At 45.8% G+C, this 144,179-nt stretch overlaps 4 protein-coding genes and 1 pseudogene across 6 annotated transcripts in view; 3 read left to right on the top strand and 2 right to left on the bottom strand.

Annotated features, from left to right (window-relative positions):
• Figla (folliculogenesis specific bHLH transcription factor) overlaps window positions 1–1,716 on the bottom strand; it is a 5,465-nt gene extending 3,749 nt beyond the window's left edge. The window contains exon 1 of the mRNA XM_012951099.2: window positions 1,504–1,716. Coding sequence (XP_012806553.1) covers window positions 1,504–1,716 — 213 coding nt within the window. The remainder of the gene's footprint in view (window positions 1–1,503) is intronic.
• Window positions 1,717–25,202: 23,486 nt separating this feature from the next.
• Window positions 25,203–38,496, bottom strand: Clec4f (C-type lectin domain family 4 member F). Its single transcript, XM_004668238.1, has 7 exons — window positions 38,421–38,496; window positions 37,595–37,711; window positions 30,847–31,230; window positions 30,121–30,666; window positions 27,085–27,236; window positions 26,151–26,269; window positions 25,203–25,353 (listed from the first exon to the last, which is right to left on the bottom strand). The coding sequence occupies exons 1-7, from the start codon at window positions 38,494–38,496 to the stop codon at window positions 25,203–25,205; spliced, it is 1,545 nt and encodes a 514-aa protein (XP_004668295.1).
• A 22,017-nt stretch (window positions 38,497–60,513) lies between these two features.
• Window positions 60,514–60,806, top strand: LOC101609225 (annotated as a pseudogene).
• A 25,809-nt stretch (window positions 60,807–86,615) lies between these two features.
• On the top strand, window positions 86,616–116,622 carry Vax2 (ventral anterior homeobox 2). Its single transcript, XM_004668310.2, has 3 exons — window positions 86,616–86,862; window positions 108,826–109,013; window positions 115,940–116,622. The coding sequence occupies exons 1-3, from the start codon at window positions 86,616–86,618 to the stop codon at window positions 116,378–116,380; spliced, it is 876 nt and encodes a 291-aa protein (XP_004668367.1). The 3' UTR covers window positions 116,381–116,622.
• Window positions 116,623–120,854: 4,232 nt separating this feature from the next.
• Window positions 120,855–141,498, top strand: Atp6v1b1 (ATPase H+ transporting V1 subunit B1). 3 transcript variants are annotated; one of them, XM_004668309.2, is made up of 14 exons: window positions 120,855–121,080; window positions 126,733–126,788; window positions 133,351–133,449; window positions 133,658–133,751; window positions 134,331–134,408; window positions 135,203–135,342; window positions 135,788–135,889; window positions 136,448–136,545; window positions 138,373–138,496; window positions 138,683–138,833; window positions 139,094–139,176; window positions 140,018–140,122; window positions 140,270–140,399; window positions 140,488–141,498. In XM_004668309.2, the coding sequence occupies exons 1-14, from the start codon at window positions 120,963–120,965 to the stop codon at window positions 140,640–140,642; spliced, it is 1,533 nt and encodes a 510-aa protein (XP_004668366.1). In that variant the 5' UTR covers window positions 120,855–120,962; the 3' UTR covers window positions 140,643–141,498. The 3 variants fall into 3 exon arrangements, with proteins under 3 accessions (XP_004668366.1, XP_045008928.1, XP_045008929.1); XM_045152993.1 differs by lacking the exon at window positions 135,788–135,889; XM_045152994.1 differs by lacking the exon at window positions 140,270–140,399.
• Window positions 141,499–144,179: the final 2,681 nt, after the last annotated feature.

The raw sequence follows: 144,179 nt of genomic DNA, 5'->3' as shown, positions 1-144,179 counted from the left end.
CGACCAGGGCTTGTGAATGGCAAGTTCTGGAATCAGAAAGCGACTCCTCCACAAGGACAATAGGCAGAAGAGTGATGGAGAGGGAGACTGATGTTCTCCCCCAGCGGCCACAGGTGAATGCAGAGTGCCACATCAGCACATAACGTACACACACCTCACATCCTACACACAGGCAACAAAATTAGAAGAAGCCTTTCAAAACTCATAGTGATCTGCCTACCTCTGCCTCCTAGGACCAAAGGCATGTGCCACCACACCTGGCTAAAAAGCAATTTAAAAAACAATTTGTATCAAAAGCCATGAGCTAGATGCCCTATATTCCAGTAATTTTGCTATTAAAATTTTATTCTAAAGCAACTAGTGGACATACACATCAACTTTTTTTTTACCAGTATAAAGTTGCAGACATCAGGCATGCCCAGTAATAAGAGGTGTGATAAGTTATTGTCCACTTCCATGACATATGCAGTCAAAACTTATTCTGCAAAAGAATACTTTAGAAAATGAGGAAATGTCCTGGGTAATATTAGGTGAAAATATTTCAAAGTTAATATACTGGATAACCCAAATTTTGTAGAACTATATCCATGACATCCACAACCAGGAAAAGAAAAGCCTGGGAGGATGCATGCAAGAGTTCTGTGACTGTCTGATGTAAGGACCTTTATTCCCTTTTCATTCACTTAAGTATTTTCCAGGTATATTAACTTTATCACAATAAAGTTTAGTGGATAAAACCAGGACCTATTCTAAAAAGAAGGCAATCCCTGGCACTAAGATCCACTTAAAATATTAGATCATAATCTCGTTTTAGGGCCAACAAATCAGATAATGTGGTTATTTTTATATAGAGTCCAGTGTCTGGTCAAAGCATTCTCCATCCTTGGGAGTTTCCTTCCCTCACTCTCTATCCCACACGTGGCTCCCAATCTAGTCACAGAAGCTCATGTCTGAAAGGCCTAGCTGAAACATTAGGAACAAGTCTTAGCAGGAAAAGTGTGCTCCTCTCCTTTGTGCGGGTCTCATCCTTCCCACTGTAGCAGCTCCATTGCTGCAACCAAACCCAAACATCACCCAGGGCCAAAGACCACCTTCCAGCAAATTTGAGGTCAAGTTTGTTAGATATAGGAAAAGGTGCCAGGAGATGGCGCCGTGAATACGCGTTGATCCTGGCAAGGGTTGAGAGGGAATGCAGGGGCATCTTCGCTACTGAAGCCAAAATGCAGCAGGCTGGGGAAAGGAGCTGGGGAAATGCCTTTTCGCTCAAGCACCCATCCGCGCCTTCAGCAATGAGGCAAAGCGCAGCCCCGCGCGCTTGGCATTTATAAAGCTCCCGACGGGGCCATTCTGAAGCCCCTCTGCCCTGGTGCCCCCGGTGGACCCGCGTCGTGGGAGGGTCAGTGGGTAGGGTAGCGGGCAGGAGAGGGGCGGCGAGGCCCTGGGGAGCCGAGCCTCGGGAGGACAACGCGGAAAGGCCGGCGAGACCCGGGCCGGGCCGCTCACCCGCTCGCGCTCCTTGGCGTTCGCCAGGCGCCGGCGCTCCAGCACCACGTGCTGGTCGTCCGTGGACGAGTAGCCGCCCGCCGGCAGCCGCTTGAGCCGGGAGATGACTGCGAAGCTGGGCAGCGGCCCGAGCTGAGCCTGCAGCACCTCTTCCAGCACTTCCGCGGGCGGCGTGGCCAGAAAGGGCTCCGGAGACCCGGGAGCCGCGTCCATGGCCGGGCGCAGGCCCAGGCTCTAGGGCCGCGGGTGGGAGGACCTCGCAGTTGCCCACGTCCGCAGGACCCCGCGGGGAGCGCAGGGGGGATAAACTGGAGGGTGAGACCTGCACCGGGAGGTCTGGCGGTCTGAGAGCCGCCCACCTGCCCACCTGGGATACGGTGGGATGCCAGAGGGATGGGCGGAGGGCGGGGGGGGTGGTGGAGGCGGACGCCGGGAAGTCAGTGGTCAAAGGCTCTTTAACTTGCTACACCTGGGAAGCAAGAGGCCAGGGCGTGGCTGAGGAACAGGGTGGAGGGCAGGACCCCAGCGCAGAGGTCTTAACATCTGTCTTTCCGGGGCTGACGTGACTGGGGGCCAAAGCAGTGGATGGGCGGCGCGGGCGGGACTCCACAGCCGACTGTGATTGCTGCCTGCAGTTAGAACTGCAGACCCTTCCCATTCTGTGTGCTGAATCAGGAACCCTCTAGTAACCTCCATAGGTGGGTGTCATGAACTCTGATTACAGCACCTGTTCTCAATTTATATGCACGCTAGACTCACTGGGAATTTCTTCTTTTTCGTTTGTTTTAAATCCACATGAGGTACACTCCCTAAAATTCTGATTAATTCTGAGTTGAAGTCTCAGTTTTTGGATATGTGCATGCACATATGTATGCATGTGTACAAGTACACATATGCATAAAAGATGTAGTGTACACACCTTTTTTTCCAAATTCATTTTAAAGTAACGCTGCAGAAATGTAGTTTAGCGATGGAGCACTTAAAGTTTTGCATTCCATCCCCAGCCAAAACCAAATCAGAGCTGCAAAAAAAGTTAAAAGAACACTAAAAAAGTCTTGTGAGATTTTCTCCTGTTCACATTGTCTCACATTTGTTATTTGCTCCAACTTCTTTATTTTAATTTTCATGATTCTTTTTCCAAACTATTTGAAATTGTTTTGGAAATAGTGCCTTGCTGTATTTCCCAGGGTGACTGACTTCTGCACTCAAGCCATCCTCCTGCCCCAGTAACTGAACCCACAGGTGTCTACCACAGTAACCAGGCGAGCTATTCTTTAAAGTATTTAAGTTGCAGATACAATGTCCCGTCACCCCTAAATATGCCACTGGCTATTTCCCCCTAAATAAAACTGCACAAAGTCATTCAGACAAGGAAGTCAATATTGGCACTGGGCCACTATCCACATGGATATCTTTACCTTTTTGCTTGGGACCAAGCTCAGTATGTATGTATATACGTACGTATGTATGTATGTATGTATGTATCTCTTGTCCTATGTCTCAATTGTGTGGCCCTGGCTGTCTGGAACTCACTATGTAGCCTAGGTTTGCCTTAAACTCTCAATCCTCCTACTTCAGCCCCGGGACTGCTGGGATTTAAGGTTTGGACCACCACATACAGCCCATTTAGTTTCCATTACTCTTTCAGTTCCGTTTTCTGTGTTTTATTTGGCATGTCTATATTTTATTAGCACATGGAACTTCACATCTCCCAAGGGCAACTTAGTGGGACTTGGGGCTCTCTTGGGGCCCCTGTACTTAATTGTTTTGAGCTGCAGCTAGAATTGCTGGTGGAAACAGCAGAGTTATGGATAGGTGGCTCTCCTAAGTGAGGGCAGCACAGAGGGAGCACCAGCTTAGTTGGCACACAGACAGGACTGGTCCTGGGCAGTATGTGTTGTATAAATTCAGAGCATGGAGGAATTGTGAATTGCTTGTTAGTGGACAAAGAAACTGTATGTTTCTTTTTTCTAATTGACTGGCTTTCCTAACCTGAAAATTTCTTTTCCATTTTCTTTCATAATGTCTTCACTCTCAACTGAGGAACTGCTTTCTGTCCCCAGAAAACCAAGTCTGGGAGTCAGTACATAACAACATGAAATCTAAAGTTTCTATGTTAGAGTTGGTGCTCCCCTAAACCACAATGTGCGGGACCCCAGGTTTCACCAGGTTAGGTTCTCACACCCAGAAAGACAAGAAATCTCTGAGCCAGAAGGCTAGGGACACTGGAGTGCCAACAGCATAACCCATGTGGTGGCCATTGTCACAGCCTGCTAGTGCCACCAAGCAATCCCTGTCATACAGGGCAGCATCTGTACAGAGTTCCCATGGTTTAGGCAGGTAATGAAGGCACTCCAGGATGACAAGCCGGCCACTTCCCCCAAGTCAACTGAGAACTTGTGTCTCCCCAGATGGCTCCAGTCAGTCTATGGGGAACTTCATCCCTATGACTCTCTCTTGGGGAAACTGCAGCTCTCAGACCTCTGGAGGAGAAGTGGCCAGCCTGGGCCTGAGAAATGACATTGCACATTAGCAGGAAGGGTGCTTCATGTTCCCCGGTGTCACCCCTACCTCTCTACTATCTCTAGATGGATGGTGCCCAATTGGATGATGATACATCATTCTTGCTTCTCCAGAATGCCATTGCTATCAGATTTCTGCCTTACAGGCACCCTTCCTACAGGCTGATGTCCTAACAACCTCTCCCCTACCCAGATACTGGCCTGTGAGGGCTGGGATTGTAACGCTTGTTCATTGTTGAGTCCCTAATACTGAGAAGAGAGTTTGGTCTACAGGAGACACACAATAATCCTTGAATGGATTCATACAGATGTAAATTTTCTCAAGTGGATTTAAGGATTATGAATCTTTGGACATTAAGCAAAGTGAAATAGATAAATAAAAAAACTGTTAGAAATATAAGGTGCAAGTGACAAAATGATAAACACAGTAAGAGTTTTAAAAAGCAACTCACAGAAATTGATAGACTGAGTAAATGTAAACATACACATTTGCATAATAAAAATGTTAAATTTAGCTGGTGGCACACCCCTTTAATCTTAGCACTCAGGAGCCTGAGATAGGAGTATTGCTGTGAGTTTAAGACCACATTGAAACTACATAGTGAATTCTAGGTCAGCCTAACCTAGAGTGAGACCCTATCTCAAAACACCAAAAACAAAAAAGTTAAAAATTTTGGCTGGAAAGATGGCTCAGCAGTTAAAAGTGCTTGCTTGCAAGTCTACCAACCCAGGTTCAATTCCCAGGCCACTCCCATAAACTGGATGCAAAACGTGGCTCAAACATCTGATATTCATTTGCAGCAGCAAGAAACTCTGGCATGCCTACATATAGGTAAATAAATAATGTGGGTTTTTTTTATGTTAAAGTTAGGCTGGGGAGATAGCTCAATCACTGAAGTGCTTGCCATGCAAGCATGAGTTTGGATCTCTCTCAGCCACTTAAGTGCATGCCTGTAATATCAAAATCTATGAAGTGGAGAGAGGAGACTACCTAGTACTTGCTGCCTACCTACTTGAGCTGATTTGGTGATCTCCAAGTTCAGTGAGGTATGTCTCAAAAATAAGGTGAGGACTTCTGGGAAAGATGAGGGCATAATAGCCATGCCAAAGCAGCCTTTGGAGAGAAATAAGCAGAAAAACAGCAAAATACACTCTTCTACTGAAAAGCAAAGGTATATAAGTTATTATCAACCACAGCAGAGAAACAGGAGAGACTCAGATCTTCTAGAAAGAGGAAACCAGCCAGAATCCCACTGAGGCACCAGAGGCCCTAGTCTATGCCTGCCTGCCCAGCCGCTGGCCCACCTGGTACACAGCTACAGGAGCAGAAACCAAGTGAAGGGATTTTCCACTCACATCAGCCTCCTGGCAATCTCAAGAATCCTGAAGGGAAAGATAGTAGGGACCAACTGAGCAGCTGCTGAAGGAGAACACAAACAGGACAAGCAGAGCAACCCCCTTACAATTTCAGGCATCCTTCACACATACATACATACACATATGCTTACATACATACACACACACCCAGCTATACAGCAACCAGCACAGCCAACCAGAACACCAGATCCAGTGACCCAAGCAACACAACTGTCCATAGCACAATAGAGAGGGATCAAGGTGGCCACTCAGCATAGGTGAAATTGGAAGCCATCCCAAAATGTAACAGGGCCTACTTACGCAAAGACAGGTACATAGGCCTGCACTGGAAGTGCTATTCTGTCTTTCCATGTCAGAATATGTTATGTGTTACATTGCATTGATATATTAGTTGGCATTACCATGCTCAAATAAACTGTATTTTGGTGTTGACTATTGTTGCCTGTGACATTTTCTTCTGTCATTATGGGGAGCAGGGTCTAATCAGGCCCCAGGCTGACCTGGAACCCACTTCAGACCAGAAATCTCAACCTCCTAGTTGACAGTATTAAGATTGTGGGGCAACACACACCCTTAGAGACTTTGGCTTTATTAGATTATCTGTTTGTGTTAATCCCCAATCTTGCATAAATAATCTGTGCTGGGTTTGATTGAATGTGTATATTGCTCAGTTGAATTTTAGAACTTGCCAGTAAATTACTCCATCCAATTTACTAGAATACTTGAATAGCAGGCAGACTCAGCACTTAGAGTCACATCTGCTATCCACTTGAAGTATAAGACTATTACACCTGGCACCTTAAATTCCTACCCTGAAGATATATAAAGTCGGATTTACATGGCTAAGAACACTGCAGATAAGTAGAAAACCAAAGCATCAAATTAACTCAAGATGCAAAAATCTCTATATTAAGCTGGGTATGGTGGCACATGATTTTAATCCCAGCACTATGGAGGCAGAGGTAGGAAGATTGCACAGAGTTCAAGGCCACCCTGAGACTACATAGTGAATTCCAGGTCATAGTGAGACCCTACCTTGGGAAACAAACGAACAAACAAACAAAACCCTACATTATAATATAAGAAATACAAAAAAAATCATAAATCTATCAGAAATGACCTCCATTGAGACTGTTTTAGATGAAATGCCTGACAAAGATTTCAAAAAATGATTATATCTATGTTCAAAGAAATCAATTAAATCAAAGAAAAATTCCTGAAGGAGAACATGGGAAAAACAACTTAATAAAATGAGGAGGTCAATGCAAGACATGAATAAGGAAATAGAAATAATGGGGGAAAAAAAGGCCAATCAGGTGCAGTCAGTGTGTGGGCAGGTGTGGTGGTCTGGAGTAAGTAGGCTGGACCCATTTCTGGACTCCTCCCACCTCCTGGGTCTGAGTTCCTTGTGTGGACAGTGCATGGGCAGGCATAGAGGTGTGGAGTGAGTAGGTCAGACCCCTGTATCTAGGCTTCTCCCCCCTCCCTAGTCTGGGTTGCCTGCACTGTTCTGTGTCCTAGAGGGCACAGCAGCACAAAGTAGGCCAGATCCTTGTTCCCTTGCTCCTCTTAGTCCCCTGGTCCTGGTAAATTCCATTGTGCCTTGCTCAGGGAGGCCTGGCCAATGTGTGAGTTGTAGAATCAGGTCTTTTTTTCTGATATCTTGACTGGCCACTAGGTGCCAGCATTCCTGTTCACATGAGTCAGAGGGTGAATGGGCCAAAAAACAAAAATTTGCTCCCTCTTCAATAAAATATACTTACTACAATGTGTAGACAATAATGCAAAAAGGGCAATGAAATTCAGAAAACAGAGATCCCCACCAACACTGCTAGTCCTACTACAGAAGCTTCCAATGAAATCATAGAAAAACCAACATAAATTCATTCCTAAAATGAAAACACCACAACCAATGAGACCCTGATTTAAAAACAAAAAAAAAAAACACTGAACTTGAAGCAAACTATCAAAGAACCAACAATCATATCAAGGAAATTGAACAGAATTGTCTCCTAGAGCATTCATCCTTTGCCAGTAGGCCTAACTTGATTGAAGAAAATGTTAGAGCCCTCTAAAGAGATATGAATAAATTGAAAATAAATCAAGAACTGGAAGACCTCAACAACCGGTTCATTAAGCTTAATGAAAACTTGATCAAATGCAAGAATGAACTACAGTAAGCATCAAGAAAATCAGAATTCAAATTGAAATCATACCTCAAAAAGATGGACATGATACAAAATAACACAACAGAAAACAAAAATCAAATAGGATTTATAAAAACCTCTCGATAACCACTCACCAATAGTTACTCGTGTGGAAGACAGAACCTCTGACCTGAAAGATAAGAAAAAAGATATTGATTGAGCAGTTAAAAACTTTGCTAAATTCAAAAAAATCAAGTAAACAGAATATGAGGGAACTGTGGGACACTCTAAAATGACCAAACATCTGCATCATGGGTATACCTGAAAGAGGGGCATAGAAAAAATACTCAACAAAATTATTAAAGAAAATTTTCTGAATCTTGCAAAAGCGAGGCCCATTTAGATACAAGAATCCCACAGAACACCAAACAGGCAGGACAAAAGAAGAAATTCTCCAAGACACATTATAGCTAAAACTCTTAACAATGAAAACAAAGTATTAAAAGCAGCAAAAGTGAAACAATTCACAGCATACAAAGGCAATCCCATTAGAATAACATCAGAGTTCTTAATGGAACCCCTGAAAGCTATAAGGGCCTGGAATTGGAACACTTCAAAGTCTGAAAAACTATGGGTTCCAACCCAGGCTACTTTACCCAGCAAAAGTATCCCTCATGAAAAAAGTCAGCTCTATGATTATATAAACACTGTTGCAGTCTGGTTCACATTGCTGGTAGAAATCACCCAACTAAGAGCAGCTTGTGGGAAAAAAAGAGGTTTATTTTGGCTTACAGGCTTGAGGGGAAGCTCCACAATGGCAGGGGAAAACGATGGTATGACAAGAGGATGGACATCACCCCATGGCCAACATAAGGTGGACAACAGCAACAGGACAGTGTGCCAAACACTGGCATGGGGAAAGTGGCTATAACATCCATAAGACCGCCCCCGACAATACACCGCCTCCAGCAGGTGTTAATTCCCAAATCTCCATCAGCTGGGAACCTAGCATTCAGAACACCTAAGTTTATGGGGGAACACCTGAATCAAACCACCACATTACACCCCTGGCCCCCATAAACTGATACCCATACATGGTATAAAATACAATGCATTCAGTACAACTTTAAGAGTTCCCATGGTTTTTATCAATTTCAATGATGTTCATAAATCCCCATAGTCCAAGATCTTCTAACTAAACCATAATACCAAAAACACACACACACCTCAAAAAACCCATAATGGCACAGAATAAACATTCACACTGCACAAGATGGCATTGGGCATAGCAAAGAAACATTCAGCCAATACAAGATTTAAAACAACCAGAGCAAATATCAAACTCTACAGCTTCAAGTCCAACAACTCTAGCCAGTGACAAATCTCCATGTAAACATGTCTCTGGCATTCCAATTCTGCCCCTCCAGCTAGGCTACTCACAATCCTGGAAAACTTCATTGGGGCCAGCAGCTTTCCTTAGCAGCCTTCTCATGGTCCCAACATCTCCACTGGGTCTCCACTGCAATCCACAGTTCATCCTCATGGCTCCATGGGGTCCCCATGCAGGTATCCAGCAAACCTGCTTCACACTGCCCATGGCCATTTCCAAAACACAAGACCATGTTACAAACTCAATGATCCTCTCTTTCCTGCATTTCTTATACTCCACAATACCAGGTAGTGTTCCAATTTATTAATCTGGGGGGAATAAAGTAGACTTTGAAGAACAGGACACTCCTTGAGCACTCAGGTCCCTTCCAAAGTCTACATTCTTCCTGTTGCCCCTGTACAGGTCAGCTGGCCCAATATCAATGGTTGTAATCTCTCAAACAATTTGCAGGTGAATGGGCAGCAGTTTAGGCCCAAAGTTTTCATTTTTTCTGTGCCATATCCCTCTGCTCACACCAGTTCATTTCTACACAATGCAACCCTGCACAACTTCTCAGGACACAGGCATTACAGCAAGCTTTTCACACAAACTGCTAGCCCAATCCAAGCAAAGCTCTTTCTCACCCTCATAAGCCAAACCTCACAGTCCATAGTTCTCACTGCATTCAGGTCTTGCATCTCTGACCAGAATAGTCAATCAGGCTATACTTACAGCACTGCAAGGCATCTCTTAGGCCAAGGTTTCAAGCCCTTCCATATTCCTCTTGAAAATCAGCTCCAAAAGGCCAAAGCCACACAGTCAGGTGTCTAGCAGCAATCCCACTCCTTGGTACCACTTTACTGTTGCAGTTCGGTTTGCATTGCTGATAGAAATCACCCAACTAAGAGCAGCTTGTGGGAAAAAAGAGGCTTGTTTTGGCTTATAGGCTCGAGGGGAAGCCTCACAATGGCAGGGGAAAATGATGACATGAGCAGAGGATGGACATCACCCCCTGGCCAACATAAGGTGGACAATAGGAACAGGACAGTGTGTCAAACACTGGCAAAGGGAAACTGGCTATAACACCCATAAGCCTGCCCCCAACAATAGGCTGCCTCTAGCAGGTATTAATTCCCAAATCTCCATCAGCTGGGAACCTAGCATTCAGAACACCTAAGTTTATGGGGGAAACCTGAATCAAACCACTGTAAACACAAAAGCAAACATACAGAGAATACTTCAGTGAATACTCCACATAGAACAGTCAAACAACCAATCCCAAGAGCCAACAAGAAGATGATAATAACCAAAATAAACCAGGCTCAAAATAGTACATAACACAACTAAGCACCCAACCTGATAAAACACCTCATCATGGCAGGAATTAATTCCAGCCTCACAGTAATAACCTTAAATATTAATTTTCTTAATTCACCCATCAGAAGATACAGGTTATCAGGATGGATCAAAAAAACTAGACCCTTCTATCTGCTGTCTTCAAAAACCCACCTCACCGCTGATAGATACCTCCTCAGGGTGAAAGGTTGGAAAATAATATTCCAAGCAAATGGAAATAAAAAACAAGCATGTGTTGCTATATTAATATCTGATGAAATAGACTTCAAACAAAAAGTAATCAAAAAGGACAAAGAAGGCCAATTCTTACTCATCAAGGGAGTGATCTAACATGAGCACATCAAAATCATAAATATATATGCCAAACACAGGGGCACCAAAGTTGATAAAACAAAATGTACTTGACCATAAAACAGAAATAAACACCAACACCATCATAGTTGGAGACTTCAATACTCCACTATCATCCATAGACAGATCATCCAAGCAGAAAATCAACAGGGAAATAATAGAGCTCAACAGCATCATAGATCAAGTAGACCTAATGGATATCTACAGAACTTTCCTCCCCAACTCTACAGAATACACATTCTTCTTCAGCAGCCCATGGAACCTTCTCCAAAATTGACCATATATTAGGCCATAACGCATGCCTTCATACAATCAGGAAAACTGAAGTAATTTCCTGCACCATGTCAGATCACAATTATTTAAAGCTAGAAATTAACAACAAGAGACAAATCTAGAACTCTACCAACTCCTGGAGACTAAAGAACGCATTTTTAAACAATGACTGAGTCATGGAAAAAATCAAAAAAGAAATTGTAAAATTCCTAGATTTGAATGTTAATGAAAATACAACCTACCAAAACTTATGGGACACAATGAAGGCAGTTTTAAGGAGAAAATTCATAGCCCTAACTGCCTTCATTACAAAGACAGAGAGATCAGAAATCAGTAACCTGACTGTCCACCAAAGGCACTAGAAAAACATGAAGAATCCAACCCAAAGAGCCCCAGATGGAAAGATATAATCAAGATTGAAACAGAAATTAATCAATTGGAAAATAAGAAAATAATTTTAAAAAGTGATGAAACAAAGAGCGGGGTCTTTGAAAAAAATAAACAAGATTGACAAACCCCTGGCCAAACTGATCAAACAAAAAGGAGAGAAGTCTCAAATTAACAAAATCAGAAATGAAAAAGGAGAAATCACTACAGACATCAATGAAATTGGAAGAATCATCAGGGCACAAACTTAAATAATCTGGAAGAAATTGATGAATTCCTAGACACATACCACCTACCAAAACTAAACTCAGAGCAGATTAATCTCCTAAACAAACCTATTGTATTCATGGAGACTGAAAAAGTAATCAAAAACCTCCTCAGAAAGAAAAGTCCAGGACAGGATTGCTTCTGAGCTGAATTCTATCAAGCCTTTACAGAAGAACTTAAACCAATCTTTCTCAAACTATTCCACATAATCAGAGACCAGGGAATCCTCCCTGACTCCTTTTATGAAGTTAGCGTCACCCTAATACCAAAACCAGACAGAGATGCAACAAGGAAAGAAAATTATAGGCCTATATCCCTAATGAACTTAGATGCAAAAATCCTGAACAAAATCCTTGCAAACCAAATTCAACAACACATCAAAAACATTATTCACCTTGATCAAGTAGGCTTCATCCCAGGAATGCAGTGAAGGTTTAACATATGGAAATCAGTCAATGTAATATACCACATAAATGAATTGAATGATAAGAATCACATGATCATCTCAATTGATGCAGAGAAGGCCTTTGGCAAGATACACCACCACTTCATGATCAAAACACTGGAAAGAATGTGCATGGAGGGTTTATATCTTAATACAATAAAGTCTATATATAAAACTCCTAAAGCCCAAATAATACTTAATGGAGAAAAATTCAAGGAGCTCCACTGAGATTGGGAACAAGACAGAGGTGTCCACTCTCACCACTGCTCTTCAACATAGTACTAGAAGTACTAGTCCAAGCAATAAGACAGGAGAAAGAAATAAAAGGGATTCATATTGGAAAGGAAGAAGTCAGGTTAGCCCTATTTGCCAATGACATGCTCCTATATATAAGTGACCCGAAGGTCTCCATCCAAAAACTTCTAAAGGTAATAAATTCCTTCAGCAAAGTGGCAGTATACAAAATCAATGCACAAAAATCAGTAGGTTTTCTATATGCAAAGGGCAAACATACAGAGAAAGAAATCAGTGAGGCTGTCCCATTTTAATAGCAACACAAAAAATTAAATACCTTGGAATAACCCTAACAAAGGATGTGAAAGAAATATATAATGAACCCCCCCAAAAAAATACTCAAAACACAAATATAGGAGGACTTGAGAAAATGGAAAGACCTCCCATGCTCCTGGATAGGTAGAAGTAATATTGTAAATGGCAATTCTACCAAAAGCAATATACAGATTTAATGCAATACCAATAAAAATACCAGTATCATTCTTCACAGAGACTGAAAACATGATCTCAAAATTCATATGGAATGGCAGAAGGCTTTGGATATACAAACATATCCTCAGCAAAAGAAACATCTCTGGTGGTATCACCATACCTGATCTGAAGCTATATTACAAAGCCATAGTGACATAAACACCATGGTACTACAATAAAAACAGAAATTTAGACCAATGGAAAAGAATTGAAGACCCAGACCTTAGGGCAAGCAACTACAGCTGCTTGATCTTTGACAAAGGTAAAAATAATATAGACTGGAGAAAAGACAGCATCTTCAACAAATGGTGTTAGATAAATTGGATGACCATATGTAGAAAAATAAAATTAGATCCACGCATTTTTTTTTCTTTTGTTTTTTAGGTAGGGTCTCACTTTAGCCCAGGCTGACCTGGAATTCACTATGGAGTCTCAGGGTGGCCTTGAACTCATGCAACCCTCCTATGTCTGCCTTCCAGTGCTAGGATTAAAGGCATGCGCCACCATGCTGGCTTTAGACCCACTCATTTTACCATATACAAATATCAAGTCCAAGTGGAGTAAAGACCTCAATATAAGACCTGAAACTTTTCAAATACTGTAAGAAAAAATATGGGGCTGGAGAGATGGCTTAGCAGTTGAGTGCTTGCCTGTGAAGCCTAAGGACCCCGGTTCAAGGCTCGGTTCCTCAGGTCCCACGTTAGCCAGATGCACAAGGGGGCGCACGCGTCTGGAGTTCGTTTGCAGAGGCTGGAAGCCCTGGCGCGCCCATTCTCTCTCTCTCCCTCTATCTGTCTTTCTCTCTGTGTCTGTCGCTCTCAAATAAATAAATAGATAAAATTTAAAAATATATATATGAAGCATTCTCCATGCTATAGGACTGGGAAAAGAATTCCTGAACAAAACCCCAGTAGCCAAGGAAATTAAACAAGCATTCAATCAATGGGATCTCATGAAGCTAAAAAGCTTATGCAAGGACAAACATACCATAAGCAGAGCCAATAGATTACCCACTGAATGGGAGAAAATCTTTGCCAGCTATACCACTGACAGAAGCCTAATATCTAGAATCTACAAAGAACTAAAAAAATTAAACAAAAAATCCAACAAGCCACTCCAAAAGTGGGGCAGAGAACTAAATAGGGAGTTCTCAGAGGAAGAATTACAAATGGCTAACACACACTTAAGAAAATGTTTAACATCCCTAACCATTAGGAAAATGTAAATTACCTTTAAATTTATTTAAATAACTATTTAATTTAATTTATTAATTTATAATTGATAAATTTAAATAACTTTAAATTAATTAAATGCAAATTAATTAAAAGTTTAAAAACTATGAGATTCCACCTTACCCCAGTTAAGGATAGCAAATATTAAAAAGTCAAATGAAGGCTGGAAAGATGGCTTAGTACTTAAAGTGCTTGCCTGTGAAGCAAAAGGACCCAGGTTCAATTCCCCAGGACCCATGTAAGCCAAATGCACAAGGTGGCACATCTGTCTGGAGTTTGTTTGCAGTGGCTAAAGGCCCTAGCATGGCCTTTCTCTCTCTCTCTCTCTCTCTCTCTCTCTCTCTCTCTCTCTCTCTTTTTCACTCTTTCTCTCTTTCTCTTAAATAAATAAATAAATACCAGTATTTTTAAAAATCAAATGAAAACAAATGTTGGCAAGGCTGTGTATAAATAGGAACACTCCCTGGATATCAATGACCTCACAGTGCCTGACACTACCTACACAAGACCATCATAATAAGAGGAAAAGATCATGACATCAAAGTAAAAGAGAGACTGAGAGGGGGAGGGGTTATGCTGGAGAGTGCAGTTTCAAAGGAGAAAGTGGGGGGAGGGAGAAATTACCACGGGATATTGTTTACAATTATGGAAGTTGTCAATAAAATTCAACAAAAAATTATAGAAATAGGAACACTCATTCACTGTTTAAGGGAATATAAGCTGGTACAACCACTGTGGAAATCAATTTGGAGACTCCTGAAAAGGATGAATATAGAGTTACCAACAGACCCTTTTATTCCCTTACTGGGCACTGACCCTAAAAGTTCCACATCCCAGTTCAGAAATATTTTCTCAATCATGTTTATAGCTGCTCGACTCATAATAGCTGAAAACTGGATTCAACCCAGGTGCCCATCACTGGATGAATGGAAAGCCAAGATATGGTATATCTACATGATGGAATTCTACTCATCAGTAAGAAAAACTGGCACACTGAAATCTGTAGGAAAATGGTCGAACTTGGAACAGATCATGCAATCACAGAAAGATAGTTGTTGCATGATCTCACTCATCTGCAGTTCCTAACCTGGACCAGCCCAAATTGCTGACATAACTGAATAGCATCTTAAGGCTTGGATAATAGGGAGAGCAGGTCTTGGGAGAAGGGAAAGAGTGTAGGGGGTGGGACACCAAATTGAACTGGTACCATAGAATTATATATCCTGGAAGTCAGGCTAAAAGGTGGAATCCTCAAGAAGACCTTAGAGGGAGCACCTAAATTGAAGGGTCCTGGAGAGAGTGGGATGAAACCTAACCTCAAATTTTTCCTGTTTCTCTCTCTTCTCTGGATTTTGCTTGTTTGCTTTCCCTTGTGCTGGCCTATAATTCCCTGTACCAGGATGAGGTCTACATCCACAATAAGCTGTTGATCAGAGAGACCTATTAGATCTCCCAAAACAAACAAGACAGACTTCTGTCAGAGCACTTGATTACCCACCAGAAGTTAATGGTAAGACCCTACTGCTGAAGACACCAAATGTTGAAGGCATGGGCCATGGAGAGACCTGGTTGGAATCTTGAGGAGGGCCAGTCCCCAGACAATTAACCCATATAGTGCTGGAAGGCACTACATGAGCTACCAGGGGAAAGTGGTCAACATCTGTCCAAGCAACTCAAAGGCTATGCAACTGAGAAGCAAACAACCTGACATGATGCTCACATGAGTGCAATAGTGGCACACAGCCATGGTGGGTAACCAACTACTCTTGGTTTGGCTAACAGATCCACTCAGTGAAAGGAAACAATATCTGGAACTGGGAAACATGTCAGAATTATATCCAGAAAATGATTCTGCTTTCCATTGTCAAACTTCCACTAGCTTTAGACTGTAAGAGTATCTAAACCCTTTTATTTCTTCAAAATTAATAATAGTTATCCCATTTAACTGGCACTGACTTCACTCTTCATTGAGAATCTGCTTCTCTTTTTCAGACAGGAGCTGGACTTGAGGAGATAAACAACCCAGTGTGCTCCACTCCAGCCCTAGCTGAAACCACAGAGGAATTGGGGAAATGAGCAAGAATGTTGCTTTCTTAGTTAAGATTATATGAGCACAAGGGTGATTGAGAAAGATACTGAGGACACTCAACACCTACAAAACCAGAGATCCAGATGCTCATAAGTGCCCATCACTGAAGTAGACTTAAAATGTTCCCAGCATGGCTCAGAGAATTTTGCAGAAGAGCAGGCAGAAAGATTGGTAGAGCCTCAAGTTGGGACATTTTGCACAGAGACATTGCCTCTCCCCAATAGCTGACTGCTGCCCCCATAATGCAACACCCACAATCCCCATGTGGTTGAACTGCATCCCCAACAAGGAAAGCCTCTTCAGAGAAGGGGCAGGGAGAAGTGAAAGGATAGTACCAAAATGTGATATTTACATACAAAATATGTCCATATCTAATAATAAAAATTTTTTTAAGTCAGTTATAAATACTAAAAATGAAAAACAGGGTAAGTCAAATAGAAAACTCTGTAGAAAGTCTCACCACTAGAATGGATCAAGGAGAGAACAGAATATCTAAACTAGAAGACCAGGTGGCAGATCTAATAAAGTCCAACAAAGAGAAAGAAAAACTAACAGGAAGACATGAATGGGAAATTCAAGACATTTGTGACACTATGAAGAGATGAAACTTAGGAATTCAGGGTATAGTAGAAGAAGAATTTCACTCCAAAGGCATAGCAGGTATTGTTGACAAAATCATAGAAGAAAATGTCCCCCAAATAGGGAAGGTGATGTCAATTACAGATACAGGAAGCCTTTAGAACACCAAGTGAACAAAATCAGAAAAGAATCTTTCCCCATCATATCATAATTAAACTACAAAACACACAAACCAAAGAAAATATATTGAAACCAGTTAGAGAGAAAAATTAAGTCACATACAAAGGCAAGCCCATCAGGATAATAACAGATTACTCAACACAAACTTTAAAAGCCAGAAGGGCTTGAAATAATATATTCCAAGTTCTGAAAGATAACAACTGTCAACCAAGATTGCATTATCCAGCAAAGCTGCCTATCCAAATTGATGGAGAAATAAGGACATTCCACAACAAGAACAGGCTAAAGGAATTTTTGACAACTAAGCCAGCTATACAGAAAATACTTGAAAGGATCCTCTATGCTGAAGAGAAAGAAAAGTATACACATAAGGAAACAGGAAAAAATAAACCATACTCAAATAATAGTTAATACATGAAAGTGAGGAAAAACTGGAAAAACTACAAAACATGAAGAATGGTGAAAATAAATACACACCTTTCAATAATAACCCTTAATATCAACACCCTCAATGCCCAAACCAAAAGACATAGGTTTGAAGACTAGGTCAAAAAGCAGGATCCTTCTATTTGTTGCCTCCAAGGAACTCACCTTTCATTAAAGGTGAGCACTACCTTAGGGTGAAAGGTTAGAAAACAGTATTTTAAGAAAATGGGCCTTAGAAAACAAGCAGGGGTTGCTATCCTAATATCTGACAGAGTTGACTTCAAACCAACATTAGGTAGGAAATATAAAGAAGGTCACTTTATATTGATTAAAGGAACACTCCAACAGAAGGACATTATGATCCTAAACATACATGCAGCTAACATTGGAGCTCCCAATTTCATCACACAAACACTATTAGAATAAAGGTCACAGATACCACCAAACACAGTGGTAGTGGGTGACTTCAACACCCCACTCTCATCAATTGACAGGTCATCCCAGCAAAAAATAAACAGAAAGGCATCTGGATTAAGTGAGGTCATAGAACAAATGGACCTAACAGATATATACAGGACATTTCATCCAAATGCTGCAGAATATAGATTCTTCTCAGTAGCATATGGAACATTCTCTATAGTGACCATATATTGGGACACAAAGCAAACCTTAACAAATACAGGAAAATTGAAATAATTCCTTGCACTCTATCTGATCAGAATGGGACTGAACTACAAATCAACAATAAATGCTATAGTGCACATACAAAATCACGGACTCTAAACAATACACTACTAAATGATGAATGGGTCAATGAATAAGTCAAGAATAAAATAAAAAAAATTCATACAATCAAGCCAGGCATAGTGGTACACACTTTTAATCCCAGTACTTGGGATGCAGAAATAGGAGGATCAACATGAATTTGAGGCTTCCTTGAGACTACATAATGAATTCCAGGACATCCTGAGCTAGAGTGGAACCCTATCTTGAAAAACCAAAAAAAAAAATAATAATAATAATAGAATCAAATGATAATGAGAGCACAACATACCTTTAGGACACAATGAAAGCAGTCCAAAGAAGGAAACTTGTAGCTTTAAGTGTAATATTAAGAAATTAGAAAAGTCACAAGTAAACAACTTAATGCTTCACCTTAAAGCCTTGGAAAAAGAACAAAGCAAGCTAAAAATCAGCATATGGGAAGAAATAATAAAGACTAGGGCATAAGTTAATGAAATGAAACAAAAAACATACAAAGAATCAATGAAATAAAAAGTTGGTTCTTTGAAAGAATAAACAAGATTGATAAACCCTTAGTAAATCTGATCAAAAGAAAGAGAGAAGAGACACAAATTAATAAAATTAGAGGTGAAAAAGGCACAATTACAACAGACACCAAAAGAAATTCAGAAAATCTTAAGGACATAATTTAAGAACATATACTCCATGAAATTTGAAAATCTGAAAGAAATAGATGATTTCCTCAATTTATATGACCTACCAAAATTAAATCAAGATGAGATTAACCACTTAAGTAGTTTTATAACAAGTACAGAGATCCAAGCAGTTAAAAAACAATCTCCCAAGGGAAAAAAAATATCTTCAGGCTCAGATGGATTCACTGGTTAATTTTCCCAGACCTTCATGGAAGAACTAATATCAATGCCTCTCAAACTTTTCCATAAAATAGAAAAAGGAAGAAATTCTACCAAACTACTTATATGAAGCCAGCCTCACCCTGATACCAAAACCAAAGACAGAACAAAAAAGAAAATTACAGATCAATTTCCCTCTTGAACATAGATGCAAAAATTCTCAACAAAATTGACATTGCAAACAGAATTCAAGAGTATATCACAAAGATCATTCAACCCCACCAAATAGGCTTTATCACAGAGATGCAAGGATGGTTTAATATATGCAAATCAATAAATATATACTATATAAATGGACTGAAGAACAAAAAATATTGTAACTTCAATAGATACAAGAAAAGCATTTGACAAAATCCAACATCCCTTCATGATAAAAGTCCTACAGAAACTGGGAATAAAAGGAACATATCTCAACATAATAAAGGATATTTGTGGCTGGAGAGATTGCTTAGTAGTTAAAGGCACTTGCTTGCAAAGCCAAATGTCCTGGGTTTGCTTACCCAGTAACCACATAAAGCCAGAAGTACTATGTGGCTCATGTCTGTAGTTCCTTTGTACTATCAGGAAGCCCTGGCTCATTCATATTCACTCTCTGTCTCCTTGAAAATAATATATATTTTAAAAAGATAAAGGCTATTTATGACAAGCCTACAGTCAATATAATACTGAATGGGAGAAAACTTAAGCTTTTCCACTAAAATCAGGAATAAGACAAGGGTGTCCATTGTCCCCACTTTTATTTAATGTAGTACTGGAAGTCTTAGCCATAGCAATTAAGGCAAGAGGCACTCATAAAATGGATGCAAATAGGAAAGGAAGAGATCAAATTATCATTATTTGCAGATGATATGATTCTATACACAAAAAACCCTAGAGGGATACAAAATCAGTATGCAGAAATCAGTAGCCTTCCTATATACTAACAACAAAGATGCTGAGGATGAAATCAGGGAATCACTCCCATTCATAATTGCCTACAAAAAAATAAAGTACCTTGGAATAAACCTAACCAAGGAAGTGAAGGATCTCTGCAATGAAAACGTTAAAATATTCAATAGAGAAATTGCAGACATCACTAGAGAATGGAAAAACATCCCATATTCTTGGATTGGAAGAATCAATATTATAAAAATGCCAATCTTACCAAAAGCAACCTACACATTTAATGCAATCCCTATTAAAATTCCAATGGCATTCTTCACACAAATAGAAAAAACAATCCTAAAATTCATTTGGAAGCACAAGAAAACCTTAAGGAGCCAAAACAGTTTTGAGCAAAAAAAAAAAAAATAAGGCTGGTGGTATCACCATACCTGATTTAAACCTACACTACAGAGCCATAGTAACAAAAACAGCATGGTACTGGCACAAAACAGACATGTAGATCAATAGAACAGAATAGAGGACCCAGACGTAAGTCTGAGCAGGTACAGCCACCTGATCTTCGAGAAAAATGCCAAACATACTCATTGGAGAAAAAACAGCCTCTTCCATAAATGGTGCTGGGAAAACTGGATATCTATATGAAGAATGATGAAAATAGATCCTTATCTCTCTCCATGCATAAGAAAAAGTCCAAATAGATCAAAGACCTTAATATCAGACCTGAAACTCTGAAGCTGCTAGAGGAAAAAGTAGGGGAAATACTTCAGTATATTGGCATAAGACAATGATAACCTCAGTTGCTCAGGAAATAAAACCACTAGTAAACCACTAGAACCTCATGAAATTACAAAGCTTTAGTACAGCAAAGGACACTGTGAATAGAGCACTACCTACACAAGACCAGTATAATAGGAGGAAAAGATGATGACATCAGAACAAAAGACCGATTGAGAGAGGGAGGGGATGTGATGGAGAGTGGAGTTGTGAAGAGGAAAGTGATGGGGGAGGGACTTACCATGGTTTATTGTCTGTAATTATGGAAGCAGAAGTTGTCCATAATAAAAAATAAAAATAAATATGTAAAAAATAAGGTGAAATATGATTGAGGAAAACTACCAGTATGGACTTCTGGCCTCTAGACACACATGTACACACACACACACATGTACCAACATATATATGAACATTCATACTGCACATATGCAAAAGAAATCTAAGAAATATGTTTATGGAGGATGGGAAGATGGCTTAGTGCATAAAGCAGTTGTGGTACAAGTGTGCAGACCTGAGATCCCCACAACCCACGTAAAGCCAGACACAGCAGCATGAGTATCAGCAATCCTCATCCTCGTGTGGTGAGATGGGAACAGAAGACGGGAGAATCCCTGGAAGGTCATGGGCTAGCTAGCCTGCTGAATACTGTGGCAAACAGAGATGTTGCCTCAAGGTAAAGAAGGTTGTCTCTGATCTGCACTGTAATGCTCATGTGCTTATGCACACACATGTACAAAAGAAATATGGAACATTTATAAAAAGTGATTATAAGGCTGGAAGAATGGCTTAGCAGTTAAGGCATTTGTCTGCAAAGCCAAAGACCCAGGTTTGATTCCCCAGGACCCATGTTAGCCAGATGCACAAGGGGGCACACGTGTCTGAAGTTTGTTTGCAGTGGCTGGAGCCCTGGTGCACCCATTCTCCCTCTCTCTCTCTCTCTCTCTCTCTCTCTCTCTGTCATGCTCTCTCTCTCTCTACTCACTCTTTCTCTCTGTCAATAAATAAATAAAAATAAATATTTTTTAAGTGATTATATACTCAGACAGTCTCAAAAACTTCCCCCCAATAGGACATTGCTTAATACTGGCTTCTAATGCTCCATAGCGAAGAAAACTCTAACACAGACAACAAAAGTACATGCAAAGAAGTTATACTAACAAACTATTGGCCAGACGTGGTGGCACATGCCTTTAATACCAGCACTCGGGAGGGAGGCAAAGGAAGGAGGATCATCATGAGTTCAAGGCCACCCTGAGGCTACATAGTAAATTCCAGGTCAGCCTGAGATAGAGTGAGACCCTACCTTGAAAAACAAAAATAACAAAACAAACTATTGTGTGTACTTTTGCATATACAACATATGTCTTTTAAAAATTTTTCTTAATTGCAGACATACTTCGTATGGATATGTCACATGTTGGTACCATTCTTTACCTCATTCACTGGCCCCTTTCCTAAGGGGTCCCTCTTCACTGGGGTTGCAGGGTTTCCCCATGGGGTTGTGGGTTATGCATTATGGAAGTAGCAGTCAGTTATGGGGGAGAGGCCATACCTCTGGGCATGATGCCCCAACTTGCAGAGTGTTAACTCTTTCCACCCACTTTTCTGAAAAATTCCCTGAACCATACATGTGTATTTTTTTAAAATTAATTTGTTTATTTACCAGCAAAGAGAGACAGAAGAGAAAATGAGCACACCAGGGCCTCTAGCTGCTGCACATAAACTCTAAATGTATGTGTCACTTTGTGCATCTGGCTTTACATGTGTACTGGAGAATTGAACCCGACTTGTTAGGCTTTGCAGGTAAGCTCCTTAATGGGTGAGCCATCTCTCCAGCACCCACAACATATATATGTATGCATGCACAGAGACATACAAAGAAAACAACCATGATACTATAGCTATAAATGCAAAAATAAATGTAGTTTCAGAAAATCAAATTCAGAAAAATATTAAAAGACTACCATGTTTAATTGGGTTTCTTTTCAAGAAACACAAAGGTAATCCATCTTTCAGGAATGCTATTATATGAACAGGCAATATTATGTGAATGGATAAAAGGATAAAGATTTTATTAGTATTTTGATGGATGATGAAACCCACTTGGTAAAACAGCATGCATTCCTAATTTTAGAAATGACTTCTGTTCATTTGAAATTAAAATCATTTCACTTTCTAAAAAGTCTTTATGGGACTGGAGAGATGGCTTGATGGTTAAGGTACTTGTCAGTGAAGCCTAAAGACCTAGGTTCAATTTCCCAGTACCCATGTTAACTGGATGTACAAGGTGGCACATGCATCTAGAGTTCCTTTGCAGTGGCTGGAGGCCCTGGTGTGCCCATTCTCTCTCTATATATATATTTCTCTTTCTCCCTCATAAATAAGTAAATAAATAAAAAGTCACTATCTGCATGGCTAGACTGGCAGCAAGGGTTTGGGAGCATCTTTACACTAACATGTGAAATATCCAGCTTCTCCTTTCTTTCCCAACAACCTTCAGAATTTTTTAAAGGTCATTTTAATATTTTTTATTTTATTTACTTATTTGCAAGGAAGAAGAGGAGGGAAGGGAGATAATGGGCATGCCAGGGCCTCTAGCTTTGTCCATCTGGCCTTACGTGGGTACTGGGGAACTGAACCATGCTTTGCAAGCAAGCACCTTAACTGCTGAGCCATCTCTCCAGTCCTGGGTTTTGTTTTTGTTTTGAAACAGGGTCTCATTGTAGCCCAGAATATCCTCAAAGTTGCTACATAGCTGAGGATGACCTTGAACTTCTAATCGTTCTGCTTCCCCTGGGATTACAGGTATGTACAACCATGCTTGGTTTATGTGGTGTTGGGGATCAAACCCATGGCCTCATGCAAGTAAGACAAGCACTCTCCCAAATGAGCTACATCCCCGGGCCTACATCTCACAGTAAGTGGTGTGTGTGTGTGTGTGTGTGTGTGTGTGCTATAGAATGGCTACAAAGAATTAAAAAGAGGCCACAGCAAAGTCAAGTAGTTCCAATGAGGTCAAGCTAGAGGCAAGCAGAAGGTAAAAAGGAATGCAAAGCAGGTCTATGCAGGAGTTAGAACGTGACCCTGCTGCAAGTTTGCTGGATGCACTCCTAAAGAGTCAAGCCTCAGGGTGGAGCTGAGCTGAGGGACCAGGGAGACCTTAGAGGCAAAAGGCAAAGAAGAGTCCAGAAGAACAGGTAGACAGACAGAAGACCATTTGAGTAGGCCACATCAACAGCAATACCAAGCAGAGCTGAAGTTCCTGGGACAGTTGAGAGTTCTCTGCCTGCCTGTCCCTTGACATGCACACATGGTGGAGCATCTCCATTGCAGTGTTGGTGTCCACCTCTTCCTGGGGGCCAGATGAGGATAGTGCACCCTTTCCTCAGTCGAGTATATTCAATAAGTTCTTAAGCCTGTTTTTCCTGTGGTGGTTTTTTTTGTTTGTTTGTTTGTTTGTATTTTGAGGTAGGGTTTCACTCTAGCACAGGCTGACCTGGAATTCACTATGTAGTCTCAGGGTGGCCTCGAACTCACGGTGATCCTCCTACCTCTGCCTCCCGAGTGCTGGGATTAAAGGCGTGCACCACCATACTTGGCATCCTGTGACATTTTAACATACCCATGTGTTCCTGTAGTCCCAATTTACTTTAATTAATCTATAGGATAGCACCTTTTTACTTTATGGGACAAGTTATTTGTCAGTCTGTGTCTCATGGGTAGTGGACAGGTGGTAGTATTTACATGCACAACAGGGTGCAGAGCCATCCTGACTCCATGACTGCACTCAGATGGAATAAAATACTGCTTATAAAATGAAGTCACTCAGGGCAAGGCCTGAGCTCAACAGACCAAAATTACAGCACAATTATTAAGACAGACAAGAAGACAGAGATTCTATGGCCTCCGTGGGTTTCTTCCTAGAGGGTTTTCCTTGGGGCAGGGTGTGACTCCCTTTTATACTAAGGAGAGAGCACTAGAACTCGGAGCAGAGTGCAAAAAGACCACAAAGCATTTCAGAAACCTGCATAGAGTCCTTTGTGCATGGGTGGGATGGGTCCACTGCCTGACAGAGAAGTGCTCATTTGTGGCTGAGCAGAAAGTGGAATCCTTGGAAGGATGAATGGTAGCCACAGGAAGATATGGTCTGAAAGTAAGGAGACAAGGCCAGCCCACAGGCTAGGAAGGAAAATGGATCAATAGAGTAGTTTAAATCCCTGACCCTTCTGCACCCAGAGGAAACCCAGGGAACTACTGTAGCTAAAGTGACTAGCTGAAAATCCCCAAGTAAAAATGGGCCTGTCTGGGGACAGAAGAAACCATGAGGGAAAGAGGACCAGCCCAGATAATAGCAGGTATGGCAGACCTCCAGGAAGAAGCAAACACAAAGGTTTCATTTATTGGTCTTTATTGAGGACCTGTGCCTGGCTAGACACACAGAGGTACATCAAGACTCTCCCTGAGGAGCCATGGAGCCCTCTGGCCACATGAAGCAAACATGATTGAAACAGTTAAGCAGAGGGACAAGGCAGGACATGCCAATAGAGGACCCTGCAGAAAAAGCCAAATTCAGAGGTTCTTGGGGTCTCTAGGAGGAAAGCTTCTGCTCTGGTCTGCTCAGGCCACTGCCTGGCCCATGGGCTTCTTGCACACCCAGTGATAGGAGTCCTTGCAGTTCATGTCATTCCACATCCGCTGCATATGGACACAGTCTTCAAACTCTCCATTCCTATGTTGCCAGTTGTCTGGCTGATTTTTGTCCCAAAACCTGGAAACAACAAAGCTTTATTCTGCTAGACAAAGCAAATATCTCCTCCCCTGGAATAAGGACCCGGGGATGCTGCAAGCCTCGCTCCAGAGCCCACATCCAGGGTTTTTCAAGTGAGATGCAGAGACACAAGTAGGACAAGACAGAACCAGAAACTGACCAAAACAGAAAAGCAAGAAGACCCACTCACAGCTTGCCTGCCAGCCCCAGAGTCTATCCTTTCCAGATGTCCCTTTGGGGGCATCACAGACATATCACATACCACACAAACATCACACTCTACACACATCATATGCCATGAGCATCACATACCACACACACCATACACATTATATACTATGCACACCATACCATACATACATCACACACACACAGCACACCACATATATAACATACGTATCACAAATCAGACAGCACACACATCACATATATACATAGTACACACAAAATACACCACACTTTGCATACAATATATATCATGCCACATAGATCACATATATACCATACATGTTATATAAGATGCACCATATACATCATATATAAACACACCTCATATATCATACACACCACATATATACACCATATCAGACACCACATATGTCACACACTGTACATGTCACACACACCACATGCACATCACACATGCACCACACATACACCACACGTACACACTACACACATGCAACCCAAACACTAATAGTGGACAAAAATATACACAGGACAGGGACATGCAAGAACCACTGGCCAGGCCTACCTAAGACAGTGCCAAGGACAGTGCAGATAGCAACAGAACTCACGGTTTGCTCTGGGCATGATTGAATGGTGTCCCATCTACCCAGTGCCAGACATTCTCGGTGCCACTGTCAGTAAGGCCAATCCAGTGGTAAGAGGTACTTGTGGACTGTACCAGGAATGCCTATGCAGAGGAGGGACGCTGTGAGGTGCTGACTCTCCACACTGTTCCTGCTCAGGTCCTTGAGCCAGAAGCCCACCTCTTTATAGGAGCTAGCCTCTTCCTGCACCTTCCATAGCTTATCCAGAACTTAAGGCAGTAGCCCAGTTTCTCCCACATTAATTATCCTAAATAGTGCCCACCCTTGAGGAAAGGGGCTTTACTGGGACAAGGAGGTCCTGGCTGTAGCTTATTAGGATGTTTTAAAAGCAGCAGGTTCATCCGTCCTGTAAAAATAGTCTTGGGAAAGCCACAAGGAGTTGGTGGCACTTTTACAACTGAACCAAACCTGGTGTGGTCCTCTAATAACCTGACAGCTTCTGACAAGGCCCCTGGGAAGACACCCTCTCCCAACAGATGGTACTGGCTTTGGTGGTCCTCAGATGTGTAGGCCTGCATCTGGCTTCCAGGGGCCGGAGCCTTCAACAGCCACTCGACATTTCAGTTGACACTGATGTCTAGAAAGAAAGGCTGAGGGGACTGGGAACAAAGTACACCCCCATACTGAAGAGCAGAAATGGGTGCCACCTCCCTTGTCCTGCCTCCCTGCTGGCATTCCCTGGACCTAGGGAATCTCATTCACTGAACAGGTGGGTGCTGCTCACCACACTTCCACTTCAAGTACAGGTTGCTCATGGGAACTCAGGAATGTGTGCTCCCCGCCTAACAAGAAGACACAAAGGTCTCCACTGCTACTCCCTGAGAGGGCCAAGGCCACAGCACCTGCCTTCCTGGCCCACACCCACCTTCTTAGCCCATCCCACACCTCCAGCTCTGACCTGCTCCTCCTGAGAGGTCACAGATGCCAGATGAGCCCCCTGAGATACACAGAACTGCTCAGCCTCATGCCAGGACTTCTTGACATGAGAAAAGTAATACAAGCTTCCCATGAAGACCTTCCAGCCTTGCAGGATCAGCTGGAGAAGTTGACCTAGAACAGAGGGTAGGGAGGAGAAGAAACCAGGAGCTAATTTCTCTGCCCAGCCCTAGGGCAGACCATAGAAGAAAGTTTACAAACTCAGACAATTCTTGATGCCCAGTGTGCTAGGAGCAGGACCTATGAGGTGAACTCCCCTGCTCCATTCCACAACTCCTTCCTAGAGAAGCAGCTCTCCAGACACCCAGATGCCTTGGTCCCTCCTGATGGCCCTGGTTCTGCCACCAGCCAGCACTCTGCAGGTGCTAGCCCTCTGGTGTGTCCTTCTCTCCCACTCCAATCCCACAACTTTCTGGAAGATGTTATAACCATTTCATAACTAACTGCATCCCCAAACCACAGACCAGCCACCCATGCCCATGGCTACCCTGGGACTGTGTTATCACCTGATCAGCCTGGCCTCGCCATTTCCAAACTTATAGAGCTCAACTCCTCTTCCCTCCCTGCCCAACCTGCTTTCTGGTGTTTGCACCACAGCTGTGAGCCTGGAGTTGCCAGGCTCACTAGACTTTGACCTCATGGGCCACTGTCCAACCTTACTAAACTTCTATAAGCCAAGGGAGTATTATTCAAAGACCCAAATGACTAGGCCAAAGCCCTCAAGGAATGCAATCTAGCAAATAAGATGGAAGGACACAAACAAGGTGCCCCTTGGAATAAAAGCAAGAAAGTGCCTGGTCTGTCTCCCCTGGAGGAAGACGAGGCTGAGGAGGAACATTCTCAGTGAGGTGTCACTCAAGGCAAGGCTTGAAAGACCAAAGAAGAGTTTGCCAGATCAGGGGCAAGGGGAGCATCCTAGGCTGGGAAATGGTAGGTCTCAATGCACACAGGGTGTTGGGGAGCTGAGATGACTTCCAGCTAGTATATAAGGACAGCAGGTAAAGTTGTACAAACAACCTAGCACTAAGCACTAACTCCTATAGCCCACTGGAAGTGCATGGATGTCCCCTGTGAGCAGTGGAAACCACAGAAGGATTTAAAAAGCCATTATATGCACTGTGAGAATTTTCATGCTGGTTGGAGACTGAACAGGAAGAAGAAACTCTGAATCAGGCAGAACTATCAATAATACTAGAACAATGGTTTCAGTAAAAATGGTGAGTGTGGGCTGGGGAGATGGCTCTATGGGTAAAGTGTTTGCTGAATAAGCAATAAGGACCTGGTTTGGATCCCCAGAACTCACACAAAATGTCGATCCTCTCTCCTATTGCTCCTCTCCTGTCTCTCCCTCCCAGTCTTTCTTTCTCCTCTCTTCTCTTTCCCTGGCTTTCTGTCACCAATATTCCATTGCTCCATCCAGACCAACATCCTAGGGCCTCAAGTCCATGTGTGTAGCCCAGAACTTTCTCCTGGTCCACACAGCCTGCAGATGACAGCCTTGAATCTCCCTCCAGACTCAGCAAGTGTTCCCTTTCTCTCCTAGTCCCAATCTCAGAGGGCGACCAGAAGGCCAGCTAAGTAGCCTCCTCTCTGCTTCTCTCTAGTAGCTCTCCTTGGAAGAGGAAACCCAAGCTCAAAGTCCCCTGCCCAGGCCACCCACCTAGCTCTCTGCTCTTTAGCAGGTTGTGGGCAGCTTTTTTTTTTTTCCTTTCTTTCTTCCTTCCTTTCTTTTTTTTTCTCTTCAAGGATAAGCTATCACAGTTCACTGACTGATGCAGTAATTTTTGTTTTTGGCAAAGTGTGTACACTTATTTATACCAGGTTACAATGAGAAATGAATTCCATGCCGTAGTTGCATCACAAGCCATGTGAAACCACCGATTTGGCCCCTGCCTACTATCCATCTAACCTCGACTAATGAAACTGCTCTTTTTCACGCAGGCTCCTCTAACTTCCCAAAGTTTCCAACCTCAGATCCAGGTCTGCATGTCCATAAATTAATGCATATTCCCCTTGCTCTGCTTGTTTGACAAATACCTTCAGTGCTAGTCTAAACTGTCACCTCAGGAAAGTGCCCTCTGACCTTCCCCCACTCATTTCCTAGAGAATCCTTTTCCCTTCTTTTTATTTCTCCTTCACCCCAACCCTCACTTCTCACGTCATACACCTCTCTGTGTGTCTCTCATGCAAGCCTGCCCGACTGCCTGAAAGCTTGTCAAGGGTACACAGCATGTCTTTTTAGTTTCTGTACCCTGACCCTTAGTAGTGGCTCCACAAAGTGTCAGACAAGTAAGTGGAAACTTTGTTAAAATGCTGAACTTGTATTAGCGCATTTGACCTTTATGGTGAAACAAACATGATTATCCAAACTGTTTTGTTGGAGTTTTTTTGTGGGCTGGGCAGGTGGCTTATGCAGTGTTTGTGACCTAAATTCACTCTGTAGCCCAAACTACTTATTTATACAAACTACTCAGCCTTCTTAGTACTGGGATTACACTTGGAAATTATCATGCTAGTTCTGGAATTGTTTTTAGACAGAGGCTCATGTATTCCAAGCTGTCCTCAAACTCGCCATATAGCTGAGTCTAGCCTGAAACTCCTGAGCTTCCTGCCTCTACCTCCCACGTGCTAAGGGTGCAGGCATGTAATCTGACACCTGGCTCCCACTTTATTTTTTTGAGATGGGGATCTTGCTATGTAGCCCAGTCTGGTCTTAAACTCACTCTTTAGCCCAGGCCTCCAATTCTCAATCCTCCTGCCTTAGCCTCCATAGTGTACCACCACACCTCTGTCATGTACTATCACACCTGCCTGAAAACTAAAACTGACAGAACTGAGCAATTTCAGGTAGGAAGGAGCTTAGAAATGGGGCCATCTCACCGCTGCTGATCTATCTCATTGGGACTGCTCCCATGTCCAGTACTCATGCTTCTCCCCAGAGAGATGCACAGAATCCCAAGAGACTGTCCATCCCCAACCAGATCTCTCTCTCTCTTACTTTGGGTCCTTTGCAGCTGCTCCTGTAAAGCCACGGTCTCATGCATTGTCCTCAGGTGACTCTGCTCTTCCTGGATCTTGGCACTGAGGGCTTTGGTGGCCTCCAAATCACCTTTTAACTTCTGCATCTCAGCTTTGGTCCTCTGCAGATTGGTCTGCAGGGCTTGGGTCATGGCATTCAGGCCTGCAACATCCTCCATGCCTCCTTTGAGAGTTTGTAGCTCTCTGTTGGTGTTCTCCAACTGACTATTGACCACCTGAATCTGAGAGTTTACAGATTTAGCGTTTTCTAGCTCAGACTTTAATGCTTGGATCTGAGTGTCTGTCTGCTTCAGGTGGCCACTTGCTCTTTGGGTTTCAGCAGTGGCAGCTTCCAGATCTTTCTTTAATGAGTGCATCTCATTACCAGCCCTTTCCAAATGACCTTTTAGTGCCTGAATCTCAGCACTGGTGTTGTCCACACTGCCCTGGAGAAGTATCTGGGTTTGGAAGCTCAGAGCACGTGTACTTTGCAAACTTCCCTTCAGCCTCTGGATCTCAGCCTGGGCTCCCTCCAAAGCACTTCTCAAAACCTGCTCCTGGGTTCTCAGATCATCAACACTCTCCAGACGCTCTCTCAAAGCACAAATTGCAGCATTAGCACTCTCTAAGCTGCTATTTGCCAACCAAGCCTGGAAACTTACCGTTTCTAGCCCTGCCTTCAGTACCGTAAGCTCAGTGCTAGCACCTTTCAAGCCTCTTCCCAGAGCATGGAGCTCAGCACTGATATTTTCTGTACTACTCTTTAGGAGACCCTGGGTCTGGGAAGTTACAGCATTTGCCTTATCAATGTCTCCCCTCAGCCTCTGGATCTGGGCATTGGCCACCTCCAGAGAGTTCCTCAGTGCCTGGGTCTGCAAACTCAAGTCACTAGCATCCTTTAGGGCACCGTTTGCCATATGGATGTCATCACTGGCATTTTCCAAATGATGCTCGAGTGCTTGGATCTCAGAGCTAATGTTGTCCACTTTGCACTTCAACATCTGGATCTCCATGTGCCAGCTTGTAGAATTCCCCAAGTGGTCCTTGAACATCTGAGTAGTGTCTTGTATCTCTGATCTGTATAAGTGATCTGGAAGAAAGAAGCAAAGAAGGCGCCCCAAAAGGCCCATTATGTAGGACAGGTTGTATGGCCAATGTAGCAGACAGATTCAGGTTTGCTGAGATAAACTTCCAGACCAGGCACAGTTATGGAGAAGGGATTTATTGAAGCTTACAGATCCAGGGGGAAGTTCCATAAATGGCAGAAGAAGCTGGCCTGCCTTCACAGGACCAAGCAGAGAGAGAGAAGTACTAGCCAAAAAGCCAAAAGCCACAGCACACTTCAGGAACTCCAGCTAGGCACACTTTGCATATCTTTAGTTTGAAACCTGAAACCCATCACCACACCTTAAGATCACCCAGTGACATCCCTCCAGCCAGGTAGCCAGCAGATGCAAACTACAAACAATAAAGAACTGAATATATTGGGGGCCATCTATTCTATTCAAACCACCACAGCCAACCAATCAGATTCTCTTCAGTGTTCTCAGGTATGATGATTGATACTAATTGTCAATTCAACAGGATGTAGAATCACCTCCATGAATCACCTCTGGGCCTGCTGGGAGGACATTTCTAAACTCAGTTAATTGACATGGAAAGAGTCATCCTAACTGTTGGCAGCACCATCCTATAGGCTGGGTCCCCAGACTGAATAAAAAGGAGAAAGTGAGCATGTGACAAGAAAAATTGACTAATACACTAGGGGAATGTCTACACGTAGCTATGAGTTGCTCCTCTACAACCCACTCACAGGTTGCTGCAGCCATCCAGACTCTGGAGGTGGACCACCTGAGTATGTGAGCCAAGCCGCAGCGTAGATGAAGTCGATAGCTAATGTATATGAGTTGATGCTCTGGCCTGCTCTAAGCTAGCCATTGTGTGGTAAGGCTTGGGTGACCACCACTGTAATTGCTAACCTGGAACTGCTGGCTATACCACTTGGAGCAGCTGAAGCCTTAGTTCTACTAAAATCTTGTCAGTAATGGTTCCTTACAAAAAAGGAAGTAGGTCCCTGTGGTGGTCTGAATAGAATAGATGCCCCCCAATATATTCAGTTGTTTGTTTGTAGTTTGCATCTGCTGGCTACCTGGCTGGAGGCAATGTCACTGGGTGGATCTTAAGGTGTGGTGGTGGGTTTCAGGTTTCAAACTAAAGATATGCAAAGTGTGCCTAGCTGGAATTCCTGAAGTGTGCTGTAGCTTTTGATCTTTAGGGTTGTACTTCTCTCTCTCTGCTTGGTCCTGTGAAGGTAGGCCAGCTTCTTCGGCCATTTATGGAACTTCCCCTGGATCTGTAAGCTTCAATAAATACCCTTCCTCCATAACTGTGCCTGGTCTGGAAGTTCATCTCAGCAAACCTGAAGCTGTCTGATACAGTCCCAAAAAAACCCATGTTTAGTATTTGAGCATGCACCAAGCATGAAGTTCCTCTCCCCACCCCTGCCAAGGTAGGGTCTCACTATAGCCCAGGCTGACCTGAAATTGTAATTCTGTATGTAGTCTCGGGGGGCCTTGAACTCACAGTGATCCTCCTACCTCTGCCTCCCAAGTGCCAGGATTAAAGGCATGCGCCACCACGCCCAGCTACCCTTCTTACTTTCTAAACACATATGCTAAACATAAACTTCCGGGTTACAAATTTCATGCTGGAAAAAACAGATGTTCCAAGAGGAAGTATGTTCAGTCCATACCCTGGGTGGAGACATGTCATGCCCTCTGAGGTGACATTAAGCCTCACCTGAGATGGCCTTTCAAAGAGCTAGAATCCCAAAACTAGATGGTACAACCAGAAGAAGTCTCCTGCATCTTTCAAGGAGCATCTGAAGCACCTTTAATCTGCAAGGTTCCCATTCCATCCACCTGCCTCTGGTCTAAACATCAGCCTTGACTTGCCTTGTGAGCAAGGACCCATCTCTCTAGATTCTAGCTTCCCCACAGCAATAGAGAACAAACCCCAAGGAGGCAAGCCACCTGTCTGGAGGCTGTACATGTCACTCCTGTGCTCTCCCTTGTGGTGGGTGAGTTCTCAGCCACTGCAATGAGGCAGGGCCAGGTGGCTTTTGAGGGTGTGGAATCATAGATTTTACCTAATCAAGACAGACAGACAGATCCACACAACCAATCCAGACATATACACACACAAATGTTTTTCAACCATGTGAAAGCATGAAGAAAGAATAACCTCTTCCACAAATATTGCTGAAATAGCTTATGTGTAAGAAAACAAAGGGGCTTAGCCATGTCTCACACAACTAGACAACAATGCTTAAATGTAAAACTCAAAACTATACAATTTTTGCAGCCTTGAGTTAGGCCAAGTTTGCTGAAATACAAGACCAAATGATCCATTATAGGAAGACAAAAAAATGGTAGGAGTTGGGGTGCAGCTCACTAGTATGGCTCATGTTTTATTAGAATGCACAAGGCATTGTGTTCAAGCCCCAGCATATATACATACACACACACATATACATTCATACATATGTATTAAATATATATGATTTAATAAAAACTAAAATATTTTTCTTCCTCCTCTATCAGTCATGATAAAATGTTGATGTGCAGGTCTTGTGCAGTTAATGACAGTTGCTGTGAGGCCATAACTACAACAGCCACCTCACGCTGATGACAGCATTTCAAAGCACTCGTCCTCGTCCTCTTGTTCACATATTCTTTCCACCCTTTCTTCCACAACATTCCCTGAGCCTTAGGAGACATGATAGAATTGTCTCATTTAGTGCTGAGCACTCAATAGTCACTAATTCTACTCCTGGATTTTATATGGGTTCTGGGGGTTTTGAACTCAGATTCCCCTGCTTGTACTACAAGCACTTTACTCACCGAGCCATATCCCCAGCCCCCTAGAAAAGTGCTCTTAATTCTAGGTTCAGCAGACAACGTTTTAGCTGCTACCTAGCCCTGCTTCTAGAAGTTGTGGCAACCTGTCCTGGGACTTGGCCCTTTTTCTGGCTAGACCAAAATTAAAATCTTGTTAAGAGAATGAAAACATAAATCACCAAATAAGAAAAAGTATTTTCAGGTTGAGTGTGAGGCTGAGTGGTAGAGTGATTGGCTAGCATGCATTAAGCCCTGGGTTTGTCCCTAGCACCAACAAATATTTTATTAAAAAATATATTTTAGATATCTATTTACAAACAGAAAGAGAGAGCATGAGTGTACCAGGGCCCCTAGCCATTGCAAACAAACTCCAGTTGCATGTGCCACTTTGTTCATCTTGCTTTATCTAGACACTAAGGAATCAAACCCAGGTTGTTAGGCATTGCAGGCAAACACATTAACTACTAAGCCATCTCTTCAGCCTCTAAATATATATATATATATATATATATATATATATATATTTATCACAAATGTATATATAAATTTATCACAAATCACATGACAGGTAAAGGATTTAAAAGGAGGACAAAATGTATGATGCCTTTTTTTTATAAGCTGGGTGTGGTGGCACATATCTTTATTTATTTATTTATTTTTATTTGAGATGGAGAGAAAGGGAGAGAGATAAAATAGGCACACTGGGGCCTCTAGCCACTGCAATTGAACTCCAGACACATGTGCTATATTGTGTGTCTGGCTTATGCGGGATCTGGAGAATCAAACCTGGGTCCTTAGTCTTCTCAGGCAATCACCTTAACTGTTAAGCCATCTCTCCAGCCCTGATACCTTTTTAAAATTTTTATTAATTTTCAGGGAGAGAGAGAGAATGGGCATGTCAGGGCCAGATCTTCCTGCCACTGCAAACAAACTCCAGATGCATGTGTAACCTTGTGCATCTGATTTTACATGGGTATGGGGGAATCAAAACCAGGCATCAGGCTTTGCGAGCAAATGTTTTTAACTGCTGAGTCATCTCTCCAGCCCCTGAGTCATCTCTCCAGCCCCTGTATGATCCCTTGTATATTAAACTCTAGAAAAAACAAATTGATCTTTAGTCACAGGCGTGACTAGGACTGAAGGAAGAAGGAAGGAGGGAGGGATGGCATAGGGCCAGAAGTAAACTTGAAGGATCGATGACAAATGTGTTCCTTATTTTAATTGTTATGGTTTTATAACACATACATACATCAAAATTCATCATTAGATTGTATACTTTAAATATGTGCATAACATATATGTCCATTATGCCTCAATAAAGCTATTTTAAAAAAGAGACTGGGTGCCAGAAGGCACTACATAGGCGACTGGGGGAAATGACCAAGATCTGTCCAAGCAACACATTGTTTAACCTAATTAGCAACAAATAACCGGATGTGATGCCCACACAAGTGCAATAGTGGTACACAGCCATGGTGAGGAATCAATTGCTCTTGATTTGGCTAACTGATCCATTCAGTGGTACTAGACCCATAGCTGGAGCTGGGAAACAAGTCAGAACCATACCCAAACACAAGCCCACTCTTCAATATCAAGCTACCATCAATCATGGGGTATAGGAGGGCCTAAACCTACCATACTGTCTATCAAAAAAGTAAGTCTTATCTCAATTTTCCAGGTGCTAACTTACTCTCCATTGGAGAATCTGCTTCTCTTTTCCAGATAGATGCAGATCCTAAGAAGAGAGCTGCCCCAACATACCTCAAAAGGGGCCCAACTGAAACTAAGGACAACTGGCGAAATAAGCAAGGGTGATGTTTTCCTGTGAACCGGATACCAGCACAAAGGGGAAGGAGATCAACGCAGAGAAAAATCAACTCCTACCAAAGCAGAGAGCCAGAGCCTCAGAGGCCCCCAACACCTCAGCACTGAAACAGACCAAAAATGAACCCAACATGGCTCAGGGAAATTTTGCGGAAGAGGAGGCAGAAAGACTGTCAGAGTCACATGTTGGGTCATGATTTGCAGAGACATTTATCATATCAATAACTTGGGGCTAACTCCACAATGCACGACCCATTTTCATTAACAAGGAGGGTCTAATGGGAAGGGGTAGATCATAGATGAGCCTAAATAATGGTACCAAACTGCCTGCATTTACTGAAAAGAAAACTAATAAATTAAATAAAAATTAAATTAAAAAAAAAGAGACTGGGAACTGTAGAAATGGTTTAGTGGTTAAAGTGCTTGCTTGTGAAGCTTAAGGACTTATGTTCTACTCTCCAGATCCCACATAAGCCAGATGCACAAGGTAATGCAAGTGTGTGAGGTTGCCCATGAGCACAAGATGGCACACGTGTCGGGAGTTCTACTGCAGTGACTGGAGGCCAGGGCATGCCAATTCTCTCTCTCTCTCATTAAAAAAAAAAAAAAAAAAAAAAAAACAAAGAGGCTGTTTCAGGCCTGGAAACGAAAGTCTATTTTCTTTTCTTTTTTTTTTTTTTTCACTTTTTGTTGTTGTTGTTGTGTGTGTGTGCATGCATTTATGCATATTAAGATTGGGTGAGCCGGGCATGGTGGCACAGGCCTTTAATCCCAGCACTTGGGAGGCAGAGGTAGGAGGATTGCCATGAATTCAAGGCCACCCTGAGATGACAGAGTTAATTCCAGGTCAGCCTGGACCAGAGTGAGACCCTACCTCAAAAAAAAAAAAAAAAAAGATTGGGTGAGTGTACTGTGGGGTGTGTGTGTTGTGTATGTGGAGGCAGAGGTGAATGTTGGGAATCCTCCTCAGCTGCTCTCTATTTCATTCTTTGGAACAGGATATCTTGATGAACCTAAAGCTCACTGATTTGGCTAAACTAGCTAACCAGTGAGCCCTAGGGATTCCTGATCTCTGCCTCTCCAGAGCTGGAGTCCAGCCGTGTGCCACCATGTCCCGCTTTATGTAGCTGCTGAGGGTGCAGACTCAGGTCCTCATGCTTACACACAAGCACTTTACCCATGAAACCGTCTCTCCAGCCCCGAGGTAGAAGCCATTCAGGGATCTAGGATGGTAGAGGAGAAGTTGGCCTAGGATCTGGGCGATGCAGTGTCCCATTTCCCCCAGTCCTGTTATGCTGTGGCTACTCAGTGTTGGGTTCTATAGGCAACTGCCCAGTAGTGTTGTCTCCCAGAAGCAAAGCTGGAAATTCTTACCAAGAAGGATCTTTGTCCAGTATGCGTCTTGGGGACTGTAGAACTGAAATAGTCATGCCTGAGTCAGCACCATCCCTAGTCCTAATAGACCTGGGAGGACAGGGAACCCTATACCAGCTTGTGTTCCAGAAATAGGCAGCTGCCACTTCTAGAGTTCCTCTAGAAAGTCTCTGTTTGTGGTAGCCACCCCTTGCAGAGTAGACTCTGGCTGTTCCCAGGAAAGCTGTGGTTGGGCCTAAGGTGGTGGTGGAATGAGGTGCTTCAGGGAGCAGAAGAGCCCAGAGCGTGTGCCATCTGGGTCCCTGGGATCCTTTGCACAAGGAGTATCAGTGGGGCTCAGGTCACCTGGTAACTTACCTACCACAAAAAGAGCCAGGAGAGAGGAAGCCACAGTTATAACCATGAATGCCAGGGTGGCCTGGATGTACTTTGGCATCCGGGTGGCTATAGGAGCTGCTGGTGCAGAGTCCATCCCTGTAGGAGAGAAGCAAGGGTCAGGGATGAGAGGCTGCCAGGCAGCCTGGTCTGGTCAGCCTCTCTCACCCAGTTTTCTGGCCTATCCAGGGGGCTGAGTGGCTCCGGGAAGGGGGGAGCATCGCAAATCATTCACCAGTGTTCACTGCAGGCATGATGGCAATGGCACAAGGCCAAGGAACGGTCTGAGACCCTGGCACTTGGGTCTGAACCCAAGGAGGCTGCGATGGCACTGGAATTCAGGACCAAGCATAGAGAAGAAGGTTATAGTGTGGTTGGAATGGGGGGAGGAAAAGGAAGGAGGAAAGGAAGGCACAGAGCATGTGGGACCAGACCTTGGGGTCCCAGGCAGGCTTACTAACTTTGACCAAAACAAGGGTCACAGCTCTTAGGGGGCCACACCATTACCTTCCAACCCAAAAGCATGGGGCACTCCTGGAGCTTTCACTGGGCTTAGAATATTACCAATCGTGGTTTCAGACAAGCGGTGCATCCACTAATAGCCAGTGTGCAGAAGTGGGGTTCTAAATCAAGTCCATGTAACACCTGTTGTCAAGTTTCTGTCCTTGGTAGAAAAGAATCATGGAGAGCCTGTGGTAGGTAAGCTATCAGATGCCCAGGGCTCTGGTCCTCTACAAGCAGGAAAGAGCTCAGCTCTCTGGCCTATTAAATAAAGACTCAGATAGTAGGGTACAGGTAGTGGCCTCACCTTGAGTGTACAGGGAGACACATTGGTTGTCAGTGCAGAAGTGAGCCACATCTCCATCCATCTCTGAGTTCTTCATCCTCCAACACAGCTTACACAACCTGCCCCAGAAGGACTGTCCTGCTAGCCAGCAGCAACAGTGGAAGCAAAGCTGTGCTAACCACAAACTTATGTGCTCGTGACAAGGTCATGACCTCCTCACCACCTCATAGCCCTGCCTTCCTCCTTACTGACTATGTGGAAACCTGCCTGCCCACCCGGCCCCTCCCCTATGGGTCTCAGGAGTCCAGAAACCCTGGGCTCTATTTTCTTCCTCTTCTCCTTAGCCCCTTCTCCCTAAGTACCCCACACACTAGCCTCAGCCTCAGCCTAAAAGTCACACACACCCACCGTTCTCTTCTCTGGGGGCAGAGCTCCTTAGAGATGGTTGATTCTAGACAGGGGTGGAAAATGCAGATGATGGGTGTGGAGCATTTTATAGAACCAGAAACCCATTCTCTCTTTCTCCTTCTCTCCCTCTCTCTCTCATTAAAATAAATAAGTAAATAAATGTTTTAAAAGCTGATGGAAGAGGGGCTAGGGAGCTAGTGCAGTTGATAAAGTGGTTGTGGCACAAGTGTAAGGACCCGAATGCTGATCTTCTGCAGCCATGGAATTACCGGAGCAGCAGGGCAGCCTGCCTGTAATCCCAGCACTCAGGAGGCAGAGTCATGGATCCCTGGGGCAAGCTGGACAAATAGACTAGTCAAAATAGTGAGTCCTAGGCTAAATTGAGAGACTGTCTCAATAAGGAAGGTGGATAAAAATGGAGGAAGAGGGCTGGAGAGATGGCTTAGTGGTTAAGGCGCTTGCCTGCACAACCAAAGGACCCAGGTTCAATTCTTCAGGACCCATGTAAGCCAGATATGCACAAGGGAGCACATGCATCTGGTGTTCGGTTGCAATGGCTAGAAGCCCAGGCACACCCATTGTCTCTCTATATCTGCCTCTTTCTCTCCCTCTCTCTTAAATAAATAAATTTTAAAAACTGTATGGGCCCAGCAAGCATCTCATGGACTAGACACTAGGATTGATGGGGAGGGAGGGAAGGGCATTAAAGGGGTAGGAAACACAAATCTAGACCCAAATGGCAATGGTACGACAAAATTCTACTTCCTAAAAGGCAGACCAAATGGCTGAACCTTCACCAGGCCCTTACAGGGAACACCTGAACCACAAGCCACCAGAGAGGGTATCATGAAGACTAACCTTAATCTTCTACATCTTCCCTACCTTCCTCTCCTTCTCTCTCTCTCTCTCTCTCTCTCTCTCACTCTTCTCTCTAACTCTTGTATATTAGTTATCTTTTTTCCTCCTTCTCTCAGTGGACACTGACCTGTAACTCCCAGTACCAGCATGTGGCTATCATCCACAATGAGCTTTTGATCACAGAGACCTACAAGGTTTCCTAAAAGACAGGCAGATTTCTGTCAGAGTACTTGATGACCCACCAAAGGTTAGTGGTAAGACCCTACTGCTTATGTGGTTGACATGACTAATGGAATGACATGGCTGGATGTTGGAAGAGAGTCAGTCCCCAGACAGTCAGCGCATCTAGTGCCAGAAGGTGCTACATGGGCGACTGCCCCGGCCAGCAGGAAGTCAAACAAGGACCTGAGGGGAAGTTAACCTGAATAGGAAGAGGCAAACAGACACAAGGAAGGAGACCGAGCTGAGTTTCTTGTCAAGGCCTCAAGACTTTATTTTTACATGTAGGTTTATATAAGACTGTAGGGGGAAGGGGACATAATCAGGCCAAAGATCACAGAGTTACTGGCTAAACTGCAATGCCTCTGTTTCTTTATCAATTAGTAGCAGCAAGGAGGGGGGGAAATATCACCCAAGTGTATGATTTCTTCATTTCTGGTAACTGAGAATTTAGATGAGGATATAGAAACTTAACTTGCTATATGGCGGTTTCTGTCAACATGGCCGAGGTTAGGCTCATAGCTGCCAACAGGCGACTGGGGGAAAATGACCAGTTTCCGTCCAAGCAACTCATGGTCTAACCTACTTAGCAGCAAATAACCTGGTGTGATGCCCACACAAGTGCAATAGTGGCACACAGCCATGGTGGGGAACCAACTTCTCTTGATTTGGCTAACCAATTCCCTCAGTGGTATGGAACCCATAGCTGGAGCTGGGAAACAAGTCAGAACCATATCCAAACATAAGCCTGCTCTCTAGTATCAAGCTACCATCAATAATGGGCTACAAGAGGGTCTACACCTATTTATATCTCTATAAAAAAGTAAGGGTTATCTCATTTGTCCTGGTGCTAACCTACTCTCCATTGGAGAATCTGCTTCTCTTTTTCAGATAAGGAAAGAGTCGCCCCATCATACCTCAAAATAGCCCTGGCTGAAACTAAGAAAAATTGGTGAAACAAGCAAGAGTGCTGTTTTCCTGATAAACCGGATACCAACACAAGGGGGAAGGAGATCAACACAGAGAAAAATCAACTCCTATCAAATCAGAAAGCCAGAGCGCCAGAGACCCCCAACACCTCATCACTGAAGCAGACCAAAAATGAACCCAACATGGCTCAGGAAATTTTTGCAGAAGAGGGGGCAGAAAGAATGTCAGAGCCACATGTTAGGTCATGATATGCAAGACATTTATCTCACCCATAACTGTGGGCTAACTCCACAATGCATGACCCATATACCTCAACAAGGAGAGGCCAAGGGGAGGGGGAAGGTCATGGATGAGCCTAATAATGGTACCAAACTGACTGTAATTACTGAATACAAAACTATTTAATAAAAAAAAAAATGTTTGGGGACTGGAGAGGTGGTTTGTTTAAAAAAAAATGGAAGAGGATACCGAACTTCACCCTCTGGCCTCCACAGGCATATGCACACAAACTCACACACAAGGCTTAGTTTACCTGTCTCTTCCTCAGAAGACCTGTGGAACCCTTTTGCTTTAAATTCATATAGAATATGAAAAATCCTCCTTTTAAAAACACATTGACTATCATTAATTGGTTAACCTGTTTCTCAAAAGTAGAATCATTCAGTCTGTGATTAAAAAAAGATGGAGGGTTAAATGCTGGCATGGATGTAGAAAAAGAGGAACCCTTCTACACTGTTGGTAAGAATGTAATCTGGTCTAGCCACTGTAGAAATCAGTGTGGAGGTTCCTAAGACAGCTAAAAATAGATCTACCATATCACCCAGCTATAACACTCCTAGGCATATATCCTAAGGACACATCTCACTGCCTTAGAGATACTTGCACAACCATATTTATTGCCACTCTATTCACAATAGCTGGAAAATGGAACCAGCCTAGATGTCTCTCAACTGATGAGTGGATAATGAAGATATGGTACATTTACACAATGAAGTTCTACACAGCGGCAAAGAAAAATGAAGTTATGAAATTTGCAGGAAAATGGATGGATCTAGAAAGGATTATACTAAGTGAGGTAACCCAGGTCCAGAAAGTCAAATGTCACATGTTCTCTCTCATATGTGAATCCTAGATACAGATGATTGGACTTCTGTGTGAGTAAGAAGATAATTCAGTAGCAGAGGCTAGTAAGCTAGAAAGGAGATATAAAGGGAATAGAAAGGAAGGGAGATGGGGACTTAATAGGATGGTATTGTGTATATGTAAGTAGAAGAATAGATTAATGGTAGTGAAAAGGCTTAAGTGAGGTCAGGGGAAGAGATTGAGTAAAGGAAAGATACAGGGAGGCTAATCCAAATCTAAAAGGATATAAATAAATCATATAGAAACCTACTTTTTTGGACAATGGAATACACAGGAGCCATAGATTGTTATTAGAAAATTTTCAGTGCCAGGGCTGGGATACCTTCCAGTGAGTTGTTGGCCAGGAAGATCCCTGATGCCCCCAAAACATTACAAGCCATTGCCAGTGCCCTTGGTTTCCCACCAGGAAGAGATTGTAAGACCCTATTGCTGAAGACTGCACATACTTGGGCTGCAAGATCACTGAGAAATCCTGCTGGAACTGAGCTGAAAACCTCCTCTATGTTGACCAGCTGACAGAGCTGGAAAAAGCCACACTGCATGCAGTTCAATGGGAGAGAGGGAAATCACCAGTGAAGATACTCCACCGTGGACACTGCAAGCCTTATATTTGGCCAAACAGGCCAAATGAGCCAACGGGTACAATAGTGGCACATCTGTTTGGGGAAAACCAACTGCCCTCTAATTTGACTGGAGGCCCGCTCCATGGGAGGGAATACATCCTTGATACTAAAAACCTACAACAGGGGTAGTCATAAGCCCTAGAGGTATGTCTGCTGTCTGGCTAAATGTATATACTATACTCATTAAACTGCCCAGTAAGCACCTCTCTTAATGTCCATACCCATATATTAATGTTACTTTCACTTTTTCTTTAAGGAACTTTCTCTTTTCAGATGGCAGTGACCTTGGGATGACTCAGAAGGCACCATGATGCTGAGAAGAAGTGACAGAGGAGTGCTCAGCACTGCAATATCTCTATCACACCTTCCAAGGCTCAGGATCCATTGAGGAAGAGGTGGCAGAAAGAATGTAAGAGCCAAAGGAAGGGTAGGACTCCTTACAACGTGCTCCTCCAGACACAAAATGGCCTGGATATCCATGACCTCACAGTGCCTGACACTACCTACACAAGACCATCATAAGAGGAGGAAAAGTTGATGACATCAAAATAAAAGAGAGACTGATTGAGAGGGGGAGGGGATATAATAGAGAGTGGAGTTTTAAAGAGGAAAGTGGGGTGGGAATTACCATGGGATATTGTTTACAATCATGAAAGTTGTTAATTAAAAAAATTTTTTAAATTTTAAAAGATGGTGGGAGAGGGGAAGGAATAAATGTAAGATTAGAAGAAGAAAAGGAGGGAGGAAATGAAAAAGGCATTTTCCTTGGGACAGAGAGCAGGGGAAGCCTGTAGTGGAAAAGAGAAAAGAGGGTCTGACACCCAGGAAGGAGGTCGTGGGGGGGGGGGGGTCGACTCCCTGAGCAGGTGGGGCACATGAAGAAAGCATGGCGGTCCTGGGCTGAGTCAGGAATAGTACAAGTAATACCAGAAGCCAGGGCTCTTTGTGCGGGGAGGAGAAACAGGTGCCAGACTGCCCCCAAACCCATGGAACAGCTAATATTCCAAAGCACTGGGGAAATAAAAGCAACAAACATAGTTTAGATGAGAAAATATTTTAAAAATAAAATAAAAATTTTAAAATTCATGTTGTTAATTTCACAGGTACCACCAAGAATGAAAATGTGTACTTGGTTGGAAGAAAGCCTTAACCCAGGAAGCATTTGAAAGGAAAGACTACTTCTGCACTGGCCAGAAGACAGAAAGTACAAAGGAGAGGAGGTGTGGGAAGCCTGGCCTGATGAAGAAGACACTGGGTATAGTGATGGCACAAGGGAGGGTTGGCAACAGAGTTGAGCAGCAACAGATTGGGGACATTGTGGCAGGCAGAGAAAGGGTGCTCTGCTCAAAAGAAGAAGACCCTGTCAGATCCAACTGGCACTGGATTAACTTACTCAAGATAAAAAGGGATCCCAACTTCAGCAAAAGAGGGTGAAGAGAGCAATCAACAGGTCACCAAGAACAGAGATGTTCCCATGGAAAAAGAGCCTGCCTGCACTAAACATGTATGTGGAAATTCTGAGGATTCACTGGAAAAAAAAAACACCAAGTATCAGTAGGAAAAGAATCACTTGGTTGGCTTAAAGCTACTCAGATTTTGTTCATTCATTTTTAATTTCAAGTTATTTTTTTTAATTTTTAATTTTTTTCTTTTTTTATTTTTTTTTTAATTTGATTTATTAGTTTTCTTTTCATCAAATACAGGCAGTTTGGTACCATTGTTTAGGCTCATCTATGATCTACCCCCTCCCATTAGACCCTCCTTGCTGATGTAAATGGGTCGTGCATTGTGGAGTTAGTCCCCAGTTATTGGTATGCTAAATGTCTCTGCAAATCATGACCCAACATGTGACTCTGACATTCTTTCTGCCCCCTCTTCCGCAAAATTTCCCTGAGCCATGTTGGGTTCATTTTTGGTCTGCTTCAGTGCTGAGGTGTTGGGGGCCTCTGAGGCTCTGGCTCTCTGATTTGGTAGGAGTTGATTTTTCTCTGCGTTGGTCTCCTTCCCCTGTGTGCTGGTATCCGGTTCACAGGAAAACATCACCCTTGCTTGTTTCACCATTTGTCCTTAGTTTCAGTTGGGCCCCTTTTGAGGTATGTTGGGGCAGCTCTCTCCATAGGATCTGCATCTATCTGAAAAAGAGAAGCAGATTCTCCAACGGAGAGTAAGTTAGCACCCAGAAAATTGAAATAACACTTACTTTTTTGGTAGACAGATTGATAGGTGTAGGCCCTCTTGTACCCCATGATTGATGATAGCTTGATATTGTAGAGTGGGCTTGTGTTTGGGTATGGTTCTGACTTGTTTCCCAGCTCCAGCTATGGGTCTAGTACCACTGAATGGATCAGTTAGCCAAATCAAGAGTAGTTGGTTCCTCACCATGGCTGTGTGCCACTATTGCACTTGTGTGGGCATCACGTCAGGTTATTTGTTGCTAATTAGATTAGACAATGAGTTGCTTGGACAGATCTTGGTCATTTCCCCCAGTCGCCCATGTAGGGCCTTCTGGCACTAGACACGCTGACTGTCTGGGGACTGACTCTCTCCTGGCTTCCAGCCATGCCGTTCGATTTTGCATATCAGCTGCATGTGGAGTCTTTAGCAATTGGGTCATCAAATCCTCTGACAGAAGTCTGTCATTGTTTTGGGAAACCTTGTAGGTTTCTCTGATCAAAAGCTCATTGTGGAAGGTAGCCCCAATCTGGAAGTGGGAGTTACAGGCCAGTGCCCACTAATAAATTGAGGAAAAACATAACTAATATACAAGAGTTAGAGAGGAGAGAGATAGAGGGGAGAGGGGGAGAGGGAGGGAGGGAAGATGTAGAAGATTTAGGTTAGTTTTGATCCTACCCTCTCCAGTGTCTTGTGGTTCAGGTGTTTCCTGTAAAGGTCTAGTGAAGGTTCAGCCATTTGGTCTGTCTTTTAGGAAGTAGAATTTTATGGTACCAATGCCGTTTGGGTCCAGATTACTGTTTTCCACCCTTCGATGCCCTCCCTGCCCTCCCTTCCATCCTATTGTCTAGTCCATGAGGTGTTTGCTGAGTATGTAAGGTATCTTGGGTAGATTCAGGTTAGGTGTTGTAGATGAGTGAGACTATGTGTCAATTTTTTTTTCTGTGATTGGGTAAGTTCACTGAGAATGATCTGTTCCAGGTTCAACCATTTTTCCTCAAATTTCTTTGTGTCGTTTTTTCTTACTGTTGTATAGAATTCCATTGTGTAGATATACCATATCTTTGTTATCCATTCTTCTAATGATGGACATCTGGGTTGATTCCAGCTTTTAGCTATTAAGAATTGAGCTGCTACAAACATGGTTGAGCAAATCTCTCTGGCCTTTGGTTTGAAGGTTTTAGGGTAGATGCCCAGTAAGGGAATAACTGGGTCTGTTGGTATCTCTATAATCAGCTTTTTAAGGAGTCTCCATAATGCTTTCCAGAGTGGTTGTACCATCCTGCATTCCCACCAACAGTGAATGAGTGTCCCTGCTTCTCCATATCCTTGCCAGCATTTATTTTCATTTGACTGTTTGATGTTGGCTATCCTTATTGGGGTAAGGTGGAATCTCATAGTTGTTTTAATTTGCATTTCTCTGATGATTAGGGATGATGAACATTTTCTTAAGTGTGTGTTTGCCATTTGTATTTCTTCTTCTGTGAATTGCCTGTTCAACTCTGCACCCCATTTTGTGAGTGGGGTATTTGTCTTCTTATTGTTTAGACTTTTGAGTTCTTTGTAAATTCTAGAAATAAGGCCTCTATCAGTTGGATAACCTGCAAATATTTTCTCCCACTCTGTGGGTATTCTATTGGCTTTGCTTACTATATGCTTGTCTGTAAAGAAACTCTTCAGTTTCATGTGATCCCATTGGTTGAGTGACTGTTTAAGAACTTGAGCCACTGGGGTTTTGTTCAGGAAGTCTTTTTCCATTCCTATATCATGGAAAGTACTTCCTAAATTTTCTTCCAGTAGTATTTGAGTTTCTGGTCTTATGTTGAGGTCTTTGATCCATTTGGATTTGAGTGTAGTGCATGGTGAAATGTGTGGATCAAGTTTTAGTTTCCTGCATGTGGTTATCCAGTTTGTCCAGCACCATTTGTTGAAGATGCTATCTTTTTTCCAGCCTATATTGTTTGGGCCTTTGTCAAATATCAAATAGCTATAGTTGCTGGACCCAAAATCCGGGTCCTCAAGTCTATTCCATTGGTCTATACTCCTGTTTTTATGCCAGTACCATGCTGTTTTTATTACTATGGCTTTGTAGTATAGCTTTAGATCAGGTATGGTGATGCCACCAGAGGTATTTCTTTTGCTGAGGATATGTTTGGATATGCGAGGCCTTCTGCCTTTCCATATGAAATTTGAGATCATTTTTTCTATCTCTGTGAAGAACACTGTAGGGATTTTAATTGGAATTGTGTTAAATATATATATTGCCTTTGGTAGGATTGCCATCTTCACAATGTTAATTCTGCCTATCCAGGAGCATGGGAGGTCTTTCCATCTTCTCAAGTCCTCCTCAATTTCTTTTTTGAGAGTTTTTATATTTTCATTGTATAGATCTTTTACTTCCTTGGTTAACGTTATTCCAAGGTATTTTTTGTTGTTGTTGTTGCTATTAAAAATGGGACTATGTCCTTTATTTTTTTTTCTGTGTCTTTGTCATTTGCATACAGAAATGCTACCAATTTTTGTGCATTGATTTTGTATCCTGCTACTTTGCTATAGGAGTTAATCACCTTCAGGAGTTTATTTTTTTAAATTTTTTTTTCTTTTTTAAAAAATATTTTATTTATTTCAGAGAAACACACAGAGAGAGAAGAGGCATTCCATGACCTCTAGCCACTGCAAATACACTCCAGACACATGTGCTACCTCGCGTATCTGGCTTACATGCTGTTCTGGGGAATTGAACCTTGGTCCTTAGGCTTTCAGGAAAGCACCTTAACGACTAAGCCATCTCTCCAGCCCAACTTTTATATTCCTATTAATTTATTTGCAATGAGAGAGAGAGAGAAGGGAATAAGTGACCCAGGGCCTTGGCCTCTAGCCACTGTAAACAAACTCCAGATGCATGCCACCACTCTGTGTGGCCTTATGTGGGAACGAGGGAATTAAACCCCAACCACCAGGTTTCACAAGCAAGTACCTTCAACCACTAAGCCACCTCCCCATCCCAATTTCAAATCACTTTTATGTATTCAAAAATATAAAATGTAGGGCTGGAGAGATGGATTAGCAGCTAAGGCGCTTGCCTGCAAAGCCAAAGGACCTCGGATGGATTCTCCAGGACCCACGTAAACCGGATACACAAGGGGGCAGGTGCATCCAGAGTTCATTTGCAGTGGCTGGAGGCCCTGGCACTCTTCTCTCTTTCTGCCTCTTTCTCTCTCTCTCTCTCTCTCTCTCTCTCTCTCTCTCTCTCTCTCTCTCTCAAAAAAAAGAAAGAAAGAAAGAAAGAAATTTATACACATTGATGGATCACCATGTGGTGTTCTGATATGTGTATAGGTTGTACAATATTTAAGCTTGGTTAAATATGTCTCTCCTCAAACACTGGTCATTTCTATGTAATTTTCATATGCAGCTGAGGCTTCTTGGAAGGAACAGGAAGACCCAAGATGCCCCTGCATATCTGGGGTCTTGACCTGCCTTACTGAGGCAGAGGGGATATCTAAGTCTTCTCCAGAGTATCACCCATATAACCCAAGTCGTTTCCATCCCAGCTGCCCCTCTCATGTCAGATAATCCCCAGCCAAGGCTGATGGACTCTAGGATGCAATTTGGATCATTTAAAAAAAAGAAAACAGGTACAAAGTGCTCTGAAGTCTGGGGAGAGCAGCATTTCTACAAGTTTAGCAAGACTTGGCACTCAAACGGTGAGTGTGGGGCCAATCCCATCATGAATCTGAGTGGATGTAGGGCCGCTTACAGATGAAGAGGAGTTTATTGTCACAGGAAGCATCATTCAAGGACTGGAGCAAGGATATTCTATACTGGCATAGTGTTTATTGTTCCCGATATTGTTGGGTTCACCTGGAATCCAGAACCTACCAAACAAGAAAACAGGTTTGTAAAGATGACATTGCTAGGGATATGGCTCAGGTGGTAGAATGCCCAACTAGCATGCAAGAAGCCCCACATCTGACCGTTAACACCACATGAAAGAAGATACAGTGGTGACTCCTATAATCTCAGCACCCAGGTTATGGAGGCAGAAGTTTAAGGTCATCCTCAGCCACAAAGTGAGTGTGAAGCCAGCCTTGGCTACATATGATCCTACCACCAAAAAACAAAATAAAATAGCAGCAACAAAACCAGGAAACAAAGAATTCATTTCCAATGCAGAAGTGGGTTACTTTAACCTCAGCTTTTGTCCTAGATGGTGGCACAGCAAGTTTCTGTTTCCAACCTAAAAGGAGGGGGATTGGTAGAGCCCAACTCTAAGCCTCCGGTCATGTCCTTCATGAAGGGAAATCATCCCTCTCTCAAAACCCTCACAAACCCACATTGAAAGGCTCTGGACTAGGGATGGATCTCTACCTGTAAGGGTCCAAAAATCGCTGAAGAAAGACCCTAGACTCAAATAGCATGTAAAAGCAAACAGCATTTATTCTGAAGAATCAGCCAGCATGCAGGAGTCATTCATGCAAAATGGTGACCCCAAGAGGAGCATGCAGACTCCTTTTAAGCACAACTAAGGGAATTTCAGGCTGGGTTAGGTGACCTTTTAAAATGACTGGCTAGGCAAGCAGCAGTTACAATTGTACGTCTTTGATTGGTTGGGGTGGAAGGCGTGAAAGGGTTGCAAAAGGCACAAAAGGGACATGTCTGGGCATGGTTGGACATGTCTCCAGGAACTGACTCAGCCCCTGGGAGGCTATCTTCTCTGGCCACATGTCAGGGTCACTGCTGATCAGCACCCCACCCTTTTCCAGAAGTGTTGCCTGCCTCTCCAGGAAATGGAAACTTAGGCCTAGTTAGGGTGGCAATTTACTGAAGCCTGTCATGGCGTCAGTTTAGTCCCTTCATATACAAGCTGGGTAGACAGCCTCACTACCAAGACCCAACAGGCATGGATGGCCCTAGTCCCATCCCAGCAAGTAGCGGTGGTGATCTGGATGTCAGCTCCAATGCTTTCACTCTGCTAAGACAGGAACAAACCATAGTCACTATGCTCATGGAAAATAACCCCAACCAACCCATGTACTGGCCCTGCCCAGGAAAGTCAGGCTGGGCAGAAGGGCATAGGTAACTTACTTACTGCCTTGCTACTTGTTGACTGGAGTTTCATCTACCCAGTACCATTCCCCCTCACTTCCTGCTTTGGTCAGGCCAATCCAGTGTGCACATCATCCATCTGCTGTCTTATACAGAAACTCCTGTTGGGAGCCTAGAGTGAGCAGAGACCCAGCCACAGCCTCATATCCTTGCAAATATAAAACATAAAAAACCCTAAAGCTCAGCTAACTGCTTCAAAAGAGGAGGTTGCTCAGTGGAATATGAGTAGGAGAACAAAAGAGGGAACTTAAATTACAATATATTCATGTATTCACTCAATTTTGGTGGGAGGGCTTCAAGGTAGGGTCTTGCTCTAGCTCAGATTGACCTGGATTTCACTATGTAGTCTCAGGGTGGCCTCAACCTCACAGCAATCCCCCTACCTTTACCTTCTAAGTACTGGGATTAAAGGTGTGGACCACCATGCCTGGCTCAGACACTCAATTTTTTAAAATATTTTTATTTATTTGCAAGCAGAGAGAAATAGAAGAGAGACAAACAAAGAGAATAGGCATGCCAGAGCCTCCAGCCACTGCAAATGATACATGTGTGACTTTGTGCATTTGGCTATACATGGGCACTGGAGAATTGAACCCAGGTCATTAGGCTCTGTAGGCAACCACCTTAACCACTAAGCCATCTTAGAGAGAAGAGCCCAGTCCACCAGGAAAGAGGTTTCTTGAGTTCTGGGGTATCATTGATGCTATTCATGAATATTTCTGTTTTCTAGGAACATGGAACGAACAACCCTCTTTGAAGGCAGGAGGACTGTGTGTAGCAGACAGATTCAGGTTTGCTGAGATGAACTTCCAGACCAGACACAGTTATGGAGGAAGGGATATTTATTGAAGTGTACAGATCCAGGGAAAGTTTCATAATGGCAGAAGAAACTGGCCTGCCTTCACAGGTCCAAGAAGAGAAAGAGAAGTACAAGCCAAAAACCAAAAAGCCACACAGCACAGCACACTTCAGGAACTCCAGCTAGGCACACTTTGCATATCTTTACATTGAAATCTGAAACCCACCACCACACCTTAAGAGCCACCCATTGACATTGCCTCCAGCCAGGTGACAGCTGATGCAAACTACAAACAAATAAACAACTGAATATATTGGGGGCCATCTATTCAAACTACTACACTGTGTAACTTGCTTTTGCCAGTGACACTCAGACAGAAGTTGCATGTGATCTTTTCAGGTGCTTTAGCAGCCAATGCTTGTTGTGCCACATTCTCATCTATTTCAGCAACTGGGGGCATGTGGTTAGACAAAACCTCTAGGATCTAGGAAGATGTCTCAATGAGTAAAGTATGTGTTGCACAAGCAGAAGGACCTGAGTTTGGATCCTCAGCACCCATATAAAAGTTCCAAAGTGCCTGCAATTCCAGAGGTGGTGAGCTGGAAACAGGGAATCCATGGCACCTACTGGCTAGTTGAACTAGCAGAAGTGGTAAGCTCTAGAGTCAACAAAAGACCCTATCTCAAAAAAAAAAAAATAAAAGTGGACAGCAGCAGAGACACCCAAAGACAACCTCTAACCTCTGCATATACACATGTGCCCACACACAGGCAAACATGCATACCAACCTCATGCACACCATGCAAACACATACCTGAATAAATAAACAAATGAAGCCTACTTTGGCTTAGGTCCTTGTTACTCACAAGAACACTCATGCCCACCCCTATTAGACATAGAGTACAACATAGTAAGAAATAACCTTTCAGACTTCCGGTTAAGATGGTGGTGTAGGTACCACACCAAAGCAGCCTAGGGGGGAAAAAGACCAAAAAAACACAGCAAAATACACACTTTTACGAAAAAGTGAGGTGTATAGGAAATTGAAGCGGCAGCAGAGAAGTAGAAGAGATCCAGAGCATCTAGAGCCTACACAGGCCGGCAAAAGGGGCTCCGGCAGCTTGGCCAACCGTTGTGGGGTGGCGCACCAGAAAGCAGCCAGACTCGGCTCCAGCCACAGGAAAAGCCAGGTGTGGGAGCTTCCCCTCACACCGCGCTCTCCACAACTCAGGAAACATGAAGGGAGAGCGGCAGTGAGCAACGGAGGAGCAGACCACAAGGTAGAAGAACACGTGGAACAGCAAGAGAACCAGAGCAGCTACGGCACCCTCCCCTTCCCCACCGCCTGAGCCCACCTCTGGCGAACAGAGCAGCAGTCCCGGGACCCGGCCACGCCAACTTGACCCAACAGCAGGACCCAAGCAGGAGCAGAGTTCGGAAGCAACATCAGTGGCTCCAGGACCAGTAACAGCGGCCCCAGCAGTAGCAGCTCCAGTCACGGCAGCAGCGGCAGACCCAACAGCAGTAGACCAAGGAGCAGCAGCAGCAGCAGACCCAGCAGCAGCCACTTCAGTGCCAGCAGCAGCAGTGGACACAGCAGCAGCAGCTTCAGCAGCAGTGGTGGCTCCAGCAGTGCAGTTACAGCAGCAGCAGAGGCAGCAGCAGTGGTGGGTCCAGCAGCAGCAGCTTCAGCAGCAGTGGCTACAGACCCAGCAGCGGCAGCTTGAGCAGCAGCAGTTCCAGCAGCAGGGGTGCAGATCTGCAGGGCCACACTTGCCAGGCTCACTTTGCCCCACAGGAAAAGCCAGTGCCCAGCTCCAGAAATCAGAACAGCAGCCCAACAACCCAGATAGAACTTGACTGAGACCAAAATCATCCAAGGTAACTGGGATTGCACCAGGGAAGGGTCTCACTTGGTCGCAAGCTGACTTGGATCCCTCAACAGACCAGAAATCTTAACCTCTTAGTTGATAGAGGATCTGGTCATTATAATGACTACTTTGCATACATAATCGGGGCTGTTTTTGATTGAATGTGTACAGTGTTTAGTTAAATTTTAGAGTCTACCTGTATTTTATTCCACTCAGCCTGCTTGAATACTCCCATAGCAGGGAAACTCAACCCCTAGGAACATCTTTGTAGATAATCTGAGAGTCTTAAGAGCCACACCTAACACCTTAAGCTCCTACCCTGAAAACATATAACATCAAATCAATTGATACAGCTAAGAATACCCAGCTAGCTAGAAAATCCAAGCATTAACTTAATCTAAGATGCAAAAACACAGAAATATAACACAAGAAACACTAAAAAGCAAGATGATATAAATCTACCTAAAAGTATTAATGCATCAGAAATTTCCTCTAGTGAGAGCGAGTTAGAGGAAATGCCTGAGAAAGAGTTCAAAAGAATGATTATAAATATGTTCAAAGAGGTGAAAGAACAAATCAAAAGAATCAAAGAAGAAATCAAAGAGGAAATCAAAGAGGAAATAAAGAAGGAAATCAAAAGAATCAAAGAACACACAGGACACCAATTTAATGAAATAAAGAAGGCAATACAAGACATAAATAAGGAAATAGAAATAATAAAGAAAAACCAGTCAGAATTACTAGCAATGAAGAACACAGTTAATGAAATAAAAAAACTCTGTAGAAAATCTCACCAGTAGGATGGATGAGGGAGAGGACAGAATATCTAAGCTAGAAGACCAGGTGGCAGATCTAATACAGTCCAACAAAGAGAAAGACAAACTTATAGAAAAGTATGAGTGGGATTTTCAAGATATTCAGGACACTATGAAAAGATCCAATATGAGAATTCAGGGCATAGGAGAAGGAGAAGAATTCCACTCCAAAGGCATAGTAGGCATCTTCAACAATTTCATAGAAGAAAATTTCCCCCAATTTGGGAAAGAGGTGCCAATAAAGATACAGGAAGCCATTAGAACCCCAGCCAGACAAAACCCGGGAAGAACCTCTCTTCGCCATATTATAATAAAACTTCCAAACACACACACCAAAGAAAAAATATTGAAAGCAGTTAGAGAGAAAAATCATGGTACCTCCAAAAGCAAGCCCATCAGGATTACAGCAGATTATTCAACACAAACTTTTAAAGCCAGAAGGGCTTGGAGTGATATATTCCAAGTTCTGAAAGATAACAACTGTCAACCAAGGTTACTTTACCCTGCAAAGTTATCCATTCAAATACAGGAGAAATAAGGACATTCCATGACAAAAGCAGGTTAAAGGAGTATTTGAAGACAAAACCAGCTCTACAGAAAATACTTGATAGAATCCTCCATGCTAAAGAAAAGGACAAGCACACATATAAGGAACCTAAAAAAAACAAGCAATACTCAAATACTAGTTAACAGAAGAGAGCACAGGTGGAAACAGAACCACAAAAAAAAAAAAAAATGGCAAACATAAATACACATCTTTCAATAATATCTCTTAATATCAACGGCATCAATGCCCCAACGAAAAGACATAGGTTTGCAGACTGGGTTAAAAAGCAGGATCCTACAATTTGTTGTCTCCAAGAAACTCACCTTTCTACAAAAAATAGACATTATCTTAGGGTGAAAGGTTGGAAGACGGTGTTTCAAGCAAATAGGCCTAGAAAACAAGCAGGGGTTGCTATCCTAATATCGGACAAGGTAGAGTTTAGTCCAACATTAGTCAAGAAAGATAAGGAAGGTCACTTTATATTGATTAAGGGCACTCTCCAACAGAAGGACATTACAATCCTAAACATATATGCACCTAACATGGGGGCTCCCAAATTCATCAAACAAACACTATTAGAACTAAGGTCACATATAACACCAAACACAGTGGTGGTGGGTGACTTTAACACCCCACTCTCATCAATTCACAGTTCATCCCAGGAAAAAAATAAACAGAGAGGCATCTGGACTAAATGAGGTCATGGAAGGAATGGACCTAACAGATATATACAGGACATTTCATCCAAAGGCTGCAGAATATACATTCTTTTCAGCAGCACATGGAACATTCTCTAAAATAGACCATGTATTAGGACACAAAGCAAATCTTCACAAATTCAGGAAAATTGAAATAATTCCTTGCATTCTATCTGACCACAGTGGAATTAAACTACAAATCAGTAGCAAGAAAGGCTATAGAGCATACACAAGATCATGGAAACTAAACAATACACTACTAAATGATGAATGGGTCAATGAAGAAATCAAGAAGGAAATAAAAAAAAAATTATAGAGTCTAATGATAATGAGAACACAACATACCAAAATCCCTGGGACACAATGAAGGCAGTTCTAAGAGGTAAATTTATAGCCTTAAGTGACTATATTAAGAAATTAGAAAGGTCGCAAGTAAACGACCTAAGGCTTCACTTTAAAGCCTTGGAAAAAGAAGAACAAGGCAAACCAAAAATCAGTAGACAGGAAGAAATAATAAAGATTAGGGCAGAAATTAATGAAATAGAAACAAAAAGAACAATCCATAGAATTAATGAAACAAAGAGTTGGTTCTTTGAAAGGATAAACAAGATTGATAAACCCTTAGAAAATCTGACCAAAAGAATGAGAGAAGAGACATAAATTGATAAAATCAGAGATGAACAAGGTAACATCACAACAGATTACAAAGAAATTCAAAAAATCATAGGGACATACTATAAAAGCATATACTCCACCAAGTACGAAAATCTGAAAGAAATGGCTGATTTCTTTGATCTATATGACCTACCTAAATTAAATCAAAATGAGATTAATCACTTAAATAGACCTATAACAAAGACAGGGATCCGAACAGTTATCAATAATCTCCCAACTAAAAAAAGCCCAGGCCCAGATGGATTCACTGCTGAATTTTACCAGATCTTTAAGGAAGAGCTAACACCATTGCTTCTTAAGCTTTTCCAGGAAATAGAAAAAGAAGGAATTCTACCAAACTCCTTCTATGAGGCCAGCATCACCCTGATACCAAAACCAGGCAAAGATAGAACAAAAAAAGAAAATTACAGACCAATCTCCCTCATGAACATAGATGCAAAAATTCTCAACAAAATATTGGCAAACAGAATACAAGAGTATATCAAAAAGATCATTCACCCTGACCAAGTAGGCTTTATCCCAGAGATGCAGGGATGGTTCAACATATACAAATGTATAAATGTAATACATTACATAAATGGGTTGAAGGACAAAAATCACATGATCATCTCATTAGATGCAGAGAAAGCATTTGACAAAATCCAACATCCCTTCATGATAAAAGTCCTACAGAGACTGGGAATAGAAGGAACATATTTCAATATAATAAAGGCTATTTATGACAAGCCTACAGCCAACATATTACTAAATGGGGAAAAACTGGAAGCTTTTCCACTAAAATCAGGAACAAGACAAGGGTGTCCACTGTCCCCACTACTATTTAATATAGTTTTGGAAGTCTAAGCCATAGCAATAATGCAAGAGACACACATAAAAGGGATACAAATTGGAAAGGAAGAGATCAAGTTATCATTATTTGCAGATGACATGATTCTATACATAAAGGACCCTAAAGACTCTACTAGCAAGCTGTTAGAGCTGATCAAAACCTACAGCAATGTAGCAGGATACAAAATAAATACACAGAAATCAGTAGCCTTCATATATGCTAACAACAAACACACAGAGGATGAAATCAGAGAATCACTCCCATTCACAATTGCATCAAAAATATAAAGTACCTTGGAATAAACCTAACCAAGGAAGTAAAGAATCTCTACAATGAGAACTTTAAAACACTCAAGCGAGAAATTGCAGAAGACACTAAAAAGTGGAGAAACATCCCCTGTTCCTGGATTGGAAGAATCAATATTGTGAAAATGGCAATCTTACCAAAAGCAATCTACACATTTAATGCAATCCCCATCAAAATTCCAAAAGCATTCTTCATGGAAATAGAAAAAACAATCCAAAAATTCATTTGGAATCACAAAAAACCTCAAATATGTAAAATAATACTGAACAACAAAAATAAGGCTGGTGGTATCACCATATCTGATTTTAACCTATACTACAGAGCCATAGTAACAAAAACAGAATTATCCTGGCACAAAAACAGACATGTAGATCAGATGTAAGACATGTAGATCAGATGTAAGCCCAAGCAGCTATAGCCACCTGATATTCGATAAAAATGCCCAAAATACTCATTGGAGAAAAGATAGCCCCTTCAGCAAATGGTGTTGGGAAAACTGGATATATATCTGTAGAAGGATGAAAATAGATTCTTCTCTCTCTCCATGCACAAGAATTAAGTCCAAATGGATTAAAGACCTTAACATCAGACCTGAAACTCTGAAACTGCTAGAGGAAAAAGTAGGGGAAACCCTTCAACATATTGGTCTTGGCAAAGACTTTCTGAATACAACCCCAATTGCTCAGGCAATAAAACCACATATTAATCAGTGGGACCTCATGAAATTACAAATATTTTGCACTGCAAAGGACACAGTGAAAAAAGCAAAGAGGCAACCTACAGAATGGGAAAAAATCTTCACCAGTTATATATCTGATAGAGGATTAATATCTAGTATATACAAAGAACTCAAAAAGTTAAATAATAAGGAATCAAACAGGCCAATCAAAAAATGGGCTATGGAGCTAAATAGAGCATTCTCAAAGGAAGAAATATGAATGGCATATAAGCATCTAAAAAAATGTTCTATGTCACTAGCCATCAGAGAAATGCAGATCAAAACTACATTGAGATTCCATCTCACTCCTGTCAGATTGACCACCATCATGAAAACAAATGATCATAAATGTTGGAGGGAATGTGGAAAAAGAGGAACCCTTCTACACTGCTGGTGGGAATGCAATCCGGTCCAGCCATTGTGGAAATCAGTGTGGAGGTTCCTAAAACAGCTAAAGATTGATCTACCATATGACCCAGCTATAGCACTCCTAGGCATATATCCAAAAGACTCATCTCATTTCCTTAGAAGTACATGCTCAACCATGTTTATTGCTGCTCAATTTATAATAGCTGGGAAATGGAACCAGCCTAAATGTCCCTCAATTGATGAGTGGATAATGAAGATGTGGCACATTTATACAATGGAGTTCTATCCAGCAGTAAAGAAAAATGAAGTTATGAAATTTGCAGAAAAATGGATGGACCTGGAAAGGATTATACTATATGAGGTAACCCAGGCCCAGAAAGCCAAGCGCCACATGTTCTCTCTCATATGTGGATCCTAGCTACAGATGATTGAGCTTCTGCGTGAAAATGAAAATACTTAGTAGCAGAGGCCAATAAGTTAAAAAGGAGACATACAGGGCAGAGAAAGGAAGGGAGGAGGGTACTTAATAAGTTGATATTGTATATATGTAAGTACAATGATTGTGGTGGGGAGGTAATATGATGGAGAATGGAATTTCAAAGGAGAAATTGTGGGGGGGAGGGAGGGAATTACCATGGGATTTTTTTTTATAATCATGGAAAATGCTAATAAAAATTTTAAAAAAATAAAAGAAAATCTGGTATGTGCATACTATGAAGTTTAATGCAGTTGTAAATAGTAATAAAACGATGTCATTTTCAGGAAAATGAATGGAACTGCAGAAGGCAAATGTCCATGTTCTCTCCTATATGTGGAGTCGATATTAAATACATATATATGATGTGAAAGCAAAAAAAAAAAAAAAAAAAGTGTTTCCAAATGTGTTAGAGGTATTTTTCAGGAACTGCAGCTGGTCTTTGGTCTCCAGGCACAGAGGCCTTATCGTACAGCCTTGGTGAAGCTGACTTTAGACACATAAGCATTGTTAAGAAAGTTTTATTTTCTGTATATAAGCTTGTATCTTCCTGAATAAACCTGAGCCTTGATCAGAACTTGTCTTGGCTCCATTCCTTGTGTTCTTGTCTCAGATCCATTCCCACTTCCTCCTTCAGGGTCTGTTTTGTCTCTTGTGCTGCCAGTTGGTACAGTATTAATAAAAATTATCCACAAAATGGTTGTCATGTTTTGCCTGTATTCATAGAAAGCGTATTTCATGGAGTTTATTAATAGGAGCTATTTCAAATCAATGAGTTATATAAAATCTGAAGGTATATATATTGGTATTATAAAGCAAGTCTGGTTGTCAGGTAGAGATATTTTGGTGATCTAAATACTAAGGAAGGCTTTTTCTCTACAAATTTCTAATAATAAGATGGTATGGTAATTTGAATAGATGGCTCCCAATATATTCAGTGTTTTATTAGGTTGTAGTTTGCATCTGCAGCTACCTGGCTGAAGGCGATGTCACTGGGCAAATCTTAAGGTGTGGTGGCGGGTCTGAGATTTCAATCTAAAGATATACACAGTGTGCTAGCTGGAGTTCCTGAAGTGTGCTGTGCTGTGTGGCTTTTGATTTTTGGCTTGAGACAGTCTTCTATATCCATCAGCCCACATGAAAAGACTAGGTCCACAACTCTTGTATACCATCTTCACCACAGAGGAACATGAGGAAATCCAAAAGGCTCTGATGGGTGGTCTCCAGGCAGCCACTGGCTTGATGCCCTACAAATTTGTCTAAGGTGAGTGAAGTGACCCAAGGGCCCAAAGAATCCCCTGCTGCTTTCCTAGAAGGCTACAGGAAGCATATAGGACATACTCCCCCATAGATCCTGAGGGCCCTGAGAATAGGTGAGCTACTAACATTGCTTCTGTAACCCAGTCCACACCAGATATTAGAAAGGAGATTCAGAAAATAGAAGGCTTTGAGGGTAAACTTATTTCAGAGTTAATAGAGATTTCTGCAAGGATATATAATAATAGAGATACTCCAGAAGATAGACAGGCTAAGAAAATGGCTAAGGTTATGGTGGTGGCTACCTTCCAGAAGGCACAAGGCCCCATGAGACAACCCTTATACTTTTCTTAGTATGATTCCACCTGAAAGGCAAATATATACTATGCGGGACCTAAAAGATGCTTTTTTAGTATCCCATTGGCAAAGGGATATCAACCCATTTTTTGCCTTTGAATGAACAGACCTGGATCAAAGCACCAGTGGACAACTACCTGGACTAGGGTTCCACAGGGATTTAAAAATCCTCCCACCCTCTTTGATGAAGCTCTTCATGGAGACTTGCAAGTCTTTCACAAGGAAACACCTCAAGCCATTCTCCTATAATATGTGGACAAACTCCTCCTAGCTACAGAAATGGAGGAGGACTGCCTCTCGGCCACAGAGCATCTCCTGGACAACTTACCACATTTGGGCTATTGCGTATCAGCCAGGAAGGCTCAACTGTGTGTGCGTAAGACAACCTACTTAGGATATGAACTCCAAGAAGGTAAGAGTATGCTGTCGATTTCTATGATTCAGGCTGTCACGCAAATCCCCACTAAGAGACAGATTTGAGAATTCTTTAGAGCTATAGGGTGTTGCAGAATTTGGATCCCAAGGCTTGCTGAATTAGCCAAGCCTCTATATGAGGCTCGGGCTAGAGAGATGGCTTAGCAGTTAAGGCGCTTGCCTACAAAGCCAAAGGACCCAGGTTTGATTCCCCAGAACCCACATAAGCCATATTCACAAGTTGATGTAGGCATCTGGAGTTAGTTTGCATCAGCTGAAGGCCTGGCAAGCCCATTCTCTGTCTCTCTCTCAAATAAATAAATAAAAATAAAAAATGGTTTTTAAAAAACAGCAGGTGTCGTTCAGCAGTAGAGCATGTGCTTTGCCTGCACAGGCCCTGGATTCATTCTCAAGTTCCTCCAGAAAGCCAGATGTGTGTGTCTTGGGTTTGTAATGGCAGGAAGCTCTCAAATATGTGAAAGATTCTTTAAAAACCTCTTTGGTCTCAGCGGCAGAAGCAAGATGACAAAGGGAACGTCGTCAGTTGGAAAGCATCACAGTGAGACACACACCCTGTGCCGCTGCCATGGCTCAAGGCCTGCCACCTTCAGAAGTCAACCTGTGGCAAGTGTGGCTACCCTGCCAAGCTCAAGAGAAAGTATAACTGGAGTGCCAAGGCTAAGAGGTGAAACACTACTGGAACTGGGTGAATGAGGTACCTGAAAATTGTCTTTCGGAAATTCAGGCATGGATTCCATGAGGGAACAACACCTAAACCCAAGCAGGCAGCTGCTGCAGCATCCAGCTCATCTTGAGAATTTCAGCTGTCAATCATAATAAATGCTCTGGTTTAAAAAATAAATAAAAAAAAAAAAGAAGAAGAAGAACACACTCTAGACTTAGGGCTTGACTCGATCCAGTTCCAGCTCATCTTCACCTTCACCTTAATTATCTCAGCAAAGACTTCATTCGGGTAGGATCCCATTCCAAGACTTCAAAATCCCTTCACACCCCCTCACCCTCTAATGAGCTGATCCTGCCTCTCAGCCTCCTCCAATCTACCCACTCTGCTCTCCATGTAGCCATTCCATTTGCAGGAGAAAGGCCCTAGACCAGGCCTCCCAGCCCTAGCCTAGCCTTCTACCCATTCTTCACACAACATTCAGAGGAAAGCTCCAAAACAAATGAGACTCTACTCCTGACTTCACAACCGCCTACACACACACACACACACACACACACACACACACACACATGCACGCGCGCGCACACACACACACCATTCTTAGAAGTCAAAACCCTGCCCCCCTCTGTAAACAGCCCTGCCCTACTCTGCCTTAACTTCTAACAACTCCCCACCCACATTCTGCCCCCCTCTCTCCTACCCCACGCTAACTGGATATGGACCCTACTGGGCCTCAGCTCTTCAGAGAAGCAGGAGGGTGTCACCCTTCCCAGATCTAATCTCACCATTCCCTCCTTCCCCTCTTTCACTCCCTTGTGGTGGTTAATCTTGACTGTCAACTTGACTGGATTTGAGAATGACCAGGAAACACATTGGTTCTTCTCATCCCCAGGCCTCCCTGGTACAGCAGGGCCACACTGCTTTCTGTGCCTTCCTGAGAGTGGGCACCAGGACACAGACTCTACACAACTTGGTCCTTGGCAGTCCCAAGCAACAATGGTACAGTGTGAGCACCTACCTACCTCAGAGTTGCCCTCTTCCCTGTATCCACATGAATTCATATCCCCTTTTCAACTGTGCTGTGAGGTAGTCACGTAGCCATGTTCCCATTTTTGAGATCGAAAAATTAAAGTACAGAGAGATATAGCAATATATTCAATGCTACAAAGTGATTAAATATCAAATCTGAAATTTCAACTCAAGCAGCCAAGTTTCAAAGTCCGCTTTGCACTCTGATACAACACTCCGACTATGAACGAGAGCAGTGGTTTCATTGGCTGATGTTACATACAGTCCCTGTGGCCTGAGACATCAGCTGAGGGTTCCTCCATCTCCTGGTGAAGTTATAACCCTGAGTGAAGATTCAAACTTCCAGACCAGTCTAGACATAGACTGAACCCAAGAAAGGGCTCTACAGAACAGCAGATCCACATGGCTCCTATATATGTATGTTGCCAGAAAGGGATTCAAGACCAGGCACTGCTTCTTGCCACCACATTCAGAAGTTGTTATTATAGGCAGGGCAAAAGTTCTCCATCACAAAAGGAAGCATCCAGGCAGAAAAAGCTTCCTGACCTATGTGCAAGAGGAAATACCAGTCCATTCAAGAAAAAGAAAGAGGGCTGGAGAGATGGCTTAGAGGTGAAGGCACTTGCCTGCAAAGCCAAAGGATCCACATAAGCTAGATGCACAAGGTGGTACATGTATCTGGAGTTCATTTGCAGCAACTGAAGGCCCTGGCATGCCCATTCTCTATATGCCTCTCTCTCTCTCTCTCTCTCTCTCTCTCTCTCTCGCTTTCTCTCTCGCTCTCTGTCTCTCTCTCTCTCTCAGGTCAGCCTGGGTTAGAGTGAAACCCTAACTCAAAAAACCAGAAACAACCACAAAAAATGGTGGTATACACCTTTAATCCCAGCACTTGGGAGGCAGAGGTAGGAGGATTGTAGTGAATTCAAAGCCAGCCTAAGATTACAGAGTGAATTCCAGGTTAGCCTAGCCTACAGCCAGACCCTACTTCAGGGGAAAAAAAAAGTCTCATCAGGTAAGAGCCCTTGCTATGCCAACATGAGGAAGTGAGTTCAATCCCCAGTACCCATGTAAAAAGTCACTGTAACCCCATCACTATGGGAAGGGGCAGGGATAACAGGACCTCTGGAATCCTCTGTTGTAGTTATCATCTCATTGCTGGCACAAAGCACCCGACCAAAGACAGCTGATAAGAGGAAAGGTTTATATTTTGGCTTACAGTTGTCAAGCAAAGCTCCATGATGGCGGGGAAAGCAAGGCCCGAGCAGAGGTTGGACATTGCCTCTGTCCCAGCAGGTGTAAAACAACAACAGGAGAGTGAGCTGCGCTCTAGGAAGGGGGAGCTGGCTATCATACCCGAAACCAACCCCCAACAACAACCCTCCTCCAACAAGTCTCCATCTCCCAAATTGCCACCAGCTGGGGACCAAGTATTCAGAGAACATGGGTTTATGGAGAATATGTCATTCAAATCATCACACCCTGGTTATCCAGTCTAACTGAAAAATGGCAGCTCCAGGTTTAATTAAAGACTGTCTCACAGAAAGAAGTCAAAGCATGACAGGAGACATCCAATATTCTCTTCCGGCCTCGTGAGCACACATAGAGCACAAGCATTGGCACACACATTCATACACAACACACAACACATACTACACACATACCAAAAACAAAAGCAAAAACTTGCTTCTTATACACACTGTTATATTGACAGGAGGGAGAACAATAGGGATATAGGTCAATTTTGAAAGGCCAATTTTTAATCTGGGAAATAAATACATGCAGGATCATTATATTATTCTATCTTAGAACTTGCTTTAAAATGCATCAAAAGTATAAAAGAATTCTTAGCATAGTATACCAGATAGCTGCAGCTGGCCTGTCAGACTTGAGACTATGGGTCCACTTTATGCATTTACCTTGGGACTAAGGGAACCCTGTCTGGAGGCTGTTAAACAGGAGGGGCCAAAGAGGTAATTCAGCTTGGTAGGAGCAGAAACTTGGCCATAGGGAATGCAGAACTCTATCTGGGTTTGGTTTGGTTATTATTATTGCTGTTCTGCTTCACTCTGGCAAAATTCTTTTATAAAAATTGCAGGCTAGCTGTAGTGGCACACACCTTTAATCCCAGTGCTCAGGAGGCAAAGGTAGGAAGATCGTTGTGAGTTCAAGGCTAGTCTGGGACTAGTGAGTTCCAGGTCAGCCTGAGCTAAAGTGAGACCCTGCCTCGAAAAAAAAAAAAAAAAAAAAGTTCAACTTCCTCTGCTGGAAGTGTAGCCCAGTGGTAGAGTGCTGCATGTAAGATTCTCTGAATTATAGCCTCAGCACAAAATAAAATGAACTCCAACTTACTGATGTGGTTATAAGCAGCAAGGAAATTTGGGTTTGGTTATTGAATGTTGAAATTCCCAACCCCATCTCAAGCACCCCACTTAGCCCTTCCCTAGCAAGAGACTAGAAGATCCTTCTCTGAAGAATTGACTCATCCCAAAAGAAAGATCTTTAACATGAGGAAAGTGACAGATTTTTTTTCTGGAAGTATTGAATCTTATTAAACTGGCAGTTTAGGGGAGGAAGAGTTTTATTTCAGGCTTACAGATCCAGGAGAAGTTCCATCAATGGCTGAAGATGCTGCTTCCATTCATAAATGCGAGCAGAGAGAAAACCCACCATCAGCCAGCAAATTCCAGAAGCAGCAAACACAAAACTGGCAGCAAGCAGGATCCCCGAGCTCACACTGCTCTCTTATACCTTTGGGCTGGAATTCAGATCCATCCCCAGTGACACCTTAGGGCTGGACTCCAGTATCCGCCCCCCAGTGACACCTCCTCTAGCCAGGTGACTGGAGATCCAAGTTGAGTCAGTGGGGGACACACATTCAATCTACCACAAAAGCCAAAGAGCAACAGAAGAAGACACCTGACATTTTCCTCTGGCCTCCACATGCGTGTTCACAGGGCACACCTGCAGACAGTGTGCATACACTAAATAAAAATGCAAGAAAAATGCTGATTATATCTTTGTATTCAAGTGACAACCTGCCTGCATTAAAACTCTGAAATTCTGGGACTGGAGAGATGGCTTAGTGGTTAAGACTCTTGCCTAAGAAAGAAGCCTAAGGACCCAGGTTTTATTTCCCAGTGCCCACCCACAAAAGCCATATACACAAGATGGCACATGCATCTGGAGTTTGTTTGCAGTGGCTAGGAGCCCTGGTGCACTCATTCTTTCTCTCTTTCTCTCCCTCCCTCCTTCCTTCCCTCCCTTTCCCCTTCTTCTCAAAATAAATAAATTTAAAAATATTTTAGAAAATTTTCTGTAAGAATTTATTTTATTTCCATATTGTAGAAATGCTATTCTGCATTAATTACTGACCTTGTGGCTTTGGTAAAATATCTGACACAAATAAACTTAAGATAGAAAGGGTTTATTTGGGCCCACAGTTCAAGGGGATGTAGGAAAGACATGGTGGCAGGAGCTTGAAGCAACTGAAGTTTGAAGCACATTATATCCACATTCAAGAAGCAGAAATGAATGTTGGTGCCCAACTTGATTTTTCCAGCCCATGGAATAGTGCCCTCCACAGTTACAGTGGGTCCTCTCACTTCAGTTAATCTAATCTACAAATTCCCTCACAGATATGTTTCCTAGGCAGCTCTGGATCCAATCAGGTTGGCAGTGGAAATTAACCATCACACTGGCTGCTGCCTTGCATCAATGTTACTACTGAAAATTCTGGTGTTACCCTGACTTGAAGTGGTCTACTCTTACACTCTGGAAGCTTTTCAGATTTTATCTTTGTCTTTGAGCATCTTAAAATTCATGACGACATGTTTGGGTGTGAGTTTTACTTACTGTTTGGTATGCTACAAACCCTTTCAATCTTAGGTTGTTCTTCTTTCTATCTTTTCATGAAAGTTAACTGCAGTATTTCTTCAGAGATGTATCTTCCCTTGTGTTTAGGGTTTTTGAAATTTTTGAAATTTTTATTATTAGATATGGCCATATTTTGTACGTAAACATCACATGTTGGTACCATCCTTTCCCTCCCCCCTGCCCCTTTTCTGAAGAGGTCTTCCTCATTGGGGATGCAGGTCAACCCCATGGGGATTGTGGGTCATGCATTATGGGGGCAGCAGTAAGTTATGGGGGAGAGGCAATGTCTCTGTGCAACATGTCCCTCCCAACCTGTGGCTCTAACAATCTTTCCACCCCTCTTCCACAAAATTCCCTGAGCCATGCTGGGAACATTTGAAGTCTACTTCAGTGATGGGCACTTAGGAGCAACTAGAGCTCTGGTTTGGTAGGTGTTGAGTGTCCTCAGTGTCTTTCTCCGTGACCTTTGTGCTGATATCAGCTTAACAAGGAGCACTCTTGTTCATTTTCCCAGTTCCTCTGTGGTTTCAGCTGGGGCCAGGGTGGAGTGCACTGGGTCGTTTATCTCCTCAGGTCCAGTTCCCATCTGAAAAAGAGAAGCAGATTCTCCAATGGGGAGTAAAGTCAGCACCAGTTAAATGGGATAGCCATTATTAATTTAGAGAGAATTAAAGGGGTTTAGACCCTCTTATAGTCTAAGGCGAGTGGGAGCTTGATGATGAACGCAGAATCATTACCTGGATATGATTCTGACTTGTGGTTTTCTATGACACCTGGATCCTGGCACCCATGCTTCTATCTGCTGCACTTTTTTAAGTTTGTGCTCCACTTTCCTTCTTTGTTTTCTTTCACTGATTCCTTCTGGGAAACTTACTGATTTGATGTTCCAACTAATGCACTGTTTGTCAACTGTATTTATTCTTTTTTTTTTTTTTTTTTTTTTTTGAGGTAGGGTCTCACTCTAGCCCAGGCTGACCTGGAATTCACTGTGGAGTCTCAGAGTGGCCTCGAACTTACAGCAATCCTCCTACCTCTGCCTGTGCTGGGATTAAAGGCATGCACCACCACACCCGGCTTATTTATTCTTTATTTAGCACATCTGTTGTGTTCTTTGCTTTGACTATTATTTTGATCATATTTAGCATTTCCAGTTCCTGGGTAAGGAGGGGTCTACCATACCCTGTGCCAGTGACCGAGGAGTTTTCATATTCAGACTGACAAGTGAATGGTCAAAGGCCATACCCTCCAATTTTGCATGTATGGAAAAAATAGACCACAGAAACCATCAGTCTACCAGATTCAAGGAGGTGTCTTAGCCCATTCAGATAAAATAAAATTCCTCATAGGCTGGATGCTTTACAACAGGCATTTATTTGTCATGGTTCTAGGTGCTTGGGAGTCCAAGGCATCTACAGATTTGGTGTGTGGTGAGGACTCATTTCCTGGCTTATACACAAGTTGTGTCTTGCGGTCCCTTTTATAAGGGCATAAATCCCACTTGTGAGGGCTCTGTCATTACAACCCACCTCCAAATACCATCCTATTGGTGATAAAGTTTCAACAAATGAATTTGGGGGGACATATGCTTACCGGGGTGAGAACAGCATCCTCGAACTTCCCGCCTAATCCCTCAGCACATGAGAGAAGCCAGGCTCAGGAGAGGCCCAAGTATTAGGGGCCTGACTTTTCTGACATACTGCATGCTCCTGTTGACAGGTCTCTGCGCAGTGAAAGGTAATGGCTCCTCCTGGACTGGCAAACAGTAAAGAGCTGTTGCTGGAAGGCCCTACTCTCCAGCAGCCAGCTGAGATGTAAGACTGGAGGCTGGGGGTAAGGTCTGGCAGTCTGGAGCAAACACATGCACACAGGCCAGCTCCCCCACCCTTGCCCAGCTCCCTGGCATCCTACAAATCTTGCTGAGAGGGGGGAGATACTGCCCCTGGAACCTGACCCTCCTGAGCCTGGCCTGTGCTTTGCACACCCAGTTACATGTGCACGTGTGCTCTTGTGTTATTCTGCCCTGTCTGCGTTTCCTACAGAGACTCTCAGGGCCGCTAATCACATAGGAGAAGGGTGAAGGCAGGCCACAGCGGCGGCTTGGGGAAGAGCTGCCAGAGAGCACTACAGAGGGATGCTTCCTCCCCCTAGCACTCCTGACTGCTCAGGAAGTATTTCCGGACTGGACCAGGCTTCAGTTGGGCTTTGGGGTCTAAGAGGGTCCTTGGTCCAGTTCCCCTTCAGCGCTCTCAGATTAGCCCAGAATTGGGCAGGGCACATGCTGAACAAAACAGCAGGTGCAGCCAGGCAAATGGGACACGACCACCTCTAAGCCAGCCCTTAGAGACCACCACACCACCGTCACCACCTCCACCCCTAAGGGCGGGGGAGGAACGAAGAGGAGCGGTCCACCACCTACAGCGCCTGCGCAGAGACGCCGCTCCAGGCCAGTCTTCTCTGCAAAGCTCATTTGTAACCAGCAGGGGACAGCACGCGGCCACTCTCTGGAGATGCCCTGGCCAACAGTGGCCAATAGTTAGTGGCAAAACTGGAGAGGTGGCTGGCAGCTAGGAGAGGAAAGGAAGAAAACTGGGCCTCAAGGGAAATTTTCCCCCAACTGAAGCATGTGCAGCGATGGTGAAAGCAGGCTTTTCTTGTGGCTGGACGACTGGGCAAATTGGCTCCAGTCTGAGCCTCAACTTCCCCATGTAGTAAATAGGCCAGTGGGGCCCATTGGACGGTATATAGGAAGGATTAAGAAGTATGCACCTTAGCACTTTTCTTCTTTTAATATTTATTTATTTATTTAATTTTTATTAACATTTTCCATGGTTATAAAAAAATATCCCATGGTAATACCCTCCCTCCCCCCCACACACACACACTTTTTCCCCTTTGAAATTCCATTCTCCATCATATTACCTCCTCTTACCACTTTCCTTGATGCATCAAAACTGCCTGTCTACATCTTCAGGAGACTTTCCCTCCGAAGAGGTGAAATCAGTCTATTCACCCCAGGTTGGGTTCCGATGATAGATCAAAGAAACAAACCTACCTAAATCTAATTGGTAAATCTAACAGATTACTTGCAGAAGCATGAGTGAGGGGTTATTTGCAGGTGGGAGTGACTCAAAGGTAGCTACATTCCTGGAGCTCAGAATCTCTTCTCCACTCCTCAGCAATTGTTTACTGTTATGTAGGGAAAGGGCACATGGGTGTGTATGTGTGTGTAGAGGCCAGAAGGCAATATCTGCTGCCTTCTTCAATTGCTCTTGACCTTATTTGGGGGAACAAGGTCTTTCACTGAACCTGGAGCTCACCATTTAAGCTTCACCAGTACAGAGATTGGCCTGGTTCCACCTCCCCAGCACTGGTATTATAAGCTCACACTAACATACAGTTTTTGTGTGGGTGCTAGAGATCCAAACTCAGGTCCTCATGCTTGCTCTGCAAGCAATTTGCCACTGAGCTATGCCCCCAGCCCCTGATTACAACTTCAACCTTGTACCTTTCTTAGCTTCTTGAGTATTTTAGATTTCCTGAGCTTCCTGGGTAGTATGAGCCTCCCCACTTCTTGTAGGGAGTGTCTCAGTTCTGAGGAAACAGCTGAACAACAGCATCTGTCTTTGTACAGGTTTCCTTAGGCACTTATGGGAAATATTCTTGGGCTCTCTACCCAGAAGGGCATTTCTGTCACAGGATGGGAAAAGTTCTCTGAATCCCAGTGCACTCTTGGTGGATAGTGCCTGCCAGTCAATTGACCCTGCCAGGGCTCAACACCATGTCCAACCGAGGTGGCAATTCAGGGAGCTGGTGTGGAGCCAAGAGATCTGACTGGGATTCCATTATCAAGTACATGCTGGCCCTCAGCCCTGGCCCAGACCTCTGGCCAAATCAGCACCTTAGTTTCTGTCCAGGTCAACATCCTAGAGCCTGACTTTAGCTGGATGAAAGGCTGTTCTCCTAGCCAACCTACTCTATGTCTCTGTCTGGACTTGTATCTGTCACTGTGGCTGGGGACACATCTTTTCCTATTGGCCCTCTCCACTCTCCCCACTCCCAAAGAAAGCAGTTGGAATTTCTGTTCTGTTGCCTTAACCTGCAGCCCTTAAGGATTCTATTCAGATCAAGGGTTAGGGAGTGGTATCTGCCCTGAGAGACAGGGCTGCCTCAGGAGGACATCCACTGGCTGGTTGTTCTGGGGTCAGGGAGGCTTAGTGTATTGATAGGGTTAGCTAGAGAACAGAACTGATAGAGTAACTATATATTACAAAGGGAGTTCACTAGATTGCCTGGGCAGGCCAATAATGGCTGTCTGCAAGCTAAAGAGGCTGAGAACCTGGTAGCTGCTCAGCCCACAAGGCTGGAGGAGTCAGTGTCCTAAATGGGTACTGTAGGCCTGGAAGATTCTGCTCGTAGTCTTTCCCTCCATATTGTAAGGCTGAAGATGCTGGGCTCCAATGTCAGTGAAGGATGGCAGCTACAGGGTAGATGCTCTTGCTAACAAGCAACAAAAGCATCCAGGCAAAAGCGCTGTCCTCCCCCGCTCCGGAAGTTTTATAGGGTGCCACTAGAAGAGTTGGATCTTCCCAATCTTCAGGAGAATCTTTCCTCCTCAAGTTCCTCCTTCATTGAAATGCACTCATAGACTTGCCCAACATGCATGTCCTTTACTTGATTACTGATCTGATCAAGTCAACAATAGAGATTAGCCATCACTCTTGAACACTGTCTTCTCCCTATGGCTCAGAGGCAGGACATCTAACCCACGAAACATCTGTGTGAGCACCAGTCAATCCTCGTCCACTGTCTAAATCCAGTGACCTTATGCAATGTACAACTAACCCAACTATACATGACAGACCTGCATCCTGCCAGTCCAGTAGGAAGTAAAATCTCAGTTTGTCAAATGTCCACTTGCCCTCCTCCATAGTCAGGAACTGTGCAGGGGTGGGGGAGGAGGGTCAACGCAATGAGAAAACAGCTTCTGTCAGCCAACCTTTCTTGGGCTCCCTCCTTCCTGTGGGTGTCCTCCTCCCACACCCCGCACATTCTGGTCAAGACCATCTGCATTTGCCTGAGCTCAGCTCTCTCCTGGCAACACTCCACCACCTACCTCCAGCTGCAATGCCTCCTCCTGCTTCTAAGGTCAAGTGAACTTCTCATGTGCACCTTCCTTCCTCCCAGCTTCCTGACCCTAATGGGGTCCCTGCTCTCCACTGAAGTGAAAAGACACTGTGACAGTCACCTCTGGGCAAATACTATCTTCAAATGTGTGTCCTAAAAGGCACTACTTGCAGGAATTTATCTAAAGAAATTCTGGTGCCAACGCAAAGATATATAACCAAGGATGGTTATGGGAGCATCATGTGCTCCTGTGTGTGTTAGTGAAAACCTTAAAGCGCCCAGATACCCATTGTGATGGCTAATATTATCAACTTGACAGGATCTAAAATCACCAGAAGACAAGTTCTTAGGCATGTCTGTCAGGGAGTTAAGTGTCTAGATTAGATTAATTGAGGTGAGAAGATCTACCTTAACTGTGGGTGGCAACACCGCATGGGCTGAGATCCTGGACTGAATACAAAAGGAGAGAACCAGCATTCATTACTGTTTCCTGACTGTGGACTGAATACAACCAGCTGTTTCACGGTCCTGTCACCAGGCCATGATGGGCTGTATTCTTGAACTGCAAGCTAAAATAAAGCCTGCCTCCCTTGAGTTTTTCCCTGGTGAGCTCTCGAATAGATGGTTGGAGCCACCTGGATCTCTTTCCTGGGATAAGATGGGGTGGTTACAAATTATGCCATAGTCAGAAGTAATGGGCATGGGTTTTTAGGAACACAAAGTTGTTCTCTCATTTGAGCTTTCTGAAATGTCCACTCAAAGGTCATAGGGGGCCTGAGGAGATAGTAAAGTGCTTGCCTCACAAGCATGATGACCTTAGTTCAATCTCCAATCCCTGTGTAAAAATTTTAATCCTGGTAGTACCCACCTGTAATCCCAGCACTGGAGTGATAGAAAGAGGAAGATCCTTGGGTCTCACTGCCCAGCCAATCTAGCCTGATGGTGAGTTCCAGGCTAATGAGACACCCTGTTTCAAAAACTGTGTACAGTATTCCTAAAAAGCCTTCTCTTTCTCTCCCTCTCTTAAAAAAAAAAAAATCATTAGGGGGCGCCAACAGCACAGTGTTAGGGCTAGGTGCCCAAGCCTCCACATGCAGAGGGAAGGGAAGGGCCTCTTACAAATGGACCAGGCAGGCAGCAACAGGAATCCAAAGGCTCAGTGCTGGGCTGATCAAGTAAACATGAGGAAGGTAAGAGGAACCCGCTTTCTCATTGTTAGATAAAGGAATTAGAAACACAGAAAAAGGAAAACTATTGACAAGCCCCATGGTTAGGTTGAAGCTGGAGTCACTGGGTGTAGTTATGGATCTCAATAAACATAACTGATGTGTAACTTGGCACATCCATATATACCTGTGCACTGAGGGTAAAGGGGCTGTGGCTACAACCCCTAGCAGAATTAGAACCCAGAGCCTGCTTTCTAGGAGAACCAAGATTCCTTGGAGAAAGAATGGCTGTACCAAAAGCTAGAACACAACAGCTCTGGAGAGCCATCAGCAGTTAAAGACACTTGCTTGCAAGCAAAGTCTACCAACATGGGTTCAATCTGTCAGCACCCAGCACCCAAGTAAAGCAAAATGCAAAGGGGTGCACGCAGCTATAACTCCAGCAACGAAGACTGTGAGGGGCAGCACCTGGAGACTCTGAAGCTCTCAGCTGCAGGGCAAGAGACCCTGTCTCCAAGAAGGTGAGCAGAGATCTTAAGGTCGTCCTTGGACTTTCACGTGTGCCATGGCACACGTGCACCCTCCCCCACACACGTCATACACACACATACAACATTAGTTACTCAAATGCCTTTTTTTAAGCTACAGCACAGAAAACTGTAAGAAGGTCATGGACCTTGTACCAGAAATGAAAGAAATAATCAAAAAATAACAGAAATGTAACAAAAAGGAATGAGAATTATTTTTTCTTTATTTATTTTCTTTATGAGGGGTGGAGATCAAACTAGGGTTTTGCCATGCTAAGCAAGTGCCCTACCACTGAGCCCTGCAGTTTCTTTGTGAGGTGATGAAAATTTTCTAAAATTGATCAAAGGGGTGGCCATATAGCTCTGAGTTTACTAGCAATCATTGACTGGTTCAAACAGGTTAATTGCATGACATGTAAATTATGTCTCAATAAAGCTGTCATTAAAATAAGGGCTTAAGGGGCTCTGTGGGACTTAACCACTTTAATGGGCTCCCACATTTGGGACAATTAAATAAGTAATGACAATAACAATAACAAGTTTTACTTCATTCAGTACAATAGGAAGCCACCGGCATGAACAAGATTGTTTGATTACAAACAGCATATTTAAGCTGGGCATGGGCACACACCTTTAATCCCAGCAGAAGTAGGAGGATCGCCATGAGTTCAAGGCCACTCTGAGACTCCATAGTGAATTCCAGGTCAGTCTGAGCTTGAGTGAAACCCCACCTTGAAAACAAGAAAGGAAGGAAGGAAAAGAGGGAGGGGAGGTAGGAAGGAAAGGAGAGAAGGAGGGAAGAAAGGAAGAAAAGAAGGAAGGAAGGCAGAAGAAAAAGCATATTTCCATAGTGTCAAAGTACTTTCCCATAAAAAAACTCATTAATTACTAAGGGGACATAAAAATTTATAGGCAAGAACCATGAGTTTCTCCGATGGAAATGCATCACATCCTGCTGAAAAGACAGAAGTCAGCATCACTTCACAGACTTCTCTGCCACTGGTGCCTAATCTATGTTGGATCACAAGAAAATAAGGCAAGTCTGTGAGAGACATTCTCATGCCAACTGGCTGCAGAAGTCAGCCAGAGACTGACACTAACTATCTTAAACCGAAAGCCAGTGACACAATCAAATGCAAAACATAATGTCACCTGGGTCCCCTGATAATGACAGACATTACAGGATGTGAGCAAGACTTCATGGGATCTGAGAAGCCTGGGATGCTTGATTCTCATGACTGCATTGTGACTATGGGAAAAAAAATCTTTGTTAGAAATACAAAATAAAGCCTATGTCAGCAATTTATGCTCAAATAGGTCAATGAGAAGGTCTTTTGTACCACTCTCCTCTGTATCAGATGACTTAAAATAAAAAATAAGAAGCTTAGGCAAGAGGATGGTAGATTCCAGGCTAGCCTGACAGACATAGTGAGACTCCATCTCATTAAATTGATTAATTTTAAAACTATAATATAAACAAAATAATTGGCCTGCTTCCTTCAAAAATATATATTACAAAGACAAAGAAAAGTCAATGAATAAACCAGACACAAAGGCACAGACCTATAATCCTGACACTTGAGAAGTGGAGAAACTTAAGGTCATACTTAACTACATAAGCTATTTGGGGTCAACATGGGCTACAATGAGTGAGACCTTGTCTCAACCAAAAACCCTTATTTTCAACTAAAAAAGAGAGAAGATAGACTAATGTTGGATTAAATCCTGGGCCAGTGAAAATAATTAATATATCTCGGCATTGTTTCCACTTTAATATACAATGTATCCACATTGTGTTGTTTTTAAAGTAGAAATAAAATAAATAAATACCTATATAATTTATTCTAGATAACTATTAAAAATGAGATAAAGTTACACCCACTAAGAAGCCCACAAAGGGATTTTGCTTTTAGTTTTTTTACGTCAGAGTCACCAGACTGACCTCAAATTCACTATGTAGCTGAGGCTGGCCCGGACTCCTAATCCTCCTTCCTCTACCTCACCAATGGTGGGCCAACTCTACAAAGGCCGTTTGCGAAGTAGCAGGAAGAGACTAAACCTTTGTTGCAAAAGCCTACATAGAAAGTTTACACATGCGCATTCTATCTGCAAGCCAGCCTCTGGAAAAAGGATTGAAGTAAGCGTGGGCTTGCCTGCTGCACTTCAGTCTAATTATTCTGCGGATGTGTGAATGACTTATAATGTTTAAATTAATCAGATATTGCATGCATACATTCTCATCCAAATACTATATGCATTGCTTTCATAAATTAAAATGTTATCTCTACAGACAGGAAGAGCAGCGGACGAGTCATCCCAGCCCTCCTGAGGTGGAAACAGAGGGCGTCCCAGGCCAGCCTGGCTGGGCTACGTGAAATCCTGTCTCCATAAAAATAACTAAATAAATAGCTGTGTTTTAGGGAACGAATTGTTTCTTAATAGCAGAATTGGTATTTATAAATAAGGAAATGTAAACTCCCTTTCCAAAAAAAACCACAAAGTATAATAATAATGACTATGCGATTATACTTCTATTAATACAGTTACTTCTTCACATCCTACAAATGCCCCATGGTGAGGGTCTCGGTTTCCAAATCATCTGAAGTGGTGGCAAGGGGTCACCCTGACTTCCCCCACGTGCGCTTCACTCTGGAAAAGCATCCCTGTGTCCCTCCCGCAAACGTAAGGCGCTGAGGCCTGCGTCCCGGGGGTTCTACTGGGCTTTCTCGGGCAGGTGGGGACCCGCCGGCTTCGGGCCTCCTCCCCAGCCTCGCCCCCAAGCGCAGTGAAGTGCCCACGGCAGGTGGGTCGGCGGACCCGCGCGGTGGGGAGGCGCGGGTCTGGGTGGCGATGGATGCGGCCGGCCGCTCGCTCGCCACTGCGGGACCAGCTCGCCGCACGTGGATAATAACCCGACACCGGAAAGCCGAGTGCAAGCCCTGCAAAACAAGAATGTGCGATAATAACAATAATAATAACAACAACAACCAGACTGCAGGTCAGGGAGAGCCGCGGCGGAGCGTCTGCGGCCCGCGACGTCTGGGCGGAGGAGCTGCGAAAATCCACGGACGGCGACGGCGTGTGGGCGTCTCGCCGCAAGGACACCAGGACCCGAGCGCAGAAAGGAGCCCGGGACCCACAGCACCCGGACCGGCCCTCTGCGGGAAGATCCGGCGAGATCCGGTCTGCGCGGGGCGGGGGGGGGGGGGGGGGGGGGGCAGCCTCAGGCCCCGCCCCTCCCCTGCCCGGACCCCGGCTCCCCTCCCCCCTGCGTCTCTACCCGCCGCTGCCACTTCACCAACTCCCCCAGAATTTGCAAACTTCGCTCCAGCGAGGCGGACTGGGCTTCTCCATGAAAATCGGCCTGCCTACGCCTCGGGCGTGCACTGGAGCCCCGTTTCCCCGGCTGCACCGTCGGGGAGGGAAAGCGAGAGGCAAGTCCCGGGAGACGACTGACCCAGCGTGGGGACGCTGGAGATGGCGACTGGGGCGGGGCCACCTCCAGCTGGCGGTCACTGGGCGCCGGCTCTCCTTCCACTGTTTTGAGAGGTTTTTTTTCATAACATCCACCAGGGTGGAGATTTCAGAATGCAACAACCATTTTGCATGTCACAGAGTTCCCAAGCGTGTTCCCTGGGAGTATCCAGGAGAGCTTTACGAGAGAAAGAGCTCCCGTTAGATAAATACAGTATCAAAAATGGGGGTGGGGAGGGCATTTGGATGACGGCTCAGCAGTTAAAGGTGCTTACTTGCAAAGCCCGTCGCCCCGTCCATTCCCCATTACCCACGTAGGCCAGACGTACAAAATGGAACATGACTTTGGAGCTCGCTTGCAGCGGCAAGAGGCCCTGGTGTGTTCATAGTCAGTGTCTCTGTCTCTCCTTCTCTCCTCGCAAATAAATAAGTAAAATATTGGTTGGGGGTGGGGGAATGGACGTAGGGTCTAGCTTTAGCCCAGGCTGACCTGGAATTCACCCTGTAGTCTCAGGGTGGCCTCAAACTCACAGAGATCCTCCTACCTCTGCCTCCCGAGTGCCGGGATTGAAGGTAGGCACCACCATTCACCGCTAGTAAAAATATTTTTAAGGGACTGAGGAGGTGGTTCCGCTGCTAAAGGCGCTTGCTTGCAAAGTCTGACCCTGGGTTCCATTCCCCACTACCCGGCTATAGCCAGATGCATATAGTGGCGCATATATCTGGAGTTCGTTCGCAGTGTCAAGAGGACCTGGTGCACCCATTCTCTTTCTCTCTCTCTCTCCCCCCACTCTCACTCTCTTAAGCAATTTTTAAAGTTCGGGGCTCAGATTCCCTCAACCACTTTTCTTTCTTGCGGACAGGGAGCGTGTGTGCCCCACTATCCTCCCAGCCCTGCCTCATTAACGTGGCCGGACGCTTGGAACCCTGGAGAGAGGGCTATGATTATTTTTATTTCCATACCTGCGATGGCTGAGTCCTCTGCTTGCTCCGCCAGCAGGCCGAAAGGAAGAAGAGAACAGCTGTGGGAGGGAAGCTCCATTGTGCGCCTCTGCCTCACAGAAAGAAAAGAAGTGCCATAAAGATAACGTAAACGAAGCCAGGCCGACAGTTCGCGCCTGTGAGCCCTGGATTCGCGAGGCTGAGGCAGGAGGATTGGAACCCCGCCACGAATAAATATAAATAAATAGGATTAAAATGTTAAAAGAGAGAGGGGAACCCTGTCTTGCCGTCCTGAAAATTGTCGCAGATGCGCGTGGGGCTCCCCATACTGCTGGGCAGAAGGCCGGTCCTTTGGGCCCCCACTCAGCAGCCTCCCGGTGCGCATCCCCAGCCCGCCTCTCCCGAGGACCTTGACCTCCTGCGCCGCCACCTTCAGCTCCCTCTGACCTGCTTTTGAACCCGCTAATCCCGCCCCAACTCGCCCGCTAATTCCCACTGACCCCGCGGCCCCGCGGCCTCTCCAGGGCCGCGGATGGAAGGGCGCCGGGATCTGCGAAAGCGCGGGGCGGCCGCGAGAGCCCCTGGACCCCGCGTCCCCCGCGCAGCCCGCACTTCGCGCTATAGTTACAAACATCTGTTCACTTGTTAAAGAAATCTTGTGTCCTCACAAAGATCGCAAGTTTCAGCAACACCCGCACCCGGAGCCCCTGTCGGCCCTGTCGCCGTGGCGTGGTCACCGAGGCTGGCTAGAGGCGAGGGTCTCCGGAAAGGGCTGGCAGCCACGACAGCAAAAAGCGTGTGACTTCATTCTTAATTTCAAAGGGGATATATGTGCAAGAACTTGGAGTTTCTAGGCATGGAGCCGAGCCTACAGAAACACTAACCTGTCATTTTCTAATCCTTTATGCCATCTAGAATCTTCTTTCAGATTCACGTTTCCATTTTTTAAAAAATAAGTTTATCTTTTACAAGTTGGTGAAATTATTTTACACCACACAAAATTAGAAACACCTCCTCTCCCCCCCCCCTCACTCTTTTTACCAAGACCTGGGTCTGCATGTTTGTTTGGAATTGTTGGTTTTGTAGACATTTGAACAGAGCCAAGACAACGAACTTTTTCCCTTGGCTTCATAGAGCTGCTCAGATTGAGGCAGGAGACCGGTGCTTGACTCCAGGTTTGGCTTGTGTCTATCTGTGTGACCCACCAGGTGGAGGGCCCCACTCTCATCTCCTACCAGCTCACCTCTGAGAGCCCCAGTGTTGGCCCTCATCAAGTCTGAATGTCCAGGTGAAAGCTATCTCTGCAGAAGTGTGTACTGCCACTGTGGGGATTTGGATCCTCTTGGCTCCTAACTGTCCCTCAGTGTCTACAGATAGCTGGGCATGTAGGAGCTCAAGAACATTTGTTATGTGGAAGGATATACTCCAGAGTATGGAGGCATCAGCTCCTGCTCCTCATGGGCAGAAATTCCCAGTGGCATCTTGTGACAGGCTCCTTAAGCTACAGCCTCCAGGGAGGCTCTGACAAATGACGGGCATCCTCCAGTGGTCCCACGCAAACCCAGCATGGATATCAGAGGGTTCCTTTGAGCTCCAGAGTCGAAACATGGAGAATTAGAGCGGGGGTGTAGCTCAGTGACAGAGTACTTGCCTAACATGCACAGGTCCTACATTCAGCTTTCAGGACCTAAAGTGGATAGGAGGAAACCATGGATAATTCATCCACCACCACTCTTAGGCTGGGGTTCCAGGCCTCAGTCCACTGGATCCTTAAGCTGGGCTGCAAAGTGTTCTCCAGTGATGACATGGTGACATGGAGACCCCAAGCCCCATATGCCTGGGGTGTGGATATCACATGCTGCTTCTGCAGCTCCCAAGCCACAAGCTTAGCCTGAAGCGTCCCCAGTGCATGGTGCTGATCACAAATGATCACTTCTTGGGGCCACTGGGCTGCAGGTTCTTCAGCTCTGGGAACATGGATGGGAGAAAAGTGAATGGTGACCTTGAATGTATAGACCCTGCCCCGGCAGAGGGCACAGCAAAGCTATGCTAAGTCACAGGGTAGGAAATGAAAGCTGCCATCCTTCACAGAAGCACAAAGCAAAACCCATCTGCAAATCCAATTCAAATGCCTCTCTATGTGTATGGAATTCCTTTGAACTGTGACACTCCACAAATCCAAAGATATGGAAAGACATAAAAGGCCATCTGTGCTGGTCTCCAAGCTCTTCCCCAAAGATAGATTGAGGAGTAGTGTACACAGTTTGCACTGAGCTGTCCCCAGCAGGCACCTTTTACCTCATGGGACATACCCAGCATTAGGGGATGGACATCACCTGCCTTGAAAGCAGATTTCCTGTCCCAGGGCTTGGTGGCCAGTTGAGCTTTCCTCGTATCACCACCCGGGACAGGCACACCCATGTAGATGAGGTCCAGGTTCTGGAATCTAAGTTCAGGACCAATGGATTGAAACCTTTCCCCTGACCTCCTTGAACAGCCAACCAGCACTAAGTGCCTCATTCCTTTACTCACCTTGGTCATAGGAGGAGGGAGAACACAGCGCTATCCTGTTTGTTGGCTTTAAGTCTAAACAATATGCTTCAGTGTACGTTCCTCTTACCCATCATGACAATGTTGGGAGTTAGTACTAACATTATTTCCATCAAATGAATGGGGACCCTGTGGCACAGAAGCTAAGCAACCCACAAGTGACTAGTGGTAACAGAGCGAGAATTTGCCCTCAATCTCACCAAAATTACAACTGACATGTTCTTCAGATGCTGCAATTCCCACTCGCCCACCAGCCTCAGCGGCCCTCCCTACTGAATGAAATTGGAAAGGAGGCTTCTAGAAGGTAACTGCAGACACATTTCTGAGCCTCTCCAGGGTCCTTTAAGCACTTCCAAAAAGCCCATGCTTCTGACTGAGCTGCTGGCTGAACACCCTGAACCAGCAAGGCACAGTCTCATATAAGAGGTGGAAATAATCCAAACTTCCACCAATGGTGAATGAAAAACAAAATAAAACGTACAGTAACACACAATGCATATTAATTAGCCTTAAGAAGAAGCACCACTACATGCCACCATATGAACCTTTAAACAAGCTACATGAAGCCAGCCACAAAGACACATTTATAGGAAATATCCAGAATAGGCATATTCAGAGATTAAGGGGGAAAAAAGAAATGGCTGCATAAGGCTGAAGGGGGTTGTTAAAACACTTTAAAATTGATGGTGTTGATGGTGAATTACTAAAACCCACCAAACTATGCAGCATGAACTACTTATATCTCAATAAAATTGTTAACTTGGTTTAAAAAAAAAAAAGAAGCAACATGGGAACAGAGAGAGATGACTCAGTGGTTAAAGGCACTAGTTTGCAAAGCCTGTCAGTATACGTTTGATTCCCCAGTAACCAGATAAAGCCAGATGGACAAAGGTGTACATTCATCTATAGTTTGTTTTCAGTGGCAAGAAGCCCTGGCACGCGCATGCGTGCGCGTACACACACACACACACACACACACACACACACACACACACTCAATCGCTTTCTCTCTCTCTGTCTCCCTCTCTCCCTCTCCCTCTCTTTCTCTCATGAATTAAATTTTTAAAAAGAAGAGTGACCAAGAAGCTAGAGGGAATAGGAAGAAGCGCAAACAGCTCTGGAGGAGTCTTTCAGCCCCAGGCCCCTAGCCTCTCCCATTCCTCTAAGCCTAGCTGAAGCAACCATCTCTGTATCTTTGCTCCAGCAGTGCTGTACCCCCCATCCCATACCCTCCACACTTTGGTCCCAATCTCATGTCTTTTAAATACTTGGATATCCTCAAGGAACTGCAAGGGGAACAAATGCTGAAGCTGAGCACCAGCAGCTTTGCTGCCTCCTTCAGGTGACCTCACATGGGATGGGTATGAAGAACCCTCCCAGGTCCAGGTCAAGGCCAAACCCAAATCCAATGCTGCCTGCTCCACACCTGCCTGCGGATACCTGGAGGGTTTTGTCAGACCTCACTGTTGCCAGTGTGTCCCTCTTTCCAGACTATCCTAAGCCCAAGCAAGCCTCTCTCGGATAGCTCTTCTGAATAGGTTCAGGAATTCCACAGCTCAGTAAGGTTGCCAGCACCTTACAGACCTGGCATGGGCAACTGTCACTGGTTCATTTATAAGTTCTCGCTACCAGGCTAGGATCTAGAATGTCTGCTGAAGCTAAAGGGACAGCAAAGCAAGAGAGAGCAGTGAGGGAAGAGGGAGTCCAGGCTGCTGAGGAAGCAATTTAAGGGGTTCCAAACTGCATCTCAGGAGCCTGGATCTGAGATGCTAGAAGAAAGATTCAGCAACTGTTGGCAGGCTACCTGTCCTGTGTTCCAGGGTTCTTAGGCCACCAGAAGACATCTGTAGACAAAGACCAACAAAAGATAAGTACAAGAAGCAAGAGACAGCCAGGCGTGGTGGTGCACTTTAATCCCAGCAGAGGTAAGGAGTATTGCTGTGAGTCCCAGGCCAGCCTGAGACCACAAAGTGAATTCCAGGTCTGCTTGGGCTAGAGTGAGACCCTACCTCAAAAAAAAAAAAAAATCAGGACAGATGGTGCATCCAGAGGTCACATGTTGGCTGGAGTCCCTGGCACCCTGGCATCTCCTCAGGACCAGTCATCCCTAGCCTAGGTGACCTGGGTTTCCCCTACTGCCTCAGAAGTGACCTCTCCTATTCCTTGCCAACCTTCAGAGTCCTACAGCACAAAGGTGCAACTCCCTGCAGAACCACGGAGTCACACACGTGCTTCTATCATGTCATCTCATGCTACGAAATGTGTTAGTGAGCCTGCAGACAGCCAGCAATCCAGAGTCTAAGCACCAGAATTTGAGGAGTCCCCAGAATCTCTCCTGCCACCATAAGGGCTTGCCCGCAAGCTCCTTGCTGAGGCTGCCCTGCTAACACAGCTACTCTTCTTGGAATAAATTATTGTTTTAGAAAATAAAGTGCATTGTTTAAAAATGGTGGCGCGTATGTGTGTGTGTTTATTGAACTAGTGGGCAAAGACTTAAAGGCAGCCACAGAAAAATGTATCCTCTTTCAACCCAGAGTTCATCGTTCAGTGTGAAAATAAAAGCAAAATAAATAATATAAAGAAAGAAGATGTATGCCGGGCGTGGTGGCGCACATCTTTAATCCCAGCATTTGGGAGGCAGAAGTAGAAGGATCGCCATGAGTTCAAGGCCATCCTAAGACTATATAGTGAATTCCAGGTGAACCTAGGCTAGAGTGAGATCCTGCCTCAAAAGAAACAAACAAACCAATAGAAGATGTATGATGCTTGGGGCAGTTCAAAGTAATGATGGTATTGAGAATATGGCTGGTTCCCAGAAAAATTAATTCCCAGAGTTAATACATTTTTAGTTAATACTTTTTAAAAATCTCAATGGCATGCCATCTTCTCTCTGTGGGATAGAGTAAGTGGGACCTTCCATAGCAAGGAATTGGGGTAGGAGGACATGCCTCTTTCTGCAGCTCTGCATGTTCCCTATTCATTCCAAGCTCCTAGCGTGAGGAACTCTCAGTGGTAATGGACCTGGCCCTGGATTCTGTAGGGACAAAGCAGGTGGTGCTCAAGACCTCTCGGGGACCTTTGGAAGGACCCCAAACCAGGAGAGAGACAGGCAGAGGGTAAACGGAGTGAGGGGAGCTCAGAGGACGTGGTAGTGGAGGGCTGGAAGGCATCAGGACAGCAGTGCAAGTACAACTCACGCTGCTGGACTACCAGGAACGGGGCCTCCAACAAGAGGAAATAGCAAGAAGGAAATGGGCTGAACTGGGTCCAGGTATAGGTCTGGAGAGCTGGTAGACACTGTGAGCACATATAGAGGAGAGATACTGAGGAGGAAAAAACCAGCAGATACAGGTTCTGAGCGCCTTGATTCTAGCCAGAAGGGCTGCGGTGCTGGTTCTGTCGAGAAGTACTTGAGTGAAGCTGGAAAACCAGGCAAGGCTTTGCTTTCCACTTCTCCCCACAACACACACACGTTTGTAGCCTCGCACCAGACCAGTCTAATACTTCTCACCTAGAGAAGGCTCACTCCAGCTTGTGGAGGAGGGGGGTATTTGTCCAACGATAGCCAGGGCTCAGCTCTCAGCATCACTGAGGCTGGGGAAAAGAAGTCCATCCACATACTGAGCAGCCAAAGAAAAAGATGGCAGAGAGCTCACCTTCCCCATCCAGAGCAGCAGCCAGCCGCAACCTCACTATTTCCTCCACATAGGCAAAGCGAAACTGATAATCAACATGGAGATGCCCTTGGCCTGTGGTCCTGGGGAACCCAGGAAGGGCCAGTGGGCGGCACCTGAGGGCTGTCCACACTGGAGCTTCAGCAGGGCTAACGTTACTGAGTTTTAGGCTACCGTCCTGCCTCCTACCTGCTGGGGAGTAGGGAAAGGCTGGGTCACTTCACCCCACCTCTCCTCTATGGGTCCCTAGGGTCTTAGCCGGGTTGGGATGTCTGCAGGTGGAGACAGATGGCGAAGGTAAGTGCTGTAGGATAGGCTCTTAGCCTTCTGACCGCCTGCGCTGGATGAGGAATCCCTAGTCCTGCGAATTCGCGCCAAACGGACTGACTACTACACCTCCAGCTGCTTTCCCCTCGGATCGTCGGGCTGGAGGGACCCCCTGCTGGCGCCTCCCTCCTCGGGACGCGTTCGGAAGAGGACCGCATCCCCAGACTCGCGCAGCCACTCGCCCTAGCGAAATGGTGGTCCTCTGGCCCTAAAGTACCCTCTCCCAGGACCCGCAGAAGCAGCGCGGCGGGTTGCAGAATCCCAGGGTGGAAGGACGTGCTAATGGCGCCAGAAGGGCCCGCTTCCTCCGCGCAGAAACCGACCCCCAGCAACGTGCTGGGAGCGCTCCGGTTCCCAGATGGCTTTGAGTCCAAAGCCTAAGTTGGAGCAACTGTGCAGACTGCCTGGAAGTTTTCGCTTGGAAATACGGTGCATGGCGAGGAGACCCGGAACCCACCCAAGAGCGCCCAGACCCACACCAGGGGCCGCAGGCACGTGGCAACTCCCGTACTTCATTCCCGCGCTCACTTCTGCCCCAGTCCCCATCCCTCGAAGGCACAGCTTCAAGTACCAATTCTCTCCCCCCCGCCCAGCCTTTTTCTCTCATAAATAAATAAACAAATAAATTTTTTTAAAAAAATTTAAAGTAAGACCAAAAGGCACTGGAGAAAGAAGTCTGAGAACACCCGAATGTCCACACGCGCTAGCCCTACTGGGTTCTGGGCCACCAGGGATTCCCCCCCCCCCCCCCCAGCAACCCAGACCTCTAAGTCTTAGTCCCTTGGGACTCTGAGAGAAGCCACTTATCTCCCCTGGAAGAAGGGCCTGGTTCATATGGCCACAGACCCCAGAAGACTTGCTGGGATTGAGAATTTAACTTCCTGGCACGGAACAATGCCATTAGTGAAATGAAATTTTTAAATCGGTGAAAGCAAGAGTCCTGTGAAGCCCGACAGGTGCCGTTCCACTTTTGTTTGCACAGAAACCAGGGATGCCTATGGGCTGGTGGAACTACAGAAGCTGGGAGGCTGGGGGTGGGAAGGTTGAGCCAAATGTCTGTTTATTCCACTTGTATTTTTCTATACTTGAAGGTCTTACTGGCACTGAAATGCAGAGTGCTGGCAGCTGGGGTGAAGTGACCCAGCCCTTACCCTACTGAAGGGTAAATGACACTGGCTTCCAGGGGCCAGGCCAGGAGGGGCCAAGTGTAGGGCTGGGACCACACTGCCCACGCCATCAGAGTCCCCTCAGCTAAGCTGTGTCCCACTGGGTCATTGTCCTCATGACCCTCCTCAAAACTCTGTAAAGTTCTCCCATAATTGTCCTCCCTACAACACACACTCCAACAGCCTCACAACTAGAGTGACATGCTCTCAGCACCTACACTTAGTCCTCCCTGCCTTTCTTCTTCTTCCCTTTTTTAAAAAAAAAAATTGCGTATTATTTATTTATTTATTTGAGCGTGACAGAGAGAAGGAGGGAGGGGGAGAGAGAGAGAGAGAGAGAGAGAGAGAGAGAGAGAGAATGAGAATGGGCGTGCCAGGGCGTCCAGCCAATGCCACTGAACTCCACCTTGTGCATCTGGCTTACGTGGGTCCTGGGGAATCGAGCCTCGAACTAGGGTCCTTAGGCTTCACAGGTAAGCACTTAACCGCTAGGCCATCTCTCCAGCCCCCTTCCTTCTTTCTTTCCTAGCACAACATCATGATTTTCCTTTGCCCCTTTGTCCTTTTCTTTCCAAGCCCTTACAGGAATCACCAGTCTCTTATTTTTTTCCACACACAATACTTCAGTATACACTAGAGTCTCTTGACTAAGGACACCTGTAATTGGACAGTACACATAGCCTAGCGCTCGCACACATTGGACACAGCTAGCGCACTGACTAGCACCCACACAGCTGCTCACAAGAGCCATGAAGCCTCATCAGGGCCATCCAGCTGCCATGAGCTCTTACATAAGCATATCCACAACGCCATACACACAGACTACCTCAACCAGATTTTGGGACCAACTGAAGCCCCATTTGACTTATTCCAATCCTACAGGTGACAGAAGGAAGGAAACTTTAGTAGAGGAGCCATAGACCCTCTGGACACGCGCACGCGCTGGGGGTGGGGGCGCGCGCGCACACACACACACACACACACACTTGCACCCATTCCCTCTTCCTCCAGGGCCTCTGTAAGACAGAGACAAAGACAGGGAAGTGTGGTTCGCACATCTGATGATGTCTAGAGAGAACCCAAAATCTCCAGCAATGCGCCCCGAAGCGGACGGACGCCACCGAGCTCGGCGCCCAGGACCCGTGGCTGCTCAGGTTCTCAGTGCCCGGCTGCCAGCCTCCCAGGCCCGCCCTAGGTTCGAGCCCTCTCAGCATCGCGGTGTAGGGCGGTGGGAGTAAGAGGCACCGAGAGAGGAGGAAGTCCTCAAGAGAAAGTCCAAGGAAGTACCAGAGCTCGGTCCCAGTCTCTAGGGCAGTCCCCCGGAGCCTTAGAGCTGCTGGAGAAGCGGGCGTTTGCTCCTGGCCCCGGGACGGGGGATGTCTGCTTGCGCGTCTGCTGTCCATCCCTGCCAAGGCTAGCAGGGACAGTATGTCGGCCTCAGTTTAGGGGACTCACTCGCCGGGTTCACGGTCTCGCTCCCAGGACTCTAAGAAGGGGCTCGCGTTCGGTTTTCTTGAATGCGGTGTGGACGGGGATGGAAGCCCTGGCCTGCGCCCCTATTCCCCACCCACCCCACCCCGCCAAGTGCGGGAGCAAGGCCAACCTCCTGTTCTCAGCTTGGTCTCTCCTGGGTCGCCTTCCTCGCGCACTTGGTATCGATCCGGAGGAAGCGGCTGGAGCGCAGAGCTAGCTGCGCTTCCCTGGGGACGGGGGACGGCGAGAAGAGCCCGGAAGGATGGGGCGGGAAGGTTGCTGGACTTTAGAGAGTGAGGGGTGGTGGGCCGCTCTGGCTTCCCTCTGGTGGGCTCTGAGCCGGGCAGGACCCCAGCCGGAGCGGCTGAGTAACCTCCTCCTCCTTTTCCTCCCTCCCTCTCTCCTACCCTGGCGCGGAGCCCCAGCAGCGGCTGGGGCGGAGAACCCAGACTCGCGGCCAATCGGCAAGGAGGGGAGGAGCGTGAGAAAGGGGCTGGGCCGGAGGAAGAGGTGGCCGTGGGGAGGGGCGATTGGCGAGGGGCGAGGGGCGGGGAGCAGCCTGTCCGCCAGCTCTGGCTGGCCTGGCTGCGGCGAGAGAGGCAGAGGCCACCAGCATGGGAGATGGGGGCGCCGAGCGCGACCGCGGCCCCGCGCGCCGGGCAGAGCCTGGTGGCGGCAGTGGACGCAGCGGGGACCACGGCGGAGCGGGGGACTTGCCAGTTGATGGGGGTGGCCGAAGCCCAGGGGAGGTTGCCGGGACCTCGGCCTCCAGCCCGGCGGGCTCCAGGGAGAGCGGCGCGGACAGCGACGGGCAGCCCGGACCGGGCGAAACGGACCACTGCCGCCGCATCCTGGTACGAGGTAAGGGGACAGCCGGCTCTCAGTCACTGGGCCCCTACTCCACCCCTCCGGGGGCTTCTGGCCTTCTGCAATCTCCGCCGCTCAATTCTTATATTAGTTCATTCATTCAGCCGTGCATTCAGCAAATGTTGATGTGTGTCTATTGTGTACTGGACATAGTTGAAAGCAGGGGGCAAAGCAAAGCAAAGGCTGGAAGAAGTCCTTATTTATACTCCCTACAGCATAACCTCTTGGGCTGTGTCCTCTCCCTAACCCCGTCCGAACTGCTTACTGTGGAAGGAACAGAAGTGGATCGGGGAAGCAGGATGCTGTAGAGCCGGCTTCTGCCTCGTGTCTCTCAGGGCAAGAGCAAAGAAAAGGTTTCACTACTCCGCAGGGACAGGACATGGAGGGACCAGGTTGGGCACCCAGGCCCCAGGGGCCTTTGCCAAGCCTTGCTCCCGAGCATCAGGCTTTTCACGAGTTTGGGAAAAGTAGAGTTTGGTATTCGCCCTCCCCAGTGCAGCTGATCCGGCTCCCTCCTCCTATGTTGCCAGGGCCCAACAGGCTCCAGAAGCTCCTCTGGCCAGGCTGCCAGTGGCCTTCTTTTGCTACCTCCGTCCTCCCCATCCTCTTTTTTTTTTTTTTTTTTCCTGGCCATGTCTATGCACCAAATTTACCTTCCCAGCACTCTCCTGCTAATACCACAAGGCCAGACCAAGTTACCCAAGTCCTGGATCTGGGCCTCAGCAAAAGAGACACAAGGGTCCTACCCTTAGCATGATCCCAGGCCTTAGGTCTGCTGTTCCCCACCACCCTGAAGCCCACTGTCACCGGGATCATCTCCCTTGGCTTCCTCTTTTTGCCTCCTAACAGCTTCTTCCAATGTGCTTCTTTGGAAACCCTCTGGCCTGCTATAACTGATTTCCTAGTCTTCAGCCTGGGGGAAATTCTGTTCATCTGACCTCTCTGGAATACCTAGGCTGGGTGTGGTACAATGGCCCAGAAGCCAGAGTGTGACAAGAAACAAAGCTAGGGCAAAGCATGGATACCTTAAACCTAAAGACAGGGATAGCTGTCTGGAACACAAGAACTCTAGGAAAATACTCCTCAAAAGCATTCGCCCCCAGATTGGATGACCACAGTCTATGGGAGTTGGCAAGGGTTGAGGCAGTTATACCACTAGGGATTCAGCAGGTGTGTGGTCCTCTTGGGCCTTTGGAATTGAATTATATTCCAGTCAGTTGACTGGGATGAGAGATGGAAGAATGGAAGGGGTGTTCTGAGTGCAAGAAGCGAGCCTCCAGTTGAGTTTCATGAAGGAAATCTGTGGGATTCCCAGAGATGCAGATGCAGCCTCTGAAGATCACCTGCTCCCAGGGTAAGACTCCACTTGTGGCATATGTCTCCCACACCTCACAACTGGTTCTGAGCCCAACTAGTAATCCCCACAATTCTGTTAACCTTTGTGTAGAGCAAATAAATTTTGCATACAGATGTCAATGAAATCACCATATACTCCTAAGATTGGAGTCAAAAGTGATCCTATGGGGTGGGGCCATCAAAGCCAGTCAGAGATGGAGTTCCCCATAAGTGGAGCAGCCTGTGTGCTCCTGGGGTGTACGTTTGTAAATGTGTGTATACACAGTGATACTATTGCAATTGTGAATTTTAACGGAAATGTTGGCTGTGGATCACAGCAGATATATTTATACACCTGACAGAAATGGAAGGCAGATAACAGCCCTCACAATCCTTCTGCCCTTCCCCACTTAGTGACAAGGATGTTATTGCAGGCCAGGACATCATGTCCCACTAATCCCTCCTAGCCAGGGTCACCAGTGCCAGTCAGAGGCAGCCTCACCAAGGCTCCGGGTGGAGACTTTAATAAGTGGAGCAGACCTCTCACTGGGGAAGGGAAGCTTGCTTAGCTCAAAATAAATAAATATGCCTCCCACATTTTTCTCTTGATCTCGGAGACAGCATCCTCCCAAGGTGTCTAGGAAGGAAGCCATTAAAGGGTGCTTTTCAGCTCCAGCTGCTGTTGGGGCAGAGCTTCCTCAGAAGATTGGGTTCCCCAACTCCTTCTGGGCCTTTTCAGCCCCTCTTATTTCCACCATCAGCTGCCTGGAGCTCACCCCCAGGGTGTCAGATTGGTTGAGAGAGGCCTTTGGGCTCAGAAATAGGAGGACAGAAGTGGGGGTAGAGATGAGCAGGGTGGGTTTAGAATGCGGACCTTGCAGTCCTTTGGACCTGAACTACTTCCTTTGTCTCTCGGTCAATTTCCTCATCTGTATGAAAATTGCTAAGGATCAGAGGTGCTGGAACACTGAACACACCCTGCAGGGTCTCCAGAAATATTTCTTCAGGGAAGGAGGATGTAACTACATTGGGATGATCTACAAGCTTTTTCTAGTGGGTAGGACAGTGTGACTGGCGGTAAGAGGCCCTTCCTAAGTTACTCAGACTCCCCCTCCCCCGCTCCCTGAGTTCCGTGGCTGGGTTGCATTGGAAAGTGAGTGCTGAAGGGTCAAGAAAAACCTGACAAGTAGTTGCCCCTTGCAAAAATGCAATAGGGCCCTCCGCAGGCCCCTGGGGAACCCTCCGCTGCTTCTGCCAATACCAGGCTGGGAGCTGGGGCTCACTGTTCTGCCTCTGACTTCAAAATGGAGGCCGCTTCTGTGTTTCTCCTGCCCACTGCATAAGCACCATCACCAAGATGATGGGCCTCAGCGCACCACAGGACCCCCTCGCACCCAACCTGAAAGGCTTCCTCCCCACACCTAGACCGCCCCACCCTTTGGGTTGGGTCCTTGGCCAGCCAGGGATGGAGGTGGAAGGGTCTTTTTGTTTTTATCTTGGAAAGAGATGCTAATGGGTGCGGGAGTCCACCCGAGGCGCAGGGCCTCCATCCCGCGGCTCGCCTTTCACGGGCCTCTGGCTCTTTCGCTGGAAGCGGGATCCTGGCAGGCAGAGGACGGAGAACCAGGGTAACGCAAAGCTCCCAGCCACCTGGCAGTCCAGGCCTGCATGCCCGACCCAGGCGCCTGCGGCTCGGAGAACGCGCCCTTGCGTGGGCACAGCTCCGCGCCCCTGCCCTCTTAGAGTTGCGAGCCGGCCGCCGCCCGCGGGTCAGGAAGCCACCCGAGAAGCACCTTGACGCCTCACCCTCGGCCCGGGAGGAGGGCGAGCTTGCCCGCTCCCCAGGCCCGGGGGCGTGGGAGGCCACGCGGAGGCTGGCTCGGGCTGGGCCAGAACTTGGCCCTGCAGCCAGCCGGAACCGGCGCCCCGCGCGGGAGCGGCACGGTGCCTGCGCCCTGCGGCCTGGCGGCGAGAGCGCTCCGCACCCCGCGCCGCCCGCCGGGCACGCAGGCTCGGGGCTCCGCCGGGCGGGCCGCGGAGGCCGGCGCCCCTTCCAACAGCTGAGGCCACTGGAGTTTCTGGCGGCCCCCTGGAAGGAGGAGAGCGGCCAGCCGCAAACCAGGCCTTGCCTAGCAGGCAACAAAGACATCGCTGTGTTGTATTGCGGGGACGCTGGACTCCGGCCCCCTCTGGGCCTCCCATGGCCGGGACCGGGACTGGATCTCTATGTCTGGCTCTGTGGATAGGTGCGATAACCCAGCTCAGCACCCTGCCCGAGCAGATTAAAAGCTCTAAGTCATTCACGTATTCGTTACACTTTGGGAATTTTATTTTTATTTTCAGTTTAAATTTAATGCCTACAGAGAGCTTTAATTTTCTTATGGTTGCTTTGATTTGTATTTTCCCTTGTGCTTAGGTTGCTTGGGGAAGGAGACCCACATCGTAGTCGCTGGTCTTTGTGGAGGGTGGGAGAAGTACTGTCATTTAGGCACCCCAGCCCCCACCCAGGGAAACTGAAGCAGGCTGGCAGCCAAAAGTGGCTTCTTGTGTCTCCTCTGTCCAGGCCTACTTCCCAGGGAACTATGGGGAGGGTTAGATAGTTCTTCGCTCTTCCTCTGACCCTACAGGGGTCTTGTGGTCCTGAGCTTGGGTAGATCCGAGCCACACCCCCAAACACACACACACCCACGGCCTGAGCGCTGGTTACTCTTCAGGACCAAAGCCTTGGAAGCTACGGCAGTGAATGGAGCTCTGTCAGGGGAAAAAAAAGAGAGGAGATGGCGGGAAGTCCGTCTGGGACCACTATGCACTCAAGTCTTCAGCTTCAGCGTTGCTGCCATGTATAGGGAGAAAGCGCATCTATGCATAAATACAGGCCCTAACGCACACATCCCAGCACGGTGTCACCGTTACCGGGTACTCCAAGCTCTTTCCTAGTTGGATAGATTTCTTTGATCCTACTTTAAGTGGGGGGCGACAGAAGGAGGCTATGAGTTTTGTCTTATATTTCCTGATCATTTAATTTAAAATAGAAATTGACTTGCAAGGATCCAGAAACCATTCTTTCAGCTGTGTATACCCCAAGTTTTGGTACCCCAGTTTAAGATCCCCTGACTGAGAGTACAGGCAGCCTGTTAGGATACCCTGGGAATCAAGGTAGCCTAGAAGCCTGGCTCGCTGCTTGTTGGGAGGGCAAGTAGGGGAATCTCAGCCTGGGGAGTTTTTCTCTATTGAAGAAGCCTGGGTGTCCCAGTAGCTTGGGACACTGTGGAAAGAAGTGGAGGTAGCAGTCAGAGATCTTGTCCATAACCAAGAGTGGGAGCACGCCACTAAAGCAAGGCTTTATGTGTAGCCTGTGGGGCAAAGCATCAAGTAAGGCCCCCGCCCTTGCTAACTTTCTCTTTGACTTGGTGGCGCAGACAACCACATGCCTGCAGTGTGCCACTCTGACCCTGCAAGGGTTTCCTGCACTTACAAGCACAGCTTGCCAACCTGGAGCAGAGACAACCCTCCCAACACCCCCCACACACACACACCGGCCCTGAGCTCCTAGCCTATTTCCCAAGGTGGGTATAGGGGAAACCATGCTCAGGTCAAAGGTGTGGGGAGTCTGATTCCTTCTGTGCTCACAGGGACCAAGTAGGAGATGGACACTATGCCCTCCAACTCCATTACATCCTCCCAAAAAGAAGTGAAAGACGTACAAAAATACATCGAGGGCTGGAGAGATGGCTCAGCGATTAAGGTGATTGCCTCAAAACCTAACGCCCTGAGTTCAATTCTCTCTACCCACGTAAAGCCATATGCACAAAGGCTTGCACGCACCTGGAGTTCGTTTGCAGTAGCTAGAGGCCCTGGCATGCCCATCCTTTCTCTCTCTGTCTGTCTCTGCAAATAAATAAAAAGTGATTTAAAAAATGTGTCGACATCACACATTTTCTAGGCATGAGGTGACTGATGACACACACTACCCCACACACGGAACTCCGTTTGATTTTAATATTACATGCCCTTATGTGACCGGAGCACACACTATACCTATTAAAATCTAGTGACTGGCGGAATTGGCTCAGTGGCACAGTGCTTGCCTGAAGTGCATAGGACCCATGGTCTACTCTTCAGCAGTGCAAAACAACAAAAACAAAAGCACCAAGTCAACACCACCTTACTTTTTTAAATCGTGCAATCCACACCACTTTGGAAACTGCTGAAAAAAACAAAAGCTGAATATCCATTCTCTATCTATCATCTATTGTCTGTCTGTCTGTCTGTCTATCTATCTACCTACCTACCTACCTACCTACCTGGTTAGATGTTAGATCACAGGGCTGGGAAGACTGCACAGAGGTGGTCTGGAGGTAGAGAGGTGGTGAAAGGCACTGGGCGGCCCAGTGGCAGCTCCACCCTTTGAAAAGACTCACCCTGCAAAATCAGCCGGAATTGATTGGTGGGGGTGGTAGCACATGACTGTAATCCTAGCTCTCACTAGGAAGACTGGCAGGAGGGTTGCAGTAAGTTCAAAGCTAGCACTGGCGACTCTGTCTCAGCAAAACAAAACAAAAAATGCCAACAAACTAGTTAGAAATAGCTGGATAAGTGTTCCCTTGAGGGCTGGAGCTGGGGAAAATGGAACAACTTTCTTTCTGGGAGTGTTGACTACTCTGAAACCCCAGGCACTTTGTCCACCCTGGGCTTGGCGGAAAGGACGCTCACCCAGCCTCACACCACATAAACAAGCAGATCAGGGTTTTCAGTTCCAAAATAAATGCTCCAAACAAAAGCAAAACCAGGAAAGAGTCCCAGAAATTGCCACTCTTCCCACATATTCTTCCAGAAGATTTTTCATCAACAAACATGGACCAACTTAACCTTTAAAAAACTTTAAACTGTAGTGGACATCTTTTCCATTAATCCAGCACCTGATTAATTCCCCATCCTCAGGTTGGAAGGATGGGAGGTTGTTCTTTAATATAGACACTGTGAAATGAACTCCTAAGGCTCGAGGCTTTGTGCGGTTGTTTTTGAATGCAGTGAAATGCATTAAAAGGTTTACTCTGCTAGGTGTGTTGGCACGTGCCTTTAATCCCAGCATTTGGGAGGCAGAGACAGGAGGATCAGCATGAGTTCCCGGCCACCCTGACACTACATAGTGAATTCCAGGTCAGCCAGAGCTAGAATGAGATCCTACCATGAAAAACCAAAAAAAAAAAAAAAAAAAGGCGGGTGTGATCCAAGCACTTGGGAGGCAGAGGTAGGATGATCACTGTGAGTTCCAGGCAACTCAGACTACATAGTGAATTCTAGCTGGGCGTGGTGGTGTACACCTTTAATCCCAGCACTTGGGAGGATTGCTGCGAGTTTGAGGCCACCCTGAGACTACATAGTGAATTCCAAGTCAGCCTGCACTAGAGAAAAACCCTACCTAGAAAGAAAAAAAAAAAAAAAAAAAAAAAGGTTTACTCTAACACAGTTTTAACAATGTTTTCATTTCATTGTCAAATAGGTAATTCATTCCTCAAAACTTTTTTGGTAGGGTTTCACTGCAGCCCAGGCTGACCTGGAATTCACTATGTAGTCTCAGGGTGGCCTTGAACTCACACTGATCTTTCTACCTCTGCCTTCCAAGTGCTGGGATTAAAGGTGTGTGCCACCACGGCCAGCTTCAAAACATTGTTAACACACACATCAAAACTGCTTTCATAAGTACAGAATGGAAGCCTTCTCATTGGCCCAGCCCCCAGTGGCTCAAAGGCAGCCATTTTTATTGTATGTTAATCTGTCCTTCCAGATAACATAGCTTTTGCAAGTACATAAAGCTATATTGTTTTCCTTCTATTGTATCTGTATGTAATTTTTCTTCCAGTGCATCTCAGGATGTAAAGAACTTCTTGCTTGTATTTCACATATGTAGTTTTCCCTTGTATGGGCTGAATGGACCATGCTACATGTTATGTAACTGGTGCTCTATTGTTGAACACTCAGCTACTTTCCTATCAGCCAATATTGCATACAGCGCTGTAATAAATAAATTTGTTGTGTGGTTATTTCCACATGGATGGGCATATCTGTCAGAGCATCCCTAAACATAGATTAGTGGGTCAAAAGGTATCTGTGTTTATCATTTGAAAGGTAATGCTAAACTGACTTCCATCATAGGTAGCAATTTATACTCTCCTTCCAGCAATGCCTGACAGCTCTCTAGATTCTCTTTGTGAGGTGCTAGGCAAGCACTCTACCACTGAGCTCTGGCCACAGCCCTGTCTCTAGATCATTGTTTATGTCATTGGTTAATTTTAATGTTTTCAGACAGTTTCACATAGTCCAGGCTTGCCTCTAATCAGTTTTGTAACAAGAAGATCTTGAAATCCTGATCCTCCTGCCTCCACCTTCCATAGATGCACACCACCATAATGAGATTCAGGTCTTGCTGCATTCTGGACAAGTACTCTACCAACTACCAACTGAGCCACTTCCCAGCCCAGAGGGTTTGGTGTCTGTGATTTGCTAAAAATCATAGCAGTAAGAAGAAATAGGATTGATCCTGAGTTGATAATAGTGTAAGTTGGAGGATAAGTAGATCAAGGTCATTATACTATTCTCTGTAATTTTTTTTTCCCAAGGTAGGGGTTTCACTCTAGCTCAGGATGACCTGGAATTCACTATGTAGTCTCAGGGTGGCCTCAAACTCACGGCGATCCTCCCAAGTGCTGGGATTAAAGGTGTGCACCACCACGCCCGGCTATTCTCTGTAATTTTGTGTATGTTTGAAATGTATCATAACAAAATGTATAAAATGCTACAAATATGTATAGACTTGGTATTACTGTAGTTATTAAGTAAATCCCTAGAAGTGAAATATTAAGTCCAAGCGCATACCCTTAAAGCAATTATAGGTATTTCTTCATTTATGCCAAGAATGTATTAATTTATATTCCCAGAAACTGAGCAAAAATATGTCTTTTTTCCATGACTTCTAAATGAGGTTATACTTTTAGAGTAAAGTCTTTAAAAGTAAAAACAACAAAAACCCAGCTTTCATTTGCTAACTAGGTTTAACATGTTTTCATACTTACACTTTCATTTCCTCTTCTGTGAAGTATTAATATACTTAGCAATTTCCACATTGCTTATTGTTTTCTGGTATGGTGGCTCAAGCCTAATAAATTCAGTAGTCAGGAGTCTGAGGTAGGAGGATTGCTGCAATTCAACTCCAGCCTGGGCTACAGAGTGAGTTCCAGGTCAGCTGGAACTAGGCTGAGACTCTGCTTCAAATAACCAAAAGAATGCCAGGCCAGGCAAAGTGACACATGCCTTTAATTCCAGCACTTGGGAGGCAGAGATAGTAGACTCGCTGTGAGTTCGAGGCCACCCTGAAACTACAGAGTGAGTTCCAGGTCAGCCTGGATTAGAGTGAGATCACCCTGCTTGAGGGGTGAGGGGTGGAAGTGCCATTTACCTGCTAAGAAAATGAACCCTTTTTTGTGACTTGTTGAAAACATCCTTCAGGTATTTTTCTCATACCTTGGTGAGATTTTGTTTTAATCTGAGTTTAAACTGAAGCTGTAATTGGTTGGTTTTTTGTTTTTTGTTTTTTAATTCTAGGGTTTACTTCCTATTTAGAAAGGTCTTCACCATCCACGGTGAAAATTCCACTTCCCACACATCCAGAATTGCCCCCTTGGGATCTATGGAGGGCTGCATACAGGACACATGTGCCCAGGATCAGGTACTAAAGTCCCTTAAATGACAATGTATTTGTTGCATGTGACCTGTGCAGATTCTCCTAGTTACTTGAGATCATCTCAAGGTCACTTGCAATACCTAACACAAGTCAAATGCTAAGCAAATATGTGCTAAAATGCAATGTTTAGGAAATCAGGACCAGAAAAAAAAAAAGGTACACAGTCAGTACCAGATGCACTTATTTTTATTATTGTGCCCACATGTTCATGTTGTAAGTGCAGGTGCAAGCAAGCTATGGCACGTGTGTAGAAGGCAGATGACCACCGTCAGATCAGTTCTCACCTTTCCACCTTGCTTTGGGGCAAGATTTCTCTCGAATTCTTACTCTGCTGTTCTTTGCTGAGCTTGCCACAGCTTGGAGTGTGGATGGTGGGGATTCTCCTGTCTCTACCTCCCATCTCTCTGTCAACTGCACTGTGCTGGGATTACAGAAGCCCACCATGGCTTTTATGTGTGGTCTGCAGATTAAACTGGCTTGAGCAATGAGTGTTTTGTCTACTGGGCCACCTTCCCAGTCATATACTTCCGGGTTTTTTTTTGTTGTTGTTATTTATTTATTTTGTTTTTTGAGGTAGGAGTTTGTTCTAGTCCTGGCTGACCTGGAATTCACTATGCAGTCTCAGGGTGCCTCCCTCTGCCTTCTGATTGCTGGGATTAAAGGTGTGCACCACCACACCCAGCCCATATACTTCTTTATACTTTATACTTCTTTATAGCAAATATGTGGATATGCATTTGGTTCAATACCTCAGTGTGGACACATGCACACTAATACATCTTAAAGTTTTCATTTTGAAAGTTTGGGTAGGGGAAGGCTAGGATTCGAGCTTGTACAAGACCTCAGATTCCACCCTCAGCACTGGGGGAAAACTGTTATATAGTCATTCCAGCAAACCAAATGTATTATATTTACTTATTTATTTATGAGAGAGAGAGACAGACAGATTGGGTGCACTGGGGCCTCCTACCACTGCAAATGACCTCCAAATGCATGTGCCACCCTGTGCATCTGGCTCACATGGGTCTTGGGGAATTGAACCTGGGTCGTTTGGCTTTGCAGGCAAGCGCCTTAACCTCCAAGCCATCCCTCCAGCCCCCAGATGTATTGTTGTTGTTGTTATTATTATTATTATTATTATTATTATTATTATTATTATGGTTTTTTGATGTAGGGCCGTACTCTAACCCAGGCTGACCTGGAATTCACTGTATTCTCAGGGTGGTTAAAACTCACAGCATTCCTCCTACCTCTGCCTCCCAAGTGCTGGGGTTAAAGGTGTGTGCCACCACGCCCAGCTCCCAAATGTTTGTTTGGTTTTTTGTTTTGTTTGGTTTGGTTTGGTTTGGTTTGGTTTGGTTTGGTTTGGTTTTTCAAGGTAGGGTTTTATTCTAGCCCAGGCTGGCCTGGAATTCACTACTGAGTCTCAGGGTGGCCTCAAACGCAAGGCAATCCACCTACCTCTACCTCCCCAGTGCTGGGATTAAAGGCATGCGCCACCATGCCCAGCTCCAAATTTATTTATTTTTTCTGTTTTATTTATTTATTTGAGAGGGACAGACAGAGAGAGAATGAGGCAGAGAGAGAGAGAGAGAGAGAGAGAGAGAGAGAGAATGGGTGCGCCAGGGACTCCAGCCGCTGCAAATGAACTCCAGACGCGTGTGCCCCCTTGTGCATCTGGCTAACGTGGGTCCTGGGGAATCAAGCCTCAAACCGGGGTCCTTAGGCTTCACAGGCAAGCGCTTAACTGCTAAGCCATCTCTCCAGCCCTCCAAATGTATTTTTTAATTGCATAAAGTAGAATGATAGATCTTCCAGTCCTTGGACACAAGAGCAAAGTGTTTATCCTGCCACATTTGTCCGTGTGTGGGCACACACACACACACACACACACACACACACACACTCACATACGAATTTACTTTTGCATAGATATGTATACCTCGGAATGGTGTACACTTGCTGTTTTCATTTAGCTAATGAACATCCATCCAAGTCAGTAGAGGAAGACATGCCTCATTCCTAATACTGTTCAAAGATAACCCAAGGCATGATTATGTTGTGATTTCAGCAGCAATTTTTCACTAATAAGCATTCAACTTTAAAAAACAATCATGTTCCTAACAGTGGATTTGACTTCATTAAGTTCCATTAATTATCTGAGATGGAAACTTTCGCTGTCTGAGAGTTCTGAAATAAGGGTCTGAGTGGGTTGTTTTATTATTACTTTTTGTTTGCTTGTTAGTGCATCTTCACAGTACATAGCTTAAGTTTCACAAAGACATTTTCTTTTAAGTGTATCAGTGGCATTCGCCTCCCTTCTCCTTGTCTTCCTACTACTTGTCTTGTACACATGACAGCTGGGGAGATTCCCAATTATTCTTGCTGCTCTCAGGTTAGTTTCTCTGATTGTCCAGGAGCTGCACTGTTTTTCCATTGATATTAGCCTCATCTGTTTCTTTTCTGAATAATTTGCTCTGTTTTATTTTATTAGAGAGAGAGAGAGAGACAGACAGACAGATAGACAGACACACAGAAAGGGCATGCCAGTGTCTCTAGCCACTGCAAACAACCTCAGATGCATGCACCATCTTGGCTTGTGTGGGTCCTAGGGAATTGAACTGAATTGAATCTGGGTCCTTTGGCCTTGTAGGCAAATGCCTTAACCACTAAGCCATCCATTTAGCCCTAATTTGCTCAGTTTTTAACTGGACTGTTTGACTCTGCTCCTGGGCTACAGAGGCTGGTTGCATTCTGAAATGGGACTCTGTTATGCTTGAATTTTGGACATTTTCTGTCCATCTGTCATTTAACTCTCACTCTGCAAAAGCCTTTACTTCAAGATATTTAAATCTGTCATATTTTTCTTTGTATTTTCAATGTTTTTCTCCCATTTGAAGCTTTCTTTTACATTTTAAATGTTAATCCAGCTTGTGTTGGTTTTTGCATACTTTGTGAGATAAATTACTTTATTCCTAATCATTAATACTCAAAATTCATGTCTTTAATGATTCTGTCTTTCCTCCAACTGATTTTAAATATCATCTTTATAGAATATTCTAGATTCCCGAGGATGTGCTTCACAGCTCTCATACCAGCATCGTACCATCTTAATTGCTCTAGATTCATAATGTGTCTTGTTGTGTGGCAATGTGTTATCTCAACATTTTTAATGCTGTGTTTTATTGGTGTATATTAATTGTAAATGGCGATAGGCTCATAAAGATATAGCCGTAGAAGTGTGTCATGTGCTTCCCATTGTTCTCTTTCATTTCCCCCAGTCAGTTTCACTTCTGCTTTTATGCCTGTGTTCATAAATGATTCTATGTATTGATACAGAATTCTAGGACCTGCAAATGAGAAAAATCATGGGAGACTGTCTTTTTAAAATTTGTATTCACTTATTTATTTTGAGAGCGAGAGGGAGAGGGAGAATGGGTGCACCAGGGCCTGAAGCCACTGCAACTGAACTCCAGAAACATGTGCCACCTTGTGCATCTGGCTTACGTGGGTCCTGAGGAACAGAACCTGGGTTCTGAGGCTTCGCAGGCAAACGTCTTAATCACTAAGCCATTTCTTCAGCCTGAGACTGTCTTTATAAGTCTGACTTACTTCACTTACTATATATGACAATATGATGAACTGCAGCTGCATCTATTTTCAAACAAATGACATCCAGACTTCATTCCTTGTGGCTGAATAAAAACTCCATGGTACATACAAACCACCTTTTCTTTTTTTTTATTTTTATTTTTTGTTTATTTTTATTTATTTATTTGAGAGTGGCAGACAGAGAGAGAAAGAAAGAGAGAGAGAGAGAGAATGGACACGCCAGGGCTTCCAGCCACTGCAAATGAACTCCAGACGCATGCACCACCTTGTGCATCTAGCTAACGTGGGTTCTGGGGAATTGAGCCTCAAACCAAGGTCCTTAGGCTTCACAGGCACATGCTTAACCACTAAGCCATTTCTCCAGCCCCAAACCACCTTTTCTTTAGCTGTCATCTGTTCGTGGATTCCTAGGATGATTCTATAACTTAGCTATTGAGAATATTGATGCAATAAACATGGATATGTAAGTGTCTCTCTGGCATGTTAATTTTTTTATCTCCTTATCATTAACATTTTTCTTAACTATTTCTCCACATTTAATTTTTTTCTGGTGAACTGGAGAGATTTTTTTAATTCTTTTTTTAAATTTTGTTTTTACTTTTATTTATTTATTTGAAAGCGACGGACAAAGAGAGAGAGAGAGAGAGAGGCAGATAGAGAGACAGAGAGAATGGGCGCGCCAGGGCCTCAGGCCACTGCAAACGAACTCTAGACGCATGCGGCCCCTTGTGCATCTGGCTAACGTGCGTCTTGGAGAATCAAGCCTTGAACCAGGGTCCTTAGGCTTCACAGGCAAGCGCTTAACCGCTAAGCCATCTCTCCAGCCCGATTTTTTTTAAAAATTTATTGGAACATTTAATATATGAACATGTTACATGCTACCTATCTTCAAATCTACTTTTCATTGAAAATAAATTATTTTGGGAGCAGTAGTCAGTTATTTTTGTGTGGGGGGGGAACGCCTCTAGACTTGATATCTCATTTTGTGGCTCTTACAATCTTTCTGTTCCCTCTTCCACAAAACTCCCTGAGCTATGGTGGGTAAGTTTTAAGTTTACTTCACTGATGGGCTCTTAGGAGCCTCTGGATCTCTGCTTTGGTAGGTATTGAGTATCCTCAGGGTCTGTCTCCTTCACCCTGGAGCTAATTATCAGCTTCAGCATGGAAGAAGCACTCTTGCTCATCTCCCCAATTCCTCTGTGGATTCAGCTATGGCTTGGCAGAAGTGCAGGGGCCAGTTTATCTCCTTTGCTCTCGCTACTTTCTGAAAAAGAACAGATTCCCCAATGGAGAGTGAAGTGCTGCTTCCACAATGCATGAACTACAACCCCATGAGGAATACCAGCAACCCCACTGAGGAGCATCCCCAATGGAATGGAGGCAGGGACAAGGGAAAAGAAAGTGCCAACACAGGACATATCCATACAAAATATGTTGTTAATAATAATAAACATAAAAAATAATAAAATACATTTTATTTAAAAATGTTAAATTTATTATCTCTCTGCCTCTTCAACACATCACAAAATTTATGAAAATAGAACCTTGTTGATTGTGCTCATTTCTATATTTCCAGACACTAAGATAAATATATGGTGAGTAGTTGAATATACAGTTGTTTTATTTACATAGATTATTCTGTTTTGATTACTACAAAACATTTTATAGTGTGGATGGACCATAACTTGTTCAGCCACCCCCTGTGGATAGCATTGAGGATGCTTTTGAGGTTGCAGTGTTTGAGTAATCTCATACAAGTATTGTTCCACCTTGGAGCACATGGGTGCTTGTTTCTCTGGCACAAATACTAACGTCAAATTGCTGGAGCAACAATTTATATGAATCTTCAGTCATGATACACACAATCTTAAAAGATGCTGATAACTTATCCCCTTCATTGCTTATCAGTCACTACTAATGTCTTTCTCAGCTCATGGCCATAGGGCTTCTGTTGCTATTTGAATTTAGTTTAGCCATATGACTTAGAAACTGTTCCTATATTTTCATATGCTTACTAGACATTTGGACATCTTTTTCTGTGGATAAAGTAGATAAATTACTTGAGCAGGCTATTTCTATTTCATTTTTTAAAGTTTTTTTTTTTGCCAGGGGGGGTGGGATTTGAGGTAGGGTTTCACTCTAGCCCAGGCTGATCTGGAATTCATTATGTCGTCTCAGGGTGGTCTTGAGCTCTTGGCGGTCCTGAGTGCTAGGATTAAAGACGTGTGCCACCACTCCTGGCGCTCGCTCTCTCTCTCTCTTTAAAATATTTTTATTTGAGAGAGAGGAAGAGAGGGAGGGAAGGAGGGACAGAGGGAGGAAGAGAGAGAGAGAGAAAGAGAGAGAGAGAATGTGTGTGCCAAGACCTTCAGTCGCTGCAAACAAACTTCAGATGCATGCAACATTTTGTGCATCTGGCTCACATGGGTCCTCTATCTGCCTGGCTTTGCAGACAAGTGCCTTAACCACTATGCCCTTAAGGCTTTTTGTTGTTTATTTAGTTATTTATTTACTTGAGAGAGAGAGAGAGGAAAAAAGGCAGAGAGAGAGAAGGAGAGAGAGAATGGGTGCACCAGGGCCTCTAGCCACTGCAAATAAACTCCAAGTGCATGTGCCCCCTTGTGCACCTGGCTTACATATTTCCTGGGGAATCAAACTGGGGTCCTTTGGCTTTGCAGGCAAATGCCTTAACTGCTAAGCCATCTCTCCAGCCCCTATTTCTATTTCTACTAGGTCCTTCAGAAATCATTTATGCAACTCATACACTTGCCTAATGCGTGTGAGGCCCTAGCTTAGAGCCCCAGCATCACCAAAGAAAGAGACAGACACAAAGAGAACAGAAGAGGAAAATTATTTGTAATTATACTTTACTATTTTGATATTGTCTTCTTGTTTGATTTTTCTTTCTTTCTTTCTTTTTCTTTGCTTTTTTTGAAAAAGAGTTTCATGTATCTTAGGGTCAGCCTTGAACTCCAAATCCTCATGCCTTCAACTCCAAAGCACTGGGATCACAAGCATGCCTACAGATCTTCCTATTTCCTTCTCTTTTAAAAGCATTTTCTAGCTGGGCGTGATGGCACATGCCTTTTATCCCAGCATGTGGGAGGCAGAGGTAGGAGGATTGCTGTGAGTTCAAGGCCACCCTGAGACTACATAGTGAATTCCAGGTCAGCCTGAGCTTGAGTGAGACCCTACCTTGAAAAGCCAAAAAAAAAAAAAGAAAGAAAAAGAAAAAGAAAATTCAGACTCTTTCTTGTGTTCCTGTTTTATCTCAGCACAACCTTGTATACATTTTCAAGCTATACGGTTCTCACATGTGTTTCTTTTACAGCCTCCACTTTTGTTCTTGTCAAGAAAGCGCCTGACAAGCTCAAGATTAAAGAAAAAATTCTCTGCTGAGCATGGTGGCACACATCTTTATTCCCAGCACTGGGAGACAGAAGTAGGAGGATTGCTGTGAGTTTGAGGCCAGCCTGGAACTTCAGAGGGAGATCCAGGTCAGCCTGGGCTACAGCAAGACCCTATCTCCCCCCCCCCACCGCAAAAAATCCTGCTGTGTTTTCTTATATACCCTCACCAATTTATAAATCTCTGATTGGCTCTGAAATTTATTTGAAATTTATTATGATGTAAGAGAGGAATTTCATGTAATTTTATATCAAAATAGATAATTTACAGTCACCAGAATATTTAAATCCAGTATAAACTGTGACCACTGAGAATGTCCTATATCATAAACTTGATCACTGTAGCCACATCATCCTATTGAGTTCCAGTACTGTCATTTTAGGACTAGTCCATTCTTGTCACATTCATCATCAATTTACTTGCTTAATACTTAGCATAATACATTATAAACTAAGTACTACTCACTTTTGCCTCATCTTATGCACATAAAATTATTAGTTTAATTTTTTTTCAAGGTAGAGTGTCTCTCTCTAGCCCAGGCTGACCTGGAATTCATAATGTAGTCTCAGGGTGGTTTCGAACTCACAGCAATCCACCTGCCTCTGCCACCTGAGGACTGAGATTCTTGTCTGCCCAGATAGTTTAATTTTTTTCTAGTAAACATTAAAATAAGTTTTGAGGCCAGGTGTAGTGGCTCATGCTTGTAATCTCAACACTCAGGAGGGTGAGGCAGGAAGATTGCCATGTGTTCAAGGCTAGCCTGAGCTACAGAGTGAATTCAGGACAGCCTGAATTAGTATTTGAGGGAAAAATGTAATCAAGTAAAGGATGAATTCAGCAAACAGCTTCATGAGACAGCATAGGCACATTTAGGATTGCAGGTACTATAGGCTGCCAGTCCCTTCTCCCCACCCACCTGGGGTTTTCTCTGCAAGTGCTATGGGTCCTAAGGAGTCAGTCTCTTGGATTAATGGACTACTGATTGCTCAAATCCTGTTTCTTGCTTCAAAACAAAAGACATGATTGTTGGATCAGTATTGAAGGTCTGTAGTGTCATTTCTAAAAATAAATAAGTAAATACATAAACAAACAAATAAACATGGTCTAGAGAGATGACTTAATGATTAAGGCTAAGCCAAAGGACCAAAGTTTGATTCCTCAGGACCCACGTAAGCCAGATGTACAAGGTGACACATGCATCTGGAGTTCATTTGCAGCCGTTGGAGGTCCTGAAGCATCCATTCTCTCTCTTTCTCCTCCTCTCTCTCTCTCTCTCTCAAATAAATAAATAAAACTTAACAAAATGAACAAACAAAAATTTGATAAGCCAAAGTGAAATATTTGAAGCCCAACACCATTCTTATTAGGTTAAATAAGGTAAATTTTTCTTTTTAATTTGTTTAAGACTCTTTACTCTCTTTATAGGTTAACCAGTAAGTCATCTTTTTCAAACTTGTGCAATAGTTCTTGAAAATCACCAGTTAGATAGAAAGCTGGCAATTTTTGTTGTTGTTTTTATTTTGTTTTGTTTTTCACAGTAGGGTCTTACTCTAGTTCTGGCTGACCTGGAATTCACCATGTAGTCTCAGGCTGGCCTTGAACTCACAGTGGTCCTCCTACCTCTGCCTCCCGAGTGCTGGGATTAAAGGTGCGCAGCACCGCCACACCTGCCACAAGGTGGCATTTTTTTTTTAAGATTTTTATTTATTTATTTATTTATTTGAGAGCGACAGAGAGAGAAAGAGGCAGATAGAGAGAGAGAGAGAGAGAGAATGGGCGCGCCAGGCTTCCAGCCACTGCAAACGAACTCCAGATGCGTGCGCCCCCTTGTGCATCTGGCTAACGTGGGACCTGGGGAACCGAGCCTTGAACCGGGGTCCTTAGGCTTCACAGGCAAGCGCTTAACCGCTACGCCATCTCTCCAGCCCCAAGCTGGCATTTTTATGTGGTCTCTACAAATAACTGTGAACTATTAATATGTTGAGTGCTTTCATTTTGATAATTGGATCTCCATTTGATATTTTCATTTGTATAACTCATTTTCAGTCTGAATTGTTTTTTAGTGCTGGTCTTAGACATATCACGGAAAGTTAATTTTCTTTGCATTTTAAAATATCTGGATCATGGGCTAGAGAGATGGATCAATGGTAAAGGCACTTGCCTGCAAAGCCAAAGGACTCAAGTTTGATTCCTCAGGACCCACATAAGCCAGATGCACAAGGTAGCACATGTGTCTGGAGTTCATTGGCAGTGACTGGAAGCCCTGGAGTGCCCATTCTCTCTTTCTGTCTGTCTGCCTCTTTCTCTCTCAAATAAATAAAAATAAAATATTAAAAGAGTGATGACAGGGCTGGAGAGATGGCTTAGTGGTTAAGCTTAAGGATTCCAGTTTGAGGCTTGATTCCCCAGGACCCACATAAGCCAGATGCCAAAGATGGCACATGCATCTGCAGTTCGTTTGCAGTGACTAGAGGCCCTGGCACACCCATTCTCTCTCTCTCTTTCTGCATCTTTCTCTGTCTGTTACTCTCAAATAAATGAATAAAAATAAACAAAAAGAAGAAGAAAAAGTGATAACAATAAGTTAAAGTTGAATTGCCTTTAAAAAAGTAAAATGAGGGCTAGAGAGATGGCTTAACAGTTAAGGTGCTTGCCTCCAAAGCCTAAGGTCCTGGGTTTGATTCCCCAGCACCCACATAAGGGTGGTATATGGTGGTGCATGTGTCTGGAGTTTGCAGTGGCTAGAGGCCCTGGCATGCCCACTCTCTCTTAAATTAATTAATTAATTAAATTTTAAAAGTAAAAGAAAATGGAAGAGAAGGGAAGGGAGAAGGAAAGAGAAAAGAAAGATTTCACTTCTCTAGAAAAACAATCCCCAGAAGTACAGTTATTGGATTGTGTGATGAGTATGTATCTGGGATAGTTTCTATACTGACTGAACTATCTTACACCCCACCAGCAAAGTAGGAGAAATACAGTTTCTCAGTAGCTTTGAGCATTTGATCATGTTCAGCATTCTTTTCTTTTTCCCTTTCTTTTTCTGTCTTCCTCTCTCCTTACCTCCATCCTTCCTCCCTCTTTTTATGTTTGTGTGTGACTTTTTTTCCTTCTTTCCCCCTAACTTTTTTTTTTTTTTTTGAGGTAGGGTCTCACTCTAGCCAAGCTGACCTGGAATTCACTCTGTAGTCACAGGATGGTCTCGAACTCATGGTGATCCTCCTACCTCTGCCTTCTGAGTGCTGGGATTAAAGGCATGCGCCACCACTCCCGGGTCCCCCTAATATTTTTAACATTAGTCATTCTATCAGGGGCCACTCCAACTTGCTTTCCAAAGCCACTACTGATGCAGAATATCTTATGTGCTCATTTGTGTTTTTGTGTCTGGTGGCAAGTCTAAGATCTTTCTTGTATGGTGACCCTGAGGCAGAGAGCTGACTTTGGTACATACCAGAGGTGGAAGTGTTCCTCCTAGTTCTTGATGGAAAAGAAGGGACTGTGTTTCGGGGAACTGCCTGCAACAGGGTATAAAGCTTCCAGAGCAGATAGAACAGTCCCTTCCTTCTGTTTCATTAAACCTGTGCCTGTGGACCTGGGCTCCCTGGACTATTTGGAGGAAGTCTCCCCATCTAGCCTCACAACCAGTAATGGTGGAAGCTGAGCAGAGGGGACCAGTACCGCCAAATGTTAGCATGGTGTTTTGGAACGGGGTTAAGCATTGGGGTTGGAGAACTGACTTGTCCCAAGAGGCCTGCAGATCCTATAATACTTAGAGCAAGTCTTTTATCCATTTGATGAGCTTTACCCAGAGACCTGGCTTGGGTTGGCAAGGTGGGGAAGGGGGCAGGGGGAGAAGGCATCTTCTGAGCAGCAGCTGCGTCCCCACCCCAACTGATTGGGAGCCTCTGAGGTCAGGGGCAGGACTCTGGAGCCAGAGAGCCCCCTGGACAGTGAGCACACATTGGGGCAGGCAGAAGCTGGAAAAGTCAGATCTCAGATCCCTCATAGGGGAAGGAGGGCGGGCCTGAGGTTAACCTTCTGAAGCAGGGATTCTAAAAGCACAGCCTCCGCAGATAACAAGGACCCCTCTGGCAGACAGCAGCCCCCACATACAGTTTCTTTTATGCCAGGGTGTTCTGGATTCACCTAAAAGATTCCTTTAAAAAAAACTATTATCAAAGTCCTCTTCATTGAAACCCACTATCTGAGCAATTAAGGATTGCCCATGTGGATGTTCATGAAGTAAAACAAGAGTGGTTGTTTGCAGGGCCTTATGCATACTAGGAAAGTACTCTACCACCAAACTGTAATCCAGATTTTTTTAAATCTTTGAGATGGACTCTCACTGTTACCCAGGCTAAGCACAAACTTGCAATCTTCCTGCCTCTGCCCCTGCGCCCCCCCCCCAACTGATGGGATTACAAGGGTGCACTATAACCCTTAGCTAAATGAGGATAATAATAATAATGGGGATAATAATGATTTCAATTCCACTGAGACTGGGAAGGTTAATGTGCTTAAAAAAAAAAAAAGTCAAGTCCCAAGAAGGACTGCCAAAGCATCCATTATTATTACTAAAATGTGAGCCTGTTTGGCCACGGGCTTCCAAACCAGCTGGGCGCCCCCTGGTGGGGATGAATATCCTTGCAGCTGCGGGAAGATGTGAAGCGTGGGCTGCCTTGGATTGTTACTTCTCTTCTTTAAAACATGTGGGAGGTGATATGAGTGTGCATGCTGATGGAGGCCAGAGGACAACCTTAGTGTCATCCTCATGAACACCTTACACTTCCTTTGAGACAGTCTCTTGACCTGGACCTCACCAATTAGTCTAGACTGGCTGGCCACCAAACCCAGGGAACCTACTGTGGGAGCACCACCACCTAACACTTTTAGATAGGTGCTGGGGATTGAACTCAGATTCTCATGCTTTCAAGGAAGCACTCTACCAACTGAGTCATCTCCCCAATCCTTTTTGTTTTGTTTTTGAGACAGAGTCTCATGTATACCATGAATTTACTATGTAGCTGAGGTTGGCCTTGAACTCCTGATCTTCCTGCCTCCATCTTACAAAGGGCTGGGATAAGAAGTGTGCCACCATGGCCAGATGAGGTGGCTTACACTCGTCACTTCCACTCTTCCTCTTGTGGTAGATTATTGCTAGTTTCCTTGTATTATTAGCAGCATTGTTCATTGGGGGTGTTTTGCTAGGTACCTTTGTAAATGGAATCCCAGTTCCCATTCTATATCAGGCCAGCTAACCCTCTCATGGACTCCAAAAGATCTGTATGGCAGAGTGCTCTCCCATCGGAGTACCCATGTGTACGTGCACACACACATGCACACAGAGGGCTTGGGTCCAAGCCAAGGTTGTGTATCTCTAAGAATCCTTCTGTGCATGAGCGCTCCCAGTTTTAATCCATCCTATCCTTTGTACTTTAGAACTCAGCATATTTCTCCCCAGCCATACCTTACTCTGCTAAGGGAACAGAATCCTGGCTGAGCCACACTAAATCCTTTCTACCCTGGTCATGATGGTTAACCTGACATTTTTATTGAAGCCCATTCATGTATATATGCCCATTACATACAACATCCTGCATTGGGTAGGTGAGGAAGTTGGGCCCCCAAAGAGGTCACATATCCAAGCAGGCTTTTGTCAAGACACTTTCTGGTAGCCAGGCATGATGGCACAAGCCCAGTGGCACCCAAGAGGTGAAAGCAACAGGACTGTGAGTTCAAGCCCAGCCTGAGATACATAGTGAGACCAACCCCATCTCAAAATAAACAAATATCAAACAGAAACTGTTCACTGGGGACCTAACTCAGTTAGTAAATTAACCTGACTCCCTTTATGGTCCCTGCAGATGCCAAGGGGACCATCCGGGAAATTGTCCTGCCCAAGGGCCTGGATCTGGATCGGCCCAAGCGGACCCGCACATCCTTCACTGCTGAGCAGCTGTACCATCTGGAGATGGAGTTCCAGCGCTGCCAGTACGTGGTGGGTCGCGAACGTACAGAGCTGGCCCGCCAGCTGAACCTCTCTGAGACCCAGGTAAAAGGCAAGCCTGACCTCTACACCCCTGTGCTGGCAGCCTGGGAGCTCCTTGGGGTATAAGTCACAGGCTGCCACAGGGAAATCTGACTCAAAGAAATTCAGGCACGCATGAGGGAAGACTTAAAGCTATAGATAGGTAGAGCAAATAAAAGTTTGAGCTGGAGATATAGCTCAGTCAGTTTGTCTTGCAAGCATGAAAACCTGAGTTCAAGCCCCAGTACTCTCATTTTTTTTAAATTTTCTTATTTATTTTTATTATTTATTTGAGAGAGACAGAGTGTGTGCGCCAGAGCCTCCAGCCACTGCAAACGAACTCCAGATGCATGCACCCCCTTGTGCATCTGACTTATGTGGGTCCTGGGGAATCGAGCCTCTAACCAGGTTCCTTAGTCTTCACAGGCAAACGCTTACCACTAAGCCATCTCTCAGTCCTGTAGCATGTTTGTCATCCCAGCACCAAAGACAGCCTGAAGGCACACTGTCTAGCCTTCACCAAGAGACCCTGTCTCAAGAAAGGTGATGGAATCTGAGGAATAACACCTGAGGTTGTTGTCCTTTACCCCTACACACCTGAGAGGGAGGGAGGGGGGGAGAGCAGGAGGGAACGAAGAAAAGGGAGAGTGACAAAGAAGAGAGCATCCAGAGACAAAGAAGATGGAAAAGACCAGAAAAATGAGACGCCTTCAAGAAGCAAGGATGGGCTTAGGAGGATCTTGGCTTATTAGAGACGCCTCAGGAAAGGATAGTGAGGAGTTGTCTTACTGGAACAAAGATTCTGGGGAGCAGCCAGGCATAATGGTATGAATGTGCAGAGCCTGGTGCTTATGAGGCTCAGAGAGGAGCATCTGAGACCAGCCTAGGCAAACTAGGGAGAGTCTGTCTCCAAAGAACTCAACAGAAGGTTCTGGAGAGATATGAGCTTTGACAAGACTGGAGTGGGGGCCTCTCTCCATTTCCCACCCTTGCAGCAGTCTGCCATCTCAGTGTCCGCAGATCCTCTTTGAGAAGAGGCATCTGGATGCCCGTCCCTCTTCCTTCTGGAAAGGCTGGCATTCTAACAGTAATATGCATGTGGGGTGTGTCTCAGTTGAGTGCTTGCTTATCATGCACAAAGCCCTGGGCTGGATCACCACTACCACATAAAACTGGGAATAGAAATTCATGTAACCTCAGCACTCAGGAGGTGGAAGTGGGAGAATCAGAAGTTCAAAGTCCCCCTTGGCAATATATAGTATGGTCATGGCCAGGCTGTGATATATAAGACCCTGCGTCAAAAAAACAAAAACAACTAAGGGTTGGGGAGATTGCTCACTGGTTAAGAGCACTGGCTGCATAAGCATGAAGACCCGAAAGGGACTGAGATCATGTGGGTTCAATTCCACAGCATCCACACTGTGGGGAGCAGAGACTAAGAGAATAGTAGGGCTGGTAAACACTGCAGCTCTGGGTTCAGAGAGAGACTCTGTCTCAAAAAAATGCATAAATCAGTGATAGAAGAGGAAATCACATGTTTTACTGTAGCCTCCACACACATGTGCACAGGGTGCATACATCTGCACAAACGTGCACACACACCAACATACATAACACACACACACGCACACACACACACACCAAAATAAAATAAAATGAAATGAAAAAAAAACACAGAAACGATGCTGGGGAAATTATTCAGTGGGTAAGAGTGCCTTCTACTCAAAGCATGAGGACCTGAATTAGATCCTCAGCACCCACATACAAAACCAGGTGTGGCCTCCCTGGGGAGGCAGAGACTTGAAGGCTAGGTAGTCTAGCCAAATCAGTGAGTTCCGGGTTCAGTGAGAGACCCTGTCTCAAAAAAATAAGATGGGGGGAGGGAGCGCATTACCATGGCATATTGATTACAATCATGGAAGTTGTTAATTAAAACATAATTTAAAAAAATAAGATAGAGAATGAACATTCAAAAGAACTTTTCATTGGGGTGGTCAGAGGAGGCCTCTTTGAGGAAAGGAAATTGAGCTAAGACCTGAATAACAAGGATGACATGGCCAGAGAAGAAAGACAGAGGATGACTAAAAACCTTGGGTTGGACCTGGTACAGAGTATTCTAGAAATGCCAGAAGGGCTATGTGGCTGGAGTCAGAGAAGTCAGGGCAGATCCTGTAGGGCTTCTAGCCCATGAGAAGGCATTGAAGTAAGTGACATGAGGAGACTGGCACTTTACAGAAGCCAGTGGGTCACAGGGGACAAAAGTGTACCATCCAATCACTACTATCATGGCATCTCGAGTAGCATGGAGGAGGAGAGATGGACTGCAGTTTGGGGATTGCTCAGGAATGTACCTTCAGGTAAGGTAAAGGCAGCAGTTTAGGCATGCACACCTGAGTGATGGAGAAGTCCTTCCAGGGCAGAGGAAGCCGTGAAGGACAGTGAGTACATAATCAAGAAGGTTTTTGCAATGCTGGCACTAAAACCCATGACTTTACATGCTAGACAAGAGCTTTATCCCCAGCCAAGATGGGGGCATCTGGAAGCAGACAGTTCTTTTGGCCACAGGGCCTTATTTCTGGGTCTCCACTACCCCGAGCAGTCAGCTGCTCTGTATGGCCACTCTTTTTTGCTGTCAACCAGCATCTATCTACTTCCTAGATCCCAGCGAGGACCCAGAGAGCCCTCTGTTCGGATGGAGAAAACGTGGTACTTTCCCAGGTTCCTATCCCATATGTGGCCTCTTAATCTCCATGTGCTCACTCGCAGCCCGCCTGAAAGGACCCCGCATGAAGAGCAGCAGGGCCTCCGCTCTGCTCCTCTACTAACAGGGCTCTGCAAGATGCAGCTTCCCTGCCCCATGGCACAGGGAACAAGAAAGGTGCTGCTGGCCTCTGTCCATGGCCTGGCCTGGCCCCCAGAGGAGGGCAGGGAGCAGGAGACTCACAGGACCTCTCTCTAGGAACAGTCATGGGGCCCTCCACCCACCCTACCAGAGGCCTGTGCTGAGTGTCCTCAGGGACAGTCCTGAGGCTGGTTCTCTTTCTTTAGAGGAAGCCCATACATTGTGTCACAGAGCTTTGTTTAGTGAAGAAAGCTGGTATTTGATTAAAGCAGCATTTGAGATGGTCTGCAGAACACACCTGGAGCTCTTCATAAAACACAGGTGCCTGTGCCACCCTGGCCCTTTTCTTACCTGACTTCTAGGGCAAACTCACAACCTATATATTTTTCCTCCCAGGTGAAAATTACTGGATTGTGCTAAAATGGCCAAATCTGTCCTGTCTGGATGATAAGTACAGTGTTGCTCAAAAGAGTTCCATTTCTGCCAGGCACTGCTCACGTTCATGCCCACCAGCCCATCACAGCAGCCTCCATGAAGCACTGCCACAACCCCCATGTGCCTGATGGAAAAGCAGAGGCTCGGCCAGGGCCATCCAGCTAGTTAGAGGGAGAACCAGAGATTTGGCCTCACGGTCTTCATCACAGTTTGCCACCTCCACCACAATACTCATGTATCCCAGCACCTGCTGGTCTGTCCATGTCCCCAGCACACCTGGATCCAGATGGAATTGTATTACTCTTCATTTGTTGGTACTTGGGAGGGCCTGGATTGTATCAAACACATGTTATTTGCATGTTGTCTGAATGAATGAACAGAGTTCCCAGGGTCAGAGTAGGAAACGAACCAGGTTTGGTGGTGCACACAGCACTTAGGAAGTAGAGGCAGGAGAATCAGGGGTCCAAGGTCATCCTGGACTATTTGGTGATTTGGAGGCCCACTGTGATACATGAAACCCTGTTTCAAAACAAACAAGCCCAGAGCAGGAAAAGAGGGGTGGTGAAAATGGCCTAGGAAGAAAGAAAAGTGAGAGGCTAGTTCAGGAGTCCCATCCTTTGGCTGGTCTGGAGGCCTTTGGGAGGACCAAGGGCCCAAGGGGCAAGCTGAGGACAATCTGCCACTCTCCATTTGACAGGACCACAAGTTGGCTGGGATAAGAGCTGCACCAGTCCTTTGGCAATTGTCTTCATCCCAATACATCACTCTACCCCAGGGGCTTCTTCCAGAAGCACTTTCTTGGTGCAGAGCACAAAATCAATAGCCATATTAGATACTTAGGTATCACTCACCTCAGATTCAGTAGGTACCCATGATCCAAGTATATGTCAGGCATACCAGCACTCAGAAGGTTGAGACAAGAGGATAAAGAATTCAAGTCCAACCTCTATCTCTCTCTCATTAAAAAAAAAAAAAAAAAAAAAAAAGATTAAAGCCATTTCCAAATGGAATCAACAGTAACCACATGCCCAAATAGACAGTCTCCCAGAAAATGCCTCCTCAGCCCTGAGAACCATGTCCCTCCCTAGGGATTGTGTCATGAAGCCACCAAGTATTCCCTGTGGTCCAGGGATCCAAGATGACAGCGTGCTAACAGCCCACTGTGGAATCCTGGAGCGATGCTGCAGGAGAGGAACAAGAGCGCTGTACCTCAGGATGGCACATTGGCCAGCCACACTGTAGTCAGCCAAGAATGGCTTCCTGAAAGAGGGACTGAGCAGATCCTTAAAGAACCAGTACCTCTGGATTTAACCCTGACAAGAGGTGGGACTGAAGACATCCTGAAGGAGAAGGGATGAGTTCAGGGAACTCTGAACCTGTCCTGCATTTGCTGAGCTTTATGATCTAGCCTTAGGGAGCCCCGGATTAATGGTGGGAATAGAGAGACAGGTGTTAAAGGTGGAACACTAGCCGGGCATGGTGGCGCACGCCTTTAATCCCAGCACTTGGGAGGCAGATGTAGGAGGATCACCATGAGTTTGAGGCCACCCTAAGACGACATAGTGAATTCTAGGTCAGCCTGGGCTAGAGTGAAACCCTAGCTCAAAAATCAAAATAAATAAATAAATGAATGAAAAGGTGGAACACTAGCAGCACCTGTCCTCTTCCCCCTGCACAGAACTTTCTAGTAATCCTGATACCTCTTCCACACCCCAATTTTGATAGAAAGGGTTTGAGATGGCATCGGGCACCAGATTTTAAATGTGCCCACGTAATTCCAGTGTGCATCCAGGGCTGAGATTTACTGATCTCGTTGACATGTGACAACAAATGACATGCCAGCTCCCAGCCCCAGCTCAACCTGCCCTTTCCTTCTCTCCACCTATGTGGCCCACCTGTCAGGAGTCTCCCAACCCACCATAAGTCCACACCATCTGCCCTTGTCACACCAGAGCTGAGCCAAGACACAGTGTGTGGAAGAGCACCTTCCACAGGCTTTGTCATTCCACATTGGCCATATCCCTTGCCACAACCAGAGTGGCTTGGTGCCTTTGCCTACAAGACCCTCAGCTTCCTAGCACAGACACCATGACTTCTGAGTTTCTTTGGGCTTCTTCACTCAGAGCCACCTGTTTCTAAAGCTGGAGAGAACCAGGAAGGCTTCCATCCTTTCTCCTCAGGGCCCTCCATGCCATGGTCCCTGCTCTTTCTCTGCCATGAACTATCCCTGCTGTGAGTGAGAAGAACCTGTGACACGTGTCTAATGGCAGCATAAGTGACACGACAGTTTCCCAGCTGGTGAAGGAAGCTACTGGGAGCTACTTATGGTGCCTTCAACTGGTTCTTTCTGAGCATCCCTGCTGCCTTCGGTGGAAGGAGCTCTATCCTCATATCTCACTTGTCACCACCATGATTATGACCTCACATAACTGACCAGCCTTCTCACACAGACTGGGATAGGACCAGAGCATAGAAGGGCATCCCACCTAATGATGCACCCCTTCTCCAAGGTTCAGAAAAGGTCTCTGCCCTCTGCTGGTGACTCTCTTTAGAATATGAGGTCCTTGACACCTTTGTCAAACAAGAGGAAATGCTTTCTAAGGTCCATGGCCTCTAGGACTTGTGGCCTCCAACACTTGTGCCCTCCAGGAGCTCTCCTTCTAGGTGACATGGATTCTAGAATTCCTGTCAAATGACATTTCCAGCGGGGCTTCTCCTAAAGCCTGTCCCCTCAGGGACAGAACACAGGCATTATTCAGAACTCCAGGACCACAAAGAGCCAGCAGGGGGCTGCAGGCAGTGTGAGCAAATTGGGGATATGCCAGGCCCACCCACAAACCAAAGGCCTACATTTTGCTTCTTGCCCTTGCAGGGAGGGTTTGAACCTGGAGCTGAGAGGCCTTTCTAATACCAGTTTTCTCTACTTGGAGTTAACTAGTAGGCTATAGAGAGTGCTAGGCTGGGGTTCAGGTCCCAACCACCCATGTTCAGCTGACAGGGTGGTGAGCACTGAGTGAGGAGTGTAAAGAGATGGCTGTCATGGGTGGCCAGAGTCTAAAGGCACTGGTGTGCAGACAGCTGTGTATCCAGGCCATGAGAGGGACGCGGAGAAGGGGCTGCAGCAGGGAGGGGTTTAACAGAAGAGGAAATGTGAAAGGAGGAAGCCCACCGGAAGGAGTTGACCAAAGCTAAGTATGTACCTGTGGAGCTCAGGGTACTTTTGAGGCACCTATGGGATGATGTCTAAAAGGTAGTCGAGTGCTCAGTCTGGACCTTACAGTCTTCTGCCTGAGGCAGAGAGTTGGAATTACTAGCACATAAATGGTGGGTTTGGCCAGGAACTTGACTAAGAGCAGAGAGTGTTGGCCATGAAGGGAATTTTGATCCTTCTTCAGCTGTACCCCAAAATTACATCTTCTGTGTACCAATCTAGTCCTACATCCTATGCAAGAGTAAGCTTTAGCAATGAAGGGGTGCCCATGCTTTGGGGCTTGGGGGTCCTCACTCCACTCCCCAGAGCAGGCCTTAATGACAATCTGCTCTTCTTTCTCCCGGCTCTCCTCCCCACCTTTGTGTCCCCCCACCACCACCTCCACCTCTGCCCTCTTTCTTTTTCCTCTTCCCACCTGCTTCTCCTTCCCCTCCCCTCCTGACACCGCTGCCCACTCTCAAGGTGAAGGTCTGGTTCCAGAACCGCCGCACCAAACAGAAGAAAGATCAGAGCAGAGACCTGGAGAAGCGGGCTTCCTCCTCAGCCTCTGAGGCCTTCGCCACCTCCAACATTCTGCGGCTTCTGGAGCAGGGCCGACTGCTCTCAGTACCGAGGGCCCCCAGCCTCCTGACGCTAACTCCCAGCCTGTCAGGCCTGCCTGCTGGCCATAGGGGCACCTCCTTGGGTGACCCCAGGAACTCCTCTCCACGCCTCAACCTGCTGCCCTCATCCTCAGCATCACCCCCGCTGCCACCCCCTCTGCCAGCCATCTGCTTCTCCACGGCCCCACTCCTGGACCTGCCTGCCACCTATGAACTAGGATCCTCAGCCTTCGAGCCCTACAGTCGGCTAGAACGGAAAGTAGGCAGCCCTGGCGGGGGTGGCAAGAAAGCTAACACTTAAAGACTTCTACCTTTCTGTGACACTGAGTCCCCAGCACAGCACCACCCCAGCCTCCGGGCCCCAGTGGACTAAACTGTGCAGACACCGCCCCCCAAAGAGGAGGGGTGGCCACAGCACGCCTCCCCTACCTGCCCCCAGCTCAGAGACTTGACCAAATGGCCTTGGTCCACCAGCCCGTGTGTGTGCAAGTGCAAGGCGTGTGTCTCTCACTGAAATAAAGAAGGGAACAGCTCCCCACAGCACTAACTGGCTCTCTTCAGTCCCTGTCCTCACTGCCTAGGAAAATGAACCAGGAATGAGGAAACCTCCTAAAAGGAGGGGTAGACACTGGGATTATAGGTGGGGCTGGAGTATCCCCAGATGGGAATCCACTCTCAATGGAGCTCCCACCCAGGTGCTCCAGTCCTCGGACCTCGGTGCATTCTCTAGTGACACATCTCCATATGCAAACCTCTCTTTCAGACTTTGAAATACTTGTTAGGGGTGGGCACTGCATCCTTCAAGAGTGTAACTCATGCACGGTAAGCCAGGGCGAGTGTGGTGTGCAGAGGGCTCCCACTGCAAATGCTACAGTTTGAGTCACTCAGAAAATTCCCTTTTACTCGTCACTTTGATTAAAATGTTACTTACAGTAAATTGCAAAGCTAGAACAGAGGAGTCTTTTCATTTAATGTAATGGTTACTTTTCTCTTTGTTGTGACAAAGTCCCTGAAAAAGCAAAGAGGGTTTAATTTGGGCTTAAGATTTGAGGATGAAGTCCATCATTGTGGGAAATGATGAGGCAGTAGGAACATGAGGTCGTGTTTCATCCATAGTCAGGGAGCAGAGAGAGATGAATGCTGGTATTCAGCTCACTTTTTTATTCAGTCTGTGGGACCCTGCCCCAAGGACTGGTGCACCTGCATTCAGAGTGGGTCTTCCCTGCTCCATTAAATCTCTCTAGAAACACCCTCACAGACATGCCCAGCAGCTTCTCACCTACGTGATTCTAATCTTGCCAAGCTGGCAACCAAAAGTGACCATCACAAGTCCATCCCTGTCAACCTGACACACAAGCATCACTTTTAAACCACAGAATTCCACCCTTGGTCCCTAAAGTCTCATGTTCATCTCATAATGCATTTGGCTCCTTTTAAAAGGCTCCAAAGTTGTTTGTTTTTTTTTTCAAGGTAGGGGCTCACTCTAGCCCATGCTGACCTGGAATTGACTATGGAGTCTTAGGGTGGCCTCACAGTGATCCTCCTACCTTTGCCTCCTGAGTGCAGGGATTAAAGGCGTACACCACCATGCCTGGCTGGCTCCAAAGTTTTAACAGTTCCAAAATTGTTCAAAAGTATGAGTGCAGAATCTCTTTTGAGACTCAGATAAACTCTTAACTGAAAGTACCTTTTAACATCAAAAAACAAGTTACAGGCTGGGATGATGGTTTAGTGGTTAAAGGCACTTGCTTGCAAAGCCTGTCAGCTCAGGTTTAATTTCCCACTACCCATGTAAAGCCAGATGCTCAAAGTGGTGCATGAGTTCATTTGCAATATCTGGAGGCCCTGGAGCAACTATATTCTTCCTCCTACATCTCTCTCATAAATATTTTTAAATTAAGTTACATATTTCCTATATACAATGGCATATAGTAAACATTTCCATTCTAAAAGGGAAGAATGGCAGCTGGGGAGATGGCTTAGTGGTTAAGCACTTGCCTGTGAAGCCAAAGGACCCCAGTTCAAGGCTGGATTTCCCAGGACCCATGTTAGCCAGATGCTCAAGGGCACACACGCATCTGGAGTTCCTTTGCATTGGCTGGAGGCCCTGGCATGCCCATTGTCTCTGTCTCTGTCTCTCTCTCTCTCTCTCTCTCTGTTGCTTTCAAATAATTAAAAATAAACAAAAAATTTAAAAGGGAGGAATGGGGCAAAGTAAGAAAAGGCTGGGTCAAAGCAAGACCAAAACCTAGTGGGGCCAACACCAAATCCTGCAACTCCATGCCCAACATCTGGGGCCATTGGTGGCATCATCTGAACTTCAAAGGAATTAGGCAGTCCCACCTCTTCAGCTCTGCCATCTGCAGCATATTGGGACCTTTATTACAATACAAACTTCACCTTCACAGCTTCATGGTAGGGCTGCTCAGAGCCTTGCAGGAATCTGAAACTGCCACACACTGCCTGACCTCAGCAGCTTCCAGGAACTTTTGCAAGCCTCCATGACCCTATAGCTCTTGCATTTTCATTACCCTAAAACTAGCAACACATGGATGATGCTGCCAAGGGTTACTTCAAGCTTGTGATGTAGTCTGGCCCTCTTATGCCATAGCAATCGTGGTCTCTATGCTCTTTGGCAGCTGAATCTGAGAAAACCCTTCCCTAGATGCACTCCCAGTCCAGGCTCTCTCTTTTCCCAGTTCAAAGCAGCAGGTTTTTCTTTATTAGTGTAAATGTATTTAACAACTATAGCTGTTTTCTCCATACCCACTTTGAAACTTCACACTCTCCCACTAAAATGCACATTTTCCCTATCTTTCTGCTTTCTTTTCCTGTAAACCTAAATAAGAGCAATGACGAGAATCATAGCACAGCCAGAATGCCATCCTGCCTTGATATTTCCTCCATCAAACAAGGGAGTCCATTGCTTTTGAATATAGCCTCACTTAAATTCTCAGTGCATGGGCAGAATAAAGCTTGATTTTTTTGCCAGAATATAATAGTAATACCCTCTAGCCCCATCCCAATAGATACCTTATTCCTCTCCAAAGCCTCATAAGCTCCCAGTTATGCAGGCTTCCACTACCATTTCTCTTGACATTCTGGTCTTCCACACACCTACCAGAATAGCCCACGGAGCTCTTCTTATGCTTCTCTAGCCTGCAGCTCCCAACTTCCACAGTCCTCCCCAAACCAGTTCCAAAGGCCCACCTGGTCAGGTTTATCACCCAAACACCCCACTTCTGGTACTAATTTTCTGTGTTAATTATTCTTATCACTTTGAAAAAAGACCTAAGAAAAGCAATTTAAGAAGGAAGGGTTTATTTTAGCTCATGGATTGAACGAACAGTCCCTTGTGGCAGGAAAAGCATAGCATTGTCAGCATGAGACAGCGAGTCACATTAGGTAATTCTAAATCTTGTCAACTTGACTATCAAGACTAACCATCACACCTAGTTACCTCCCAATAGTTGCATCTTGAATATCCAGTGTAATAGCAAGCCATTAAACTGACATTGGCACTGTGTGTATAGGCTTGAGTCATTTGATTTAACCAGTATAGATTCATGAAACCATGCAATCAGATACAGAACTATCTCTTCACTGCAAAAACCACTTATACCTAGTCCCTGTCTCAAACAGAAGAGTTCTTTGACAGAATAGGACTTGTGAGAAAGGGAGCAGAACCTGAAATGTACCACAGCTGGAAGAAGTGTCAGGAAAGTCAGAACAGGTCCAACGAACAAAATGGCCACTCCACAAAAACACCCAGAATGGAGTACTTAGAGATGGGGGACCCCAGCACCGTCATTCCCTCTGCTCAGGAGAGATATTTTTGGGAGATGTTTAGATGTGCAAAAGGTCCTGAGTCTGGAACGAGGTATGAGTGGGGGCACTGGGGCAGACCTTGAGTTGAACCCATCCAGCCACCACCTGGCATCTGCTCTGCCTTGCCCAGCACACTGTGTTAAAGCATGCTGTTTAGCTACCTGGAACTAAAAGGGTTCTAGAAAGCAGTGGTAAAGTCCTGGGAAGAACACAGGTCAGGATATAGGCATACCATGAGTCTTAACTTCAAATATTTAGATATGCAATACAGGGGCTTCTACTTGTGTTTTCTTTCCTGGGCTGGGAAAGTCAGGACACACCTGCTGCATGGGTCCCTGGAGGTGAGTCAGACTGGAGTGACTGGTCTAGAAGAGACCAGCCCTGGCTCTTAGGAAGTTCTCAATAGCACTGGATACAAAGGAGATCCATGCTAAAGGCAGAGATACCGGATCAACACTTGGGCCTCAGAGCCCAGTGGGACAAAAATACAGAGAGCCCCTCCTAATGGAAACCATAGGCAAAGTGAGTTCAAGGTGCTGGAAAATGAAGGAGGTCTTCCTGAAGGAGGTGGCCCAGAAGCTGGCCAAGAGATGAGCCTCTAAAGATGATAGAATGATGATGGCATTGGAGGAGGGGACACCCAGAGATCAAAAGGGGAGAAATGGGACATGAGGAAAAGGGCAGGAAGAGACAGGTAAGGGACAAGTGACTTGAGAGCACCATAGCTCCAGGAGACAAGCTGAAGTCCCACTGACTGTGGGCAGAGACAGCCAAGCAGAGAGGTTTTAAAAAATGCCATGTGATCCCCTCTGCCCTTCCTTTTGTAAGCCTCCTTGCCCCCAGGATCTGAGGCACCAGAAAGCTACTGAGCTGGCACATGCTGGTTTCCCTATTTATAGTCAACCTGGGGGGGGGGGGAGGAGAGAGGAGGCAAATGGAACGAGAGGGGTGGCCAGAGGCACAGGCTGGGCAGTGGCTGTAGTTGCAGTTTCACCTGAAGTCCAGAGCTGCCACCAGACTGTCTAGGCATTGGACTCCGGGTCACCAGACCAGCCATGGCCATGAAGGTAGACAGCAGACCTGGGGGGGACCCTGGCAGTGGCAGTAACCAGGGCATAGCCCTAGAGCACGTGCAGGCGATCACCCGAAACTACATCACCCACCCACGAGTCAGTAAGTATGTGTCAGCAGGCAAGGCTGGGCAGGGGGAGGGGCTGCTAAGACCACTGCTTCTTCCTCAGAGAAAAAAGAGGACCAGGGCCTAAGCAAGCACGAGGCTCTCCACCCACATCCGTCCACAGGGGCTGCGCAGTGGTGCCGCATGCACAAGGGTCACCTCTGCAGGTTGACGGATGCATCCTCCAGCCCAGGCTGCCCCAGAGGAGAAGGCTGGGGGTTGGGAGTAGCTGTTGTCAGTAGGAACTTGCCTAAAGACCCCAGGTCCAGAGAGAGCTCCCAACTGACTGCAGAGTGAGAGGGGAAGGAGAGAAGAGAAGAGGGGAGGGAAGAGAGAGGAGGGAAAGAGAAGAGAGGGAGGGAAAGGGAAGAGAATGAAGGGGGGTATGTGTCTTTGTGTGTGTGTGTGTGTGTGTGTGTGTGTGTGTGTGTAAGATAAGAGAGGAAGAGAAAAGGAGAAGAGAACAAGGAAGGGGAGGAGAGGGGAGGGGAGAACAAAGGATAGGATGGAAGAGGAGAAAAAAGAAAAGGAAAATGTGGGCATGCATGTGGCCCTGTGTGTGTGTGTGAGAGAGGGGGGGGGGTGTGTGAGAGAGAGAGAGGTATGTGTGTGTAAGAGAGAGAGGTGTGTGTGTGAGAGAAAGAGAGGTGGGTGTATGTGTGTGTGAGAGAGAAGTGTGTGTGTGAAAGAGAGGTATGTGTGTGTGAGAGAGGTGTGTGTGTGAAAGAGAGTGTGTGTGTGAGAGAGAGAGAGGTGTGTGTGTGAGAGAGAGAGAGGTGGGTGTGTGTCTGCGTATGCAGAATGTGCACCACAGCACCTGCTGTGAGGAAGTAAACGAGCACATGTACTTGAGTCGATGGGCATAGCAGTGTGGGTTTTCAGCCTGAGGAACCCTGTTCAGTGTGCTATGCCAACGGGTACCTGGGTGGCCTCCCAGGGAAGGATATTTGTGCAAAAGTAGATGCAAGCACATACTTGGAGGAGGGTGTGCTCTTAACTTCACTTGGGGGGAGAAAAATGTGTGACTGTGCCCATGCTTGTGCACACAGAGGGGAGGTGAGCATATATGTGCATGGATGTGATGTGTATGTTCAAGGGGAAATAATACATGTGGCTCCATGCTTGCATGGTGTCATGTGTCTCAGCATGCATGGACATAGCTGGAGTAAGAGCATGCAGGTGCTCATGGGAAGTACTGGAGTGTGCCCTTATCATTTCTTTGGTAGGGAGCTCTATGCTGTTCTGTGGGGCTGGGTCATGTCAGTTTCTAGGTGCAGCAGACCAGAGCCTCCCTCCTACCATCTCCTTGTCCAAGGTCACTCCCCCCGCCGCTGGTGAGGCCTCTGAGGGCCCAGCTCACTGGAGTAAACCGGCCTGGGCAGCCCCAGCTGAGCCATAGCCAGAGGTTCTTCACAAGATGTGTGTGGTGAAGGGAAGGAACCCACACTGCCACTGCTTCTCCCTCCCTCCCTTCACAGCCACTCAGTCCCACCAAAGAAGTGCAGTGACCACAGAAGGTTCCTGAGAGCAAGTCTACAAGAAGCAGGCGGTTTCCCGAGCAGGCAGCAGAGCAGCCTGGGCACCCACGAGCCTGAGACGGGCCCTAAGGGTGCATCTTGGCCCATTTAGGGAGAACAAGGAAAGGGGTTGGACTGGGGGTCTTGAAGAGACCCTCATGTCCTGCCCTGTGAAGATGTAGGAATAATTGGAGCTCAGATTCCCCCTAGGCCTTTTGTGGTCATCAGGGCCTAGAAATCAGTGCTGAGAGGGGTCCACTGGGGTTCCAAGCTCAAATCACATGGCAACCCACCCCTTGCACCTGCATGAGCACCTATGAGCACAGGAGAGCTGCCAGGCTGGGTGGGGAGTGGGGTATGGACTTCCAGGCTCCACTCTCCCCTGGAATGTGGCCTTGCCAGGGATCTCCCCAGCACATGCTCACCTCACCCTACCACCTCTTCCTGTAGGCAAGAAGGCTCAGGCTGGAAGCTGCCTCTCACCAGTTCCCTCCTGCCAGCAACTTATTTATAGTCAACATCCTGCAGGTTCTAACCCTCCCCCTCCTGCTAGAACCCAGGCGTGGCAATGCCCCTTTGTTTGTGGGCCCTCACCAAGGGGTCAGTGTACTGCCTCCTCTCTGCCCTCACCTTGCTGTATGCTGGGTCCTCACAGGATACTGCAGGGGCCAGGCAAGCCCTTCTGGCCACACTTACAGCCTGGAGTAGCCTTGGTTTCCCCATACCTCTCCATCCTTCCACAGGACTAGAGGGATGGTGTTTCTTCCTGGGTGAGGTGATCCATGACTAGGGAGAGCCTGGAGCCTGGCAGAGTTTCTGCCATCCCTCACTGCCCCCTCCAGCCCCAGCCTGGCCCCACAACCTGAAATTCTATGCACTTCCTAGGCTATAGAACTCAAGGGGACCATAGGAGAAGAGCTGGGGCCCCAGAACGCAAGGGTTTCAGCTGTTACATCCTTAGGTGGATGTGGTTAGTTATCACAGGGACCCGGCTGAGGTTGAGTGAAACCACTGTGGCTAAAGGCCAGAGTTGGTCACAAAGAAAAGGCAGGATAGAGTCGGGAGGAACTTGAGTCCTGGAAATACCCAACCAGGAAAGCAGGATCTTCTTTCCCCAAGGGCCTGGGCTTGACCAGGAGAAGGTGACCTGGACCTCCTTGTGATGGCTGAGAAGATGCTGGGTGGAGGGCGGGCATGGACAGCGTGTGCTAAGGTTGCGAAGGACAGCATGGTTGAAGAAGGAAGCCAGCTCCAGATCATTATCCCCTGCATTTTGAAAGCCAAACCTGTGACTTTGCAGTTCAGCTTGTTTTCCCAACTGAAAGGAGAGGAAGTTACAGGAGCGCCCCAATCAGCATTCTTGAACTAATTCTAAGACCTTCAGCTTACAGCCCTGACCCCTCTCCCCATCCCTCTAGTTGGAGTTGGGGGGTGAAGGCCGACCCTGGCCTCCTCGCTGGCTCAGGGCACTGGACTGCTGCAGGTGTGGCTGGGCCACACTAATTAGAGGGCCTCCGCTGGAACCCTGCTGGGCCTTTGACTGAGACGGCAGCAGGGAGGTGGGGGTAGGGAGCTCTCTTCCAGCCCGCAGCCCCCAGTGTCAGCGGTAATGGAGAGGGGGTGGGCAAGGCAGTCTGAGGATCTGCTGGGATTGGGAAAGACCTGTTGAGGGAGTGCCACCTCCCTTCCCTCTCCAGGGTCAAAGGAGATATCACATGGTAGACAGTTGTTCCAAAACACTGTCCTGACTGGTGGTGTGTCCTAAGAAAAACCAGCCAAATTTCTCCATCTAATTTTCCCTCCCACATAAGCAAGAGGTGCAGAACCAGGGTGACAGCCAGCCAAGGATAGCTTTGTTGCTCAGTTTCCACTTTTGCTAGGTCCAAACTAAACAGCTCTAAGCCTTATATGGTGGTACACACTTGTAATGTAAGCACTGGGGAAGCTCAGGACTGCTGCAAGTTTGAGGCTAATCTAGGCTGTATAGTGAGCCTCTGTCTCAAATATCAACAACAACCAGGGCCTGGAAGAGTGCTTGTCTAGTATGCACAGGCCCTGGGTCCAATCCTGAGCACCGTATCTGTAATCCCAGTGCTCTGTAGGTATAGGCAGGTAATCCTTGGCTACACAGAGAGTTTGAGGCCATTTTAGGCTACATGAAACCCCTTCTCTCCCCGGCTCAAAGAACAAAGTCTAGACATCTCTGAGTCAAGATCTGGTTTCCACTTTCAGGAAGGCAGGCCGACCAGCCCTCTATTGCAGATGGGGGAATGGGCTTCACCCAGAAGGCTCCTCCTCCTCCTCTTCCCCATACCTGCCCTCCTGCAGGCTCCTCAAATCCCTAACCTCCATTGCTAAACTCCCCCAGGTAGAGATGATGAAGGTCAGGAATAATGGACATTTCTTATGACAGGCTGGAAATGAAGGAGCAATGTGCACTGGCTTTGTGTGGATAAGGGAGAACTAAACACAGGTGGCAGGCTTTGCAAGGAAGCACCTTAGCCAACTCCTCGGTCTCCTTCCAGTCAGGCTTTCAGAAATGCAGATTATGGGGATCTATCTCAGACCATCTCCACAGCACTGAGGAAACACTTTTGAAGATGAGTAATCAGAGTTTGCTTAAGAAAGAATACAGGGCTGGAGTGCTGGCTGGCCCTTTACCCCAAGAGTTCTCTTGGCTCCTGGCACAGGGAAGAGACCTACCCAAATTGAAGGTGGGGCCTCAGAGAGAGCAGGCGGTGAGCTCAGTGCAGGGCATGGGGCTGCACAGTACGTATGGGGGAAAGAACTGAGTCCTCCTACTCCCCTTGGGCCCTGAGTTTTGCAAACAGTCCTTGTACTAGAAAGGCCCTTGCAGATATCTGTGCAAGAATCACCTTGCCCATTCTGTCCATGGGATGTCAAGGGAACATAGCTCAGAGTTTGACTAAAAACCCCATAAAGTCCCCCAGATGATACTGGACCTATGGAAACCTGTGTCTGCCCTACACCGTGGCAGGCCTGGAGGCTTCTGTGCCTCATTCAGCAGGATGGCCAGGGAAGGCTGGATTCTCTTGGGGCCAGGTGTGCTCAGAAGCAAGAGTATAAGAGAGCTGAGAGCCAATGTAAGCTGATGGGGAGCACAGGACAGGCCAGCCCCAGCTCTGCCACGAGCATGCGTGTGATCCTGAGCCAGGCCTTTCCTCCTCCCTTTCCTGCCCCCACCACCCTTCTGAGCTGAGTCCTGAGGGACTGTGTCTCCCATCTGACCTTGGCAAGTGCTGTCACTGTCACTGTGTTGGTGGTAGCTCATAGACTCTCAGAGAGTGGCTATGGCACCCCACTGCCGTGGCTCCTTGGCACCCCACTGGTATGGACAGGGACTATCCCAGAGGCCCTAAGCTAACCCTCAGCAGAAGCAAAGCTGGGCTTCCTGGTTACCAGCCATGGATCCCACCCTGTAAGCTGAGCTCACTTCCCACTTGAGGGTCTGTGGATTGTCCTTCCCTATCACACTTTCCTCTCTCCCATGGGACACCCAGTCCAGAAGCTTCCCCAGAAGGACCAGGCTAGAATGTGGTGGAGGGGCCAGAGCCTGCATGTGCCTCTCCCTCCCACCCCCCACAGTGCTCATCAGAGCTCATCAGTGAGGGGTGAGAGGAGGGCAGTGTGGGCCTGGAGAGGGGCCCAGGAGGCCACAGCTGGGGCCCAGAAGCTTTTGGAAAATGTGAGTCAGGGAGAGAGAGTGGGTGAGGTGGCGGTTGAGGGCAGAGGGGAAGCCTCATGGGGGAGGGGTCTCAGCAGGCCTGGGCAGGACTCTGCGGAGGCCTTTGCCCTGGTGCCCTTCTCTGGCCGCCTGCAGGTGTCGAGGCAGTGGGGGGTCTGTGGCAGGGCCATGACCCTTACAGCAATGGTGGCTGGCCCTGTCACAGCTAATGACCCTGATGGCCCAAGCTGAGGAGAAGGTGGGGAGGCACACAGAGGGTGGGAAGCAGAGGTTGCCTGAATGTGTCTGTGTGTTCGCGTGTGCGTGTTGCTCTGCATGTGCATCTTTGTATCTGTGTGTGTGGATTGTGTCTGAGTGTGTCTTCCCTGGAGGTAAGGCATGGAGGGATGGGAGTTAGGCCCTCACCCACCCTGCCTCTCCTCCAGCCTATAGGACAGTGTGCAGTGTCAATGGGCCTCTGGTGGTGCTGGACCAGGTCAAGGTAAGACTCTTCTAGAAATTTCTTCCCCAGACCTTAAGCTATATTCTGGGCTCTCCTGCCCCTTCTCGGATTTCAGTACCTGTCCTGCTCTCTGGGACTCCATCATCTACTCGGTCACTCTCCTCCTTGCCTGTATCCTCAAACACCTAGCTTCCTCTTCCTGCCTTATCAATGGAAGGCTGTAAACCCCATAAATTCCCCCAACTGATACTGGACCTATGGAAACCTGTGTCTGCCCCACACCGTGGCAGGCCTGGAGGCTTCTGTGCCTCATTCAGCAGGATGGCATGCCTGACTTCCTCAATTCTGGGCTCCCTTCCCCACCCATAGCTACTACAATGCCACCCACTGTCATACCACATGGCCCCAATAAGTCCCTTACACTAGTGGGCAAGCAGCCATGTCCCTATGGACTTGGACCAGGACCCTAGAATCTTCCAAACTATGAAGTCAGACTTCTGGAATTTTCTTTTTGCTCATTTTAAACACTTGTAATCATGACAAAGAAAATTGTTTTTTAGATCCAATTTGCTACAATAATCATACATTTGTCATTTTTTGCTATAATAATCACACATTTGTCATTTAAAAGACAAAGAAAAAAGTAATCCTATTCTTATACAAGAAGATCTTTGGTTTCTTTAGTTAGCGTATTGTATTTGTATTTATTTTTGGGGACAGCACTATAATCCAATACACTTATACAATGTATAATCAAGTAGGCAGCATTTCAACCTTCCCAAATATTATCATTTCTTTTTTGGAAGAGGGGTTTGAGGTAGGGTTTCACTGTAGCCCAGGCTGACCTAGGACTCACTATGTAGTCTTAGGGTGACCTCAAACTCATGGCAATCCACCTACCTCTGCCTCTGATTAAAGGCATGTGCAACCACGTCTGGCCCAGATATTATCATTTCTATGTACTGAAATATCTAAGCCCTTCTCCTTTAGCTTGTTTTCTTTTGTTTTGTTTTCTTTGAGACAAGATCTCATCTCTAGACCACGCTAGCCTGGAACTCACAACTGTCCTTCTGCTCAGCTTTCCCAAGTGATGCAGGTATGAGCTCCATGCCTGGCTTCCTCTAGCCATTTTGAAATACACATCGTATTTCTTTGAGGCAACTCAGTAGTAAAGCATTTGCCTAGCATGCAAAGGCCCTACATTCAATCTCCAATACTGAAAAGAGAGAAAAAAAGTTGTTTATATCCAGGCATAGTGGCAAAGTTTGAAGTCAGCCTGGGCATCAAGAGACCCTGTCTCCAAAAAAGAAAAGAAAAAAACTAGAATAATAATTAAAAAAAAAAAAAAGACTTCTGGCTGGACACAGTGGCACATGCCTCTAATCTCAGCACTTTGAAGGCTGAGATATGAGGATCAATGTAAATTCAAGATTGGCCTGAGATTACAGAGTGAGTTCCAAGTCACCCTTGGCTAGAGTGAGGCCTTACCACAAAAAAAAAAAAAAAAAAAGGTTGGTTTTTCAAGGCAGGGTCTCGCTGTAGCCCAGGTTGACCTCGAATTCACTATATAGTTTCAGGGTGGCCTCCAACTCACAGCAATCCTCTTACCTCTGCCTCCCTACTGCTGGGATTAAAGGCGTGCGCCACCATGCCTGGCTCATAACTTTCTCCTTTTTATTGTCTGGCACCCCAGTCCATGGAATGATTCAGTGTGAATCTTTCCCAATCAGTTAACCTTCTTTGGAAATACCGTCATGACCCAGAAGTGTGTTTCCATGGTGACTCTAAATCCAGAAGTTGACAGTGAAGATTACCCATCTCTCTTGAGCATGACTGTTGTGGGCTGAGAAGTGGCCTGGGTCTCCTGCTTCCTTGCAAGCCTCTTAGTAACCACAAGTGCAGGCTGGTGGGATCAGGTTGCTCTGGAACTCCCCACTCCACCTCACTAATCATCATACCTCCCTCCTTCCCAAAAAATATATTACACATACCTTTTGGTAAAAGATTTCCACACTGCATCTTCCGATGGGCCTAACTGGTTCTCTTTCTTGTCTGATAGTAATCTGTGATATTTACAGTTCATTTTCTCTGACTTTATTCTTCAGGAACATATAATACATTTACCTCAGTTCCATACTCTACTCCCTTTTCCTCTATCTTCCTTACCCACATAAAAATGGCTACTTTGGGCTGGAGAGATGGCATAGCAGTTAAGGTGTTTGCCTGCAAAGCCAAAGGACCTCGGTTTGATTCCCAGGACCCACGTTAAGCCAGATGCACAAGGTGATGCATGCATGTGGAATTCGTTTGCAGTGGCTGGAAGCCCTGGTGTGCCCATTCTCTCTTTCTCTCAAATAAATTAGTAAATAAAAATTGGTTTTTCAAGGATTTTCTCACTCTGGCCCAGGCTGACCTGGAATTAACTATGTAGTCTCAGGATGGCCTTGAACTCACAGCAATCCTCCTACCTCTGCCTCCCAAGTGCTGGGATTAAAGGTGTGCACCACCACGCCCCACCAAAATATTTTTTAAATGGCTATTTTAAAACAACTCACTACCTATTTTATGTTATGTTTATTATTTATTTTGTGCTAGATATCAAACTTAGGGCCTTAAGTGCTGTACCACTTAGAGCTGCATCTCCAGCCATTTCCCAACCCCACACAGACACCGCCAAATTTTACTGAGCCTGTTGCCGGATTCCGATTCCTTCGGCTCAGTCTGGCTTGAGCTCTGGCGGGAAAGTTACCAGCCCTTCCTCTCCTGTGAGATGACAAACAGCCAGGCCAGTGGGGATGTTCAGGCCCACACAGAGCAGAAACAAGGAGCCCTGCAGGACCCTTTTCCTTTTTTATTTTACTTATTGAGAGTGAGACAGAGGAAGTGGCAGAGAATGGGCACACACCAGGGACACTAGCCGCACACGAACTCCAGATACATGCCACCTTGTACATCTGGCTTTACTAGCTGTGCCTCTGGGCCATCTCTCCAGCCCCAAAACCTTTACTTCTTTTTTTTTTTTTTTTTTTCTGAGGTACAGTCTCACTCTAGCCCTGGCTGACCTGGAATTCACTATGTAGTCTCAGAGTGTCCTCGAATTTATGGTGATCCTCCTACCTCTGCCTCCCGAGTGCTGAGATTAAAGGCGTGAGCGACCATGTGGGGCTTCCCAGAACCTTTTCTATAGAACTTTTTCTCAGGTTTGCTCCCCTCCTCTCTCTGCTGTTGGGCGCCCTCTTGTGGTTGAGATCCTGGGACTGTTAGACTATGGTAGATCCTACAGCCTTCCCCAAGAGGAAGTATTCACCCCTTGAGGACCTCCACTTCATAGTGCCTAGATGTGGCTAAAGAAAGAACAGGAGCAATTCCTGTATTCCTCAGAGCTGCTTTAGTGACCATCAGAGCTGCTAAGCCCAACAGGGACACCCCTGGTCACACTGCTGAGAACAGATCTATACATTCCTCTCCTCACTAATGTGTGGCCAACAGGGAACAGAATGACAGTCATGATGTGGTAACTTCCTGCACTAGAACATGCCTCAAATTTTTATTTATTTTAATTACAAAAATAATGCATCGTCCTTGTAGCCAGTGAAACAAAAGAAAGACCCATAGTTAACTATCTGCCCTCCGGCACTTTATCTGTAGTCACCTGAGGTAACGGTGGGAGGCCTGCTGCACATGGTCATACACAGGTGAATGTAAGTGCTGGTGTCTCCACTTCAGTAAGCTCCTCCACGTCCATGGCAGCTCACTGTGCTCGTTCTGTTGGATTCCATTGGGATGGCATACCAGGCAGTGGTACAGGTGTACTGAGACTGGTGATGATTAGTGTAGTAGACAGCTTCAGCTTCACAGAGATGAACTTTCAGACCAGAGACAATTATGGAGATAGGGATATTTATTGAAGCTTACAGATCCAGGGTAAGTTCCATAAATGGCAGAAGCAGCTGGCCTGCCTTCAGAGAGAGAAAGAGAGAGAGGGAGAGAAAAGCACAAGCCAGAAAGCCAAAAGCCACACAGCACAGCACACTTCAGGAGCTCCAGCTAGGCACACTTTGCAGATCTTTAGATTGAAATCTGAAACCCACCACCACACCTTAAGATATGCCCAGTGACACTGCCTCCAGGTGGCTGCAGATGCAAACTACAAAGTAATAAACACTGAATATATTGGGGGCCATCTATTCAAACTACCACAATTAGTATTCAGTGTCAACTCGACTGGAGTTAAAATCACTCAGGAGGGCTGGAGAGATGGCTTGGCAGTTAAACGCTTGCCTGTGAAGCCTAAGGACCCCGGTTCGAGTCTCGGTTCCCCAGGTCCCACGTTAGCCAGATGCACAAGGGGGCGCACGCGTCTGGAGTTCGTTAGCAGAGGCTGGAAGCCCTGGTGCGCCCATTCTCTCTCTCCCTCTATCTGTCCTTCTCTCTGTGTCTGTCGCTCTCAAATAAATAAATAAATAAAATTTTAAAAAAAAATCACTCAGGAGAGCCAGGTGTGGTTGCACAGGCCTTTAATCCCAGCTCTTGGGAAGCAGAGGTAGCAGGATTGCCATGATTTTGAGGCCACCCTGAGATTATGTAGTGAATTTCAGGTCAGCCTGAGCTAGGGTGAGACCCTAGCTCGAAAAACGGAAAAGAAAAAAAAATCACTTAGGAGACACACTAAGGAAGACTATGTAAGTAGGTATGTCCCTCCAATGCCACTTCCCTGGTCAAATATTCAGTGCCCCCCCCCACCCTGCTTCCTTAGTGAGTTTGCTGCCTCTCATGCATATAAATAGAGACAAGTGTTCTGTAGCCACCACAGCATTCATAGACATCGGAGCTCAGGATTCCCTAAGGCAATGCTCTACCTACCGACCTGGCTGTGGTTCTGAGGAGTCGGAAGGGATACTGAGTTACAATTCACACACCATAAACTTCACTTTTTTAAAGTGAACTTAGTAGCTTAGATGTGCTCTATTTTATAATTGGTCATCAGATGAAAATCATGTGCATTGTTTCCTTTTTTGCTTTTATGAATAATGCTTCCATGAACATTCAAGTACTTTTAAAACTATTTTTATATATTTGCAAGTAGAGAGAGAGTAAAAAGAAAAAAAAAAAGTAAAAGAAAGTAAGAATGAAAGTGGGTGCACCAGGGCCTACGGGTGCTGCAAACAAACTCCAGACACATGCGTCACTTTGTGCATCTGTCTTTACTGGAGAATCAAACCCAAGCTGTCAGGTTTTGCAAGCAAGTGTCTTCTCCAGCCCCCATGTACACACATTTTTATGTGAACATATGTTTGCGTTTATCAGGTGTATGCCTATGAGTGAAATTGCGGAGTCAGTTGGTAACTCTACATTTAGCTTTCTGAGGAACTGACAGACTGCTTTCCACAGTGACTGTACAAGTTCCAATCCCAACAAATGCAAGAGGGTACTAATTTCTTTACATTCTCAGTAACATGTCCTTTTTAACATGTGTGTATGTGGGCAAGTGCACATGTATGTGGAGGCCCGAACACAATATTGGGTGGTGTTGTTCCTCAGGAACACCATCCACTTTTTTTTTTCTTTTTTGGTTTTTTCGAGATAGGGTCTCACTCTAACTCAAGCTGACCTGGAATTAACTATGTAGTCTCATGGTGGCCTCGAACTCATGGCAATCCTCCTACCTCTGCCTCCCAAGTGCTGGGATTAAAGGTGTGCACCACCACGCCCAGCTGCACCATCCACATTTTTTGAGACAGGGTCTCTCATTGGCCTAGAACTCACCAAATAGGCTAGGTTGGACAGTCAGTGAGCCTCAGGGATCCTCCTGTTTCTGCCCTACTCAGTGTTGGGATTATAAGCATGTGTGGCCAAGTACATTTTTTTTTTTAATTTTGTTATTTTAAAGGTAGGATCTCACTCTAGCCCAGGTTAATCTGCAACTCACTCTGTAGTTCCAGGCTGGCCTCTGACTCACAGTGATCCTACCTCTGCCTTCTGAGTGCACCACCACACTGGCATATTTATTAATTTACATATATGTGTTTGTATGTATGTACATCTATGTATGTATATTCTGGCTATTTATTTATTTATTTTTGGTTTTTTGAGGTAGGGTCTTACTGTAGCCCAGACTGACCTGGAATTCACTATGTAATCTCAGGGAGGCCTCAAACTCATGGCAGTCCTCCTACCTCTGCCTCCTGAGTGCTGGGATTAAAGGTGTGTGTCACCACGCCCGGCTATATTCTGGCTTTTTATATGTGTGCTGAGGATCAAATTCAGGTCCTCACTCTTGCACAGCATGCGCTGTTTTACCCACTGAGCAATCTCCCAAGCCCACTACTCTCACTTTAAAAATGGGAAACTTATGGCTCATGAGTAATGACTTACGAATTGCTTAAGTCATTAAATAATTGCACAAGGTCACAATGCAAAGCAACAGAGCTTCCATTCTAACCTAGCCTTCTGACTAAATTCCCAGCTGCTAACCATTAGAGAACACTCCCTTACAGACAGAATCCACTACCCAGCCTTCCAAGTTCATGTGCCCAAGCATCTGGACACAGGAGGAATAGGTGGTAAGGGTGTTGCCTTCCGCGGCTCTTGTCCCTGGCAGTTTGCCCAGTATGCTGAGATTGTGAACTTCACCCTCCCTGACGGGACTCAGAGGAGCGGCCAAGTGCTTGAGGTGGCTGGGACCAAAGCCATTGTTCAGGTAAGTGTGTCAATGGGCTGTTGACTGGGTGACTAGATGAACTTAGAAAATCCTCCACTATCTTGCAAGCCCTGAAGACAGGAAATGACCATTTTTTCTTGAGAACGCCCTACCCAGAGCTGGGTCTCATGAGTGGCCAACAGTGGGAAGCCCTATTCTCTCCGGCAAGCCCCCATCAGAGCAACTACCCGCTTCACCCACTTCATAGGTATTTGAAGGGACCTCTGGAATCGATGCCCAGAAGACCACGTGTGAATTCACAGGGGACATCCTACGGACTCCAGTCTCAGAGGATATGCTGGGTGAGAATGGGATGGTGGGTGCTCCTTTGCCCTCTGGCCTAGCCTGTTGGATTAAGCCCTTCATTGCCTGTGAACATGTGTGTTTTCCTATGAACTCTTTTGAGGCCAGAAGTTCTATCTTCTCTCTTTGGCTCCTGACCCCAGTGCAAATGCTCAATTATTAAGGAGACAAGTTAAGTCATTAAGGGTACAGAAAGTAATTGTCTACTTGGGGCCAGGCTATAAGGGACTGTGAAGCCCTGCATGCCTCCATATCTCTCAAGACCTACCATACCTACCTTGATCCTCAACTCTTGCCACCCTAGATTCTCCCCACTCAAGTCCTCATCCTAGGTACAGAACAATGGACACGGTGATCCCAAAACGCCTTGCCTGTGAGGGTCTGCAGAGAAAAAGACTGTCCTCTTAGAGGATAGTCATGGAAGTCTGAAATCTGGGGTGGCCAAGGGCCGAGGAGGCAGAGGATATGGGGCAGATGGATACTGTGGAGAATGAAGCTGGTGGTGGAACAGAGGCTGAGAACAGTGAAGCATCAGAAGCCACCCCTTAGCATTTACCTGTACCCTGCTCCTCTCCCAGGTCGAGTTTTCAATGGCTCTGGCAAACCGATCGACAGAGGGCCAGCAGTCATGGCAGAAGATTTTCTGGATATCAGTGGTGAGAGCAGAGGCCCCAGAGGGCTCTTAGAGCAGAGCCTTCACACCCTCCCACTCTGTCTCCATCCTGGTCCTCAAGTCTGTGTCTGCCCTTTGAAGTTCTGCCCAGTCACAAGCCAGAGCCACTTCAGAGTGCTGGCCCTGGAGCCATTCAGACTAGTACGCAGGTCAGGCTGATGAGAGCAGCCAAGGCCTCCCTGTCCCCAGATTGGCCACCAGATCCAAGCACTGTCTAGAACCTCCCACGTCACCCCCTTGTGGCCTTCTGCTACCTTATCACAGTCCTGGGAGCTAAGTTTGGAATGTTTGCAGCAGCAAACACAGTACCTCCCATGTCCCAGCCATTCAAGAGGAGGCCTTCTTGAATTGTCCACCTCCAGCCCTCAAATTTCCTACAGGAATGATGAAGGCCTTTAGAGACCCCAGACTTGCCCAAGACCACCCAGAAAGCTAGTAGCAGAGCACAAAACAAGCATCTACTCACACTCATGGTCTTTGAGACACCCTCAGGCCTCCTCCGAACCACATACAAGTGTGTGGATAGTGAGGAGAGCTGTCTAGCCTAGTGAGTCCTCAAGCCACAGACCTTTAGCTATTTAAACTTGATCTAATTTGAGCAAAAAAAAAAATTAAAAAATTATTTTGAAACCAGATTTCACATGCACAAGAGCCACAAGTGCTAGGCTACACTAGAAGCAGTCAGAACATGGTTCAGTTGCAAAGAATGCTACTCTGGAAATGGAGGGAGGCAGGTGGGCTGGAGCCTGAGCCCAACTCCATGACTACCCCTCCCAGGACAGCCCATCAACCCCCATGACCGTATCTACCCTGAGGAGATGATCCAGACAGGAATCTCTACCATTGATGTCATGAACAGCATCGCCCGTGGCCAGAAGATCCCCATCTTCTCAGCAGCTGGACTCCCCCACAATGAGGTGAGGGAGGCACAAGCCACGAGTAGAGCTAAGCGGAGGCCTGGGGTCCCCAGCTAGCAGCAGTCACCAGTATCTACACAGGCAGGTATACCCTGGCAGTTCAGGGACAGGGCTACTGAGTCCTCCTATGTGTGCAATAATGGCCCCCAACCAGGACTTGAAGCTGCCTGAGGGAGTAGAGCCTCCTTACTGATTGTAGAGGGCCCAAACAGACTCTGAAAGTCCCAGCTATCCTTAGCTAAGCTGTCCCATGCTCTCTATGACAGGTACTTTGAGCCTCTTAGTGGCCACAGAACAAGCCAGCCCACCCTCAGAAAGATTATGGCCTCCTTACCCCTCCCTCGAGACTCCACCATCAAAATACATGGTGAGGGACAGACTGTTCAGGAAGGGCAGGTACAGAGCTCTGGCTCTGACAACTTCCCTCTGGCCCATCCTGCCTCAGCTTGCCGCACAGATCTGCCGCCAGGCGGGGCTGGTAAAGAAATCCAAGGCAGTGCTGGATTTCCACGAGGACAACTTTGCCATTGTCTTTGCAGCCATGGGGGTAAGAAAGACTGGAGCCCTGGCAAGTTCTGGAAGCTATGAGAAGCAACCTTACCTTTTTTGATCCCTGGCACAGCCTAATCTGATGGGGGAGTCCTGTGCTTGAGAAGTTGGCAGAGTTGGGGCCACACTGGTGGTGGAGATCAGAGCATAACCAAAGGGTGGAGATGGGCTCAGTGACCAGGTAGTATGTCCCCTGAGTCCTCCTGAATGCCACAGCAGCTAAAATATGGGCTGTGGGTGACGTGGAAGAGGCCAGGGAACCAGTAGAGATAAGACAGTTTCCAGGAAGGGGATACTAGAGACCCTCAGAGGATCCAAGGGGATGAGGGAGAGTTGGGCAGCACAGAAGTTGGCCAAAGGAGGGACAAGCAGGACACTGACAGCTAAACTTGAAGAAGGTAAATTCTCTGGAGAACCTGATGAGGCCCTCTCAAGCCCCAGTGCCACTCCAGTGATTGCACCACCACTGGCAACTGTTATCCAGGCTTTGCAGAGGTGGGCGGGAAGGGGCCAGGCCCTCAGGCCCTGCTTATAGTCTTCCCTGCTGTGTGTCCAGGTGAACATGGAGACAGCGAGGTTCTTCAAGTCTGACTTTGAACAGAATGGAACCATGGGAAATGTCTGCCTGTTCCTTAACTTGGCCAATGACCCCACGTGAGCCCTCCCCTTGCCCACGCTGCCCTGGGGGAAGGGAGGGAGTAGCTGACCCAGTGACTGGGATATAAGGTATCCAAGAACTACTGCCATTGGCTAAGGCTGGGAGAACAACTCCTGGTTGTGTAGATGGGGAAACTGAGGCCTGGGACATGCTGGGAGACAAAAGGAGCTGGACTAGCCCACCTATTGCCTGCAGCCCCTCTGCTTTTCCCACAACCTGCATCCAGACCCTGTCCTCAGTCATGGCTCCTTGTCCTTGGATCACTTCCATAAAACTACTACTAAACAGATCATTGTCGGGTCTGAGGAGATGGCTCAGTGGGTAAAGTCCTCGTTTTGCAAGCATGAGGACCTGAGTTCAGATCCCCAGAACTGACATAAAAATGCTGGCCTTGGGCTGGAAGAATGGCTCAGTGGTTAAGGCACCTGCCTACAAAACCTAATGACCTGGGTTCACTTCCTCAGTGCCCACATGTAGCCAGATGCACAAAGTTGCACATGCATCTGGAGGCTGTTTGTAGTGGCTGGAGGCCCTGGTGTGCCCATTCTGTCTCTCTCTCCTTTCTCTTCTGCCTGCAAATAAATAAATGCTGGCCTTGGCCAGGCATGGTGGCACACACCTTTAACCCCAGCACTCAGGAGGCTGAGGTAGGAAGATTCCCATGAGCAGCCTGAGCTACACAGTGGGTTCCAGGTCAGCCTGGGCCGCAGTGAGGCCCCGCTTCAAAACAAACAAACAAAAGAAGCTGGGCTTGGTGGCACATACTTGTAATTCCAGCACTGGAGAAGAGGAGACAGGAGGATCCCTGGGGGGCTTGCTGATTAGCAGCCTAGCTGAGTGAATGAACTCTAGATTCAGTGTGAGACCCTGCCTCAAAAAGATAGAAAGCAAATGGGCCTGGAAAGATAGCTTAGTGGTTAAGCACTTGCCTGTGAAGCCTAAGGATTCTGGTTTGAGGCTCAATTCCCCAGGACCCATGTAAGCCAGGTGCACGAGGGGGTACATGCATCTGGAGTTCGTTTGCAGTGGCTGGAGGCCCCGATGCACCCATTCTCTCCTTCTCTCTTTCCCTCCCTCCCTCCCTCTTTCTCTTCCTCCTTCTTTCTCTCCCTCCCTCTCTCTCTCTTTCTCTCTCTGCCTCTTTCTCTGTCTGTAGTTCTCAAATAAAAAAATAAAAACAAACAACATCAACAAAAGATAAAAAGCAAATGAAGAAGACACCTGGCATTGACCTCTGGCCTCCACAAGTATGTGCACATATGTCCTCCCAAACACATGCAAACATGCACATGCACACCCACATGCACAAATATAAATAGCGATCATTGCCCTTGCCATTTTTTTAAGGAAAACTGATGAACATTTAGCAACAGGTGGGCTAAATTTGGGGGTTGGGTAGATGAAAACAAAATTCTAATAAACCATCCTGGGTATTAACAGTACTCAAAAACTAGGTAACAATTTTGAAGGCTGAGATGACATTACTAAGGGGAAGAGCCATAGGCCCAGAGCACAGGGGCTGAGAGAGCCTGGAGTTGGAAGGGTGCTCAGGATTTTTGAAGTGGGGAAAGGACACTAAATATCTTAGTGGGTACTGGGGGGCTGGGCATCAGTCTTGCTAGAGAGTACTCATTTCTGGGGACCACTGCCCTGACCTGGGAGCTTCAGCATTGTATCCATTGTATTGAATCCCCTGTGGCTGCAGAGAAGTAGCCTTCTCAGTTCACCTTCTCTCGCCCTGGGGGGCTTCCTGGGCCCTGGTGTTTAGTGAGACCCAAGTCTGGGCCTCCAGACACACTGAACCCCATCACACCTGGTCCCAGGATCGAGCGAATCATCACACCACGACTGGCACTGACCACAGCTGAATTCCTCGCCTACCAGTGTGAGAAGCACGTTCTGGTCATACTGACGGACATGAGCGCCTATGCAGAGGCCTTGCGCGAGGTGAGCTGCTTGACGATTGTGCCTCTCGGTCAGCTTGCTTCACGTTCTAAAAGGTCACTCTGAGAAAGGAGGGAACTCAGCCCCTCGGGGCTGCCCCTCTCAGGGAGTCCCAGGGCTCAGTCGCGGTGGCCACCGCCTCATTCCCGCCTCTTACTTCCTGTGTGCCCCACTGCCTGGGCGCTGCAGGTGTCAGCTGCTCGAGAGGAAGTGCCAGGACGCCGCGGCTTCCCGGGATACATGTACACAGACCTGGCCACCATCTATGAGCGCGCCGGCCGAGTTGAGGGCCGGGGTGGCTCTATTACCCAGATTCCTATCCTCACCATGCCTAATGATGGTACCCACCTAACCCTTGCCTCCGGCCCTGTCCCTTCAGCCCCTGTCCTCCCACAGCCCCTGCCTCCCGGCAGTCTCTCCTCCGACCCCCTACAGCTCCTGGTCCCCAATCCCTGCCCCTCACAGCCAACTGTTCCTTTCCTGTGCTCTTTTCCTCAGCAACCACCAGCACCCATCACACCTTTGATAAGAATACGGTGGCCCTGAGTGGGTGAGGACCTGCTCCCCCACTCCCACTGGTGCTAGTGCATTTTATTGCAGATATCACCCACCCTATCCCAGACCTGACAGGCTTCATCACCGAGGGACAGATCTACGTGGACAGGCAGCTGCACAACCGGCAGGTAATGTACCCTCCCAAGACAATGAAGAACCGATATCCATCAGGTGTGCATGATTGAGGAGGGGCCAGCCCAAGATCATTCCCTACAGGAGATATACCCCAGGGAAGCCTGTGGTTCGCAGCTCCATGGGCAGTGGAACCTTTCAAAAAACGATCCCATCTCTCTGACCCAGGTTTCCTTTTCTATGAGCTGCGAATGACAATGCACATCACACGGAAGCACTGGGACAATAAATTAGCATGTAGGAAGCACCCAGGAGACACTAAAACATGATTTCTCTTCCCATCCCAATCATTTGATTTGAATAACTGAAAACTGTCGTAACAGATATAAGTAGACTGTGAATAACATGTTAGAAAGTATGTCTGTCCCATTCATAGGTTAAAGACATCTATGCCTTTTCTTCTTTGACCCAAGTTTTTTGATTTATTTTGTTTGGTTGAGGCACAGTCTCATGTAGCACAGGCTAGCCTTAAACTCCTGCTCCTCCTTTCTCCACCTCTTCAGTGTGTGTCACCTCATGCTGCTTTGCAGTATGTTTCTTTACATCTACTTTTAAGTTCAACCTGCTTGCTATCCAAAAATAATTAAATTTTTGAAATCGTATTTCATTAACTACTGTCACCTCATCTTCCCCAGCTCTAGCATTCTGCCTAGCTAGGGCCACCTGTACTGGGTACTCAAGGCTTAGAACCTAGGAGAAATAAAGGAGGGTGGGTGTAGCAGCCTACTTCCTCTTTGGATGCGGACAAACCGCCACTCCTGAGAAGAGGCGCGGCCGCGAAGGAGGTCTGGACGGGGAGCTCGGCCTGCGGTTCGCCACACCCCTCTGCTCCCCTAGATATACCCTCCCATCAACGTGCTCCCTTCTCTGTCGCGACTGATGAAGTCGGCCATCGGGGAAGGCATGACAAGAAAGGACCACGGGGATGTCTCCAACCAGCTGGTAAGGAGCGAGGGCAGGGGGTGTGTAACCGCCTCGCAGAGGCGGGGGCTTTGAGCCCACCAGGGCGAGACTTTGGCCTGGCGAGACGGTTCCCCAGCAAGGGGTCCCGCGCCGCCAGGCTGAGCGGTGCCCGCGGCCCCCACGCAGTACGCCTGCTACGCCATCGGCAAGGACGTGCAGGCCCTGAAGGCGGTGGTGGGGGAGGAGGCGCTCACGGCCGAGGACCTGCTCTTCCTGGAGTTCCTGCACAAGTTCGAGAGGAGCTTCATCGCCCAGGGTGAGGCGGGGGGCGGGCGGAGCCGCGTCGCCCTGCCCCGCCCCGCCCCGCCCCGCGCACGCGGCCCTCACTCGCGCCCGGTCCCCAGGCCCCTACGAGAACCGCTCCGTGTTCGAGTCTCTGGACCTGGGCTGGAAGCTGCTCCGCATCTTCCCCAAGGAGATGCTGAAGCGCGTCCCGCAGACCGTGCTCGACGAGTTCTACTCCCGCGACGGGGCGCCCGCGGCGGACACGGCGCTCTAGGCCCCTCCGCCCCACAGGGCGCCCTTCCCCCCCCCGGACGCCCCTCCGCGCCACCCCGACGCCTTGGTCTCGTGGCTCGGGTCCCCAGTCCGACGCCTTACTCTAACCGAAGCATCGCATCTCAACTGTTAACTCTATTTGGAAGCTTTTTTTTGAAGGGTTTGCTTAGAATGGAACCAAGGCCCTTCAATATACCATGCAAGCGTTTTACCACCCCAAAATAAGAAGTTACTGAGATGAATTTATCTCGGGTGAAAATAAGATGGCAAGAAATTGGTAATTGCTGAGGATGCAAGTGATGGGTACATAACGATTGTTGAACTATTAAAGTAACCCCTGAATTAGTACCTAACAGCTAACAGTAGAATCTCCCTTTAGGAAGATAGTTGTTAAGATGATAGAGCTGAGAATATATATGGCTTAGCAGTAGAGCTCTTACAGGTTTGCATCACATTTTTCCATTTTTCTACTTTCAAATCTATCTATTCATATCATTGAATTGTTAACGTCTCCTGTAAATCAATATCCAGTTATGTGCCATTTACATCTAATTTGATATAGTGTCGGTTGTTATTGAGATGGATGTACATCTGCTGTTTGATTTTTGTTTTCTGTATAAGTCATGTCTTTGGGTTTCTCTCTTCCTCCTTTTAGTTGTTTTGTTTGTTTGTTGCATTAAGAACATATTTCAGAAGGACATGGGGACACACACCTGAAACCCCAGTACTTGAAAGGTGAAGGCAGGAGAATGAGAAATTCAAGAGCAGCCTGGGCTACATAAAAAAAATGAGAAGCCGGGCTGGAGAGATGGCTTAGCGGTTAAGCTTGCCTGTGAAGCCTGACGACCCCGGTTCAAGGCTCGATTCCCCAGGACCCACATTAACCAGATGCACAAGGGGGAGTTCGTTTGCAGTGGCTAGAAGCCCTGGTGCACCCATTCTCCCTCTCTCTCTCTCTCTCTCTACCTTTCTCTCTCTGTCGCTCTCAAATAAATAAATAAAAATAAACAAAAAATTAAAAAAAGAGAGAGAGAGAGAGAAGACGGGCGTAGTGGCACACTCGGGAGGCAGAGGCAGGAGGATCACCATGAGTTCCAGGCCACCCGAGACTACATAATGAGATCCAGGTCAGCCTGGGCTAGAGTGAGACCCTACCTCCAAAAAAAAGGCTTCTAAGACAGGTTCTCATGTACCTCAGGCTGGCCTCAAAGTCGTGTAGCTGAAGATGATCTTGAACTCCTAATATTCCTATCTGCACCTGCCAAATGCTGGGATTGCAGACTTGCCACTTTCAGCTTCCTTTAATGATTTTTAAATGATTTTTTTTGCTGTGCTTTTTGTTTTCTTCTTAGGATTTGCTCTACAGCTTACCATATTGACTTAGCTAACTTGATTCCAATGAAATATAGAAATATCATTCTTATATTTGCTCATTTGTTTTGTTCAGACTTAGATTATGGCATGATTCATTCAATTCTTGCCTATAGAAACTTCGTTAGCAATTTGTTTAATGCAGGGCTTTTAGCACAAATTCTCTGAGATGTTGTGTGTCAAGTAATATCATTTCCCCTTTACATTTGAAAGATTTTCTTGGTGTGTGTGTCCCTGTTCAGGTACATAAGTGCAGGCATGCACATGCTGTGATCCTCACAAGGAGATCAGAGGACAACTTTGAGCTTCAGTTCCCATCTTCCACCTTGTTTGAGACAGGGTCTCTCATTCACTGCTCTAAATGCCAGACTAGTTGGCCCACAAGCTTTGCAGTGATTCTCCTATCACTACCTCCCTTCTTGCCATAGACTTGCCAGAATTACTGATGCTAGCACTACTGTGTCTGGCTTTTATGTGGATTCTGGGGATCTAAATGCAAGCACTTTATTCACTGAGCCATCTCCCTAGCCCCTTGAAGGACTTTAGTTGGATGTAAAATTTTTGGGTTGACAGACTTTCTCTATTGCCTCTGGTCTCCCTCCCTCCCTCCCTCCCTCCTTCCCTTCCTTCCTTCCTTCCTTCCTTCCTTCCTTCCTTCCTTCCTTCCTTCCTTCCTTCCTTCCTTCCTTCCTTCCTTTTCTTTCCTTTCTTCTTCCTTTCCTCCTCTTCCTCCCCCTCCTCCTTTTGAGGTAGGGTCTCACTCTAGCTCATGCTGACCTAGAATTCACTATGTAGTCTCAGAATGGCCTCAAACTCATGGTGACCCTCCTACCTCTGCCTCCCGAGTGCTGGTATTAAAGGTATGTGCCACATGCCTGGCTAGGTCTCCATTATTTCTAACAAAAGTAAGATGCTACACTTACTGGAGTTCTCTTGTATGTGATGAACTATTCTTCCTCTGCCTTCAAAATTTCCTGTCTTTCTGCATTTTTAGTCCAATGTGCCTAGATGTGAATGAATATATTTGCATTTATCTAAATTAGAATTTGTTGAGCTTCTTAAAAGTATAAATTAGCTGGGCATGGTGGTGTATACCTTTAATCCCAGCACTCCAGAGGCAGAGGCAGGAAGATCACTGTGAGTTTGAGGCCAGCCTGAGATTATATAGTGAATTGCAGGGCAGCCTGGGCTAGAGTGAGAATTTACCTCAAAAAAACAAAGCATAAATTAATTTTATCAAGCTTGAAAAGGTAGTGGCCAAAAACTTTCCAAGTACTTTTCCTACTCCTATCTACTTCCTGTCCTTCTGATATGTATATGTCCACTACATATACATTGGGGTGCCTAATGGAGGTATGTGTGTGTGTGTGTGTGTGTGTGTGTGTGTGTGTATACATACATACATTATATATATAATGTATACATAATATATATATTATATATACACAACATATATATATTATGTATGTGTGTGTACTTTGTTCATTTTTCTTCAGCGGTAGGAAGGTATTATGATCATGGTATATTATCTATATTTATGGGAGTTGTCAAGACAAAGTTACAAAAATATCCACCCTGTATATCTTAGATTGTGGAGTCTCCATGATCTGTCTTTAAATTTGCTGATTCTTTCCTGTGCAAGTTTATATCTGTCATTAAACTCTTGTACTGATTTTTGTCATTCTAGTTACTGAGATTTTCAATTCTAGAATTTATTTTTATTTTTAAAAATATTTTATTTATTTGACAGAGAAAGAGGGAGAGAGAGAATGGGTATCCCAGGGCCTCCAGCCACTGCAAACAAACTCCAGACCGTGAGTCCTGGGCATCAAACCTAGGTCCTTTCACTTTTCAGGCCTTAACCACTAAGCTATCCCTCCAGCCCTCATTTTGATCCTTTTAAAATACTGTTCTTGGGCTGGGAATATAGCTCAGAAGTAGAGTGCTTGTATAGTATGCACCAGGCTCTGGGTTAAGTTACCAGCGCCACAAGAAAAAAAGTTTTCCAGGCATGGTGGCACACGCCTTTAATCCCAGCACTCAGGAGGCAGAGGTAGAAGGATCGCCATGAGTTCGTGGCCACCCTGAGACTACATAGTGAATTCCATGTCAGCCTGCGTTAGAGCGAGACCCTACCTCAAAAAAAATAATAAAAAAGAAGAAGAAG

This window comes from Jaculus jaculus, chromosome 6 (assembly GCF_020740685.1).
Source record: "Jaculus jaculus isolate mJacJac1 chromosome 6, mJacJac1.mat.Y.cur, whole genome shotgun sequence".
In the NCBI taxonomy this organism is placed as follows: Eukaryota; Metazoa; Chordata; class Mammalia; order Rodentia; family Dipodidae; genus Jaculus; species Jaculus jaculus.
Note: the sequence above shows the minus strand (reverse complement) of the source record. Positions and strands in the feature narration are given on the sequence as shown.

Coding starts and splice junctions, on each gene's coding strand:
- Clec4f (XM_004668238.1), bottom strand. CDS start 38,496: ATGAAGAACTCAGAGATGGATGGAGATGTGGCTCACTTCTGCACTGAC. Junction 27,237..30,120: donor GCAGCTGCAAAGGACCCAAA/GTAAGAGAGAGA, acceptor CCTCTGTTCTAG/GTCAACTTCTCCAGCTGATC. Junction 25,354..26,150: donor AATCATGCCCAGAGCAAACC/GTGAGTTCTGTT, acceptor TGTTGTTTCCAG/GTTTTGGGACAAAAATCAGC.
- Vax2 (XM_004668310.2), top strand. CDS start 86,616: ATGGGAGATGGGGGCGCCGAGCGCGACCGCGGCCCCGCGCGCCGGGCA. Junction 86,863..108,825: donor CCGCCGCATCCTGGTACGAG/GTAAGGGGACAG, acceptor TGGTCCCTGCAG/ATGCCAAGGGGACCATCCGG. Junction 109,014..115,939: donor TGAACCTCTCTGAGACCCAG/GTAAAAGGCAAG, acceptor CCCACTCTCAAG/GTGAAGGTCTGGTTCCAGAA.
- Atp6v1b1 (XM_004668309.2), top strand. CDS start 120,963: ATGGCCATGAAGGTAGACAGCAGACCTGGGGGGGACCCTGGCAGTGGC. Junction 133,752..134,330: donor AGTCTCAGAGGATATGCTGG/GTGAGAATGGGA, acceptor CTCCTCTCCCAG/GTCGAGTTTTCAATGGCTCT. Junction 140,123..140,269: donor GGGATGTCTCCAACCAGCTG/GTAAGGAGCGAG, acceptor GCCCCCACGCAG/TACGCCTGCTACGCCATCGG.